General features: G+C 44.4%; 1 protein-coding gene across 2 annotated transcripts; it reads left to right on the forward strand.

The window, feature by feature from the left end:
- The first annotated feature begins 17,820 nt into the window (after window positions 1-17,820).
- MAP6 (microtubule associated protein 6) lies at window positions 17,821-83,254 on the forward strand. 2 transcript variants are annotated; one of them, XM_077298738.1, is made up of 3 exons: window positions 17,821-19,154; window positions 68,853-69,066; window positions 82,302-83,254. In XM_077298738.1, exons 1-3 carry the CDS (start codon window positions 18,391-18,393, stop codon window positions 82,506-82,508), a joined length of 1,185 nt encoding a protein of 394 aa, XP_077154853.1. In that variant the 5' UTR covers window positions 17,821-18,390; the 3' UTR covers window positions 82,509-83,254. The 2 variants fall into 2 exon arrangements, with proteins under 2 accessions (XP_077154853.1, XP_077154854.1); XM_077298739.1 differs by lacking the exon at window positions 17,821-19,154 and adding an exon at window positions 21,592-22,541.
- The last annotated feature ends 60,925 nt before the right edge of the window (window positions 83,255-144,179 follow it).

Genomic DNA, 144,179 nt, shown 5'->3' on the forward strand with positions numbered 1-144,179 from the left:
AGCTGCTGCTTGCTGGTTACAGGGGGGAAAATAGCTGATAACAGGAAGCAATAGCGGTATTTACCAATGCTTCTGCCCTGCACCTCTCTAATCTAAGATGGCTGATAACAGGGAGCAATAGATTGCATTCAACTGTACTACAATCAGCATCTCCCCAGCAATGGCTGACAACAGGGAGCAATAGATGGTGCTGAACTGTACTACAATCAGTGTTTATCCAATGATGGCTGATAACAGGGAGCAATAGATAGTATTTATCTATAGGGGTAAAGCAATGGCTGGAGCCCACCCAATTCCCAATGCTGTTACTGGAGGTGTGTGAGGTGGGGGTCTTAAGGTACCTTCACACTAAGCGACGCTGCAGCGATATTGACAACGATGTCCTTGTCAATTACATGGAAAAATAGGAGTCCCCCTCCCAAGAATGGCTGATAACAGGGGGAAATAGATGTATTTACCGGTGCTTTGCTCTGCGCCTCTCTAGACTGAAATGGCTGATAACAGGGAGTAATAGATATACTCTCTTGTATTTCAGGCAGCTGGTAACAGTGATCAATGCATCATATTCCCGCGTCCTACAGTCAGACCCCGTCCATCACGAAATGGCTGATAACAGAGAACAATGCATAGTCTGTATTTGAAATTTAATTGGCTTCTTTCCAGTCTCAGTGGCTGATAACAGGGAGCAATAGCACATTCAACAGAAGGAAGACAGACTGAAGGTTGTGGAACTTCCCAAATCTGGTGACTGACTGCGGAGTGTGGGAGTTGTAGTTCTGACAATGATGTAGGTATTATGTGCGGGCGACCAGCGGCTGTGATTCGCCATTTTCTAATGGACTTGTGTTTCGGTTCCTCGCCATTTTCAATACATCCGCTTGCTTTTGTTGCATCCAGAATCTGAACACGTGATCATAGTAATAATTATAGACAATGGAAATCTATTTAGCCCAGATCAATACATTTTATTTGCACTGATACATTGTAACAAACCACCAGAGTCGGAGAAAGTTATGCTGATATCCACCAAGGAAAAGTCCAGACTGGATACAAACAGGGATGTTATTATTAACTGACAGCAAGCGGAGATGCTGAAAATGGTTAGGACCTGACGCACCAAGGTACGAAGGAACAGAACTCGGTGATTGGAAGTGAAACGGGATCTGGTTGAATCGGATTTATTGTGTTACATGTATTTTTTAACACGTGTGGCATTTTTTGTAATATATTTATTATGATCTTTATTGAAAAAACAAAACAAAATGAGCAATCCTGAACTTTTTAGACTCTTACTGACTTTTCAGTAAGCGTTTACAGCAGTTTCCTTATCATCAGAGGCAGGATTAAAATGACAGATTACACATCTATATACAGCTGATCCACCAATCATAATATGTAATAATACAGCTCATCCCTGCCTCTTCCTGTACAATGACTGATAACACCTCTATATACAGTAGATAACACAGGATCCACCATTCACAATAGGTGATGTCACAGCTCACCTCCTCCTCCTGTACAATGACTGATAACACCTCTATATACAGTAGATAACACAGGATCCACCATTCACAATAGGTGATGTCACAGCTCACCTCCTCCTCCTGTACAATGACTGATAACACCTCTATATACAGTAGATAACACAGGATCCACCATTCACAATAGGTGATGTCACAGCTCACCTCCTCCTCCTGTACAATGACTGATAACACCTCTATATACAGTAGATAACACAGGATCCACCATTCACAATAGGTGATGTCACAGCTCACCTCCTCCTCCTGCTGTACAATGACTGATAAGACCTCTATATACAGTAGATAACACAGGATCCACCATTCACAATAGGTGATGTCACAGCTCACCTCCTCCTCCTGTACAATGACTGATAAGACCTCTATTTACAGTAGATAACACAGGATCCACCATTCACAATAGGTGATGTCACAGCTCACCTCCTCCTCCTGCTGTACAATGACTGATAAGACCTCTATATACAGTAGATAACACAGGATCCACCATTCACAATAGGTGATGTCACAGCTCACCTCCTCCTCCTGTACAATGACTGATAAGACCTCTATATACAGTAGATAACACAGGATCCACCATTCACAATAGGTGATGTCACAGCTCACCTCCTCCTCCTGTACAATGACTGATAACACCTCTATATACAGTAGATAACACAGGATCCACCATTCACAATAGGTGATGTCACAGCTCACCTCCTCCTCCTCCTGTACAATAACTGATAACATCTCTATATATATACAGTAGATGACACAGGATCCACCATTCACAATAGGTGATGTCACAGCTCACCTCCTCCTCCTCCTGTACAATAACTGATAACATCTCTATATATATACAGTAGATAACACAGGATCCACCATTCACAATAGGTGATGTCACAGCTCACCTCCTCCTCCTGTACAATGACTGATAACACCTCTATATACAGTAGATAACACAGGATCCACCATTCACAATAGGTGATGTCACAGCTCACCTCCTCCTCCTGTACAATGACTGATAACACCTCTATATACAGTAGATAACACAGGATCCACCATTCACAATAGGTGATGTCACAGCTCACCTCCTCCTCCTCCTGTACAATGACTGATAACACCTCTATATACAGTAGATAACACAGGATCCACCATTCACAATAGGTGATGTCACAGCTCACCTCCTCCTCCTGTACAATGACTGATAACACCTCTATATACAGTAGATAACACAGGATCCACCATTCACAATAGGTGAGGTCACAGCTCACCTCCTCCTCCTGTACAATGACTGATAACACCTCTATATACAGTAGATAACACAGGATCCACCATTCACAATAGGTGACGTCACAGCTCACCTCCTCCTCCTGTACAATGACTGATAACACCTCTATATACAGTAGATAACACAGGATCCACCATTCACAATAGGTGATGTCACAGCTCACCTCCTCCTCCACCTGTACAATGACTGATAACACCTCTATATACAGTAGATAACACAGGATCCACCATTCACAATAGATGATGTCACAGCTCACCTCCTCCTCCTGTACAATGACTGATAACTCCTCTATATACAGTAGATAACACAGGATCCACCATTAACAATAGGTGATGTCACAGCTCACCTCCTCCTCCTCCTGTACAATGACTGATAACACCTCTATATACAGTAGATAACAGAGGATCCACCATTCAAATAGGTGATGTCACAGCTCACCTCCTCCTGTACAATGACTGATAACACCTCTATATACAGTAGATAACACAGGATCCACCATTCACAATAGGTGATGTCACAGCTCACCTCCTCCTCCTGTACAATGACTGATAAGACCTCTATATACAGTAGATAACACAGGATCCACCATACACAATAGGTGATGTCACAGCTCACCTCCTCCTCCTGTACAATGACTGATAAGACCTCTATATACAGTAGATAACACAGGATCCACCATTCACAATAGGTGATGTCACAGCTCACCTCCTCCTCCTGTACAATGACTGATAACATCTTTATATACAGTAGATAACACAGGATCCACCATTCACAAAAGGTGATGTCACAGCTCACCTCCTCCTCCTGTACAATGACTGATAACACCTCTATATACAGTAGATAACACAGGATCCACCATTCACAATAGGTGACGTCACAGCTCACCTCCTCCTCCTGTACAATGACTGATAACACCTCTATATACAGTAGATAACACAGGATCCACCATTCACAATAGGTGATGTCACAGCTCACCTCCTCCTCCTGTACAATGACTGATAACACCTCTATATACAGTAGATAACACAGGATCCACCATCACAGTAGGTGATGTCACAGCTCACCTCCTCCTCCACCTGTACAATGACTGATAACACCTCTATATACAGTAGATAACACAGGATCCACCATTCACAATAGATGATGTCACAGCTCACCTCCTCCTCCTGTACAATGACTGATAACTCCTCTATATACAGTAGATAACACAGGATCCACCATTAACAATAGGTGATGTCACAGCTCACCTCCTCCTCCTCCTGTACAATGACTGATAACACCTCTATATACAGTAGATAACAGAGGATCCACCATTCAAATAGGTGATGTCACAGCTCACCTCCTCCTGTACAATGACTGATAACACCTCTATATACAGTAGATAACACAGGATCCACCATTCACAATAGGTGATGTCACAGCTCACCTCCTCCTCCTGTACAATGACTGATAAGACCTCTATATACAGTAGATAACACAGGATCCACCATACACAATAGGTGATGTCACAGCTCACCTCCTCCTCCTGTACAATGGCTGATAACATCTCTATATATATATACAGTAGATAACACAGGATCCACCATTCACAATAGGTGATGTCACAGCTCACCTCCTCCTCCTGTACAATGACTGATAACATCTTTATATACAGTAGATAACACAGGATCCACCATTCACAAAAGGTGATGTCACAGCTCACCTCCTCCTCCTGTACAATGACTGATAACACCTCTATATACAGTAGATAACACAGGATCCACCACTCACAATAGGTGATGTCACAGCTCACCTCCTCCTCCTGTACAATGACTGATAACATCTCTATATACAGTAGATAACACAAGATCCACCATTCACAATAGGTGATGTCACAGCTCACCTCCTCCTCCTGTACAATGACTGATAACTCCTCTATATACAGTAGATAACACAGGATCCACCATTCACAATAGGTGATGTCACAGCTCACCTCCTCCTCCTGTACAATGACTGATAACACCTCTATAGACAGTAGATAACACAGGATCCACCATTCACAATAGGTGATGTAACAGCTCACCTCCTCCTCCTGTACAATGACTGATAACACCTCTATATACATTAGATAACACAGGATCCACCATTCACAATAGGTGATGTCACAGCTCACCTCCTCCTCCTGTACAATGACTGATAACACCTCTATATACAGTAGATAACACAGGATCCACCATTCACAATAGGTGATGTCACGGCTCACCTCCTCCTCCTCCTGTACAATGACTGATAACACCTCTATATACAGTAGATAACACAGGATCCACCATTCACAATAGGTGATGTCACAGCTCACCTCCTCCTCCTGTACAATGACTGATAACACCTCTATATACAGTAGATAACACAGGATCCACCGTTCACAATAGGTGAGGTCACAGCTCACCTCCTCCTCCTGTACAATGACTGATAACACCTCTATATACAGTAGATAACACAGGATCCACCATTCACAATAGGTGACGTCACAGCTCTCCTCCTCCTCCTGTATAATGACTGATAACACCTCTATATACAGTAGATAACACAGGATCCACTATTCACAATAGGTGATGTCACAGCTCACCTCCTCCTCCTGTACAATGACTGATAACACCTCTATATACAGTAGATAACACAGGATCCACCACCACAGTAGGTGATGTCACAGCTCACCTCCTCCTCCACCTGTACAATGACTGATAACACCTCTATATACAGTAGATAACACAGGATCCACCATTCACAATAGATGATGTCACAGCTCACCTCCTCCTCCTGTACAATGACTGATAACTCCTCTATATACAGTAGATAACACAGGATCCACCATTCACAATAGGTGATGTCACAGCTCACCTCCTCCTCCACCTGTACAATGACTGATAACACCTCTATATACAGTAGATAACACAGGATCCACCATTCACAATAGATGATGTCACAGCTCACCTCCTCCTCCTGTACAATGACTGATAACTCCTCTATATACAGTAGATAACACAGGATCCACCATTCACAATAGGTGATGTCACAGCTCACCTCCTCCTCCTCCTGTACAATGACTGGTAACACCTCTATATACAGTAGATAACAGAGGATCCACCATTCAAATAGGTGATGTCACAGCTCACCTCCTCCTGTACAATGACTGATAACACCTCTATATACAGTAGATAACACAGGATCCACCTTTCACAATAGGTGATATCACAGCTCACCTCCTCCTCCTGTACAATGACTGATAAGACCTCTATATACAGTAGATAACACAGGATCCACCATTCACAATAGGTGATGTCACAGCTCACCTCCTCCTCCTGTACAATGACTGATAAGACCTCTATATACAGTAGATAACACAGGATCCACCATTCACAATAGGTGATGTCACAGCTCACCTCCTCCTCCTCCTGTACAATGACTGATAACATCTCTATATATATACAGTAGATGACACAGGATCCACCATTCACAATAGGTGATGTCACAGCTCATCTCCACCTCCTCCTGTACAATGACTGATAACACCGCTATATACAGTAGATAACACAGGATCCACCATTCACAATAGGTGATGTCACAGCTCACCTCCTCCTCCTGTACAATGACTGATAACATCTTTATATACAGTAGATAACACAGGATCCACCATTCACAATAGGTGATGTCACAGCTCACCTCCTCCTCCTGTACAATGACTGATAACATCTCTATATACAGTAGATAACACAGGATCCACCATTCACAATAGGTGATGTCACAGCTCACCTCCTCCTCCTGTACAATGACTGATAACTCCTCTATATACAGTAGATAACACAGGATCCACCATTCACAATAGATAATGTCACAGCTCACCTCCTCCTCCTGTACAATGACTGATAACACCTCTATAGACAGTAGATAACACAGGATCCACCATTCACAATAGGTGATGTAACAGCTCACCTCCTCCTCCTGTACAATGACTGATAACACCTCTATATACAGTAGATAACACAGGATCCACCATTCACAATAGGTGATGTCACAGCTCACCTCCTCCTCCTGTACAATGACTGATAACACCTCTATATACAGTAGATAACACAGGATCCACCATTCACAATAGGTGATGTCACAGCTCACCTGCTCCTCCTCCTGTACAATGACTGATAACACCTCTATATACAGTAGATAACACAGGATCCACCATTCACAATAGGTGATGTCACAGCTCACCTCCTCCTCCTGTACAATGACTAATAACACCTCTATATACAGTAGATAACACAGGATCCACCATCACAGTAGGTGATGTCACAGCTCACCTCCTCCTCCACCTGTACAATGACTGATAACACTTCTATATACAGTAGATAACACAGGATCCACCATTCACAATAGATGATGTCACAGCTCACCTCCTCCTCCTGTACAATGACTGATAACACCTCTATATACAGTAGATAACAGAGGATCCACCATTCAAATAGGTGATGTCACAGCTCACCTCCTCCTGTACAATGACTGATAACACCTCTATATACAGCAGATAACACAGGATCCACCATTCACAATAGGTGATGTCACAGCTCACCTCCTCCTCCTGTACAATGACTGATAACACCTCTATAGACAGTAGATAACACAGGATCCACCATTCACAATAGGTGATGTAACAGCTCACCTCCTCCTCCTGTACAATGACTGATAACACCTCTATATACAGTAGATAACACAGGATCCACCATCACAGTAGGTGATGTCACAGCTCACCTCCTCCTCCACCTGTACAATGACTGATAACACCTCTATATACAGTAGATAACACAGGATCCACCATTCACAATAGGTGATGTCACAGCTCACCTCCTCCTCCTCCTGTACAATGACTGATAACACCTTTATATACAGTAATTAACAGAGGATCCACCATTCAAATAGGTGATGTCACAGATCACCTCCTCCTGTACAATGACTGATAACACCTCTATATACAGTAGATAACACAGGATCCACCATTCACAATAGGTGATGTCACAGCTCACCTCCTCCTCCTGTACAATGACTGATAAGACCTCTATATACAGTAGATAACACAGGATCCACCATTCACAATAGGTGATGTCACAGCTCACCTCCTCCTCCTGTACAATGACTGATAACACCTCTATAGACAGTAGATAACACAGGATCCACCATTCACAATAGGTGATGTAACAGCTCACCTCCTCCTCCTGTACAATGACTGATAACACCTCTATATACAGTAGATAACACAGGATCCACCATTCACAATAGGTGATGTCACAGCTCACCTCCTCCTGTACAATGACTGATAACACCTCTATATACAGTAGATAACACAGGATCCACCATTCACAATAGGTGATGTCACAGCTCACCTCCTCCTCCTGTACAATGACTGATAACACCTCTATATACAGTAGATAACACAGGATCCACCATCACAGTAGGTGATGTCACAGCTCACCTCCTCCTCCACCTGTACAATTACTGACAACACCTCTATATACAGTAGATAACACAGGATCCACCATTCACAATAGATGATGTCACAGCTCACCTCCTCCTGCTGTACAATGACTGATAACTCCTCTATATACAGTAGATAACACAGGATCCTATTGTGATTTTGCTTTTTGCTCCCTCTAGTGGTCATTAGTGATTTGACTCTGGAGCGTCTGTCTTTTCCTATATCCTCACCTGGGCCGTTAGTTCAGGGGCGTTGCTATATAAGCTCCCTGGACCTTCAGTTCAATGCCTGGCATCGTTGAAATCAGAGCTAATCTGTTGTGCTCTTGTCCTCTGATCCTGGTTCCTGTTTTTCAAGCTAAGTCTGCTTCTTTGCTTTTTGCTTTTGTTTTGTTTGGTATTTTTGTCCAGCTTGTTCCTATCTGTATCCTGACCTTTGCTGGAAGCTCTAGGGGGCTGGTGTTCTCCCCCCGGACCGTTAGACGGTTCGGGGGTTCTTGAATCTCCAGCGTGGATTTTTATAGGGTTTTTGTTGACCAGATAAGTTATCTTGCTATATTCTGCTATTAGTAAGCTGGCCTCTCTTTGCTGAACCTGGTTCATTTCTGTGTTTGTCATTTCCTCTTACCTCACCGTTATTATTTGTGGGGGGCTTGTATCTTGCTTTGGGGTCCCTTTCTCTGGAGGCAAGAGAGGTCTTTGTTTTCTTCTCCTAGGGGTAGTTAGATTCTCCGGCTGGCGCGAGTCATCTAGCGATCACCGTAGGCATGATCCCCGGCTACTTCTAGTGTTGGCGTTAGGAGTAGCTATTTGGTCAACCCAGTTACCACAGCCCTATGAGCTGGATTTTTGTATCTTGCAGACTTACACGTTCCTCTGAGACCCTGTCCACTGGGGTCATAACAGTATGCCAGGCCAGTATTAAATGTTTAATGCATTGCAGAAGTGGGATTATAAGAAAGAAAATTTAGAGTTTTTTTTTTCCCTCTCTCATTTTTTTTTTTTTTTTTTTTTTCTTTTCCCCTTTACCTCAGAGTGGCTTAAGCTTGCTGCAGACATGAATGTCCAGACCTTGATTACAAGTGTGGACCAGCTTGCCGCTCGTGTGCAGGGTATACAAGATTATGTTACCAGAAATCCTAGGTCTGAACCCAAGATTCCGATTCCTGAACTGTTTTCAGGAGACCGATTTAAGTTTAGGAATTTCAGGAATAATTGTAAATTATTTTTGTCCCTGAAACCTTGTTCGTCTGGAGACTCTGCTCAACAAGTAAAAATTGTTATTTCATTCTTACGGGGTGACCCTCAGGATTGGGCTTTTTCGTTGGCGCCAGGAGATCCGGCATTGGCTGATATTGATGCGTTTTTTCTGGCGCTCGGTTTACTTTATGAGGAACCCAATCTTGAGATTCAGGCAGAGAAAGCCTTGCTGTCTATGTCTCAGGGCCAGGACGAGGCTGAGGTGTATTGCCAAAAATTTCGGAAATGGTCCGTGCTGACACATTGGAACGAGTGTGCACTGGCCGCTAATTTTAGAAATGGCCTTTCTGAGGCCATTAAGAATGTTATGGTGGGTTTTCCCATTCCCACAGGTCTGAATGATACCATGTCCCTGGCTATTCAAATTGACCGGCGGTTGCGGGAGCGCAAAACCGCAAATTCCCTCATGTTGTTGTCTGAACAGACACCTGATGTGATGCAATGTGATAGAAAAACCGCAAATTCCCTCATGGTGTTGTCTGAACGGACACCTGATTTGATGCAATGTGATAGAATCCTGACTAGAAATGAGAGGAAAATTCATAGACGCCGGAATGGCTTGTGCTACTACTGTGGTGATTCTACACATGTTATCTCAGCATGCTCTAAACGTATAGCTAAGGTTGTTAGTCCTGTCACCGTTGGTAATTTGCATCCTAAGTTTATTCTGTCTGTAACTTTGATTTGCTCACTGTCATCTTATCCTGTCATGGCGTTTGTAGATTCAGGTGCTGCCCTGAGTCTTATGGATCTCTCATTTGCTAAGCGCTGTGGTTTTATTCTTGAACCATTAGAAAATCCTATCCCTCTTAGGGGTATTGATGCTACGCCATTGGCAGAAAATAAGCCGCAGTATTGGACACAGGTTACCATGTGCATGACTCCTGAACACCGCGAGGTGATACGTTTTCTCGTTCTACATAAGATGCATGATTTGGTTGTTTTGGGGCTGCCATGGTTACAGACCCATAATCCAGTCCTTGACTGGAAGGCTATGTCAGTGTCTAGTTGGGGCTGTCGTGGTATTCATGAGGATTCCCTGCCTGTGTCTATTGCTTCTTCTACGCCTTCGGAAGTTCCGGAGTACTTGTCTGATTATCAGGATGTCTTTAGCGAGTCCAGGTCCAGTGCACTGCCTCCTCATAGGGAATGTGACTGTGCAATAGATTTGATTCCAGGCAGTAAATTTCCTAAGGGAAGACTGTTTAATCTGTCGATACCTGAACATACCGCGATGCGTTCATATATCAAGGAGTCTCTGGAGAAAGGACACATCCGTCCGTCTTCTTCCCCTCTTGGTGCGGGATTCTTTTTTGTGGCTAAAAAGGACGGATCTTTGAGGCCTTGTATTGACTATCGGCTTTTAAATAAGATCACTGTCAAATTTCAGTATCCTTTGCCGCTGTTGTCTGACTTGTTTGCCCGGATTAAAGGTGCCAAGTGGTTTACCAAGATAGACCTTCGTGGTGCGTACAACCTTGTGCGCATTAAGCAAGGGGATGAATGGAAAACCGCATTCAATACGCCCGAAGGTCATTTTGAGTACTTGGTGATGCCTTTTGGGCTCTCTAATGCCCCTTCAGTTTTTCAGTCCTTTATGCATGACATTTTCCGGAACTATCTGGATAAATTTCTGATCGTTTATCTGGATGATATTCTGGTTTTTTCTGATAATTGGGACTCGCATGTGGAGCAGGTCAGGATGGTCTTTAAAATTTTGCGTGAAAATTCTTTGTTTGTCAAGGGCTCAAAGTGTCTTTTTGGTGTACAGAAGGTTCCCTTTTTGGGGTTCATTTTTTCCCCTTCTGCTGTGGAGATGGACCCAGTCAAGGTCCGAGCTATTCTTGATTGGACTCAGCCCTCGTCAGTTAAGAGTCTTCAGAAGTTCTTGGGTTTCGCTAACTTCTACCGTCGTTTTATCGCTAACTTTTCTAGCATTGTGAAACCTTTGACGGATATGACCAAGAAGGGCTCCGATGTGGTTAATTGGGCTCCTGCTGCGGTGGAGGCTTTCCAGGAGTTGAAACGTCGGTTTACTTCGGCGCCTGTTTTGTGCCAGCCTGATGTCTCGCTTCCCTTTCAAGTTGAGGTGGATGCTTCAGAGATTGGAGCAGGGGCCGTTTTGTCGCAGAGAGGCCCTGGTTGCTCTGTTATGAGACCTTGCGCCTTTTTCTCTAGGAAGTTTTCGCCTGCGGAGCGAAATTATGATGTGGGCAATCGGGAGTTGTTGGCCATGAAATGGGCATTTGAGGAGTGGCGTCATTGGCTCGAGGGTGCTAAGCATCGTGTGGTGGTCTTGACTGATCACAAAAATCTGATGTATCTCGAGTCTGCTAAACGCCTGAATCCTAGACAGGCCCGCTGGTCATTGTTTTTCTCCCGTTTTGACTTTGTTGTCTCGTATTTACCAGGTTCAAAGAATGTGAAGGCCGATGCTCTTTCCAGGAGCTTTGTGCCTGATGCTCCTGGAGTCGCTGAACCTGTTGGTATTCTTAAGGATGGTATTATCTTGTCAGCTATTTCTCCTGATCTGCGACGTGTGTTGCAGAGATTTCAGGCTGATAGGCCTGATTCTTGTCCACCTGACAGACTGTTTGTGCCTGATAAGTGGACCAGCAGAGTCATTTCCGAGGTTCATTCCTCGGTGTTGGCAGGTCACCCAGGAATTTTTGGCACCAGAGATCTGTTGGCCAGATCCTTTTGGTGGCCTTCCTTGTCTAGAGATGTGCGGTCATTTGTACAGTCCTGTGGGACTTGTGCTCGAGCTAAGCCTTGCTGTTCTCGTGCCAGTGGGTTGCTCTTGCCCTTGCCTGTCCCTAAGAGACCTTGGACACATATCTCCATGGATTTCATTTCTGATCTTCCGGTGTCTCAGGGCATGTCTGTTATCTGGGTGATATGTGATCGCTTCTCCAAGATGGTCCATTTTGTTCCTTTGCCTAAACTGCCTTCCTCTTCCGATCTGGTTCCTGTGTTTTTCCAGAACGTGGTTCGTTTGCACGGCATCCCTGAGAATATTGTGTCAGACAGAGGATCCCAGTTCGTTTCCAGATTCTGGCGATCCTTTTGTAGTAGGATGGGCATTGACTTGTCGTTTTCGTCTGCTTTCCATCCTCAGACTAATGGACAGACGGAGCGAACTAATCAGACTTTGGAGGCTTATTTGAGGTGTTTTGTCTCTGCTGATCAGGACGATTGGGTGACCTTCTTGCCGTTAGCTGAGTTTGCCCTTAATAATCGGGCTAGTTCCGCCACCTTGGTTTCGCCGTTTTTCTGCAACTCTGGTTTCCACCCTCGTTTTTCTTCGGGTCATGTGGAACTTCTGACTGCCCTGGGGTGGATTCTGTGGTGGATAGGTTGCAGCGGATCTGGAATCTTGTGGTGGACAACTTGAAGTTGTCACAGGAGAGGGCTCAGCGCTTTGCCAACCGCCGCCGCGGTGTGGGTCCCCGACTACGTGTTGGGGATTTGGTGTGGCTTTCTTCCCGCTTTGTTCCTATGAAGGTTTCCTCTCCCAAATTTAAACCTCGTTTTATTGGTCCTTACAAGATATTGGAAATTCTTAATCCTGTATCCTTTCGCCTGGATCTACCTGTGTCGTTTGCTATCCACAACGTGTTTCATAGGTCCTTGTTGCGGCGGTACGTTGTGCCTGTGGTTCCTTCTGCTGAGCCTCCTGCTCCGGTGTTGGTTGAGGGCGAGTTGGAGTACGTGGTGGAGAAGATCTTGGATTCTCGTCTCTCCAGGCGGAGGCTTCAGTACCTGGTCAAGTGGAAGGGCTATGGTCAGGAAGATAATTCCTGGGTGGTCGCCTCTGATGTTCATGCGGCCGATTTAGTTCGTGCCTTTCACGCCGCTCATCCTGATCGCCCTGGTGGTCGTGGTGAGGGTTCGGTGACCCCTCACTAAGGGGGGGGTACTGTTGTGATTTTGCTTTTTGCTCCCTCTAGTGGTCATTAGTGATTTGACTCTGGAGCGTCTGTCTTTTCCTATATCCTCACCTGGGCCGTTAGTTCAGGGGCGTTGCTATATAAGCTCCCTGGACCTTCAGTTCAATGCCTGGCATCGTTGAAATCAGAGCTAATCTGTTGTGCTCTTGTCCTCTGATCCTGGTTCCTGTTTTTCAAGCTAAGTCTGCTTCTTTGCTTTTTGCTTTTGTTTTGTTTGGTATTTTTGTCCAGCTTGTTCCTATCTGTATCCTGACCTTTGCTGGAAGCTCTAGGGGGCTGGTGTTCTCCCCCCAGACCGTTAGACGGTTCGGGGGTTCTTGAATCTCCAGCGTGGATTTTTATAGGGTTTTTGTTGACCAGATAAGTTATCTTGCTATATTCTGCTATTAGTAAGCTGGCCTCTCTTTGCTGAACCTGGTTCATTTCTGTGTTTGTCATTTCCTCTTACCTCACCGTTATTATTTGTGGGGGGCTTGTATCTTGCTTTGGGGTCCCTTTCTCTGGAGGCAAGAGAGGTCTTTGTTTTCTTCTCCTAGGGGTAGTTAGATTCTCCGGCTGGCGCGAGTCATCTAGCGATCACCGTAGGCATGATCCCCGGCTACTTCTAGTGTTGGCGTTAGGAGTAGCTATTTGGTCAACCCAGTTACCACAGCCCTATGAGCTGGATTTTTGTATCTTGCAGACTTACACGTTCCTCTGAGACCCTGTCCACTGGGGTCATAACAGGATCCACCATTCACAATAGGTGATGTCACAGCTCACCTCCTCCTCCTCCTGTACAATGACTGCTAACACCTCTATATACAGTAGATAACAGAGGATCCACCATTCAAATAGGTGATGTCACAGCTCACCTCCTCCTGTACAATGACTGATAACACCTCTATATACAGTAGATAACACAGGATCCACCATTCACAATAGGTGATGTCACAGCTCACCTCCTCCTCCTCCTGTACAATGACTGCTAACACCTCTATATACAGTAGATAACAGAGGATCCACCATTCAAATAGGTGATGTCACAGCTCACCTCCTCCTTTACAATGACTGATAACACCTCTATATACAGTAGATAACACAGAATCCACCATTCACAATAGGTGATGTCACAGCTCACCTCCTCCTCCTGTACAATGACTGATAAGACCTCTATATACAGTAGATAACACAGGATCCACCATTCACAATAGGTGATGTCACAGCTCACCTCCTCCTCCTGTACAATGACTGATAAGACCTCTATATACAGTACATAACACAGGATCCACCATTCACAATAGGTGATGTCACAGCTCACCTCCTCCTCCTGTACAATGACTGATAACATCTCTATATATATATATAGTAGATGACACTGGATCCACCATTCACAATAGGTGATGTCACAGCTCACCTCCTCCTCCTCCTGTACAATGACTGATAACACCTCTATATACAGTAGATAACACAGGATCCACCATTCACAATAGGTGATGTCACAGCTCACCTCCTCCTCCTGTACAATGACTGATAATACCTCTATATACAGTAGATGACACAGGATCCACCATTCACAATAGGTGATGTCACAGCTCACCTCCTCCTCCTGTACAATGACTGATAACATCTATATATACAGTAGATAACACAGGATCCACCATTCACAATAGGTTATGTCACAGCTCACCTCCTCCTCCTGTACAATGACTGATAACATCTCTATATACAGTAGATAACACAGGATCCACCATTCACAATAGGTGATGTCACAGCTCACCTCCTCCTCCTGTACAATGACTGATAACTCCTCTATATACAGTAAATAACACAGGATTCACCATTCACAATAGGTGATGTCACAGCTCACCTCCTCCTCCTGTACAATGACTGATAACACCTCTCTCTATAGACAGTAGATAACACAGGATCCACCATTCACAATAGGTGATGTAACAGCTCACCTCCTCCTCCTGTACAATGACTGATAACACCTCTATAGACAGTAGATAACACAGGATCCACCATTCACAATAGGTGATGTCACAGCTCACCTCCTCCTCCTGTACAATGACTGATAACACCTCTATATACAGTAGATAACACAGGATCCACCATTCACAATAGGTGATGTCACAGCTCACCTCCTCCTCCTCCTGTACAATGACTGATAACACCTCTATATACAGTAGATAACACAGGATCCACCATTCACAATAGGTGATGTCACAGCTCACCTCCTCCTCCTGTACAATCACTGATAACACCTCTATATACAGTAGATAACACATGATCCACCATTCACAATAGGTGATGTCACAGCTCACCTCCTCCTCCTGTACAATCACTGATAACACCTCTATATACAGTAGATAACACAGGATCCACCATCACAATAGGTGATGTCACAGCTCACCTCCTCCTCCTCCTGTACAATGACTGATAACACCTCCATATACAGCAGATAACACAGGATCCACCATTCACAATAGATGAAGTCACAGCTCACCTCCTCCTCCTGTACAATGACTGATAACACCTCCATATACAGCAGATAACACAGGATCCACCATTCACAATAGGTGGTGTTACAGCTCACTTTCCCCACCTCCCTTCACAATGATTTTTGCACATGCTCATTAGATACTTTAATACGATTGATGAGTCAGAGTCTTTTCATTGCTGTTAATGTACATGTGAATTTCCTAAAACAATGGGAAGTTACACTCTAAAAAAGCCCTAGTGGCCGGTGTGCGTATTGCAAAATTTATATTCATTACTAAGATAGTGATATGAAAAAAAATATTATGTAACACAAAAACCTAATTGAATTAATAAGTAATTTTCTGATGACATGTTCCCTTTAATACCAAATGTAGCACAAGACTCCTCACATAAATGGAGCCTTCCTATAGGTTTATACATGTATAATATTTGCTCAGAATATCATTATCACAGATTATTGGCTGTGGTGTAAGTCGGATGTTCCCGGTCTATATTCTGTATGTCGTGCAGCATTATAGATTTCAGGACCACGGAGGCCGGACAGCGGCACAGACACCGGTGGGATTGTAGAAATCATTCACCTCCTTCGATGACAATCACTCGATCACATTGATTAACAATTCAGATGATTGGATAAAGAAGACATCATCTGCTGCGAAGATGAGCGGGAGGTGAATATTCGATATTTTATCCTCTCGCGGAGTCTGTATCTGTGCAGTGCAAACAGGTATAGAAGAAAAGTTTGCAATTTCCTTTAAGATCTTGGGGTATTGGGTAGATATCAGTGATACCTTCTCCCACATTAGGCATTTCATGGCTATAGGGGTCAGTGATAAAACAGAATTGGTCACAGGGAACTTATTCTGCAGCCTGTGCTATGTACTGTGATACATAGAGGATGTAGAAGCCAAACAGTTCAACATTTTTAATTAAACACTATTGTAAAAATGTTGCCATAAATGCATTGATTTAAAAGAAAAAGTGTCTAAAACCTTTATTTATGCCTCCCTCTAACTTTAGATGTGGGTCGAAGGATAACTATTTCCCTTTATCCCATGCCAATCAGCTGTGATCACGGCAAAAATATTTATTAAAACTAGGTCTAAGGAAAAATGGGGACGATAAGGTTACTGCTTTAAATTTTCAAAAGCCCATTGTATATAATCAGAAATAAAAATCTCATTGATTAAAACCTATAAATCTTCCCCAATATTTGTACTTTGCAAAAAAAAATTGTAAAACTGGTTGCAACAATTGCAATAAATTATTTTCCAAGAGTTGCCCTGTGTAGAAATATTGTATCTTTTTTTTTCAGATTAGTAACAAATTTAAATTAAATTATTACTTTTTTTTTAGAAAATTAAGAAAAAGTATCAAGCTTGCACATATAGACCCTCGTCCTTTGTGTGTCCACTGTGAAGAAACATTGTATCATTTATGGAATCATACTTTTTTCTTCTTCAAATTTGCACAATCCTTTGTGTGGAAAATCATCTATGTAAATTCCACTCTTTGTCGGTGATGACAATAAATATTTGATGTCATCGTTGGAATGACCGTCACTTAGATGTGTCGCTTCCATCGGAGACAGTTAATGTTCAGCCATAAATAATTCACGCGGTGGCTCCTTCACCCGAGTGGAACCTGCCACAAAGCTTTCGCTAAGTGGAAAGTGACAATGGGGGGTAATGAAATCCATCTGCTCCCCGCCTGACCCCCCTCCAGACAATGAACAGTTAACAAGCTGCAGTAACAAGCAGCCTCCTCTCCATTCATTTGAGACGTTGACTTGCGTGCTGACGAAGGAGCCATCTCTCTCCCAGCATCTCTCCTCCTCCGATCCCCCACCCCATCAGCAGCAGCAGCAGCATTTAGGATGCAGATACCAGGGTGGGTGGGACCACTTCCTGCAGAGATCTTGCTTTCTGATTGTGGCAGGGTCTCACTGCCAGGATTGCAAGGAAACACCACACGTTCTGGTTGTGGGTGTGGAAGGGTTGTCCACCAGGATTGACTTCAGTTCCTGCATCATCATGCCATAGAGACACTTGCAGAAAGTGTTCCATGATTGAGAAGAGGAAAGGAGACACCAGATCTTTACATTCCGGTTCTTGGTCTTTGCATTGACCATACAAAGCCGTATAAGGGCAACCATGAGAAGAGGTTTATCTGCGACATGACTTTGAAAAAAAAACACCCAAAAATATATCTCTGGAGTTGTCATATCCGGTGAGAAGAGCACTGTCGACATCTGGCTGGGCAGTCTCCTGGAAGGAGACCATCAGGACTAAACTGTTACTATTTCTACGTCTTGCAAGGTGGGTGGAAGGGAAAACCCAGAGTCTTCATTGTAGTTTGTAAGAGGCTCCCTACGACTGTCAGGGTGGAGACTATGGCATGGCCCTGTATTACCAGGGCATGCTGCATTGCCCGTTTCTGGAACCAGTTAGATAAGGGTGACATTGCTGTTCCTTTGGTCTTCACCAAGTATTCGGAGGTCACCGAAGGAGGTCAACAACACCATGCTCACCTTCAACAACCGCAAGCCCGTCATAGTACATATGCCGTTGAGTCACAGCCTGCCCAAGTAGAGGCAGATCATGGTGCTGGGTCTACCAGAGACTTGTCCCACCAACCAGGACCTGGTCATAGCAAGGAGACATCAGGTTCGGTCATGCGTCAGGATTACAAGCACTGGAATGTAAAACCAGAGGCGAGCTGCAAACCCAAGAGTGAGTATCAACCCTCCGGAGCTCCTTTCGAAAGAGAGACGCAGTATCAGAAAGATTTCAAAGCTTGGCCCATACCTCGTCGTGGGGACCATCCATGGATTCCAAAGCCTTCTCCAGGCCTCACTGCCCCAACAGCCTCAAGTGCTGCCAAAATGAAAAAAACACCAGTAGCCTTACCAGAGAAAAGGGCAGAGGAACCACCGAAGGTAGAGTCTACAGAAATGGTGGTTCCCAAAGTCAAGACCTCTGTTACCTTCAGCAGCGTGGCGGATATACAGTCCGCTCATAAAGAGGTCGAAGAAAAGCGAAACAGGGAGAAGTCGCCATCTACAAGATGGTCCATGGAAGGCCTGAGACCAAGGGATGCCGCCGATATACTCAACAGGCAGATCAAAGAGGAAGGAGGAGTGGGCACCTCGTACAGGTCAGCAAAACTATTTTTGTATCAACTTTTTGTATCTCTGGGCCACTTATGGTTATATCAAGTCTTAAGGCCCAACTCAAAATATCACCCATAAAAATCAATCCGAGAGTAATTCTAACAAGTCAGGCTAGTAAGACAAACGCATGAATGATGCTTCTGCAGTTGCTATTGAAGCTACTTGCAAAATACATTTTTTTTGAATGACGATAGTTACTTATTCAAAATAATATTTCATCAATATTTCTAAAAAAAATTAACTTATCTTAAAAAATATATATATTTTTTCTGCTTTCATATATAAGAATTTGATGCCCATTATCCCATGTGTCTCCTTGTCTAGTAAGGCACAAAGCCAATTAACTATTAATTATTAACTCGCCCTTTATTGTCCTTCTCTTCTGTGAGATGATATTTTGTTTCCTTATGCAGATATATAATATAGAGAAGAACAAAAATATCTCACAGGTCTGCGATATGTCAACATCTGATTTATTATTTATATTTTTGGCATTTTTTAATAATGGAATTTCCAATATTCTTTTTTTTAGACAATAATTTTCCAACAATAGTTAGATTTTTTAAAACCAAAAGATTAAAAAAAAATAATTTACTTGCAATCTAGCAGCCATTTTCCTATGGATCTGATTTCATTTCTTAAAAACTTAATTTAATGTAGCATTTTATTTACATTTATTTTTAATTCATACTTCATTTACATTTTTGTTTTTTACTATTTATTATTGATTTTATTACTTATTTTTTATTAGAATTTAGTGATTAAGGATAGGATTATTTATTTTAATGATTTATAATTTTTTTACTTATTTTTTTACTATTATTGATTTTATGACTTCTTTTTTATTAGTGTTTTATGACTAATGATAGGATTCTTTTTTTTCTATTAATATATTTGTTTATTTTTTTACCATTTTTAATATTCATTGTTGATTTCATTACTTATTTTTTATAAGTGTTTTATAATTAATATAGGATATTTTTTAATTCTATTTGTTTATTTTTTACCTTTTTTGTACTATTTATTACTAATTTTATTACTTACTTTTTATTAGTGTTTTATGACTAATGATAGGATTATATTTTTTTCTAATTATCTATTTATTTTTTACCTTTTTTTGTACTATTCCTTATTTTTTTTAATTATTTTTTATTAGCGTTTTATGACTAATGAGAGGATTGTTTTTTATTCTAATTATATATTTGTTTATTTTTTCCTATCTTTTTCCTATTTATTACTTATTTTTTACTAGTGTTTTATGATTATTGAGGATTATTTTTTCTGTAATTACATATTTATTACTCTTCTTCATAGAGTTGCTTTTTTTAATTACACAAAAAAAAGAGAAAAGCCTCCACCCCTATGGATAATCTCCCCTCCTCGCCCCCCCCCCCCCCCCAAAAAAAAAAAAAAAGTAACAGAATTAGTAGAAAGAAAGGGCATTATTCCATTATAGCCCCTGTACACATTAGGGAATATTTCCCAGTTCATTGTAAACATGTCACAATGGCTCCCTAACAACCAATCAGCTATCAGGATTAAGCAGCTACTCCATGCAAAAACAATACCTATTTTTTTATTAAATAAAAAGTCAACATAAAATTATATAAATTCTGAATTTTGCTTTAAATTGAGATGAGAAACTCATTTTAAAATGTAACAAAAAAATGTAAAAAATAAAAATATTGAAATTGAATTTGCATGCACGGAGCAAATGGAATAAGATGCTAAGTTTGAGATGATCGGAACCTGCGTGAATCAATTATCATCGTTATGAATGGGTGTAAGAAGATAATCAGGATTAATTAAATCCTGTAGATTAAAAAAAAAAAGGAGAAAAGCGATGTAGGGTTTGCAATGTCAGAGATGTGATGGGCACTGTCCGCAGACTCTGGTGCTGAAATCCCCCCTACTGGTGGTAAGGAGTATTGCAGAGGAGATAATAAGGTTTCCTACACCAGCCATGGAATATGCACAGGGTCTACTGTTCGTTGTTGGTGGATTGGTAATGGTGGATACTATGTAATCATGGACTAGACGAGTGCTGCACCCTCCGCGCCTCTTGCAGTGTTCAGCCGTCCAGTGATTGGTGCATGTGCCCGATGTGGTGTACCTGGCCATTAAGGGTTAAATGCACTGCACTCGCCCCCCTCCCTCCTTCCTTCCTTCCTCGCTCGCCCTCCTTTGATATTACATTTTAGGTGCTGCATAGTGGAGATCTTTTTTTTGCCAGCATTACATTCTCCTCCCCCTCTCGCTCTTCTCACTCTTCTTTTTCCTTGGCATCTGGGGATGCAGAGACCAAGGTGGGTGGGGTCCTCCCTTTTCGAGATGTTCGCCGGATTTCTTCGTCTTCTTCTTCTTCCGACTACGGCTAGAGGTCACTTGATGCAAAATTATTAACCTTTACTAATCAAGAGGCATGAGACCGACCGCCGGAATCCTTCACTCGCTACTCGCCTTGTAGATCCACCGAGAAAGGAACAACAAAAAAAATCTGTTTACACTTGGAAGGGATCTACAAGATTTTTTTTTTATATCTTAAGGAATTTTTGGCTTCCTCGTTCACCAGCGACAGAACTATCTGCAAGGAGCTATAATTAAGAAAAAAAAAATAAGATACTCATTAATTGGGAGAGAGGAATTCTCAAGGTTGTTAAAAAAATGGCATGGCCTTGTGTAACCCGGGCGTGTTGCATCGCCCGCTTTGGGAATAAACAAGACAAGGGGGACATTGCCGTCCCTTTAATGTTCTCCAAATATTCGGAAGTGACAGATGGACCTCATCTTAGCCAGCCACCACGCCCTGGGTCTGCTGCCATAGAAACTCAGCCACCGCTGGCAGATTCCTACTATGGAGGCCAGTCTAGGTCATCCAGGGACTACTCCAGGAGATTGGAGTCCACCAGGGGTTCGGTGATGAGACAAGATTTCAAACCCTGGAAAGCAAATCCCGAGCAAAGCTGCAAACCGAGGAGTGAATACCTGCCCTCCGAAGCTCCTCTAGAAAGGGAGACCCAATACAAGAAAGATTACAGGTCATGGCCAATCCCTCGTCAAGGTGACCATCCATGGATTCCGAAACCCATCCAAGGTCCGGTCTACATCCCTCCCATCGAGGATAGAAAGAAGAAAGATTTCATGGGTTCTATCTTACCACCTGTGGAGAAGAGGATAATTGACGCCGAAATAGCCGGGAGGGTAGCCATCGCCTATAACGTCACCCCGGAGATTTTGGTATCGGTCGTAGAAGAAAGTAAAGTCATCCAGCACCGAGAATTGTTAACCAGTGCCAATCCAACATCCAAGGAGGCAGTGAGCCCACTGCAAGGTCCAGGGATGGAGGACCACGGAGCAAGGTCCTCATACAGGTCAGGCTGGTGCTCCTTGGAACCTTCGGAGACGTCCGATTACAATGTTTCATTCATTAATGTCAATATTTGGTTGTATCGAACGGCGGCTGTTGATTTTAGGCTGTGTGCACACCTTCAGGATTTCTTGCGTTTTTACCGCGTTTTTGGTGCGTTTTTTTGCGGATTTTTCTGGAGGTTCCCAATGCAATAATATAGTGGGAAATCCGCAAAATTAATGAACATGCTGCGTTTTTTAACGCGATGCGTTTTTTTCGTGGAAAAAAAAAATGCACCATATGCACAAAAATTGCGGAATGCATTCTAAATGATGGGATGCATAATGTATGCTTTTTTTTCGCGTTTTTATAGCAAAAAAGCATAAAACCCGTGAAAAATCTGCAACGTGTGCACACAGCCTTAGATTATAATTCTCCGTGCATGCAGATATCAGGGTCTTATGCATGATATTTTCTGAAGAATTTTTTTTAACTTTATTTTTTTTCAAAATGTAGTATACTGTATATTTAAAAAAAAATTAACTAAATCTATAATTACATTTTAAAATATCTTTAATATAAATTTTCATTTTTTTTAATAATTGTAAATATACATATAGAATTATTTTTCTTTTTTTAACCAATGTGCTGTATATTGATATAAAATGCTACTGGAAATTAGCGATCCCTACACCCTGAGCCTTACGTATCTAACCCGCAGATTAAAGTGATTTTCCAAAAATCTAATTTTTTTTTTTTTTTAGATTGATGCATAATTATATATTTTCTTTATCAATAATAACATTAATACAAAATCTTCCTGTTTTCTCCCTGTGGAGAGTAAGGGGTTACATCACGTCATCCTTAGGGATGTCATGTAGTGCGGTCATGTGACCTTGTCACGTGACTACATCCCTATGGATGACAATAGCTCTGCACCCATGGGGGTTTATAGAGGGGATGGGGGGCACGGATCACATAGTGTTTAATTTTGTATTCATTTTTTATTCTTGGAAAACCCCTTTTTCCATGGTCAGCTATGTAGAAAAATGGCTGCCACAGTGAAGGGAGGACAGCCTGGCTATTACTTATATAAGGGACCTGTCTTGGGTGTCATGCCTTGTTAAATAGTCCTATATTAGATGTAATTTTATCATTATGACTTTTACTGGAATTTTGAATTTCTAGCCAAGGATGTGGAAAAGAATAAACCCATAATTTTCCCATAATGCACCATTTAACAAGACCCGCCCACACTAGAGGAAGTGTGCAGGCTCTGACTGCTGCAAAGTATCATGGCCCGGAATGTTCAGACAATGGACAGGACAAATAGATACGTTTCTGGTCCAATTTCACAGATGTCGCTTTTTGATGCAGATGATGTCATCGCGGCGTCCTATGATATTAGCGACGCTGTCCCTTTAACTGCAGCAGATAGCGTCACATATTATTATTACACATCTAATTAATGATCCCCGATTATGTGGCTACACCCGACCGCGGCGATTAATGGAGAAACGGCTCTGTTGTTATGTTACGGAGAAAACTACACCAAGACCGTTACCACGGCAACAGCCAATCAGAGCGCAGCTGGGTAATTTTCATTCTACACTCAATTACTGGAAGGGAAGAGGAAAAAAGGTCGTGGGAGAATCAGGAAAGATGTGAATACAGAGAACAAGATGGATGATGGATATCACTCGGGAAAGGTTCTGTGTCAGGCCGCCGTCACACTAGCAGGATTTGGTCAGTATTTTACATCAGTATTTGTAGCCAAAACCAGGAGTGGAACAAATTGAGGAAAAGTATAATAGAAAACCATGCACCACTTATCACCCACTCCTGGTTATGGCTGAGAAATACTGAGGTAAAATACTGACCAAATCCTGCTAGTGTGACGGCAGGCTGAGAGATGAAATTGTGCTTACCTTGTTCATGGAATGAATAGTATTATTATTATTATGAAGTTTTATTGCCGGACGTCATGCCTTCATTTTTTTTACTTGTATTTTGCGATCTGTTTGCTGGTGTATCCGGAGGTCGGCACCCACATTGGTACTGTTATGTTTTTCCTGGATAGATAGATAGTAGATAATAAATAATAGATAGATAGATAGATAGATAGATAGATAATAGATAGATAATAGATAGGTAGATAGATGATAGATAATAGATAGATAATAATACATACATGATAGATAATAGATAGATAATAGATACATGATAGATAATAGATACCGTAGATGATAGATAGATAATAGATAGATAGATAGATAGATAGATAATAGATTGATCGATAATAGATATATAGAAGGATAGATAGATAGATAATAGATAGATAATAGACAGATAGATAATAAATAGATGATAGATAGTTAGATAATAGATAGATAATAGACAGATAGATAATAGATAGATGAGAGATACATAATAGATAGATAGATAATAGATGATAGATAGATAATAGATAGATCATAGAGAATAATAGATAGATACAGTGATGTAAGAGTCCAATGGTCCCTTGAAGATTTAGATACTATAAAGAGATGTCTGTCCCCCCATGTATTAATGTCCTCCATCCTGGGCCCTTTCCTATAATAATGTCCCTCATCCTAGTCCCCTTCCAGTAATAGTGTCCCCTATCCTGGTCCCTTCCTAGTTTAATGTCACCCGGTCTTTGACTACTTCTCTTCCACAGACTGCGCTAATGCCAATAGCTGACTTCGGCGAATCCACCACTGGCCGTGCGTGACGTCACTGCCATGTACCAACCAAGCCAACATCAGCTTATGGCTTCTGATTGGTTCCACGCTCACCAACATCTGCATCAGTGAAAGTCCAGATATCAATGACTACAGGAAAGATATCATCACTTCATAGAAACTGACCATGTATCAGAGTGTACAGAAAGACTACAGACTGGCTCCATGTCTAGAGAAACTCCCGGACCTCGTAGACCACTAAATTATGAGCCAGTATAGACTCAGTGCCCCCAATCTGGGCATCGAATCCAGCTGGCACAGACAGAGCTACAAGCCCAGGTAGCAGTGCCTTTAGTAAAGTCCAGTGCTGATCAGATGTATGGAGCCTTGTAGCGTTCTAGAGCCTATAAAGTCATATGTGTACATCCCCATGTAATAATGTTCCCTGTCTTGGCTCCTTCTTGTAATAGTCTCCCCATCCTGGGCTCCTTCCTGGTATAATGTACCACATCAAGGTATAATGTCCCCATTCTGGTATAATGTTTCCCATCATAGTATAAGGTCCCTCTATCTGGTATGTGTCCCATTGTAGTATAATGCCCCCATTCTGGTATAATGCCCTCCTTTCCTGATTTAACGTCCCCATCCTGGTATAATGTCTCCCATGCTGGTATAATGCCCCCATCTTGGTATAATTCCCCCATTCTGGTATAATATCCCCCATTCTTTTACAATATCCCGATACTGGTATAATGTCCCCATCAGGGTCGGCTCCAGGTTTTGATGGACCCTGGGCGAAAGAGTCCCGGTGGGCCCCTTTAACACATACCACAATTCATAATGCACCTATACGGCAGAGAAATATAGGTATATTACAATGCCAAAGATTTCACTTACTTCTTACATTACATGAGTGATATCTATTGTGCATTCTACATTAGCTCAGAAACCGGACAGTATAGTCCTCTATACAGAATAATGAGCCCCATATATTGCCCCATATAGTATAATGGCCCCATATAGTGCTCCATACAGTACAATGGTCCCATATAGTGCTCCATACAGTATAACTGGCACCACATAGTCCTCTATACAGAATAATGAGCCCCATATATTGCTCCAAACAAAATAATGAGCCCCATATATTGCCCCATACAGTATAATGGCCCCATATATTGCTCCATACAGAATAATGAGTCTCATATAATGCTCCATACAGAATAATGAGTCTCATATAATGCTCCATACAGTATAATGGGCACCACAGAGTGCTCCATACAGAATGAGCCGCATATATTGCTCCATACGGAATTGACCCCATATAATGCTCCATACAGTATAGTGAGCCACATATAATTCTCCATACAGTATATGATGGGCTCCATCTATTGCTCCATATATAATGGGCCTTACATAATGCTCCATACAGTAGATGATCGGCCCCATACAGTATACTGAGTCCCATATATTGCTCCAATGGGCCCTATATAATACTCCTTACAGAATGGGTCCCATATAATGCTCCAAAAATAATTGGCCCCATAAGATGCTCCATGTATAATGGGCCCCATATAATGCTCCATATATAACTGGCCATATAAAATGCTCTATATATAATTAGTCCCATAAGATGCTTCATATATTATTGGCCCCTTATACTGCTCCACATTCAATTGGCCACATAAGAAGATGCTCCATATTAAATTGGCCCCATATAATGCTCCCTATAGAATTAGCTTCATAAGATGCTTCCTATATTATTGGCCCCATAAGATGCTCCATATAGAATTAGCCCCATATAATGCTCCATATATGGGCCCCTTCTGATGGTCCCCATATATTGCTCCAAATATATATAAAAAAAAATGAAATACTCACCTCTCGTTGCGTGTCGCTTCTCTGCTCTGGACTCCTCACCGTCGGCGTCTTCCTGCTCTCTGTGCTGCGACTGCTCAGGCAGAGGGCGCGCACTGGTGACGTCATCGCGCTCTCTGACCTGAACGTCACAGTCAGAGGATGGAAGACGCTGCAGCGCTGGAACCGGGAGAGGTAAGTATCGCAAGAGCCGGGGCCCAGAGCAGGCGGGGGCCGGCACCATAGCACGCCAGTGTCCCCGACCGCGAGTGGGCCCCCTGCCTGCTCAGGGCCCCGGCACTTGCCCAGGTGCGCCGGGTGCTGACGCCGACCCTGGTCCCCATTCTGGTAGAAAGCCCCAATCCTGATATAATGCCCCATCCTGATATAATGCCCCATCCTGATTTAATGCCCCTATTCTGGTATAATGTCCACCATTCTGGTATAATGCCTCCACCTTGGTATAATTCCCCCATTCTGGTATAATATCCCCATCCTTTTATAATATCCTCAATTCTGGTATAATGCCCCCTTTCTGATATATTGTCCTCATTCTATCATAATGCCCCCATACTGATATAATGTCCCCATCCTGGTATAATGTCTCTATTCTGGTATAATGTCCCCATCCTGGTATAATGTCTATATTCTGGTATAATGCCCCCATCCTGATATAATGTCCCCATCCTGGTATAATGCCCCCCCATCCTGGTATAATGCCCCCCATCCTGGTATAATGTCCCCATCCTGGTATAATGCCCCCCATCCTGGTATAATGCCCCTCATCCTGGTATAATGCCCCCCATCCTGGTATAATGCTCCCCATCCTGGTATAATGTCCCCCATCCTGGGCCCCTATCATTCTTCTCAAGCACATTGTAAAAATAAACAAATGATTCTACTCACTTTCCCCCACTCCTATGCCACGTGGTGACCTCTTCTGTAGCCGCCGCAGGAGCTGGCAGCTGACTTTGGTGCGTTGGCATGGACAATGCATGATGCCACTGCCATGTGCTGAGTGTCATTGGCAGGCTCATGTCTCCTACTGACCTCTGATTAGCAGACAGTGTGTACTGCAGAGCAGGAACCGGGGGGTCTCTGCACCGCAGTATATTTCAACTGAATGTGCATCCAAGGACACACATCCAGGTGTAATTGTTGTTGGTGGAACCCCTTCCCCACCCCTGCAATTGCCTGGTCACGGTTTCACTCTCTGCGACCTTGATTGTTACGCCCTTTGCCTACACTGTGACCTGGTGGTCCTGGATGATGAGACCACTTCCTGCTACCCTGCACCAAATACTCAGCAGTGAGGGACACTCACTTCAGGAGACTCTGCGATCTCTTCCCAGATTTCAGGTCCATGAAGGAGGAAGAGAAAACATATCATGCTGGGGGAAGAAGAGAGCGAGGGGGAGATAGTAGAACAGTATGTGAGTGTGGAGGAGAGAGCAGCACAGTATGTAAGCGCAAGAGAGAGCAGCACAGTATGTGAGTGTGGGAGAGGAGAGCAGCGCAGTATGTGAATGTGGGGGAGAGAGCAGCACAGTATGTGAGTGCGGGGGAGAGAGCAGCGCAGTATGTGAGTGTGGGAGAGGAGAGCAGCGCAGTATGTGAGTGTGGGGGAGAGAGCAGGGCAGTATGTGAGTGTGGGAGAGGAGAGCAGCGCAGTATGTGAATGTGGGGGAGAGAGCAGCACAGTATGTGAGTGCGGGGGAGAGAGCAGCGCAGTATGTGAGTGTGGGAGAGGAGAGCAGCGCAGTATGTGAGTGTGGGAGAGGAGAGCAGCGCAGTATGTGAGTGTGGGAGAGGAGAGCAGCGCAGTATGTGAATGTGGGGGAGAGAGCAGCACAGTATGTGAGTGCGGGGGAGAGAGCAGCGCAGTATGTGAGTGTGGGAGAGGAGAGCAGCGCAGTATGTGAGTGTCGGAGAGGAGAGCAGCGCAGTATGTGAGTGTGGGGGAGAGAGCAGCACAGTATGTGAGTGCGGGGGAGAGAGCAGGGCAGTATGTGAGTGTGGGGGAGAGAGCAGGGCAGTATGTGAGTGTGGGGGAGAGAGCAGCACAGTATGTGAGTGTGGGAGAGGAGAGCAGCGCAGTATGTGAGTGCGGGGGAGAGAGCAGCGCAGTATATGAGCACGGGAGAGAGCAGCACAGTATGTGAGCACGGGAGAGAGCAGCGCAGTATGTGAGCGTGGGAGAGAGCAGCACAGTATGTGAGTGTGGGGGAGAGAGCAGCACAGTATGTAAGCATGGGGGAGGAGAGCAGCACAGTATGTGAGTGTGGGAGAGGAGAGCAGCGCAGTATGTGAGCGTGGGAGAGAGCAGCACAGTATGTAAGCATGGGGGAGGAGAGCAGCGCAGTATGTGAGTGTGAGGGAGATAGCAGCGCAGTATGTGAGTGTGGGGGAGAGAGCAGCGCAGTATGTGAGCACGGGAGAGAGCAGCACAGTATGTGAGCGCGGGAGAGAGCAGCACAGTATGTAAGCATGGGGGAAGAGAGCAGCGCAGTATGTGAGTGTGGAGGAGAGAGCAGCGCAGTATGTGAGTGCGGGGGAGAGAGCAGCGCAGTATATGAGCAGGGGAGAGAGCAGCGCAGTATATGAGCACGGGAGAGAGCAGCGCAGTATGTGAGCGTGGGAGAGAGCAGCACAGTATGTAAGCATGGGGGAGGAGAGCAGCGCAGTATGTGAGTGTGGGGGAGAGAGCAGCGCAGTATGTGAGAGCGGGGGAGAGAGCAGCGCAGTATATGAGCAGGGGAGAGAGCAGCGCAGTATATGAGCACGGGAGAGAGCAGCGCAGTATGTGAGCGTGGGGGAGATAGCAGCGCAGTATGTGAGCGTGGGAGAGAGCAGCACAGTATGTAAGCATGGGGGAAGAGAGCAGCGCAGTATGTGAGTGTGGGGGAGATAGCAGCGCAGTATGTGAGTGTGGAGGAGAGCAGCACAGTATGTGAGTGCGGGGGAGAGAGCAGCGCAGTATATGAGCAGGGGAGAGAGCAGCGCAGTATATGAGCACGGGAGAGAGCAGCGCAGTATGTGAGCGCGGGAGAGAGCAGCACAGTATGTAAGCATGGGGGAGGAGAGCAGCGCAGTATATGAGTGTGGGGGAGATAGCGCAGTATGTGAGTGTGGGGGAGAGAGCAGCACAGTATGTGAGCGTGGGAGAGAGCAGCACAGTATGTAAGCATGGGGGAGGAGAGCAGTGCAGTATGTGAGTGTGGAGGAGAGAGCAGCGCAGTATGTGAGTGCGGGGGAGGAGAGCGGTGCAGTATGTGAGCACGGGAGAGAAAGCAGCACAGTGTGTGAGTGCAGGGGAGAGAGAACAACACAGTATGTGAGCGCAGGAGAGAGCAGCACAATATGTGAGCAGGGGGAGAGAGCAGCACAGTATGTGAGTGCGGGGGAGAGAACAACACAGTATGTGAGCGCAGTAGAGAGAACAACACAGAATGTGAGTGTAGGAGAGAGCAGCGCAGTATGTGAGCACAGAGGAGATAGCAGCGCAATATGTGAGGGCGGGGGAGAGAGCGCAGCGCAGTATGTGAGCATGGGGGATAGAGCAGTGCAGTATGTGAGCGTGGGGGAGAGAGCAGCGCAGTATGTGAGCGTGGGGGAGAGCAGCGCAGTATGTGAGCACGGGAGAGAGAGCAGCGCAGTATGTGAGCGCAGTGGAGATAGTAGCACAGTATGTGAGCTTGAAACATAGACTGTAGGGACTATCATATGGTGTAGGGTGGTGGACTGTGTGTGTATTGTGTCATGCGTCTTTTGGAAATACTGTGTCATGTAATGTATTGTGATAAGTATTCTTAGTATAAGGTAGGATGTGATCATGTAAGATATAGTGTTATCATACAGGTAGTGTAATGTAAAGGGATGTAGATAGTTGACCGTAGGGTAAGAGAGAGTTAATGTTTGGGACTAGCCCATAACGGGAGGGGTTGGTGTTAGGAAAAGGTTTGGAGTGCAAGGTGAGCAGAGCCATGAAAAGGCTGACTAACAGTGAGAGGAGACAAAGGTTCTAAAAATAGTACGATCCTGAAGAAAATGTGCCAGAAAGAAACAGTGAACGAAGTAGAGTACACCTAGGCATGAGACCCGGAGCTTGTAACGCAGAAGGTAAAGGGCCTTAGCAGGACTGAGAAACGGGGACTAGTGAAGGGTCCAGTGGGGGAGATCCAGGCTCTTTATAGACCGTCCCTTTTACTTGGGTCCCCAGGGCCATGGAGCAGGTCGCTGCCACCGTGACCACCCCTTTAACGACGACCGGACCTGGTACTGAGTACCCCTAGGCCCTGGCGGGCATTCCATACCTACGATAAAAATTACAGACGTCTTTATTTTTTGTAGGTGGGAAAACTTGCAAAATCGTCAGTGTATCAAATACTTACTTTCCCCACTGTATATGAGTAGTTTTCAAGAAACAATGCTAAACATTGTCCAAAAAGGACTCTAGGATTAGAGTTAGGGAGTGTTTAGGATTCGGGTTACATTCAGAGCTTTGATTAGGGCTAAGGAGAGATTGGGTTAGGATTAGTGCTAGGGCAATTTTATTTATTTAATGGCCTGCGGCTTGATGGATGAACGCTCTGTAGGAAAATCGATCTTGTGCAAACCTAGGTAGGTCCACCAGGGTCTTCTTCGATAGGGCTAGAGTAAGAAAATTGTTACATTTAAAAAAAAAACACCCCAAAAAAGTAAAAAAGGCATAGAAAAACAAAACCTTTCTATTTTTTAAAGCCACTTTAACAGGCAACTAAGTGAGTTAGGAACCCTAGTTCAAAATGTGTAGATACAACATAGTTAACAAAAATAAATAATACACATGACATAAATAATCAGAAAAATATGGTAACCATAAGATGACAAACATATACAGTACATCCATAAGGCAAACAAATAGGAAAAATTTCTGGGGTAGGTTAGAGGTGCCTTTTCTGACAAGTTCCAATGCGTTTCGCTGCTTACAGCTGCTTCATCAGGGGTGCACTGTCTATGCTACATGCCTAGTATATATGGCAGCAGTTGGTCTCATCAGAATAAGGGGCAGCAGCTGCGTAAAGAAAAAAGTTGTTCCCAGTTTGCGCATTGAAATGACAGAGGATATGACATGTGCCTTACACCAGCACACATCGGTGGAACACACAGAGGTTCCGACCTGATGAGAACAGGAAGTGACGTGTGCGCTCCACCTGAAAAAGCCAGCGGAACGTACAAGAGATGTAATGCAAATTAATAATAGTCAGTCGGACAAACAAGAAAACATTAAGACATGACAATGGGTAAGTATAGGAACATAGACAAAGGTAATAAAGATGTTATTACAGTAGTGATACTTAACATGCTCTGTTAAGGTGTTATCCGAGCACCCTCGGGTGCTAACCGAGTTACTTCTGCATGCTTGAGTAATATATTCGAGTCCCGGCGGCTGCATGTCTCAGGCTGCTCAGATAGCTGCAACACATGTATGGATTGTCTGTTTGTTAGATGGCTAACCACAGCAACCAGGCCTACCTAATACTATACTAATTCAGTCCTGCAGAATTGATGTAGCGCCCCTTTAAGTGTACTATGCTGGGTCCACTTTCTCTGATGATGTGAAGTGGACACGTGACCGGCGTCGGGCTGGAGCACCCTGGGCCCACCAGAGAAAATCATTCTTGGGGCCCACTATGTAACTACATAGAAATAAATACAAGACCACCAATTGTGTGGTAAAATGCCCTAATATCAGGGTATAATATAAGGTAGTTCATGTCTTAATTATGTAGCGGGGGTTGGGGTAGCCCCTCTCATAGAATATAATGTAGCCTCCCTCATAGGGTATAATACAGCACCCCACAATATAATGCAACCTCCTCATAAGGTATAATGCAGCCCCCTCTCATAGAATATACTGTAGCCCTCTCATAGGGCATAATGCAGCTCCCCTCATATAGTATGATGTAGCCCCGAGAGAATAATGCAGCCCCCCACATATAATATAATGTAGCCCCCTCAGAGTATAATGCCAACCCCTCATAAGGCAGCCCCCCCATAGAATATACTGTAGCCCCTCATAGGGCATAATGCAGCTCCCTCTCAGAGTATGATGTAGCCCCCTGAGAGAATTATGCAGCCCCCCACAGAATTATAATGTAGCCCCCTCATAGGGTATAATGCAGTCCCCCTCCACCATCATCATTGTTCTTCCCCTCCACCATTGTACTCATTACCACCTCCATCATTGCCTCCTCCCCCACCACCATTGTCCTTTCCTCAACAACCATCTTACACCTTTACACCACAACCATAATTGCTTTCTTCCCCACTACCCCATCATTGCCCATTCCACCACCTCCATCATTGCCTCCCCCACCACTGTCATCATCATTGTGAGTTGCCCACCTGGGCAGTGGGTTACTCTGTACTGGGTCTGGTCGCACTTAAAGCGGATGTCACGGTGGCTGCGACTCGGTCCGTGGCCCTGGGCACTCAATTAAAGGGGAAAGGTCTTTAAAGGGCATTTTGGAATAAAGTCTATTCGTGACGCCACCTGTGGTTCTCGGTCAGAGGGACCGGCGCTGCTTAAAGGGGTCCTCTGGGGTGATGTTGTTGCAGCAAGATGGTGACGCTTCCCACAGGTGAAGCAGGGTCCCCAGGGCTCCCAAGGTGTATAGGCAAGGATGGTGTATGCCGGCAAATAAGTGGAGGACACAGAGTTGTAAAATCTTTACTTGGTTTACTGGTGGTAGCAGCCCAGGGTACCAGGAACAGGTGGTGACGTGGTCCGGCCGGCCTTGAGGCAATAGTGGATCCCTCTCCCAGGTGAGGTCAGTAAGCCTTCCTACTCGCGCTAGTATGCGAGGTACCTGCTGCCTGTAACTTGCTGGCAAAGTCCTCTCCCTCCTGTCCTGGGACAGTTACCTGTATGGTGCTGTATGAGCAATTTTATAAGGTCTCTATCATTACCCGGGCTCTTCAGGTGCTGCTTCACCTTCAGGTGTAGTGTGAGCAAATCACATACAGTTCTATGGCCTCTGGTTCTGCCGTGTGTCCTAGAGTATGCCACAGCCTCGGGCTCCCGGTGCCCGGTTCCTGTGCTTCGGCTCTGAGGGTGCCCGGTCACAGTTCCCCTCTGAGTCCCTTTCCTTCTCCACTCTGCTCCTTTCCTCAGTAGCTCCACCATTTTCAACCCCTCGGGTTCACTTCCTTTCCCTGGAGCTGCAGCTCAGTCCTGGCTGCACGGCTCTACTGTCTGCACTCAGTTCCAGACTTCCTTCTCCTATGGTCTCCCTGGACCAACTGTCTCCTACGGTCTCCCTGGACCAACTGTCTCACTCCTCCTCCAGACCAGAACACTTAAAGCTGGGGAAGCTCCCCTGAATCCGGGTCCTGAGCTCCCCCTTCTGGCCTGGATTCAGAATGTGTTGAGTGTGGGTGCGTTACCTAGTATCCTAGTATCCTAGAATCCTTCTTGCCTCCAAGCATGATATCGCCCTCCCCGAAAGGAAGGCAACATCACTGTACAACCGGTTATCTGGGGTGTTACAATTGCCTCCCCCACCACCATCATCATCGCCTCCTCCATCACCACCATCATCATTGCCTCCTCCATCACCACCACCATCATTGCCTCCACCACCATCATCATCATTGCTTCCCCCACCACCATCATTGCCTCCCCCACCACCATCATCATCATTGCCTCCCAACCACCATTGGAGCGCCCCCTACCACAGGGCCACCGAGTCCTAAGTACCGGGTCTCCCTTCTGGCTCTGTCGATGTCACGGTGGCTAGACCCCGGCCTGTGACCCTGTTAAGGGGGATCCAATAAAGGAATAACAGTTCGATGTGTGGGTGGTGATGATGTTATGGTGCGGTGCAGGTCGCAGTAAATAACGAGGACACCAGGTTGCAGTCTCTTTACCTCTTTACTGAAGGCTTCAGGATCCTCAGTCCGGAATACGGTTAACCGGGCTGCGCAAGTCCGGCCGGTCCGATGGCCCCTCCAGAGTTCCCTTTGCAGGTGGAAATCTGTGCCTACCTTCTAGCGCTTGTGTGTTGTGGTCCTCCCCTGCTGTGCTTACGGGATAGTCCCAACTGTTGTGTCTGTTTCTGAAGTTCCCTCACAACTCGATTATGATGTTCTGCTTCGTCCCCCAGATCATATGGCTAGGACGCACCCGTATGACGGGTAGGCTCGGAGTTCTTCCGGGACCCTAGAGTCGCCCCTCTCCAAATGTTGCCCCCTATGTCTTCTTAGGTTATTTGGGTGAGACAGCCCGCCTATAACTGACTGTCCTGCCGTAGGTTTGAAGTTAGGCCTGGAGCTCTATACTTCCTCGGCGTTTCCGGCCAACGGCTGCGCGCCTCAGTAGGATGTTGCCTCGACTTACAGCACGACTCCTACTGGTGTTTCTCCTTGTTGCGTTGATCTCGTTTCTCACCCTCCTCAATACACCTCGCTTCTTATCCTTTCTTCGGGCACCGCCGCAAGGAAGTGCAGGCGCGATCCCTTTACGTTCTCTCTAGTTTGCTAGGTCTCTGCCAGGATCCCACTCCTGACAAGGACCCCCCTGAGTCTCTCCCCGCAACACCCTCTGCCACAGGATGTTGCCTGTTCGATTCCCAGTCAGCTTCTTTTTAACTTCCTGTCTAACCCCCAGTTTTACCAGACTGTGAGGAGTGGCCTAATACATAGCACCCTTAGCTCCCCCTGGAGGCCAGACTGTGAAGTGCATTGGTGTCTGTGATACCTGGTCAGGTGAACTCCTTCAGTGCCATCAGACGTACCATCACTCCCCTTAGCGGCGGAGCATCAGTACTGCAACGACCAGGACTCTGGGGCGCTGCACTTCCCCCCGGTTAAATCCAGTACTCCTGGACTGGGAAGAAACAACAATACATGTCAGCAAAAAGACATACAATTTTTGAAATACAATAAACAAGTAAACTTTTAACAGCGCTTCCCTTTATGGGAGGTGAGGACACTTGAACGTTACAAACATGGTTAAATACTTTTAAATAACATACTATAACTAACTTTTTCTTACCCAACCGGGTATTCTACTAAGTGCAAATTTTTGAACAATAATTTAACGTTGCCTTTAAGGACGTACACACTGAATCCACTAAAGACCTTCTTATAAAACACTATAAGGCTAATCAACTTTTCCTTCATTTTCCACCTTTACATCTGCAGGACCGCCTGTCTATCTGCCCCAGGCCTACTGCCTCTCGTTCTGTTGCAGGACCGCCCCTTTCCACCCAGGCCTTCTGCCTTTCTGCTACTATACACAGTATAGACCGTACCATCCATCTCTCAGTTCAGGATCACCGAGCCATCTCTGTATGGCTCCTAGGAGGACTCACCAACTAACCCCGTACGGGTTCACTTCCTGTCCTCATTCTCTAACACATTATTAAACATTCCTTACAATTAACTAGCTAACTACATATAACTGCTACATGTCAGCATTACTACTTCTTCTGTTAAAGTATCATCATTCTCTAAGTGCTATCGATGGACGTCCCCTTTAAGAAGGGACCAAGTCTCTATGAGGTAGTGCAACTTCTCAAGCTGCAAGTCCGTATGCAGTAAGGACTCCGGTGCTGTTTCCAGGAACAGTTTCTTCGCAAAGAGTCCTTTTCTTTGTAAAACCAGTAGAGGGCACCTTTAAGAAGGTGCAAACTATTTACAATATTTGTAATCATGCAGTGTTCAGGCTCCTGCAGTTCTTTTAACAATGATAAAACAGGAAACAAAAAAACAAAAGCAGAAGAAGGGATCCCGGGTAAACAAAGGGATCCCTTTAAGAGTAACCCTGATAGGGTTTAAAGCAGCAAAAAGCAGGGAAACAAGCAGTTAACTATTTACATATCCATGGCATCGAGGTTTACTCTCGCTCTGGCGGCCGTAGCTCCGCATAGACCTCGCTCGGCAAGGTGATCGGCGAGATCGGGGCCTTTAAGAAGTGCTCCATACCCGTGGCCCGATCCCAGGGTGTAAGGCGCCGGAGTCTATAGGTCCCAGGGAGAGGGGGTAACGCGTCGGGGCCTATCAGCAGGTCCTTTGCTGGCGAGGCAGGGTCATTCTTCATACCTGCTTCAGATGCGGTCCCTCCGGTGCCGATCTGCTCCGTCTCCGCTGGGATCTGGAACGCTGGTTGCAGGGCCTTGCGCTGCGGCGTTGTCATCTCCGTTTGCAGCATCTCGCTTTCCAGCAGAGCCTTGCTTTCTGGCTTCGGAGCGCTGGAACTTCTTTCTTGCTCCGGACCAGTCGAGGCTGCCGACAGACGTCTGATGAGGCTCCCGATGAAGGTCTTCTTCCACCCGGCCTCAGTGCTCAGCTGCGTCCGCAGGAGTTGTTCGCTGAGCTCATCCACTCCGGCCGGCAGGAAGTCAGTATCAGCAGTGGAGGCCTGGTCACGGTGTCCCTCCGGGTAGCTGGGGGAGTCCTCTGCTCCGACCCCACGCTCCGGTTCCAGGCAGCTTGCCATGGCGTCCTCCACGTGGTTCGCTTCTTCTTCCTCGTCCTTTTCCCGCTCTCTCCTTCGTGGGCGGTTTCGCTTTCTTTGCCTCCGCCCTCCATTAAGGATCAGGAGGCGGATCTCGGCTGCTGACGGACACGTCCGCAAGGGACAGAAATACTTAGACTGGGCGGCCATTGTCTTTCGCGCTCTTCTGTTTGTTTACGCCCACTTCACGCCCCTCTTCTTCTCCTGCGCTCTCCTTAGCGCTGCAATGGCGGCGGTTTTAGCGGGAACTTTTGGCGGCAAGTAGCGATGCACAGTCTTTGCAATAAGTCACAGTCCAAGTATAATAAATCACAGTTCCAAGGCACACATGACCCGATCCTCGGGCTTAAGTAGATCCTGTTCGTGACGCCAAGTTAGAGCGCCCCCTACCACAGGGCCACCGAGTCCTAAGTACCGGGTCTCCCTTCTGGCTCTGTTGATGTCACGGTGGCTAGACCCCGGCCTGTGACCCTGTTAAGGGGGATCCAATAAAGGAATAACAGTTCGATGTGTGGGTGGTGATGATGTTATGGTGCGGTGCAGGTCGCAGTAAATAACGAGGACACCAGGTTGCAGTCTCTTTACCTCTTTACTGAAGGCTTCAGGATCCTCAGTCCGGAATACGGTTAACCGGGCTGCGCAAGTCCGGCCGGTCCGATGGCCCCTCCAGAGTTCCCTTTGCAGGTGGAAATCTGTGCCTACCTTCTAGCGCTTGTGTGTTGTGGTCCTCCCCTGCTGTGCTTACGGGATAGTTCCCACAACTGTTGTGTCTGTTTCTGAAGTTCCCTCACAACTCGATTATGATGTTCTGCTTCGTCCCCCAGATCATATGGCTAGGACGCACCCGTATGACGGGTAGGCTCGGAGTTCTTCCGGGACCCTAGAGTCGCCCCTCTCCAAATGTTGCCCCCTATATCTTCTTAGGTGATTTGGGTGAGACAGCCCGCCTATAACTGACTGTCCTGCCGTAGGTTTGAAGTTAGGCCTGGAGCTCTATACTTCCTCGGCGTTCCGGCCACCGGCTACGCGCCTCAGTAGGATGTTGCCTCGACTTACAGCACGACTCCTACTGGTTTTTCTCCTTGTTGCGTTGATCTCGTTTCTCACCCTCCTCAATACACCTCGCTTCTTATCCTTTCTTCGGGCACCACCGCAAGGAAGTGCAGGCGCGGTCCCTTTACGTTCTCTCTAGTTTGCTAGGTCTCTGCCAGGATCCCACTCCTGACAAGGACCCCCTGAGTCTCTCCCCGCAACACCCTCTGCCACAGGATGTTGCCTGTTCGATTCCCAGTCAGCTTCTTTTTAACTTCCTATCTAACCCCCAGTTTTACCAGACTGTGAGGAGTGGCCTAATACATAGCGCCCTTAGCTCCCCCTGGAGGCCAGACTGTGAAGTGCATTGGTGTCTGTGATACCTGGTCAGGTGAACTCCTTCAGTGCCATCAGACGTACCATCACTCCCCTTAGCGGCGGAGCATCAGTACTGCAACGACCAGGACTCTGGGGCGCTGCACCATCATCATTGCCTCCATCACCATCATCATCATCATCGCCTCCCCACCACCATCATCATCATCGCCTCCCCCACCACCATCCTCATTGCCTCCCCCACCATCATCGTTGCTCCCACCACCATCATCATTGCCTCCCCCACCACCATCATCATCATCTTTGCCTCCCCCACCACCACCATCATCATTGCCTCCACCACCATCATCATCATTGCCTCCCCCACCACCACCATCATCATTGCCTCCCCCACCACCATCATCATCATCATTGCCTCCACCACCATCATCATCATCGCTTCCCCCACCACCATAATTGCCTCCCCCCACTCACAGCCACACACATGCAGGTAGGGACATACAGCACACACACAGCTGCACACACGAGGCAGAGACACACAGCACACACACACACGCAGGCAGGCAGAGATGCACACAGCACACACAGACACATACACAGCCGCACACGCACAGGCAGGCACCCACTCACCTCTCCGCACGTTCCCAGCAGCCGCAGCACATCCCGGCAGCTTCCTCTCTGAAACAGCCGTGCTGAGTCAGACAGGAAGTGCCGGGCAGGAAGGAGGACGGCATCGGATCCCTGAAGATCCGCTCTGGTCCCAAGCTGCAGGGATCGCAATCAGGTGATTGCGGCCCTTTAGGGGCCCACCTCTGTGGCCCCCATTCAGCAGCGCCAGCGGGCAGTGTTAGCCTCAGCCTGCAGCTAATGCTGCCCGCCATTAAAGTGAAATGGTATTCACTCCTCTCCACGCCCATGGGGGTGTGGGGAAGCGTGAATATTCATTTTTCTTTAGCAGCGGGGACAGGCTTCTGTCCAGCTGCTGCTCTCTGGCACCAGGAGGGCCACCCTGACTCAGGGGCCCCATAGCACCTGGGTGTGCTGCTATTAGTGACATGCCACTGACTGGGAGGCCCCTGGAGCAGTGGGGGCCCTAGGCAGCTGCTGGCCAATATGCTATCATGTGTCAGTGCCTGGGCCCACCGGAGAATCCTCCGGTTCTCCAGTGGGCCAGTACGACCCTGCACATGACAATATTGACCCCTTTCTGTCATCCAATGTACTATCCCGCCCATGTGACCTGGGACTTAATAACCAGTGATGGGATAGTACGTCATATGCGATCAGCAGCACTCACAGGGACAGCGCGGCCGATCGCGGCCGGGTGTCAGCTGATTATCATAGCTGACATCCAGCACTATGGTATGTGCCAGGAGCGGTCACGGACCGCTCCCGACACTTTAACCCCCGGAACACTGCGATCAAACAAGAGGGAGCATAGGCAGCATCAATAGTAAAAAGTTGTTCACACTATTCAAACACTCTGTTTGACAAGTGTGACCAACCTGTCAATCAGTTTTCCAAGCGATGCTACAGATCGCTTGGAAAACGCTAGTGTTTAGCGGGAATACGCATGTCAATTCTGCATGCATTTTACCCGCTGCACAGTTGCGGAATTTCCGCGGCAATTCCGGACGTGTGCACATAGCCTTAAGGGCATGAAAATTCAAAGTTGGAAAATTGCCAAGTTTTCAAAATCTTCGCAAAAATTTCCGTTTTTTTTTTCACAAATAAAGGCAAGTAAAATCGAGGACATTTTTACCACTAACATGAAGTACAATATGTCACGAGAAAACAGTGTCAGAATCACCGGGATCCATGGAAGCGTTCCAGAGTTATAGCCTCATAAAGGGACAGTGGTCAGAATTGTAAAAATTGGCCCGGTCATTAACATGCAAACCACTCTTGGGGGTTACGGGGTTAAACTTTGCAATATATTATCAGAGAAATCTGTTTCTTTCTCCTCCGGGATTGATTTTCACTCAATTCACAGGTAAAATGTGTAAAATCTGTATTCAGTAAAGACAGATTATTTACATTAATGAGCTGGAGATTACAGTTAGTGCTTTTAAAATTCTATAGGGAGGGAGGAGCTAGTGGAATACTCGGACATTCCACTGCAAGTTCCATAGAACTTTAGAAGCACCTTCTAGCTCAGAATTGGGTCTTTTATTACAGATAGATAATATCTATAATATTATACTACATGGATGATTATGGGTTCTGCATTATACTACAAGGACGACTATGGGCAGTGCATTATAGTACATGGATGACTATGGGCAGTGCATTATAGTACATGGATGACTATGGGCAGTGCATTATAGTACATGGATGACTATGGGCTGTGAATTATACTACATGGATGACTATGGGCTGTGCATTATACTACATGTATGACTATGGGCTGTGAATTATACTACATGGATGACTATGGGCTGTTCATTATACTATATGAAGATAATGGGCTGTGAATTATACTAATATGGAGGTGCCTTATACTGTATGGAGGACTATGGGAAGTGCAATATACTATGTGGAGGACTATGAGGTGAGCATTATACTTCTGCTGTGGGGCACTTTGACTTCTATGTTCACCCCTTGTGAATAAAATGGTTTGTTTTTTTTGTAATCTATATTAAAGAACAGCGGCAGAATGTTGTACATATATACCAGGATGGGGGACATGTATACCAGGCTGGGGGACATGTATACCAGGATGGGGACATATATACCAGGCTGGGGGACATATATACCAGGATGAGGGACATATATACCAGGATGGGGGACATGTATACCAGGATGGGGACATATATACCAGGCTGGGGGACATATATACCAGGATGAGGGACATATATACCAGGATGGGGACATATATACCAGGCTGGGGGACATATATACCAGGATGGGGGGCATATCTACCAGGATGGGGACATATATACCAGGATGAGGGACATATATACCAGGATGGGGGACACGTATACCAGGATGGGGGACATATATACCAGGATGGGGGACATATATACCAGGATGAGGACATATATACCAGGCTGGGGGACATGTATACCAGGATGGGGAACATATATACCAGGATGGGGAACATATATACCAGGATGGGGGACATATATACCAGGATCGGGACATATATACCAGGCTGGGGGACATATATACCAGGATGAGGGACATATATACCAGGATGTGGGACATATATACCAGGATGGGAGACATATATACCAGGATGGGAGACATATATACCAGGATCGGGACATATATACCAGGATGAGGGACATATATACCAGGATGGGGGATATATATACCAGGATAGAGGACATATATACCAGGCTGGGGGACATATATACCAGGATGGGGACATATATACCAGGTAGGGGGACATATATACCAGGATCGGGACATATATACCAGGATGAGGGACATATATACCAGGATGGGGGACATATATACCTGGATGGGGGACATATATACCAGGATGGGAGACATATATACCAGGATGGGGGACATATATACCAGGATGAGGGACATATATACCAGGATGGGAGACATATATACCAGGATGGGGGACATATATACCAGGATAGAGGACATATATACCAGGCTGGGGGACATATATACCAGGATGGGGGATATATATACCAGGATAGAGGACATATATACCAGGCTGGGGGACATATATACCAGGATGGGGGATATATATACCAGGATAGAGGACATATATACCAGGCTGGGGGACATATATACCAGGATGGGGGACATATATACCAGGATAGAGGACATATATACCAGGCTGGGGGACATATATACCAGGATAGAGGACATATATACCAGGATGGGGGACATATATACCAGGATGGGGGACATATATACCAGGATGGAGGACATATATACCAGGATGGGCGACATATATACCAGGATGGGGGACATATAATATTGCATTTTTTATTATTTCTGACAGCCTTTTGTCTGCTGATCTGGTTCTGGTGACACCCAGAAGTTCATCAGATATCCAGAACTAGACGTTCTGCAGGATTATTTGGACTGGGGCTATAAGCTTGCGAGCAGGGACCTCACTCCTAATGTCACTGTTTAAATTGTCTTAACTTGTACTGAATTTATTGTCTGTACATGTCCCCGCTTAATTGTAAAGTGCTGCGGAATATGTTGGCGCTATATAAATAAAAATTATTATTATAAAATTATTATAGGCACCATCATTATGTCCAGGACTGTGTACACTAAACTCCACCAGCACTGTGTATACAGTGATTAGGAAGGCAGAGATGCTAATAAACCATCTCTGCCTTCTCTGTAAAGAGTCGGGATGTCTCTACCGATACCTTTCGCGATCTCCGTGCAGCAGCAGACTCAGCAGAGAAGTTTCAAAATGTCTCCCATGTAGACCCCTATAGGTGGCGAGAGAGAGAGAAAAATGTTCTTCCTATTGGAGGGAGCGTTGCCCTAAACAGTCACCACGATCCGGATCTCCACTATAGGATCAGCTCCTTCCTTGATATGGGGTCGGACAATTTGCTCCCAGTCATATTCATTCAATCTGAGACAAATCACCAATTTATTCCCATAAACCTGACACTTTATTTTCTGCCATCTGTTCAGAGCAGTTGTGTTGCCAAAAGCAATTAAATCCGTCACAAAGAGAAGAAAAGTCACAATTTGTAGCAGGAAATTCGCCCGCAGACTCCAGTTGGTTGCATCTCCCAAACCTAAAGTGCATTTCTGTGTTTATGGTTCCGTAAGTTTTTTGTTTTTATGAAGTTTTTGTTAACTTTCATCACTTTCCAAAATACTTTATTTCTGCATCATTTTCAATATGTTGTCTATGAATGAAAACCTTTTTTTGTGCTGCTTAAGCAACGGCAGAGTATTGAATAACATCTATGACAGCCACCATGCCCCCCCCTCAGCCTCGATGCCCCCACTACAGCCACGATACCCCCACATCAGCCACTATGGCCCCACATCAGCCATAATGCCCCCACATCAGCCACAATGCCTCCATGACAGCCACTATGGCCCCATGTCAGTCACTATGGCCCCACGTCAGCCACTATGGCCCCACATCAGCCATAATGCCCCCACGCCAGCCACAATGCCTCCATGACAGCCACTATGGCCCCACATCAGTCACTATGGCCCCGCGTCTGCCACTATGGCCCCACATCAGCCATAATGCCCCCACGCCAGCCACAATGCCTCCATGACAGCCACTATGGCCCCACATCAGTCACTATGGCCCCACGTCAGTCACTATGGCCCCACATCAGTCACTATGCCCCCACGTCAGCCATAATGCCCCCACGCCAGCCACAATGCCTCCATGACAGCCACTATGGCCCCACATCAGTCACTATGGCCCCGCGTCTGCCACTATGGCCCCACATCAGCCATAATGCCCCCACGCCAGCCACAATGCCTCCATGACAGCCACTATGGCCCCACATCAGTCACTATGGCCCCACGTCAGTCACTATGGCCCCACATCAGTCACTATGCCCCCACGTCAGCCATAATGCCCCCACGCCAGCCACAATGCCTCCATGACAGCCACTATGGCCCCACATCAGTCACTATGGCCCCGCGTCAGCCACTATGTCCCCACATCAGCCACTATGCCCCCACATCAGCCACCATGCCCCCATGGCAGCCACAATGCCCCCACGACAGCCCCCATGACAGCCACTATGCCCCACCACAGCCACTATGCCCCCACGACAGCCACAATGCCCCTACGACAGCCACATTGACCCCATTACAGTCACCATGCCCCAACAGCCACAATGACCCCACAACAGCTACAATGCCCCCAGGACAGCCACAATGCCACCACAACAGCCACAAAACCCCCATGACAGCCACAATGCGCCATGATAGCCCCTGCATGTCTTGGCTTCTGATGCATCCTACCCGTGTTTGTCAATACCACGGTGCTGCTGATGCTACCGACGGCGGTTGTGGATCCAGTGGTAGAAATATTTGTAACACGAAGTGGAAAACCTCTCTATGCCTGTGCCAAAACCGGGAGACTAAGCGCAAATTACAGTGGAGTGCCCCATAGGGCCGTGGGTTACTCGGTACCGGGTCCGACATGGCAGTTTTTAAAGGTGAAGGTCACGGCAGTAGTGACCCGGTCCGTGGCCCTGGGCATCCATGTAAAATGATGGAATAAAAGGGGAAAATAAAGTTTATAATGGATTTTGGGAAAATGTTCGTGACGCCACCCGTGGTGCTCGGCTATAATAGCCAATGGTGCAGTCATATCCTCTGGGGCGATGGTGGTGCAGCAAAGATGGTGCAGCTCTCCATGGATAGAGCTAGCCCCAGGGCAGATGTAGAGTTAAGTGTTAAGATGGTGGTTGTGATTATGCCGGGCAGGTGATGCAGCAATGACTCAAAGGATACAGCAAGGTGCAGTTTCCACTTTTACTTACAGTTCTCCAGTCCACAAACACCAGCGGGATGCTGTGTTCTCCGGGTCATTAGTCCAGCAAACTCCCAGGTAAATTTGGGATGCACCTTTCCAGGACTCCTTTCTTATGCCTTTCTCTGGCCGTCTCACTAAACTTGCTTCCACTTCTCCTGCCCAGCGTCGCATCTCACCCACAGTGTCCCAAGTCTGCAGCCACGAACCTGGTCGGGCGACCTCCTCTGAGTCCTCTGGATTCTATCTGGCTGCCTTTTTGGCGAGTTATGAGTGGATATGGCTGTGACTCTTACAGACACCACAGCCTCTGGTTTCTTAGCTGAACTTGAAGCTTTCCACTGTCGGGGCATATCCCTGATTGCGACCTGGTCCGTCCACCTGGCGATGGTCAGTGTGGATTCAGGTCCCACGGTTGGTTTCTGCACTTCCCGTGCCCCTAGGACCCCTTCTGTTCTCCCGGGAGCTTCTTTCTGTCTCTCCCTCACACTTCTCTCTTCATGCTGTCAGGAGCTGCAGATCCGCACGTCTGCTCAGCTCCACTTCTCCTCACACTCCTCTCTGCACTGTTCTTCCCACCTTCTAAGCTGCTCCCCTTTTTCCTTCCTACCCCACCCGCTCCCACCACCCATTCCTATCCAGTCTGAGTTGAGGCCATCCTCCCTAAGGGTTCGCCCAGATGCCCTGACTGAACTGGTGTGTGTTGGATGTGAGTGTTAGGGTATGTGCACACGTCCGGAATGCAAGCAGAATTTTCCTGAGATAAACCTGAGGTTTTCCGCAGGAATTCTGCATGCGTTTTTCAGAGTTTTTGCGCGTTTTTAGCGTGGATTTTGCGCGTTTTTTTGTGGATTTTATGCAGATTTTTTTGCGTTTTTTTTCCAGACACTTCAAAATAATGGGAAATCCGCAAAAAAAGCGCAAAAATAATGAACATGATGCTTCTTTTCCCGCAATGCGTTTTTTTTTGCCCCCCCTTGTTAAACACAGCATGTCCGCGGGCTGGAACATAGTAAAAACAGGTGTTACAAGGAAGCTTGCAATTAATTTTTGGACATGCATGTCAACAGGTAGAACAAGTAAAAACATTTCTTCCCTTTATGGGAGGCACTGTTAACTTAAACATTGTATTAACATAATATGACTATTAAACAGGGAATAGAACATTGACACTTCTTCAATTAAGCATTAGCATACTTTCAATAAAACAGCAACATACTGGATCTACAGACAGTAAGACATCAGTAAAACATTTTTCCCATTAAGTGCAATTCTTGACAAAGTTCGACAAGCTTTAGTGGGACCCCCATCTGGGGCATCCCTCCAGTCAGTGTGCTATGGGGGAACCGTCCCAACCCCCCACGAAGGCTCTGGACGTGACTGCAGAGCATAGCTGGTCTCCACATAGGACCACATCTTCGGTCACGCCAGACGGTTTTAGTTCTGTGGTACAAGATTAAACAAGAAAGGTTCTACCCACACTGAATATGTGAGGTCAAACCAATAAGAGGCACTTTAAGAAGTGCTAACTATATACAGGCAGTTTTGATCATTCACCGTTCATGATCCTATTGTCTTTCAATCTGGTTATCAATAAAGGCAACGTTCAAACGTTTTACAGTTTGCTTTCTTATTTCTGGAACAGTTTACTTTCTTTTCCAAGGCTGCATCTGAAGACAGCCGCTCCCCGGCCAGGAAAACTCTAGGTCATACCTTACCACAGGGACATCATACAATGCCAGGATAGTTGATTCCACCACAGGGGTCTGAGTGGCTTGCGTGCGCTGGGTGACTGGCTTGGCTGCGCTTTCAGTGGTTGGGGCTGCTGCCTGGTCCGCAGCTGTTGGTTTCTCTGACATGGAGGTACATTTTTGAACGTTCAAAACATACCACTCCTTTTTCTGATGAAGGGCAACCACCACCTCTTGCCGGAATGGGCCTTGGTCAATGCGTTTGCTCTTACGGGCTTGGGCTTTAGCCTGCAGGTTCCTCTTCTCCCTCTCCTCCTGCCGTGCCCTCCTTTCTGCATCATATTTTGCTGCCCGCTGCCTGCGATATTCTTCCCACGTGATGGCCAGGGTTTCCCCCTGGAGCTCAATCATATCAGCCCTCTGGGGTCCCCCTTTAAATACCACCGGCTCAGCATGCACCTCCTGAGGTCCACTCGGTGTCAGTGGGGCTGGCATCTCGTCTAAGATGTCTGGCCTCTGGTTCCAGGACGCATTTCTGGACACCCAGCCAGGCCTAGGGGCTGTCGGGGTAGGAAGTGGGCCTGCTAAAGTGCCAGGGCAGGGTCGGTCGCCGGAGCGGGGTCGGTCACCAGGGCAGGGTCGGTCACAGTACCTGCTACTGGTGTCTCACCGATGCCGGTCTCCTTCTCTACTGCGGTTGGAGACGTTTACCGCAGAACAGGACGCTGCTCCTCCAGATTAATCTTCCGCAGGACTGATTTCCACCTGCTCACTGCCACCAGCTGAGTCTGCATGAGCTGGCAGGCCAGCTCCTCCACCTCCACGAGGTCTGGGTCCATCGCAGGCAGCTGGTACAGGTCTTCCGAGTCTCAGCTGGGGGGATTCTCCGGTTCCACCCTTACGCACCGACGCTCGCTCGCCTCTCTCTGCCATGGCGGTGCCCGAGTCTGCTCCTCCGTCCGTGAAGTTCCCCGCGTTTTCTCTGCACCATGCCCGTCTTCGTGAGTGGGTCATCTTTCTTGGTAGGCGGTTTCTCTTCCTCTTCCCGCTATTCCGGGCCAGGAGGCGGATCTCCCTGACCGACGGGCCTGATCCTTCTGCATCGTACTCCTTACATTGTGCAGGCACAGCTTTTGCACTTTTCAGGAACACAGTCCAAAACAGGCGCACGGGACCTGATGTTGTGGGTCGGTCCTGTTCGTGACGCCAAGTTGGAGCGCCCCATAGGGCCGTGGGTTACTCGGTACTGGGTCCGACATGGCAGTTCTTAAAGGGGAAGATCACTGCAGCAGTGACCCGGTACAAGGCCCTTGGCGTCCATGTAAAATGATGGAATAAAAGGGGAAAATAAAGTTTAGAATGGATTTGGGGAAAATGTTTGTGACGCCACCCATGGTGCTCGGCTATAATAGCCGATGCTGCAGTCAGATCCTCTGGGGCGATGGTGGTGCAGCAAAGATGGTGCAGCTCTCCATGGATAGAGCTAGCCCCAGGGCAGATGTAGAGTTAAGTGTTAAGATGGTGGTTGTGGTTATGCCGGGCAGGTGATGCAGCAATGACTCAAAGGACACAGCAAGGTGCAGTTTCCACTTTTACTTACAGTTCTCCAGTCCACAAACACCAGCGGGATGCTGTGTTCTCCGGGTCATTGGTCCAGCAAACTCCCAGGTAAATTGGGATGCACTTTTCCAGGACTCCTTTCTTATGCCTTTCTCTGGCCGTCTCACTACACTGGCTTCCACTTCTCCTGCCCAGCGTCTCACCCACAGTGTACCAAGTCAGCAGCCATGAACCTGGTCAGGCGATGTCCTCTGAGTCCCCTGGAATCTATCCGGCTGTCTTTTTGGCGAGTTATGGGTGGATGTGGCTGTGATTCTTACAGACACCACAGCCTCTGGTTTCTTAGCTGAACTTGAAGCTTTCCACTAAGTTGGGGCCGGTCCCCTGACTGTGACCTGGTCCATCCACCTGGCAATGGTCAGCGTGGATGTGGCTCCCACGGGTGGCTTCTGCGCTTCCCGTGCCCCTAGGACCCCTTCTGTTCTCCCGGGAGCTTCTTTCTGTCTCTCCCTCACACTTCTCTCTTCAGGCTGTCAGGAGCTGCAGATCCACAGGTCTGCTCAGCTCCACTTCTCCTCACAGACTCCTCTCTGCACTGTTCTTCCTGCCTTCTAAGCTCCTCCCCTTTTTCCTTCCTACCCCACCCAATCCCACCACCCATTCCTTTCCAGTCTGAAATGAGGCCATCCTCCCTAAGGGTACACCCAGATGCCCTGACTGAACTGGTATGTGTTGGATGTGAGTGTTAGAGTCCTGGGTAGTGCCCCCTCCTTACCCGAGAGTGGGATACCACACCTCTGGATGAGGTGCAGTATCTCTGTGGCGACTGGACCCCAGGGACGCCACAACAAAATCATACCAAAGAATACCATTATACAATGCATAAAATAATGGCACTACAGTTTCCAAATATCTGAGCCATAGTAAATAGCTGTTAAATAATACCGCAATACACTAATAAGACCACTGCAATATGTCCAAATATCTGAACTACAGTATATACTACCTAAATAATACCGCCATACAGTGCACTTAGAAGACCACGGCAATGTCCAAATATCTAAGCTACATTAGTGCACCGAGGCACTGCAGTAAATTACCCTGAAGTGGGAGTAAAAGGCCCCAAAATGTCAGAAGCCCCAGGGCGGATGTCCGCAGACAAGCATGCCTGCATGGCGACAGGTATCACAATAGCCGGAGTGCTGCAGGTTGTTGACCCCTGGTCCATCGCATTTGTCCCTGTCTAAGCCGCCTTCATACCTTCCCATAGATTACAGGGGAGTATGAGACACACATGGCACAATGTCTGCACCCTGATCAGCTTTTTTTTTTTCATACATTTTTTCTTTTCGTCTTTTTCCTTTTTCCTTCTTTTCCCCCATATGCCGGTGATGACGGAGGGTGGGAGCCGGCAGCCTGTGCGGCAGACGATGGCACAATACAGAGAGGTGGAGCCTCGAGAACAAAGAAGCCGGAGAGATGGGGGATAAGGTGCAAGAAGAGGACGGAAAACCCAGCGATGGCTCCGGCTGCTGCTCACACCCAGCAGCTCAGAGCGGCGCTGCAGGCGATCACAGCTGCACTTTGGTCTTAACACCGGAGATGTCATGTGCAGATCTGATCATCTATTAGAGGGGATTTTGTAGGATTTATGGGGAAGGTGCGGCGGGGGCTGCAGAATATTCCATTAATATCACCGGCGCATGGATTACAAATAGATTCCGAGTGCTCACCACTCACAGACATGACAGTACCCTCCCAGCATGGCAATCAGAGGGTTAATCCTCCCCTCCCAATAGGTTACTGCCTGTTAGTCTTCTCTGTAATTCTGGTGATGTAACAGGAGGTTCAGGATGAACAGAGTCCAACATACAGTAGATAGATCAATGCTGCAATTCTAAAGGGGTCTTCCTAAATCTGACCAATTGTTTTCCAGTCCGGGCATCAAAAATTAAATATAATGATCACACCGGCATAAAGTATAATGTATCAGCAGAGGCGCCTTCCTGCCCATAAACTCGTCCCACGTTACTCAGCAGAGGAGCAAAAACTGCACAAGGTGCAAATTGTGGGAGAGATTCTGCAGAGGAAAAATAGAGATTCTTTTTTCTTCCCCCAAATTTTTTAAAATCTTGTTAGAAATCTTTTTAATGTCATTATAGTAATAAACCAAGAAATCAGATCACGGCCCGAAAGGGGGAGCAAAAATGGTGGATCCGGGCCCTCGTGTTTCATTGCAAACTCTGGACATTCCATTCCGCACCACAGGGGCTCAGAGGGGATCAGAAGGGCTCCGCTTCCTAAAGGTACCGTCACATTAAGCGACGCTGCAGCGATAGCGACAGCAATGCCGATCGCTGCAGCGTCGCTGTTTGGTCGCTGGAGAGCTGTCACACAGACCGCTCTCCAGCGACCAACGATGCCGAGGTCCCCGGGTAACCAGGGTAAACATCGGGTTACTAAGCGCAGGGCCGCGCTTAGTAACCCGATGTTTACCCTGGTTACCAGCGTAAAAGTTAAAAAAACAAACAGCACATACTCACCAGCGCGTCCCGCAGCCTCTGCTTCCTGACGCTGACTGAGCTCCGGCCCTAACAGCACAGCGGTGACGTCACCGCTGTGCTTTCACTTTCAGTTTAGGGCCGGCGCTCAGTCAGTGTCAGGAAGCAGAGGCTGGGGGACGTGCTGGTGAGTATGTACTGTTTGTTTTTTTAACTTTTACGCTGGTAACCAGGGTAAACATCGGGTTACTAAGCGCGGCCCTGCGCTTAGTAACCCGATGTTTACCCTGGTTACCAGTGTAAAATATCGCTGGTATCCTTGCTTTTGCTGTCAAACACGGCGATACACGGCGACCTAGCGACCAAATAATGTGCAGACCTTCTAGCAGCGACCAGCAATTTCACAGCGGGATCCAGATCGCTGCTGCGTGTCAAATACAGCGATATCGCTCCCTAGGACGCTGCAACGTCACAGATCGCTGGCGACGTTGCTTAGTGTGACGGTACCTTAAGGGCTCAAAGGGGATCACAGGGGCTCCGGGTCCTAGGGGCTCAGAGGGGATCAGAAGGGCTCCGCTTCCTAAGGGCTCAAAGGGGATCACAGGGGCTCCGGTGTAACAGGCCAGATTATACCCCCAGGCCAGACTATACCCGGGGTTAAAGTGGCCTAGGCTAGATTATACCCCGGGTATACTTTGGCCTAGGCCAAACTATACCCCGGGGTATAAAATAGCCTAGGCCAAAGTATACCCCTCCAGGCCAGATTATACCCCCCAGGGTAAGCTGAGGGAAAGCTGCTCATTCTTCTAGGTCACAGCTCCCCCTCCCATCGGGCACTGCTCCTTTTCAAGCTCCTCCACCTCTGGTGACGCCAGGGATCTCCCTTTCTAAGCCCCACCCTCTCCCTATAGTCACATGTGACATGAAATCTTCAGCCCTGCTCGTGCCAGCTCGTTGTCTTGGCGCCTTGGATATGCTTGGAAAAGGGCTTTGTATACCTAGGGGGCACTGACGAGCACTGAGGGGTGGGTGGGGAACCCCTTTACTGGTTGCTATGGGATATAGCATGATCACTCTATCCTAGCAACGCCTTGAATACGCTTGAAAAAGGGGTTTATCTACCTTGGGGGCACTCTCGCAGCACTTAAGGATAGGTGGTTAACCCCTTAGGTGGTTGCTATGGGATTTTACATGACCACTTTATCCTAGCAACGGCTTGTATACGCTTGGAAAAGGGGTTTATCTACCTTGGGGGCACCCTTGCAGCACTGTGGGGAAGCCGGGGAACCCTTTTACTGGTTGCTATGGGATTTTACATGACCAATTTATCCTAGCAACGCCTTGTATACGCTTGGAAAAGGGGTTAATCTACCTTGGGGGCACCCTCACAGCACTGCGGGGTGGGTGGGGAACCCTTTTACTGGTTGCTATGGGATTTTACATGGCCATTCTATCCTAGCAACGCCTTGGATACGCTTAAAAAATGGGTTTATCTACCATGGGGGCACCCTCGCAGCACTGCGGGGAAGCCGGGGAACCCTTTTACTGAGGAAGGAAACAGCACAAAAATTCAAAAGCTGACTTAGGCCATAGTATACCCCCGGGGGATAAACTTTATACCAGGGGGTATAAAATAGTTTTTATAGTATTTCTCTAGGCCATAATGTTATCACTTCACTGTTTTTCTCACCCTATTGCTTATTTGTTGAAAAGTGTCAGTTTGGTTTCTCAATAAAATGTTGAAGCATTAAGTAATTCTTGTGTATATCACTCAATGCAAATGATTTCATTGGGGTATAATATGAGCTGAGAGGTATAAATTGGGCTAGGCAACTTTAACCCCAGATTAGTTACATAATCTGGCCTGGAGGGGTATAGTTTGGCCTAGGCTATTTTACACCCCGGGGTATAGTTTGGCCTAGGCCATTTTATGCCTGGGTATAGTTTGGCCTAGGCCAGTTTATACCCCGGGGTATACTCTGGCCTAGGCCAAATTATACCCGGGGTTAATCTGGGACGGGGTTACTTTGGCCTGTTACACCGGGTCCTAGGGGCTCAAAGGGGATCACAGGGGCTCCGCTTCCTAGGGGCTCAAAGGGGATCACAGGGGCTCCGGGTCCTAGGGGCTCAGAGGGGATCAAAAGGGCTCCGGGTCCTAGGGGCTCAGAGGGGATCAGAAGGGCTCCGGATCCCAGGGGCTCAGAGGGGATCAGAAGGGCTCCGGATCCCAGGGGCTCATAGGGGATCAGAAGGGCTCCGGGTCCGAGGGGCTCAGAGGGGCTCAGAAGGGCTCCACATCCCAGGGGCTCAGAGGGGCTCAGAAGGGCTCCGGGTCCGAGGGGCTCAGAGAGGATCAGAAGGGCTCCGCATCCTAGGGGCTCAGAGAGGATCAGAAGGGCTCCGCATCCTAGGGGCTCAGAGAGGATCAGAAGGGCTCCGCATCCTAGGGGCTCAGAGGGAATCAGAAGGGCTCTGGGTCCTAGGGGATCAGAGGGAATCAGAAGGGCTCCGGATCCCAGGGGCTTAGAGGGGCTCAGAAGGGCTCCACATCCTAGGGGCTCAGAGGGGATCAGAAGGGCTCTGGGTCCTAGGGGCTCAGAGGGGATTAGAAGGTCTCCGGGTCCTAGGGGATCAGAAGGGCTTCGTGTACTAGGGGCTCAGAGGGGATCAGAAGGCCTCCGGGTCTAAGGGTCTCAGAGGGGACCAGAATGGCTCCGGGTCCTAGGGGCTCAGAGGGGATCCGAATGGCTCCGGGTCCTAGGGGCTCAGAGAGGATCAGAAGGGCCCCGGTTCCTAGGGGCTCAGAGGGGATCAGAAGGGCTCCGGGTCCTAGGGGCTCAGAGGGGATCAGAAGGGCTCCGCGTCCTAGGGGCTCAGAGAGGATCAGAAGGTCTCCGGGTCCTAGGGGCTCAGAAGGGATCAGAAGGGCTCCGCGTCCTAGGGGCCCAGAAGGTACCGCATCAAAGGGGCTCAGAGGGGCTTCGCCTAACGGGCTCAGATTACTCGGTATCACAGGGGCTGAGAGGGGCTCCGCATCACAAGAGCTCAGAGGGGACCAGAAGGGCTCTGCATCACAGGGGATCAGAGGGGGCTCTAGGTCCAAGGAGCTCAGAGAGGTTCTGCGTCACAAGGGCTCATAGGGGCACAGCATCAGAGGGGCTCTGCGTCACGGGCTGAGGAAATCCACCTCAGAGGGCCTTCACCTACAAGGGGCTAAGAGGGGCTCCGCGTCACAGGATCTCAGAGGGGCTCCATGTCACAGGGGCTTAGATGGCTCTCCCTCACAGGGGTGACACAAGGATCCCTATCCCCTCTGTCCAATATCGGTCACTATTGACTGCTGCATTTGAGGCTGTAGACGGCCGGGATTAGAGATAACTACGATCACGTGCTGCACTTTGTAGTAAAGCCCACCAGTGAGCACCAGTAAATGGCAGGGGGCGTTAAGGTTCTGGAAGACACTTGGGCAACAGATGTGTTGGGGGTCCTATCTATACACTCCTCTTTCCTAAAGTTTTTTTCCAGACACACAGGATCAATTACGTAGCGTCTTAGGAAGGAGGAGAGCAGAGGTAGGACACAAGGGGGTGCAACATTTCAGACCCGTCCCTGTTAAACCCTATTCTTATACTAACTAGGGCTCAGGCTATGGTGCATTTTTTATCAGTTTTTTACTTGCGTTTTTGGTGCAGATTTTTCCTCATTCATTATTATGGGTGAAACTTGCAGCATAAATGCTGTGTGAACGGACCTGCTGCAGATTTAAAGACTTCAGGATTCTCATCCACTTTCCTGGCATCAAGTTTTATGACACATCTGCACAGAAAAAAAATGAGACAAAAAAACAGCAAATGCGCCCTTACATCAATAAAAAATGCAAAACAGTCACAGATGTGTGAATAAGGTCAATAAGCGGCAGCCATTACAAGCCCCTGGAACGGTAAATCTGCAGATGAGTTCTGACTGCGGAATTTTTTCCTTTTTTTAGGTGTCGCTTGTAAAAAACAAACAAAAGAAAATTCCCCAAAATCTAATCATTTAACTGCGACCGTCCACCTCGCAAAGTGTATGTGTCACAAGAAAAAAAGCTTAAAAAATGGCTGAACGGAATAAAAAAAAATATACAGTTTTACATTTTTGGGGCACAAATTGTCACTTAATTCTTCTGATCAGTGGGGGTCCTCGGAGCCAAAACTTCATAGATCGCAGTTCCTATAAGCAGGAAGACCCCTTTCCGTCCCTGAAGAGTATTAGCACATCACGGTTTGGGAGTCATTCTCGCTAACCACCACCAGGGTGCAGTACTGATATACTTAGGAGTTTGCCCTTTAACCCTTTATATGATATTGTCAAATTGACCATAGCGCCTTAGGCCGGTTTCACACGTCAGTGGCTCCGGTACGTGAGGTGACAGTTTCCTCCCGTACCGGAGACACTGACACACGTAGACCCATAAAAATCAATGCATCTGTTCAGATGTCATTGATTTTGTGCGGACCGTGTGCGGACCGTGTCTCCGTGTGCCAAACACGGAGACATGTCAGTGTTCGTGGGAGCGCACGGATTACACGGACCCAATAGAGTCAATGGGTCCGTGTAAAACACGCACCTCACACGGACATTCTCCGTCTGGGGTCCGTGTGGCGTGCCGGAGACAGCGCTACAGTAAGCGCTGTCCCCCCCCACATGGTGCTGAAGCCGCCATTCATATGTTCCCTGTAGCAGCGTTTGCTACAGAGAAAATATGAATGATAGTGTTTAAACTAAAGATCCATGTGTCCGCCGCCCCCCCACCCCCTGTGCGCCCCCCCCGCTGGTCAGAAAATACTTATCCGGGTCCCCCGTCGGCAGTCGCTCCTTCCTGGTCTGGCCGCGCCTCCTACTGTATGCGGCCGATTACACTCATGAATATGTGGCTCCACCTCCAATAGGGGCGGAGCCGCCTATTCATGAGTGTAAATGATCGGCCCCACGTGACCGCATACAGTAAGCCGCGGCCAGACCAGGAAGGAGCGACTGCCGACGGGGGATCCGGGTGAGTATTTTCTGACCAGCGGGGGGGGCGCACAGGGGGTGGGGGGGCGGCGGACACATGGATCTTTATTTTAAACACTATTCTTCATATTTTCCCTGCAGCAAACGTTGCTGCAGGGATGATATGAATCGCAGCTTCAGCACCATGCAGAGTGGGTACCACACGCTCCGTGTGGTACCCACTCGCCATACGGGCGGCACACGTGTGCCGCAGGTATGGCCTCCGTGAGTTCCCAGGCACACGGACACGGATAACTCCGGTACCGATTTATTCCGGTACCGGAATTATCTGGACGTGTGGGTCAGCCCTTAGGAGTTTGGCATCAACAGATATATTGAGCATCACAGAGACCCTGATTATGGTCACTGGGTTGATCGTCCCAAGAATTAGCCAATTTTCTTAAGATACATAAAGTAATTGGAAAAGAGGTTCTGGATAAAGGGGGTCACTTTTTAAAGCGGTTCTTTTGCAGACATTTTGGATATAGAGAAACAGTTTGTCCTGTATTATATCCATACAATGGTTCATCCTGGAGTTGACATCTTGTCTTCGAGCATTGTCTTGTAAGGTTTACATAACCATGACTCAAGTAACTTCCCTCCAGAGATGAACGAACCTTCTCATAATGACCCAAACAATCGTAAACGGGTCACCACCAACAACCGGAGACAAGAAATTAATTTCTACAACGTTCAGTCATTGTCAAAGTTTATCACGCAACCCCAATAATCAGAGGTGATTCCTAAAAAGTCAAGGTCATTGCCATCATCCAGGAATCTTAACAATCTATAAGTCAAGATCAATGAGTAAAGCAACTTTTAGGCAAGAAAAGGAACCTGCCTGTGTAGTTAGAAAGGACCCCATATGCCAGGTTTGTCAAATAATCTGATTTGCAGGGAATCAATTTCCTACAAATTGCAATACTTTGAAGCCTCAATTGCCCTGAAAAGACGTGCGTAACACCCTGAGGTCTCCTAGAACTGTATCCAACCCCTTTCAAGCTCTTTAATACAAACACAACCTTAGTAATGTCAAAATGACCTCACCATAGAAAAGGATGGTAACTCGGTAGTAAGAAATAGCCCATTTAATAACACACAGTGTACACAGTGTACAGAAAAAAAAAAAAAAAAGGTCCAAAAATTATCCCACTTAGTCATTTGTGATCCAACAGATCATTCCGCGCAGTACACTGACTCAAACCGACAGTGTCGCTGTCAGAGGTAACATCATCCTGCTGTGAGTGAGATGATTGGTGTATCGTTTATTCCATTACGCCCTCTGCTTCTTCCCCACTAATATATTTTCTGGCAGCAAAAAAGGCCAAGCGTGAACTCTATTTGGTAATACTACTGCCCAGAATAAATTTGATTTTGACACGTACACTGTCAGTTGCAGTTAAATGTTTGGATTTTGGAGAATTTTCTTTAGAATTTTTAGAAAACAATTATTTCCCCTTCCTAAAAAAAAAAATATTGCTTAAGAATTGCAAAAATTCAGCACTGTCTTTTGTGACAAGCAAGCAAATCATCTCTGACTGATACAGATTTCAGATTTTTTTTCTATTGCGCTGTCTTGCTTCTGTATTCTTGTGCACTAAGAATGAAGAATAAAATGTACAATTATGTTTCAAATTCAGAGGGACAGATTCAGCTCCAGCATATCACTGATCAATCACACAGTCTGGCACTGCTGCAGTATCTCTATTAGGCCGGAGACACACTGGTGCGAGATACGGCCGAGTCTCGCTGGTTAAAAGCAAGCTGTGGCACCTGCACTCCGGAGCGGAGCGTGCAGCTGCATAGCAATACATGGAGCCGCACGCTCCGCTCCGGAGTGCCGGTGCCACAGCTTGCTTTTAACCAGCGAGACTCGGCCGTATCTTGCACCAGTGTGTCTCCGGCCTTATTTGCAGACTACTACTCTCACCTTCTTGATAAAAGAACTAGGCAACATATTTAACTGGGAAATTAGAGCACTAGATAGTGCCGCAAGAACCCAAAGTCCCAAGGACAAGTTAGCTCCATAAGAACCATAGAAAAGAAGGAGTAAACCGGAGCAGAAAAATGGTATAAATATATTTTATTAATTATACAAATAGACAGTGCATAGATGAACAAAACTAATACAGTATAAGGGATGGTAAAAACAGAGTGAGTCACCCCCAGTACCAGCACCGCCCACTCAGAGTGTGCTGCATACAGAAAAATAGGGAAGCTGCCAGAGTGTGTGTACTAAATTATCCCTGGGAGAGAGACATACACCTCCCATATGGTAAATACCAATGACAGTGCGGCGCTTACCGGAAAAGTATGCAGACGGCGGTGTGTGCCTGGCGGGATTCAGTCCATGCGGGCCCCCGACGAGCGTTTCGCTGACGCGGGTGTTTAGGCTTTCTCAAGGGGAGGTGCCCCAGACACAGAAAAAGACGTCTAAAATAGTGCGAGCTCAAGAACATGTGATCAGTCACATGTGAGAGTTCGGCCAATAGCGGCCATAGTTGCGGCGCATGCGCGCCTCAGGCAACCCGTCCCGCGTCAGAGATGACGTCAAAGCGTCGCCCAGACGCAGCGGGGAGGGGGAGCTCCACCGCGCCTGCGCGAGGCAAACAAGACGCCACTCGGACCGGGAACCAGGTAACCGAAAGCGGCGCATGCGCACCTTGGCCCGCCGAACATGATAAATGAATGAAAGATAACATATATATGTGAGCCACACCGGATACAGAAAAGACCCATATGTAAAATATAGAACCATGTATAAAAGAGTACCCAATGGATAGAGATTAATATAACAAAATACACAACCTCAAGGCAAAAGTTGCCATACATGGGATACATGTAACATTACATTAAGATGAGGGTATTTAAGCAGCGAGATGATTCTGCGGTGTAGAATGGTCCATCCATATGAGGAGTCTTTGTAGGTCGGAGCAGGGTAAATACAGAGAATAAAAACTGAAAAATAATTGAAAAAAGAATTAATGAATAAAAACACAATAAAAAAGAACAGAAAGAATCCAACCAAAGGGACCCACCCATAAAAGGGCCCGGATAGGGGCACAGGCACAGGGATAATGCTGAAATAGACAGGAGCAATAAGAAAGAAAAAAAAGAAAACAAGGGCAGATAGCCACCAAAATATGTGGACTACCCCAGAAATGAGGAGAAGCTGAGGGACTCATTGAGACCATTTGGGGAGAGAGTATTGCTCCTGTCTATTTCAGCATTATCCCTGTGCCTGTGCCCCTATCCGGGCCCTTTTATGGGTGGGTCCCTTTGGTTGGATTCTTTCTGTTCTTTTTTATTGTGTTTTTATTCATTAATTCTTTTTTCAATTATTTTTCAGTTTTTATTCTCTGTATTTACCCTGCTCCGACCTACAAAGACTCCTCATATGGATGGACCATTCTACACCGCAGAATCATCTCGCTGCTTAAATACCCTCATCTTAATGTAATGTTACATGTATCCCATGTATGGCAACTTTTGCCTTGAGGTTGTGTATTTTGTTATATTAATCTCTATCCATTGGGTACTCTTTTATACATGGTTCTATATTTTACATATGGGTCTTTTCTGTATCCGGTGTGGCTCACATATATATGTTATCTTTCATTCATTTATCATGTTCGGCGGGCCAAGGTGCGCATGCGCCGCTTTCGGTTACCTGGTTCCCGGTCCGAGTGGCGTCTTGTTTGCCTCGCGCAGGCGCGGTGGAGCTCCCCCTCCCCGCTGCGTCTGGGCGACGCTTTGACGTCATCTCTGACGCGGGACGGGTTGCCTGAGGCGCGCATGCGCCGCAACTATGGCCGCTATTGGCCGAACTCTCACATGTGACTGATCACATGTTCTTGAGCTCGCACTATTTTAGACGTCTTTTTCTGTGTCTGGGGCACCTCCCCTTGAGAAAGCCTAAACACCCGCGTCAGCGAAACGCGCGTCGGGGGCCCGCATGGACTGAATCCCGCCAGGCACACACCGCCGTCTGCATACTTTTCCGGTAAGCGCCGCACTGTCATTGGTATTTACCATATGGGAGGTGTATGTCTCTCTCCCAGGGATAATTTAGTACACACACTCTGGCAGCTTCCCTATTTTTCTGTATGCAGCACACTCTGAGTGGGCGGTGCTGGTACTGGGGGTGACTCACTCTGTTTTTACCATCCCTTATACTGTATTAGTTTTGTTCATCTATGCACTGTCTATTTGTATAATTAATAAAATATATTTATACCATTTTTCTGCTCCGGTTTACTCCTTCTTTTCTACTCTCACCTTCTTTACTGCTGAAGTTATACAACATATTACCGTCTGGAGTATTTTTCAATGCTTTACGGCTTTCTCTTCCTATCTGTATTGCTGAGCTGTGAACTCTGATGAACTCTCAGTATGATTAATCACCCAAAAATGGCTGCTGCATTCCCTGCCTTGGCTTTTATACAGGCTCTGATAGTCTCTTCTGATTGGTTATGCTATACCATGTGATATGCTACCTGCAAGACAGCATTATGGAGGGCTCATTAAAAGGAATCTTTTAGAAGTGACACTTGGTGCTCAACAAGCCGTTGTCAGCCAATGATCTGTCAATAGATGTTGACTTTTATCTGTTCTCGTCCAATTTAGAAATTTGGGAGACGTAGTGGCGTAATGCTGCCAATGTGTGCTGAAAATCTGTGTCCGCTCATTGCAAGGGTATAATAGTTTAAAAAACTGTGCATCTTTTTTTTTTTTTTTAAATTGTACATTACAGGTCAGCGAATCTCTAGAAACTCAGATTCGTCAATCCGCTTGCACAGTATGTTGCTGACCAGCGCTTTAGATATAAAGAAAGATATATGTAAATATGTGAGTGAGATATATATTCAGTGCTTTGTGTGTGTGTAGCTTACTGTACACGTTTTTTTTTTTGTAAATATATTAGAAAAAAAGGTGTGGGATCCCCCGAAATTTTATTAACCAGCAGAGGGAAAGCAGACGGCTGGTGCAGATGTTTATAGCCTGGGAAGGGGGTAATACCCATGGAGCTTCCCAGGCTATTAATATCAGCTCACAGCTGTATACTTAGCCTTTACTGGTTATTAAAATAGGGGACACCTCCAAAAAACATACGGTCCCACTAATTATATATGTGACTGACATCTTTATATCCATCTATTTATGTGTCTATACTGTATGTATTCTATCTATTCTATTTTGTCGGGTCATGCTGTGATTTCACTGTACACGGCAGATGAATTGCCGGCTTTTCACCCTAAAATGGCTGTCAATTATTTCTATATTATTTGATTTTCTTCATACACTAATCTTCCTCACTGCTGTGCTTTCACACCCTGTATCTGTCCTGTTTATTCAGTGTTTTATGACTATTTATCTATATATTTATGACTAAGGTGTTCGCTCAGATGTCCTCTCAGTATCTAGATTCACCCAAAAACAGCTGCTGCATTCCCTGCCTCGGGTTTTATACAGGCTCTGATAGTCCCTCCTGTTTGGCTGTGCTATACTTGCTGCAAAGCAGCATTTTGGAGAAGCCCAGGAGTAGTGGTGGCCATTTTTATCAATTTTACGCTAACGACTCATAAATTGTTTGAATTGGCTGAGTTCAGCTAATTCCTCAAAATTCGATTAAATCATCTCCAGTGCATATTTCACCAACCCACCCTTCCCATTTTCACTCTATTTAAATAGTTTATGATTATTAAGGTGAAACTCAATTCTAACATTTTTTTTCATGTCTATATTTGTTTTTATTGGTGTCAAAGGTCCACATCCATTGTACTGACACCAGTGTACAGTGAGCTCCCTCTAGTGGTGGCTGCAGGCAAACAAACTTCTGTGTCAGTGTATGTGTGCACTTTAAGAATTTGCAACAGAAATCTCTGCACCCAAAAAAAAAAACAGATTCCTGAAAGCAGTTTCCAGTCTGCAGCATCTCAATTCTTTTCGCATTTTTGCTGCATTTTTCAGCTAATGGGGAAAAAAGGCATCAAAAACACATTAAAAAAATGTATACATGATGCATCAAAAATGTATGTATTTTAGGCAGTATTTTTCTTGCTAAAAGATGCATTTTTGGTGCAAAAATGTCTCCTGCAAATGCTCTATGTGTGCACATACCCTTATTGAGTGCAATGGAAAGATTGTATGCAGTGAGCTCTTGAGCTCCCCCCAGTGGTGACTTGAGGAAGAGAAACTAGAGTAAATAGAATGGAGTAATCGCAGCTATAACACGGGGGATAATAGAATAAAAGTTCCTTAAATAAAAATACTAACGAGTTAAATGAACCATAATGGGGCAATTTCATCTGACTTCATAAAGCTGAGAACAGAAGTTTGGAATTGTTACAAATACATGTAATCTGCAGAAAGCCGCCCCCGGCGCTAATCTTCAGGAGGATGAATGTCAGGATTAGCACTTTATGAATTATTAATCCCGTGAAGGAGTGAAGTGCGAGAAAAGCTCTTAATACCAGTAAATGTGGTGTGTGAAGGCACAAAACGTAATGATCCCACAGCGATGATCCAATGGAGAAAAGGCAAATGGGGGAATGAGAAGAAAAATAGCTTCCAGGAATCCCCTGTAGATAGTGTGGGGGGTCGGGGGTCGCCTGTATCAGGATCCTCGTCTATTAGCCTGAGCAGAGAACGACCTCCCTCTGGAGGACTCAGCCATGCATGAGATCTGTGTAATGCCCAATCTCTCCTGTGGGGGCGCTGCTGCGAAACTGAATGCTTGCTCCACCCGATCGATGTGATCCCAGTGATCGTTTAACCATTAGAGGCCCCATCAAATAAAAAGGGATTATCCAACATCAATGAAAGCCCCAGGGCGAATGTACGGTGAGATTACAGAAAATAATACAACAGACCTGACTTTACATAATAGACCCAAGAGGGCTCTGGAGATATGAAACTTGCTCCTGGGAGGGTCCTTGGTGGCCGGTCAGGCGTCTATATGAGGGAATGTGCGGCAGACCAGGATTAGTGGGGGGCCGGCCATACAGGTCTCCTCTCTACAAGACGCTCAGGCAGTGACAGATCTGAGATCCATAAACAGCTCGTTTGTGCACTCGCTACATATCACACAATGCACAGGAGGCTTCCAGAAATAGGACAAATCTCAAGTGTCCGCGGTGCCGTCTATGTACCCCCCTCCTCCTTACTGCCGTCCTCCGCAGGCCCAGGTTTAGAGGGTCCGGTCTGGGTCTAGATCACTATAAGGAGCCTGGCTTTGGGTCTCTCCGAGTTCACTGAGAATCTGGTCTGACCTCAGTATTAGTTTAGGGATCCTGGTCCCGGACCTAGTCCTGGCTCTCTATTAGTTTAGGGGGTCCGGTCCCGGCTCTCTATTAGTTTAGGGGGTCTGATCCTGGCTCTCTATTAGTTTAGGGGGTCCGGTCCTGGCTCTCTATTAGTTTAGGGGGTCCGGTCCTGGCTCTCTATTAGTTTAGGGGGTCCAGTCCTGGCTCTCTATTAGTTTAGGGGGTCCGGTCCTGGCTCTCTATTAGTTTAGGGGGTCCGGTCCTGGCTCTCTATTAGTTTAGGGGGTCCGGTCCTGGCTCTCTATTAGTTTAGGGGGTCCGGTCCTGGCTCTCTATTAGTTTAGGGGGTCCGGTCCTGGCTCAGTATTAGTTTAGTGGGTCCGGTCCTGGCTCTCTATTAGTTTAGGGGGTCCGGTCCTGGCTCTCTATTAGTTTAGGGGGTCCGGTCCTGGCTCTGTATTAGTTTAGGGGGTCCGGTCCTGGCTCTCTATTAGTTTAGGGGGTCCGGTCCTGGCTCTCTATTAGTTTAGGGGGTCCAGTCCTGGCTCTCTATTAGTTTAGGGGGTCCGGTCCTGGCTCTCTATTAGTTTAGGGGGTCCGGTCCTGGCTCTCTATTAGTTTAGGGGGTCCGGTCCTGGCTCTCTATTAGTTTAGGGGGTCCGGTCCTGGCTCTCTATTAGTTTAGGGGGTCTGGTCCTGGCTCTCTATTAGTTTAGGGGGTCTGGTCCTGGCTCTCTATTAGTTTAGGGGGTCTGGTCCCGGGTCTGTATTAGTTTAGGGGGTCTGGTCCCGGCTCTGTATTAGTTTAGGGGGTCCGGTCCTGGCTCTCTATTAGTTTAGGGGGTCTGGTCCTGGCTCTCTATTAGTTTAGGGGGTCTAGTACTGGCTCAGTATTAGTTTAGGGGGTCTGGTCCTGGCTCTGTATTAGTTTAGGGGGTCCGGTCCTGGCTCAGCATTAGTTTAGGGGGTCTGGTCTTGGCTCTGTATTAGTTTAGGGGGTTGGTCCTGGCTCTCTATTAGTTTAGGGGGTCCGGTCCTGGCTCTCTATTAGTTTAGGGGGCTGGTCCTGGCTCTCTATTAGTTTAGGGGTCCGGTCCTGGCTCTCTATTAGTTTAGGGGGTCCGGTCCCGGCTCAGCATTAGTTTAGGGGGTCTGGTCCCGGCTCAGTATTAGTTTAGGGGGTACAGTCCTGGCTCTCTATTAGTTTAGGGGGTCCAGTCCCGGCTCAGCATTAGTTTAGGGGGTCTGGTCCCGGCTCAGTATTAGTTTAGGGGGTCTGGTCCTGGCTCTCTATTAGTTTAGGGGGTCCAGTCCCGGCTCAGTATTAGTTTAGGGGGTCTGGTCCCGGCTCAGTATTAGTTTAGGGGGTCCGGTCCGGGCTCAGTATTTAGGGGGTCCGGTCCTGGCTCTGTATTAGTTTAGGGGGTCCGGTCCTGGCTCTCTATTAGCTTAGGGGGTCTGGTCCCGGCTCAGCATTAGTTTAGGGGGTCTGATCCTGGCTCTCTATTAGTTTAGGGGGTCCGGTCCCGGCTCTATTAGTTTAGAGGGTCCGGTCCTGGCTCAGCATTAGTTTAAGGGGTCTGATCCTGGCTCTCTATTAGTTTAGGGGGTCCGGTCCCGGCCTAGCATTAGTTTAGGGGGTCTGGTCCCGGCTCAGTATTAGTTTAGGGGGTCTGATCCTGGCTCTCTATTAGTTTAGGGGGTCCGGTCCTGGCTCTCTATTAGTTTAGGGGGTCTGGTCCTGGCTCTCTATTAGTTTAGGGGGTCCGGTCCTGGCTCTCTATTAGTTTAGGGGGTCTGGTCCCGGCTCTGTATTAGTTTAGGGGGTCTGGTCCTGGCTCTCTATTAGTTTAGGGGGTCCAGTACTGGCTCTCTATTAGTTTAGGGGGTCCGGTCCTGGCTCTCTATTAGTTTAGGGGGTCCGGTCCCGGCTCAGCATTAGTTTAGGGGGTCTGGTCCTGGCTCTCTATTAGTTTAGGGGGTCCGGTCCTGGCTCTCTATTAGTTTAGGGGGTCCGGTCCTGGCTCTCTATTAGTTTAGGGGGTCCGATCCCGGCTCAGCATTAGTTTAGGGGGTCTGGTCCCGGCTCAGTATTAGTTTAGGGGGTCTGGTCATGCCTCTCTATTAGTTTAGGGGGTCCGGTCCCGGCTCAGCATTAGTTTAGGGGGTCTGATCCTGGCTCTCTATTAGTTTAGGGGGTGTGGTCCCAGCTCAGCATTAGTTTAGGGGGTCTGGTCCTGGCTCTCTATTAGTTTAGGGGGTCCGGTCCTGGCTCTCTATTAGTTTAGGGGGTCCGGTCCTGGCTCTCTATTAGTTTAGGGGGTCCGATCCCGGCTCAGCATTAGTTTAGGGGGTCTGGTCCTGGCTCTCTATTAGTTTAGGGGGTCTGGTCCCGGCTCAGTATTAGTTTAGGGGGTCTGATCCTGGCTCTCTATTAGTTTAGGGGGTCTGGTCCCAGCTCAGCATTAGTTTAGGGGGTCTGATCCTGGCTCTCTATTAGTTTAGGGGGTCTGGTCCCGGCTCTGTATTAGTTTAGGGGGTCCGGTCCTGGCTTAGTATTAGTTTAGGGCGTCTGCTCCTGGATCTGTGTCAGTTTAGGGGGTCCGGTCTTGGCTCTCTATTAGTTTAGGGGGTCCGATCTTGGCTCAGTATTAGTTTTGGGGGTCCGGACTTTGCTCAGTATTAGTTTAGGGGGTCTGGTCTTGGCTCAGCATTAGTTTAGGGGGTCCGGACTTGGCTCAGTATTAGTTTAGGGGGTGGGGTCCGGTCCTGGCTCAGCATTAGTTTAGGGGGTCTGTTCCTTGCTCTGTATTAGTTTAGGGGGTCTGGTCTTGGCTCTGTATTAGTTTAGGGGGTCTGGTCCTGGCTCTGTATTAGTTTAGGGGGTCTGGTCCTGGCTCAGTATTAGTTTAGGGGGTCTGATCCTGGCTCTCTATTAGTTTAGGGGGTGTGGTCCCAGCTCAGCATTAGTTTAGGGGGTCTGGTCCCGGCTCAGTATTAGCTTAGGGGGTCTGGTCCTGGCTCTGTATTAGTTTAGTGGGTCTGGTCCTGGCTCTGTGTCAGTTTAGGGGGTCTAGTCATGGCTCTCTATTAGTTTAGGGGGTCTGGTCCCAGCTCAGCATTAGTTTAGGGGGTCTGATCCTGGCTCTCTATTAGTTTAGGGGGTCTGGTCCCGGCTCTGTATTAGTTTAGGGGGTCCGGTCCTGGCTTAGTATTAGTTTAGGGCGTCTGCTCCTGGATCTGTGTCAGTTTAGGGGGTCCGGTCTTGGCTCTCTATTAGTTTAGGGGGTCCGGTCCTGGCTCAGCATTAGTTTAGGGGGTCTGGTCCTGGCTCTGTATTAGTTTAGGGGGTCTGGTCCTGGCTCTGTATTAGTTTAGGGGGTCCGGTCCTGGCGCAGCATTAGTTTAGGGGGTCCGGTCCTGGCTCAGCATTAGTTTAGGGGGTCTGGTCCTGGGCTCTGTATTAGTTTAGGGGGTCTGGTCCTGGCTCTGTATTAGTTTAGGGGGTCCGGTCCTGGCTCAGCATTAGTTTAGGGGGTCTGGTCTTGGCTCTGTATTAGTTTAGGGGGTCTGGTCTTGGCTCTGTATTAGTTTAGGGGGTCTGGTCCTGGCTCTGTATTAGTTTAGGGGGTCTGGTCTTGGCTCTGTATTAGTTTAGGGGGTCTGGTCCTGGCTCTGTGTCAGTTTAGGGGGTCTGGTCTTGGCTCTGTATTAGTTTAGGGGGTCCGGTCCTGGCTTAGTATTAGTTTAGGGCGTCTGCTCCTGGATCTGTGTCAGTTTAGGGGATCCGGTCTTGGCTCTCTATTAGTTTAGGGGGTCCGATCTTGGCTCAGTATTAGTTTTGGGGGTCCGGACTTTGCTCAGTATTAGTTTAGGGCGTCTGGTCTTGGCTCTGTATTAGTTTAGGGGGTCTGGTCTTGGCTCAGCATTAGTTTAGGGGGTCCGGACTTGGCTCAGTATTAGTTTAGGGGGTCTGTTCCTTGCTCTGTATTAGTTTAGGGGGTCTGGTCTTGGCTCTGTATTAGTTTAGGGGGTCTGGTCCTGGCTCTGTATTAGTTTAGGGGGTCCGGTCCTGGCTCAGCATTAGTTTAGGGGGTCTGGTCTTGGCTCTGTATTAGTTTAGGGGGTCTGGTCTTGGCTCTGTATTAGTTTAGGGGGTCTGGTCCTGGCTCTGTATTAGTTTAGGGGGTCTGGTCTTGGCTCTGTATTAGTTTAGGGGGTCTGGTCCTGGCTCTGTGTCAGTTTAGGGGGTCTGGTCTTGGCTCTGTATTAGTTTAGGGGGTCCGGTCCTGGCTTAGTATTAGTTTAGGGCGTCTGCTCCTGGATCTGTGTCAGTTTAGGGGATCCGGTCTTGGCTCTCTATTAGTTTAGGGGGTCCGATCTTGGCTCAGTATTAGTTTTGGGGGTCCGGACTTTGCTCAGTATTAGTTTAGGGCGTCTGGTCTTGGCTCTGTATTAGTTTAGGGGGTCTGGTCTTGGCTCAGCATTAGTTTAGGGGGTCCGGACTTGGCTCAGTATTAGTTTAGGGGGTCTGTTCCTTGCTCTGTATTAGTTTAGGGGGTCTGGTCTTGGCTCTGTATTAGTTTAGGGGGTCTGGTCCTGGCTCTGTATTAGTTTAGGGGGTCCGGTCCTGGCTCAGCATTAGTTTAGGGGGTCCGGTCCTGGCTCTGTATTAGTTTAGGGGGTCTGGTCCTGGCTCTGTATTAGTTTAGGGGGTCTGGTCCTGGCTCTGTATTAGTTCAGGGGGCTGGTCCTGGCTCTGTATTAGTTTAGGGGGTCCGATCTTGGCTCTGTATTAGTTTAGGGGGTCTGGTCCTGGCTCTGTATTAGTTTAGGGGGTCCGATCTTGGCTCTGTATTAGTTTAGTGGGTCCGATCTTGGCTCAGTATTAGTTTAGGGGGTCCGGTCCTGGCTCTCTATTAGTTTAGGGGGTCCGATCTTGGCTCAGTATTAGTTTAGGGGGTCCGGTCCTGACTATCAGTTTAGGAAATCAGGTTTTGTTTTTATTTCAGAGGTCTATTCTGAAATTTGTAATTATTTGGGAGTTGGGGTCTGGGATCTTTATTATCTGATTTATCGTGACTGGTTTGGGGTCTGTATTAAATTTGGGGTTGAGGTGTGAGTCTGCTTTAGTTTAGGGATCTAATCGGACTTTATTATTTCGGGGGTCTGGTCTGGGGCTGCAGTTAGGAGGTCCAGTTTGAGGTCTGTATTTGTTCAGGAGGGGGCTGGTCTGGGGTCTGTACTTCTTCCAAGGTGTCATGTAGGAGGGTCCTGCAGCTCATTAGTGATTTCAGTGCCGTGGGTTGGGGACGTCTCTATAAATGGCTGGAGCATATTCTGTAGATCGCTCTCCTGATGGCGGCTTGTAGGAATACTAATGGTGGTTTTGTCCTTTGCTTCCAGGAATGAGTTCAGACCCTGGACTGATGTGAAACCTGTGAAACCAATAAAGGCCCGGCCTCAGTATCGCCCTCCGGAGGAGAAAGTGGTGCATGAAACCAGCTACAAGGCCACGTTCAAGGGCGAATGCAACCAACCGACAACCGCCGACAACAAACTGACCGAGCGTCGGAGGATACGCAGCCTCTACAGCGAGCCCCATAAAGACTCCCCCAAGGTGAGACACTTTTACTGGTACACCCCCATAAGCTCTACTACCATACAGCGCCATATAGTGCCTAAATGCCACCGCCATATACTGTCGAAATAATACTTCTATATAGTAACTGAAATAACAACGATTTACAGTGCAGCCATCACAAACGCTGCATAAATAACGTGCTGCACAGTGTCCAGTGTAAATACTCCATACCGTCATTAATGATACAATAAATAACACCGCCATATGCTGACCAAATACTACTTTCATGTCGTCGCCTAAATAATGATTTATTGCTATACCGCCACCTCCGTAAATTGCAAAAATAATGCACTATTCAGTCCCTAAGTAGCAGTGCCACACGATGTAACTACCGCCATATTGTGCTTTAATAATACTGTAATACCTAAAGATGAGTACAAAGTACTCATAGAACACTATAGCACTCAAAATGTAAAATCAATAAAGTTTATTGAACATCAATATTAAAAACACATCGTTACATATGAGGATCTCAAAAGACTAAGTCAAAATCCATATACAGCAGTGGTGATACATTAACATATATCACAAGGCATTGTATCGTATATACCTATATTCTAATCCCATATGAGCTTCACAAAACATCCTATAAGGTCACAGTCTCATATACATATTCATACCCGGATGAGGGAAACTTAACATTTAGGGATATCCATGTAGAGATTTGTAAATCAATGCTTACCCATTATGAGTCACAGACACCATTGCACAGAACGCCCCGACGCGCGTTTCGCCCACGTGCTTTCTCAAGGGGAGTGTGCCTAAATAACATCATTTTACAGTGCCGTCACCTCTACACATTGCAGAAATCATGTACTGTGCAGTGCCGAATGAAAATAGCAGCACCGCAAAACATAACTACCGCCATACAGTGCTCTAATGCTACAGACTAATGCATAAATTACACTGCCATATGCTGACCCAATAATGCCGTGATATTGTGGCCTAAATGAATTATTGCCCTGCCGCCACCTCCACATATTACAGAAATAATGCACTATTCAGTCTCTAAGTACCAGTGCCACACAATGTAACTACCGCCATACAGTGCTGTAATAATACCGTAGTGTCAAAATAACCCCTCCGTGTAGTTATCTAAATAACAACATTTTTCAGTGCTGTCTCATCCATATATTGCCAAAATAACGTACCGAATATAACTACCGCCATACAGTGCACTACAGAAATAATGTACTGTGCAGTGCCACATACTATAAGTACCGCCATACAGTGCTATAACAACACAGTAGAGTGTTTAACTAACACCGCCATATACTGGCCGAATAATACCTCCATATAGTAGTCTCTGTCACCACCATGTAATGCATAAATAATACATTCTGATGGCCCTAAGTAATAGTGCCGCATAACGGGGACGATTTATTGCACCTCTTTTTTATAGTTTTTGGTATATTTCGCCTGCTTTCCATTTGCGCCTTCTTTTTCTTTTAACCCGAGAGCGATCTCATATGGGAAACGTCTGGCACGTGGTCGGGACGGATGTCCAGTCAGACACCGAAAACAAATACTAGGAGGCCAAATTCTGTCAAACCCAAATTAAACCCCAATAAAACAACAACAAATCTGCATAAAAAAAAGAGCAAGAAAAAGAGAGAATAAAATCTGGACGGATCATTAAGGAATTGTCTGCTGCCATATAGTGCTCTACCGATACAACGTGGTGCCTATATAACCTGGGAAATAACACCGCCATGTAGTTACATGAATGATTTTCAGTCCCGTCACCACCTTACATTGCAGAGTGGTGTACCGTCCCTAAATAGTGGCTTCATATAGGACTGGTCAGAGGAAGTGCAGTATATAGAGGGGGCCGTATACGGTATATACAGAGAAGAACGTATATATAAAGTATGTAGGGCGAAGATAGCAAACAGCGCTATATAAAACAAAATACCGGCCATGCCAAATGGCAAACACAGCTCTGCTCCATCCATGTGTCTCCTAATATAAAAGCAGCCACGTATGGCAGCGCCAGGGGCCGTGGCCTCGTCTGGTGCTAGGACTGGCAGGACTGGCAGCTTTCATGCACACTTGCTCGAACCAGATGAAACCCTTTTCAGATGTAGCAGAGCTGAGTTTGTAAAATAGCTGAGTTTAATAAATGTTACAAAACGGACTACTGTATATAAAATGTTACAGATCGGTCTTCAGATGTAGAAAAGCTGAGCCCGATGTAGCAGAGCTGAGTTTATCAAATGTAACAGAACGATCACATGTAGCAGAGCTGAGTTTATCAAGTATAACAGAACGGTCACATGTAGCAGAGCTGAGTTTATCACTTGTAACAGAACGATCAGATGTAGCAGAGCTGAGTTTATCACTTGTAACAGAACGATCAGATGTAGCAGAGCTGAGTTTATCAAATGTAACTGAACGATCAGATGCAGCAGAGCTGAGTTTATCAAATGTAACAGAACGATCACATGTAGCAGAGCTGAGTTTATCAAATGTAACTGAACGATCAGATGTAGCAGAGCTGAGTTTATTAAATGTAACAGAACGATCACATGTAGCAGAGCTGAGTTTATCAAGTATAACAGAACGGTCACATGTAGCAGAGCTGAGTTTATCACTTGTAACAGAACGATCAGATGTAGCAGAGCTGAGTTTATCAAATGTAACAGAGCGATCAGATGTAGCAGAGCTGAGTTTATCAAATGTAACAGAGCGATCAGATGTAGCAGAGCTGAGTTTATCAAATGTAACAGAGCGATCAGATGTAGCAGAGCTGAGTTTATCAAATGTAGCAGAGCGATCAGATGTAGCAGAGCTGAGTTTATCAACTGTAACAGAACGATCAGATGTAGCAGAGCTGAGTATATCAAATGTAGCAGAGCGATCAGATGGAGCAGAGCTGAGTTTATCAAATGTAACAGAACGATCAGATGTAGCAGAGCTGAGTATATCAAATGTAACAGAATGATCAGATGGAGCAGAGCTGAGTTTATTAAATGTAACAGAACGATCAGATGCAGCAGAGCTGAGTTTATCAAATGTAACAGAACGATCAGATGTAGCAGAGCTGAGTTTATTAAATGTAACAGAACGATCAGATGCAGCAGAGCTGAGTTTATCAAATGTAACAGAACGATCAGATGGAGCAGAGCTGAGTTTATCAAATGTAACAGAACGATCAGATGTAGCAGAGCTGAGTTTATCAAATGTAACAGAACGATCAGATGGAGCAGAGCTGAGTTTATTAAATGTAACAGAACGATCAGATGTAGCAGAGCTGAGTTTATTAAATGTAACAGAACGATCAGATGTAGCAGAGCTGAGTATATCAAATGTAACAGAACGATCAGATGCAGCAGAGCTGAGTTTATCAAATGTAACAGAACGATCAGATGGAGCAGAGCTGAGTATATCAAATGTAACAGAACGATCAGATGGAGCAGAGCTGAATTTATCAAATGTAACAGAACGATCAGATGTAGCAGAGCTGAGTATATCAAATGTAACAGAACGATCAGATGTAGCAGAGCTGAGTATATCAAATGTAGCAGAGTGATCAGATGTAGCAGAGCTGAGTATATCAAATGTAACAGAACGATCAGATGGAGCAGAGCTGAGTTTATTAAATGTAACAGAACGATCAGATGGAGCAGAGCTGAGTTTATTAAATGTAACAGAACGATCAGATGTAGCAGAGCTGAGTTTATTAAATGTAACAGAACGATCAGATGTAGCAGAGCTGAGTATATCAAATGTAACAGAACGATCAGATGGAGCAGAGCTGAGTTTATTAAATGTAACAGAACGATCAGATGTAGCAGAGCTGAGTATATCAAATGTAACAGAACGATCAGATGTAGCAGAGCTGAGTATATCAAATGTAACAGAACGATCAGATGGAGCAGAGCTGAGTATATCAAATGTAACAGAACGATCAGATGCAGCAGAGCTGAGTTTATCAAATGTAACAGAACGATCAGATGGAGCAGAGCTGAGTATATCAAATGTAACAGAACGATCAGATAGGGCAGAGCTGAGTTTATCAAATGTAACAGAACGATCAGATGGAGCAGAGCTGAATTTATCAAATGTAACAGAACGATCAGATGGAGCAGAGCTGAATTTATCAAATGTAACAGAACGATCAGATGTAGCAGAGCTGAGTATATCAAATGTAGCAGAGCGATCAGATGTAGCAGAGCTGAGTATATCAAATGTAACAGAACGATCAGATGGAGCAGAGCTGAGTTTATTAAATGTAACAGAACGATCAGATGGAGCAGAGCTGAGTTTATTAAATGTAACAGAACGATCAGATGTAGCAGAGCTGAGTTTATTAAATGTAACAGAACGATCAGATGTAGCAGAGCTGAGTATATCAAATGTAACAGAACGATCAGATGGAGCAGAGCTGAGTTTATTAAATGTAACAGAACGATCAGATGTAGCAGAGCTGAGTATATCAAATGTAACAGAACGATCAGATGTAGCAGAGCTGAGTATATCAAATGTAACAGAACGATCAGATGGAGCAGAGCTGAGTTTATTAAATGTAACAGAACGATCAGATGTAGCAGAGCTGAGTTTATTAAATGTAACAGAACGATCAGATAGGGCAGAGCTGAGTATATCAAATGTAACAGAACGATCAGATGCAGCAGAGCTGAGTTTATCAAATGTAACAGAACGATCAGATGTAGCAGAGCTGAGTTTATTAAATGTAACAGAACGATCAGATAGGGCAGAGCTGAGTTTATCAAATGTAACAGAACGATCAGATGGAGCAGAGCTGAATTTATCAAATGTAACAGAACGATCAGATGGAGCAGAGCTGAATTTATCAAATGTAACAGAACGATCAGATGGAGCAGAGCTGAGTATATCAAATGTAACAGAACGATCAGATGTAGCAGAGCTGAGTTTATCAAATGTAACAGAACGATCAGATGGAGCAGAGCTGAGTTTATCAACTGTAACAGAATGATCAGATGGAGCAGAGCTGAATTTATCAAATGTAACAGAACGATCAGATGTAGCAGAGCTGAGTATATCAAATGTAACAGAATGATCAGATGCAGCAGAGCTGAGTTTATCAAATGTAACAGAACGATCAGATGCAGCAGTTTATCAGGAGTAGTAAAGGTGAAATGCTCACAGGTGAGACTGCAGCACGGTGACACGATTCTCCAGGGCTTTATGATTACGCCGGTAACAAACTTTATCGCTTTTATTCATTTTGATTCATTAAAAAAAAATCAGAACTTTAAAATCCGTGTGCCGTGCGCTGCCATTTTCTAAAACCCGTAACTGTATTAGTTTCCGTCCGATGCGGCCGGAGGGGATTTTGAGCTGTAGTTTTTATTTGCACTCCTTTATTTTTCTGTTTTGTGTTCTGACCAGAAAGCGGCAATTCTCCTGTTCCTGTTTTATTTAATTTCTCATGTGGTTTAATCAAATTCTAGGATTTCATAGATCGGTCATTTACGGACCGAATTCACAATGTTTTTTTTATTATTATTTCAGTGGAATTGGGAGAAGGACGGGATTCACACTTTCATATGTTTTTATTTTAAAAAAACATTTTTCTTGTTCTTAAGTTTCACTTTTTTGTTAAGTCCTTCAAGGTGATTTGAACTTTTACTGTTTACTGTGATACTTTGGTGATGTGACATGTCTGGAAAGGGTTAAGTATTGAGCTCAGCTTTGCTATATCGCTCTGATATATCGTTCTGCTAATTCACTATGCTATATCGCTGTGCTACATTGCTCTGCTACATTGCTATGCTGAATCACCTGCTACATCGCTCAGCTACATTGCTCTGCTGCATCGTTATGTTATATCACTCTGCTACATCGCTATGCTACCTGGCTCTGCTACTTCACTCTGCTGCATCGCTCTGCTACATCTATGTTACATCATAATAAATAAAGAAAAAAATGCTGAGTGGATTGTGCAGAGCGGTGTAATTAGATGTAAATTGGGTAAGTGCCGCCTGTCAGCCGCAGCGGGCGCACCACTGTCATTGCATGTGTAATTAGCGCCATAGTCACATGACGTAGAGTAGGCGCACAGCGTCGCCCCACTTTCTCCCCATATACAATGACCTTGTCTGCGCAGGCAGCGGGGACATCACTCATCTGCTGGAGCATTGCTCTTTAAACTCCTTCATAACCAGATCTAAAGGGACATCTATTAATTAGCCTATTGGCATTTCCATTTGGCTAGGCAGATACATGTAATCTATTACTCCCTGTTATCAGCCATATCAAGATATAGAGATGCTATGTATAGCATTGTTATTTCCCCCCATGTCTTCCATGTGGGGATCCCCCATAAGCATTTACACCCATGTGCTGATATCGGCTGCAGTGTAAAGCATGAGGGCGAGACATGGCAGCCTCAGCGGCTGGAGCCATCCTGCAGTTCACTATGGGATCGCCTCCATTACACAAAACATCATTTCCCCCGACACAAGAACGTTCTGCTTCTCCATCGGGTGATCGGCAGCGACTCTGCACATTGTACACAAGGATCCAACGTGACCCGGGACCGGACAACCTGCAAAATGGAGGATAGGACGCAGAAGTAAGAAGCCGCTGACAGTGAGATAATAACCAGCAGCGAATCGTTACCAGATGTAATAACGGAAATATAGCGCGAAGATGGGGAGAAAAGCAGCAAAATGTCACGTAAGAGAGTCAGTGCCCCGATACACCAGGTCCAAACGGGCGCAGATGATCTACACACAGTAACGGAAGAATTACTGCACTACCCACCCCAAGGTGATAGATAATACCTGCTACTCCAGAGCCGCACTCACTATTCTGCTGGTGCAGTCACTGTGTACATACATTACATTACTGATCCTGAGTTACCTCCTGTATTATATACCAGAGCTGCACTCACTATTCTGCTGGTGCAGTCACTGTGTACATACATTACATTACTGATCCTGAGTTACATCCTGTATTATATACCAGAGCTGCACTCACTATTCTGCTGGTGCAATCACTGCGTACATACATTACATTACTGATCCTGAGTTACATATCCTGTATTATACCACAGAGCTGCACTCACTATTCTGCTGGTGCAGTCACTGTATACATACATTACATTACTGATCCTGAGTTACATCCTGTATTATACCCCAGAGCTGCACTCACTATTCTGCTGGTACAGTCACTGTGTACATACATTACTGATCCGGAGTTACATCCTGTATTATACCCCAGAGCTGCACTCACTATTCTGCTGGTGCAGTCACTGTGCACATACATTACATTACTAATCCTGAGTTACATCCTGTATTATACCCCAGAGCTGCACTCACTATTCTGCTGGTGCAGTCACTGTGTACATACATTACATTACTGATCCTGAGTTACCTCCTGTATTATACCCCAGAGCTGCACTCACTATTCTGCTGGTGCAGTCACTGTGTACATACATTACATTACTGATCCTGAGTTACATCCTGTATTATACCCCAGAGCTGCACTCACTATTCTGCTGGTGCAGTCACTGTGTACATACATTACATTACTGATCCTGAGTTACCTCCTGTATTATACCCCAGAGCTGCACTCACTATTCTGCTGGTGCAGTCACTGTGTACATACATTACATTACTGATCCTGAGTTCATCCTGTTTTATCCTCCAGAGCTGCACTCACTATCCTATAGACCTGAGAGCTAAGCTCTCCCACTATTTCTGGCATGATCAGGCTTGGTGCAGTACTTGCTCTGGTGATCTGCGGGATCAGTTTTTCCTTTACAGCAGATATTGTACAATTATGGATTAGTATTTTCATTATAGACCTCATCTGAGATGGTGATTTTGACAGCAGCATCACTGACTGATTCTAATACCGATGAGCAGATTTCTGATTCCAGCTCTAGAGGTTCAGCAGAGCACAGCTGGAGTATTTTGCTGGGGATTCATTTGACATTGCTGCCTTGTGTTACACAGCGCAGTATATGTACGTGTGGCCCCACACCTGTATCCTGTTGTGGCTTGTGCCTCTGTTCGTGGCTGGGGGTGGAGCGTGGCTGGGGGTGGAGCGTGTGGGGGTGGAGCGTGGCTGGGGTGGAGCGTGGCTGGGGTGGAGCGTGGCTGGGCGTGGAGCGTGGCTGGGCGTGGAGCGTGGCAGGGCGTGAAACGTGGCAGGGTGTGGAGCGTGGCAGGGTGTGGAGTGTGTCTGGGCGTGGAGCGGGGCAGGGTTTGGAGCGGGGCAGGGTGTGGAGCGTGGCAGAGTGTGGAGAATGGCTGGGCGTGGCTGGGTGTGAGGCATGGAGCGTGACAGGGCTTGGAGCATGGCAGGGTGTGGGGTGTGGCAGGGGATGAAGTGTGGCTGAGTGTGGAGCCTGGCAGGGCGTCGAGCGTGACAGGGCGTGGATCGTGGCTGGTTGTGGAGCGTGGCTGGATGTGGAGCGTGGCTGGGCGTGGATCGTGACAGGGCGTGGATCGTGGCTGGGTGTGGAGCGTGGCTGGGTGTGGAACGTGGCTGGGCATGGAGCATGGCAGGATGTGGAGCATGGCAGGGTGTGGAGCGTGGCAGGGTGTGGAGTGTGGCAGGTTGTGGAGTGTGGCTGGGTGTGGGGCATGGCAGGGCGTTGAGCGGGGTTGGGTGTGGAGTGTGACAGGGTGGGGAGCGTGGCAGGGTGTGGATCAGGGCTGGGTGTGGAGCATGGCAGGGTGTTGAGCGGGGTTGGGTGTGGAGCGTGGCAGGGTGTAGATCGGGGCTGGGTGTGGAGCGTGGCATGGTGTGGAGCGTGGCAGGGCGGGGAGCATGGCAGGGTGTGGATCGGGGCAGGTTGTGGAGCGCGGCAGGGTGTGGAGCGTGGCTGGGTGTGGAGCATGGCAGGGTGTGGAGCGGGGCTGGGTGTGGAGCGTGGCATGGTGTGGAGCGTGGCAGGGTGTGGATCGGGTCTGGGTGTTGAGCGTGGCATGGTGTGGAGCGTGGCATGGTGTGGAGAGTAGCAGGGCTGGGAGCATGGCAGGGTGTGGATCGGGGCTGGGTGTGGAGCGTGGCAGGGTGTGGAGCGTGGCAGAGTGTCGAGCGTGGCAGAGTGTGGAGCGCGCAGGGTGTGGAGCGCGGCAGGGTGTGAAGCGTGGCAGGGTGTGGAACGTGGCAGGGCGTGGAGTGTGGCAGGGTGTTGTTATGATCCGGTGACTTTGGAGCCGCATGAAACTTTCTCTGGAGAAGGTGGAAACTGTACTGACCGCAAAACCTGAACTAACACCGCAACTAGAAGTAGCCGTGGGGTGTACCTTGCCTCAGAGTAGAACCCCAAAGGATAGGCAGCCCCTCACGAATATTGACTGTGTGTAGGAGAGGAAAGACACACGCAGGCAGAAAACAGGATTCAGCAAAAGAGGCCACTGTAGCTAAATAGGGAAATATAGGACAGAATACTAAGCGGTCAGTATTAAAACCCTTCCAAAAATATCCACAGCAGATAATACAAAAAGTTCCACAATCTAACTAAAGACATGGAATGTATATCTGCCCCTCCAGAGAATCCAACAAGACTGAGAAAATACTGACACAATCTAAGCTGGACAAAAAAACACTGAATAGCACAGAATTAAGCACACAGCATGTGTGCCACACAAACAAAACCAGACACTTATCTTTGCTGATTTGGCAGAAGGTAGATGGAACTAAACCAGGACCAAAACCTCCCAACAACCATGGACAACTGGCAAGGACTAATGAATCCTGCAAGCCTAAATACCCCAGTCGGAACTGCAATCAGCAGATACACCTGACCAGGACTGCAACTCAGGGACAACTGCATTACCACCTACAACCACCGGAGGGAGCCCAAAAGCAGAATTCACAACAGGGTGTGGAGCGTAGCAGGGCGTGGAGGGTGGCAGGGTGTGGAGCATAGCAGGGCGTGGAGCGTGGCTGGGTGTGGAGCGTGGCAGGGTGTGGAGTGTGTCTGGGCGTGGAGCGGGGCAGGGTTTGGAGCGGGGCAGGGTGTGGAGCGGGGCAGAGTGTGGAGCATGGCTGGGCGTGGAGCGTGGCTGGGTGTGAGGTATGGAGCGTTACAGGGCGTGGAGCGTGGCTGGGTGTGGAGCGTGGCAGGGCGTGGAGCGTGTCAGGGCGTGAAGTGTGGCTGAGTGTGGAGCATGACAGGGCGTGGATCGTGGCTGGTTGTGGAGCGTGGCTGGATGTGGAGCATGGCTGGATGTGGAGCGTGGCTGGGCGTGGAGCGTGGCTGGGTGTGGAGCGTGGCTGGGTGTGGAACGTGGCTGGGCATGGAGCATGGCAGGGTGTGGAGCATGGTAGGGTGTGGAGCGTGGCAGGGTGTGGAGTGTGGCAGGTTGTGGAGCGTGGCTGGGTGTGGGGCATGGCAGGTTGTGGAGTGTGGCTGGGTGTGGGGCATGGCAGGGCGTTGAGCGGGGTTGGGTGTGGAGTGTGACAGGGTGGGGAGCGTGGCAGGGTGTGGATCAGGGCTGGGTGTGGAGCATGGCAGGGTGTTGAGCGGGGTTGGGTGTGGAGCGTGGCAGGGTGTAGATCGGGGCTGGGTGTGGAGCGTGGCATGGTGTGGAGCGTGGCAGGGCGGGGAGCATGGCAGGGTGTGGATCGGGGCAGGTTGTGGAGCGCGGCAGGGTGTGGAGCGTGGCTGGGTGTGGAGCATGGCAGGGTGTGGAGCGGGGCTGGGTGTGGAGCGTGGCATGGTGTGGAGCGTGGCAGGGTGTGGATCGGGTCTGGGTGTTGAGCGTGGCATGGTGTGGAGCGTGGCATGGTGTGGAGAGTAGCAGGGCGGGGAGCATGGCAGGGTGTGGATCGGGGCTGGGTGTGGAGCGTGGCAGGGTGTGGAGCGTGGCAGAGTGTCGAGCGTGGCAGAGTGTGGAGCGCGCAGGGTGTGGAGCGCGGCAGGGTGTGAAGCGTGGCAGGGTGTGGAACGTGGCAGGGCGTGGAGTGTGGCAGGGTGTTGTTATGATCCGGTGACTTTGGAGCCGCATGAAACTTTCTCTGGAGAAGGTGGAAACTGTACTGACCGCAAAACCTGAACTAACACCGCAACTAGAAGTAGCCGTGGGGTGTACCTTGCCTCAGAGTAGAACCCCAAAGGATAGGCAGCCCCTCACGAATATTGACTGTGTGTAGGAGAGGAAAGACACACGCAGGCAGAAAACAGGATTCAGCAAAAGAGGCCACTGTAGCTAAATAGGGAAATATAGGACAGAATACTAAGCGGTCAGTATTAAAACCCTTCCAAAAATATCCACAGCAGATAATACAAAAAGTTCCACAATCTAACTAAAGACATGGAATGTATATCTGCCCCTCCAGAGAATCCAACAAGACTGAGAAAATACTGACAATCTAAGCTGGACAAGAAAACACTGAATAGCACAGAATTAAGCACACAGCATGTGTGCCACACAAACAAAACCAGACACTTATCTTTGCTGATTTGGCAGAAGGCAGATGGAACTAAACCAGGACCAAAACCTCCCAACAACCATGGACAACTGGCAAGGACTAATGAATCCTGCAAGCCTAAATACCCCAGTCGGAACTGCAATCAGCAGATACACCTGACCAGGACTGCAACTCAGGGACAACTGCATTACCACCTACAACCACCGGAGGGAGCCCAAAAGCAGAATTCACAACAGGGTGTGGAGCGTAGCAGGGCGTGGAGGGTGGCAGGGTGTGGAGCATAGCAGGGCGTGGAGCGTGGCTGGGTGTGGAGCGTGGCAGGGTGTGGAGTGTGTCTGGGCGTGGAGCGGGGCAGGGTTTGGAGCGGGGCAGGGTGTGGAGCGGGGCAGAGTGTGGAGCATGGCTGGGCGTGGAGCGTGGCTGGGTGTGAGGTATGGAGCGTTACAGGGCGTGGAGCGTGGCTGGGTGTGGAGCGTGGCAGGGCGTGGAGCGTGTCAGGGCGTGAAGTGTGGCTGAGTGTGGAGCATGACAGGGCGTGGATCGTGGCTGGTTGTGGAGCGTGGCTGGATGTGGAGCATGGCTGGATGTGGAGCGTGGCTGGGCGTGGAGCGTGGCTGGGTGTGGAGCGTGGCTGGGTGTGGAACGTGGCTGGGCATGGAGCATGGCAGGGTGTGGAGCATGGTAGGGTGTGGAGCGTGGCAGGGTGTGGAGTGTGGCAGGTTGTGGAGCGTGGCTGGGTGTGGGGCATGGCAGGGTGTTGAGCGGGGCTGGGTGTGGAGCATGACAGGGTGGGGACCGTGGCAGGGTGTGGATCAGGGCTGGGTGTGGAGCATGGCAGGGTGTTGAGCGGGGCTGGGTGTGGAGCATGGCAGGGTGTGGATCGGGGCAGGGTGTGGAGCGCGGCAGCGTGTGGAGCGTGGCTGGGTGTGGAGCGTCGCAGGGTGTGGAGCGGGGCTGGGTGTGGAGCGTGGCATGGTGTGGAGAGTGGCAGGGCGGGGAGCATGGCAGGGTGTGGATCGGGGCAGGATGTGGAGCACTGCAGGGTGTGGAGCGCGGCAGGGTGTGGAACGTGGCTGGGTGTGGAGCGTGGCAGGGTGTGGAGCGTGGCAGAGTGTCGAGCGTGGCAGGGTGTCGAGCGTGGCAGGGTGTGGAGCGCGGCAGGGTGTGGAGCGCGGCAGGGTGTGAAGCGTGGCAGGGTGTGGAACGTAGCAGGGCGTGGAGTGTGGCAGGGTGTTGAGCGTAGCAGGGCGTGGGCTCCAGTTTCACATTCATACCGAATAGAGATATAATAACTGGAAGAGCACCGCATCAGCCGGTGACGGACACCTGGTACTAGAGTCTAAAGTAGCCTGAAATCCACAAATTCTTTAATTAGGAGGCCAGGTTGCTCCTCTGTATGCCCCCATGCTGTACACTGCAGCTCTGCTCCATCAGGACACCGCTGCCATCGATGACTCCACCTTAGCTGTCTCATCTAGCGGAGTCTACGGTAGTCAGAAATCCCCTTTTATCATTAGAGGGTCAGGCTGCTCCTCTGTACGCCCGCATGCTGTACACTGCAGCTCTGCTCCATCAAGACACCACTGTCCATCGATGACTACACCTTAGCTGCCTCGTCTAGCGGAGTCTATGGTAGTCAGAAATCCGCCACCGTTCTCCCCAGAGGACCGCGCTCCATTCCTTCAGTTGGGTTGCTGCGTATAAATCACACTGATACATTGTAACAAAACCATTGTCCGACCTTCTCCTAATTTCACCTTCTTCTCCTCCTCTTCGTGTTTGTGTCTGTGTTGTCCCCGTGTTTTTCCTGTGCGTCTGTCTCCGTCCAGGTGGAAAAACCCAACGTCCAGCCTTCCAAACCAAAAAAGACATCCACCCCGAGCCATAAACCGGTGAAAAAGGCCAAAGACAAGCAGATCATTCCTGGCCGAGCCTCCAAAAAGAAGACCCCCGAGACCACCAGCAGCACCGCCAAACCCGAAGACAAGGAGAAGAGCAAAGAGATGAACAATAAACTGGCCGAAGCGAAAGAGTAATGCAAAAACCAATAGTGAAAAAAGCACTTATCATTCTATAATTCTATGATTATTATTGTCTTATTTTTACTACCGAGGCCACCGGATAACGCTGGTGCCGACCACATGGCTTCTGATTGCGTCCTCTCACTCCCGCCACACTGTAACAACACTTAGGTTTTTTTTTATTATTATTATTATTTTTATTATTATTATTATTATTTGTGTACGGTCCAAAAATTTCTATGTGAGAATGATCCAAATCTATACGTGTTCACGGTGCTATCAAGAGAATGTACTGCTCCACGTGATCGCCTGTAATGCCCCTATACTCCTGTGTGTGGTGTGACGTGACCAGTGGTGGAACGTTCATAGTTAGCGTCAATGTGGTAGGACCAAGGGTGAACAAGTAAGCGCATTTATAGGGTGGGGTGGGGGTGGGCCGGGGGAGGGGAAATTCACATTAATTACATCCCATAGGGGCTTAGTAGACTTAATTATCAGCCGCGGGAAGCAAGATGCTACTGACTAGTGAATCCGAGTGCCAGCTCTTGGACCCATTGGTCTTGTCCTCCTATAACCCAGTCTGATCCAGACTCCTATATACATTCTATTACAGATTATTAATTATCATAGCGCAGGCATTACCATCCAGATCTCACCTATATTTTGATACTACCATTTAAAAAAATATCGATACATTGTTGCATTTTAAAATTCCGGAATTTTCACAACATTTCACTTCTTCCGTACACCTCGGATATATATATGTATATATATATATATATATATATATATATATATATATATATATATATATATATATATATATATATATATATAATTAAGTAGTTAGGGTTATATCTTCCAGTCTTGTTGAGGGCACAGGAAGTTCTATTTACTATACAGTAGACTTCCTCTCTGCTGCACAGACTTGTTTTAAGTCCCTCCCACTTTAAAAGCAGGAAGTAAAGGAAGAGAACAGAAGTAACCAATAAACTTCAGGGTATGGAAAATAGAACACCGTGAAGGAGAAACAGCAGGACAGTGGACAGGGACATGTTATCTACATGTGATACGTCATCTTTATTCTCTGCTTTTCAGCCAGGACTTTTTTTTAAATCAATTTACAATATATGGATCCAATTTCCTGCTGGCTTTCAGTGGTGAGATCAGTTGTTGAAAATGCACCAAGGGAAAAGAAATATGCAAATTAGCAACCTCACTAGTGCCACCTATTGGCGGTAGTAATGTCTGACCTCATAATGAACCTTTCGACATGGACAGGGTTAGTGCTATGTTGCTGAATGAGGTACCCTTGATGCTGTTTTGTAGGGTACTGACTCTCATTAGTGAAATCTGTTGTATATGGAGTCCTATTGGCAATGCTCCATGGGAAAAAAATATGCAAATTAATTTTCTTCTTCTAGTTTGCATAGAAGACAAGTAACAAGGGCTACGTTTGTAAACTTGCATAATTATAGTGATACTTTCTCCATTCCATCTGATACAGAGCACCAAATCTGCATCATCACAAAAAATGTTAGGCTCCTGCAGTCACCACTAGGGGGAGCTGAGGAGTTTATTGTATACAGTGTTTATTGATTTCCGTGCAGTCAGCTCCTCTGCTCCCCCTGCTGGTGGCTGCAGGGAGAACTTTATAGTGTAAATCTAAGTCAGTGCAGGGGATTTGGAGCTTTGTATCAGAAAATCCTTATAAAGAAATAAGATAAAGCTATGAAATCAATCAGCAAAGATTTGTTGACTTTTTTTAGAAGGCTACAAATGTGGTTATTGTCCTTGGCTGCATTATGTCCACTCTATGGAGTTGTTCTTTGTCGTGTCCAAGGTCCAAAAGACGCTGCTGTCAGTAAGCGAAGCATAAAGCCTGTGCAGATGATACGAAGTCTTGGCTGAAAAGGAAGAATCCATAATTTGATATCTTCTGATGAGTGAATGACATTAAGGGGCGATTTGGGGGGTTTACAGTGTATGGACGTTACCCTGAGGTTTCCCAATATTCTGCCCAGTTTGGGGATGTATCCAGGTCATAGGGATTGGTCGTGTCCCCTCTGTCCGCCATGTTCACCCCAGACCTTTCTATAAGAGATTTTTCGTTGTCAAGTCATTGGGGGTATGAAGCTCGTCCTCGCTCCTCGCCATCCGTCACGTTCTAATAGTTTCCTACCTGTACAATGTAATGCTTGCTGAGAAGTGACTGCAAATCAATAAAAAAATACAGAAATTCAGCCTTACTGATTGTTTCCAGGTCGAAATCCAAATCCATCACTCCAAGTCCCAGCATATCCTGTGCAGAATGCTGAGACTTGTAGTTCAACACCAACGAGGCGTCCAAAGGTTATAACACTTGCTACAGAACCACAAGAAGTCCACGTGGCACTCACTATTAGGAAAAGGGGTCAGTGTGTCCCTAAGAGATAAGGACTCTGAATGGAGCGGTGGTCGGTCATGTGCACAGCCGCTAAATTAATTCTCTATGGGACCACGGGAGAAAATCGAATGCAGGGTTCATCTGGTCCTTCCATAAGAATGAATGGAGCAGCACTGCACATGACCGACCACTGATACATTCATACAGAACTCTTCAAAGCCCAGGGATCTATGGGGGTCCCAGCTGTCAGACCCCTAGCAAGTGAGAAATGATCTCCTATCCCATGGGTAGGGGGTAACTTCCAAACTTGGAATAAACCCTATAAAGCTATCTCATATCTAGATGACAAAAATGGAACAGCATCGTATAGATGAATTCAGGGTGCAGGGCCCTCCAAACAAATATCCATCTGTATAAATAATAAAAAAGAAAAAAAGGAGGCAGCACTCCAACAAATGAAGAAAACAACACGGACTTTATTAGCCCATATTATGTGGCAACATTTCGCCTGTGACCAGACTTTCTCATATCTATCTATCTATCTATCTATCTATCTATCTATCTATCTATCTATCTATCTATCTATCTACCTATCTATCTATCTATCGATCTCCAATCTATTATCTATCATCTAATATTTATCATCTATCTATCATCTATCTATTATCTATCTATTACCTATCTATCTATTATCTATTATTTATTATCTATCTATTATCTATTACCTATCTATTATCTATCATCTATTATCTATCTATCTATCTATCTATCTATCTATTATCTATTATTTATCATCTATCTATTATCTATCAATCATCTATCTATTATCTATCTATTAACTATCTATCTATCATCTATCAATCATCTATCTATTATCTATCTATTAACTATCTATCTATATATCTATCTATTACCTATCATCTATCTATTATCTATTTTATATCTATTTATTATCTATTTCCTATCTATATATTATCTATCTATCCCATATCTGTCTATCTATCATCTATCTATCTATCTATCTATCTATCTATCTATCTATCTATCTATTATCTATCTATCTATCTATTATTGGTCTGTATGTCCGTCTGTCTTTGTCCTTCTTTCTTGTGCACAGTCTGGATAGTGTAGCAGAGCACTGGATACATTCGGAGTTCTATTTATCATTGTGGTTGCCATGGTAACGATTGTGCGCAGGGAGCAGAGATCAGCAGGGATTTCTCTGTCTGCACGGTTTTGTGCTGGATGTGATGATTATTGCTGAGTACAATGATGGGTGATGGGCACCGAGATGCTGACGGAGAATTTACCAGCCTGTTATATAAGGGAACGACTACACATAAAACCAACTTATTTTACCATTGCAATTTATTACAGAATTGAAAGAAGGGTCAATATCTGCACAGGGGGTCTCCACCGCATTAGGGTCCTATATTCCCCAATCATTGCATTGGAAGCTCTATTCGGCTGCTGGGAGCGATGTGCTACTATACACTTCTCCCTACACCACTTCTGCTGGTGCAGTCACTGTGTACATACATTACATTACTGATCCTGAGTTACCTCCTGTATTATACTCCAGAGCTGCACTCACTATTCTGCTGGTGCAGTCACTGTGTACATACATTACATTACTGATCCTGAGTTACCTCCTGTATTATGCTCCAGAGCTGCACTCACTATTCTGCTGGTGCAGTCACTGTGTACATACATTACATTACTGATCCTGAGTTACCTCCTGTATTATACTCCAGAGCTGCACTCACTATTCTGCTGGTGCAGTCACTGTGTACATACATTACATTACTGATCCTGAGTTACATCCTGTATTATACCCCAGAGCTGCACTCACTATTCTGCTGGTGCAGTCACTGTGTACATACACTACATTACTGATCCTGAGTTACATCCTGTATTATACCCCAGAGCTGCACTCACTATTCTGCTGGTGCAGTCACTGTGTACATACATTACATTACTGATCCTGAGTTACGTCCTGTATTATACCCCAGAGCTGCACTCACTATTCTGCTGGTGCAGTCACTGTGTACATCATACCTCCCAACCGTCCCGATTTCAGCGGGACAGTCCCGCTTTGGCACCGGGGTCCCGCTGTCCCGCTTCGGGCATTTAAAATCCCGAATTTGCGGCCGCCGGTGAAGCCCCGCCCACTTCCGGGACGTAGAGAGAGCCCGATTAGGTTTGTGGCTGTTTTTTTTTTCTTATACATGCTGGGTCTCCTCCCGACCGATCCCTCCCCCGCCCCCGCCCCCGCCCCCTGTGTGTGCCACGCTGAGGAAGAGAGCCAGCAGCGATCAAGATGAGAGGTCAGCGACTCACTACCTGAGGTGTGTGCACAGAGCTCCGGCGTCTCCTGCTCTTAGCTGCTATCCCGGCAGAGAAGGAGAGACGGGGGAGGAGCCGGGACAGTGCAGAGCTGTGAGCAGCCGGAGAAACTGAAGAGCTGCACATGGACAGATCAGCCGCCCCTGCACCACAGAGGAGATTGTGTGTGTGTGTGATGTGTGTGTGTGTGTGAGATGTGTGATGCTGCATTTGTGTGTGTGTCATGTGTGTATGAGGTATCTGGTGTGTGTGATGGCTGGGTGTGTGTGATGGCTGGGTGTGTGTGTGTGATGGCTGAGTGTGTGTGTGTGATGGCTGGGTGTGTGTGTGTGATGGCTGGGTGTGTGTGATGGCTGCATGTGTGTGATGGCTGCGTGTGTGTGTGTGTGATGGCTGCGTGTGTGTGTGTGTGTGATGGCTGCGTGTGTGATGGCTGCGTGTGTGTGTGTGATGGCTGCGTGTGTGTGATGACTGCGTGTGTGTGTGATGACTGCGTGTTTGTGTGATGGCTGCGTGTGTGTGTGTGATGGCTGCGTGTGTGTGTGATGACTGCGTGTGTGTGTGATGGCTGTGTGTGTGTGTGATGGCTGCATGTGTGATGCATTTGTGTCAAAGCTGCATGTGTTTGTGAGCTGCGTTTGTGATGCTGCGTGTGTATGTGTGATACTGTGTGTGTGTGATGCTGCATGTGTGTGAGCTGCGTGCCTGTATGTCATTATACAGTATGGAGAACTGTGGCCATAATACAGTATGGAGCATCATGTGGGGTCATTATACAGTATGGAGCATCATGTGCAGTCATTATACAGTATGGAGCATCATGTGCGGTCATTATACAATATGGAGCATCATGTGCAGCCAGTATACAGTATGGAGCATCATGTGTGGTCATTATACAATATGGAGCATCATGTGCAGTCATTATACAGTAAGGAGCATCATGTGCAGCCAGTATACAGTATGGAGCATCATGTGCGGTCATTATACAATATGGAGCATCATGTGCGGTCATTATACAGTATGGAGCATCATGTGTGGTCATTATACAGTATGGAGCATCATGTGCGGTCATTATACAGTATGGAGCATCATGTGCAGTCATTATACAGTATGGAGCATCATGTGCGGTCATTATACAGTATGGAGCATCATGTGCAGCCAGTATACAGTATGGAGCATCATGTGCGGTCATTATACAATATGGAGCATCATGTGCAGCCAGTATACAGTATGGAGCATCATGTGTGGTCATTATACAATATGGAGCATCATGTGCAGTCATTATACAGTAAGGAGCATCATGTGCAGCCAGTATACAGTATGGAGCATCATGTGCGGTCATTATACAATATGGAGCATCATGTGCAGTCATTATACAGTAAGGAGCATCATGTGCAGCCAGTATACAGTATGGAGCATCATGTGCGGTCATTATACAATATGGAGCATCATGTGTGGTCATTATACAGTATGGAGCATCATGTGCGGTCATTATACAGTATGGAGCATCATGTGCAGTCATTATACAGTATGGAGCATCATGTGCGGTCATTATACAGTATGGAGCATCATGTGCAGCCAGTATACAGTATGGAGCATCATGTGCGGTCATTATACAATATGGAGCATCATGTGTGGCCATTATACAGTATGGAGCATCATGTGCGTTCATTATACAGTATGGAGCATCATGTGCGGCCATTATACAGTATGCATGCGGTCATTATACAGTATGGAGCATCATGTGCGGCCATTATACAGTATGGAGCATCATGTGCGGTCATTATACAGTATGGAGCATCATGTGCGGTCATTATACAGTATGGAGCATCATGTGCGGCCATTATACAGTATGCATGCGGTCATTATACAGTATGGAGCGTCATGTGTGTTCATTATACAGTATGGAGCGTCATGTGTGGCCATTATACAGTATGGGGCATCATGTGTGGTCATTATACAGTATGGAGCACTGTGTGGCCATATTTTTTTGTTTATAACTATTGTATATGAAACAGTGTGATCAGCAGTGCTAAATGGGTGTGCTTGGGACGTGGATATGGGTGTGACTAATTATGAATGGGTGTGGTCAGAGGCGTGGCCTAAAATTTGCCGCGGCGCGCGAAGCGCGCCGCAAACTTTGTCCCTCTTTCCCATCTTCAAAGGTTGGGAGGTATGTGTACATACATTACTGATCCTGAGTTACATCCTGTATTATACCCCAGAGCTGCACTCACTATTCTGCTGGTGCAGTCACTGTGTACATACATTACATTACTGATCCTGAGTTACATCCTGTATTATACTCCAGAGCTGCATTCACTATTCTGCTGGTGCAGTCACTGTGTACATACATTACATTACTGATCCTGAGTTACATCCTGTATTATACCCCAGAGCTGCACTCACTATTCTGCTGGTGCAGTCACTGTGTACATACATTACATTACTGATCCTGAGTTACATCCTGTATTATACTCCAGAGCTGCACTCATTATTCTGCTGGTGCAGTCACTGTGTACATACATTACATTACTGATCCTGAGTTACATCCTGTATTATACTCCAGAGCTGCACTCACTATTCTGCTGGTGCAGTCACTGTGTACATACATTACATTACTGATCCTGAGTTACCCCCTGTATTATACTCCAGAGCTGTACTCACTTCTGCTGGTGCAGTCACTGTGTACATACATTACATTACTGATCCTGAGTTACATCCTGTATTATACCCCAGAGCTGCACTCACTATTCTGCTGGTGCAGTCACTGTGTACATACATTACATTACTGATCCTGAGTTACATCCTGTATTATACTCCAGAGCTGCACTCATTATTCTGCTGGTGCAGTCACTGTGTACATACATTACATTACTGATCCTGAGTTACATCCTGCATTATACCCCAGAGCTGCCCTCACTATTCTTCTGGTGCAGTCACTGTGTACATACATTACTGATCCTAAGTTACATCCTGTATTATACTCCAGAGCTGCACTGACTATTCTGCTGGTGCAGTCACTGTGTACATACATTACATTACTGATCCTGAGTTACATCCTGTATTATACCCCAGAGCTGCACTCACTATTCTGCTGGTGCAGTCACTGTGTACATACATTACTGATCCTAAGTTACATCCTGTATTATACTCCAGAGCTGCACTGACTATTCTGCTGGTGCAGTCACTGTGTACATACATTACATTACTGATCCTGAGTTACATCCTGTATTATACCCCAGAGCTGCACTCACTATTCTGCTGGTGCAGTCACTGTGTACATACATTACATTACTGATCCTGAGTTACATCCTGTATTATACCCCAGAGCTGCACTCACTATTCTGCTGGTGCAGTCACTGTGTACATACATTACATTACTGATCCTGAGTTACATCCTGTATTATACTCCAGAGCTGCACTCATTATTCTGCTGGTGCAGTCACTGTGTACATACATTACATTACTGATCCTGAGTTACATCCTGTATTATACTCCAGAGCTGCACTCACTATTCTGCTGGTGCAGTCACTGTGTACATACATTACATTACTGATCCTGAGTTACATCCTGCATTATGCTCCAGAGCTGCACTCACTATTCTGCTGGTGCAGTCACTGTGTACATACATTACATTACTGATCCTGAGTTACATCCTGCATTATACTCCAGAGCTGCACTCACTATTCTGCTGGTGCAGTCACTGTGTACATACATGACATTACTGATCCTGAGTTACATCCTGTATTATACCCCAGAGCTGCACTCACTATTCTGCTGGTGCAGTCACTGTGTACATACATTACATTACTGATCCTGAGTTACATCCTGTATTATACTCCAGAGCTGCACTCACTATTCTGCTGGTGCAGTCACTGTGTACATACATTACATTACTGATCCTGAGTTACCTCCTGTATTATACCCCAGAGCTGCACTCACTATTCTGCTGGTGCAGTCACCATGTACATACATTACATTACTGATCCTGAGTTACATCCTGTATTATACCCCAGAGCTGCACTCACTATTCTGCTGGTGCAGTCACCATGTACATACATTACATTACTGATCCTGAGTTACATCCTGTATTATACTCCAGAGCTGCACTCACTATTCTGCTGGTGCAGTCACTGTGTACATACATTACATTACTGATCCTGAGTTACATCCTGCATTATGCTCCAGAGCTGCACTCACTATTCTGCTGGTGCAGTCACTGTGTACATACATTACATTACTGATCCTGAGTTACATCCTGTATTATACCCCAGAGCTGCACTCACTATTCTGCTTGTGCAGTCACTGTGTACATACATTACATTACTGATCCTGAGTTACATCCTGTATTATACCCAGAGCTGCACTCACTATTCTGCTGGTGCAGTCACTGTGTACATACATTACTGATCCTGAGTTACATCCTGTATTATACTCCAGAGCTGCACTCACTATTCTGCTGGTGCAGTCACTGTGTACATACATTACATTACTGATCCTGAGTTACCTCCTGTATTATACCCCAGAGCTGCACTCACTATTCTGCTGGCAGAGTTTCAATGCACGGCACATAATGTTTATACACAGTGTTTCTTCTGTATGTTTGTAATTCTTTCACATTCAGTATCTTAGTCTTGTATTTATCTCTAGTAACGTTGTATCTTCCTACTCCAGTCACATCCAGAGCTGCACAGTAATAGAATGCATGGTACAGGGCATTAGAATATGGCGCTCGGCTTTGTTCCGTTCATGTCATTACTCAGTAGGTTTCTGTGACAGTAACAGATCAGTGGTTTTTGGAGCAGTTCTCTATGTGACTGGGACACAAGTGACGATCGGTTCTTGCAGTCCTGCGCCCGCCGACTGTCTGCAGACGAGGGGGATTCATCTATGAGAAGTGTGTGGGCAGATGAAATTGAATTAACTCACAAGGGAAACGAGGAAATATTCTCACTGGCAGATTGGAGCTAATTTCCCATCGTGAGAGTTGGAGAATAACAGAGGAGACAGGATTACTGCACAACAACACGATGTGACTAATTGTGATCATCACACACGGCTTTATCCCAGTAATAGAACACGGCGCCGATACATTCACCCGCCGAGTCCTACTGCAGTGCCCAGAACAGGAGAGACCAGGTCTGCATGGTCAAAGGGACATTTACAGCATTAAAAGGATCTGCCATATATGTCTGATAGGTAAAATCCCACATCTAGGATCAGATCTTCCTCCAGGACCTCAGAGGATGAATAAAATGTATCCACATGTAAAGCAATGACACAGATAAGAGTGAGCGGAACAAGTGAGCTCTACTGTCTCCATTACAGAAAATATGTAGAAAGGCTGTTATTCACCTTTCATCTAAATGCAGCAGCCATCTCAAAGCACAAGAAGAGGGTGAGGAGACCTTCAATGTGACTATGGGACCCATGTCTGTCATTTATAGCACACCTTACACATATACCATAAATGTCAAAAATCAGATTGATATCACTATAATACTGCTCCTATGTACAAGAATATAACTGCTATAATACTGCTCCTATGTACAAGAATATAACTACTATAATACTGCTCCTATGTACAAGAATATAACTACTATAATACTGCCCCCTATGTACAGGAATATAACTACTATAATACTGCCCCTATGTACAAGAATATAACTACTATAATACTGCCCCTATGTACAAGAATATAACTACTATAATACTGCCCCCTATAACTACTATAATACTGCTCCTATGTACAAGAATATAACTACTATAATACTGCCCCTATGTACAGGAATATAACTACTATAATACTGCTCCTATGTACAAGAATATAACTACTATAATACTGCCCCTATATACAAGAATATAACTACTATAATACTGCCCCTATGTACAGGAATATAACTACTATAATACTGCTCCTATATACAAGAATATAACTACTATAATACTGCTCCTATGTACAAGAATATAACTGCTATAATACTGCTCCTATGTACAAGAATATAACTACTATAATACTGCTCCTATGTACAAGAATATAACTGCTATAATACTGCTCCTATGTACAAGAATATAACTACTATAATACTGCTCCTATGTACAAGAATATAACTACTATAATACTGCTCCTATGTACAAGAATATAACTACTATAATACTGCCCCTATGTTCAAAAATATAACTACTATAATACTGCTCCTATATACAAGAATATAACTACTATAATACTGCTCCTATGTACAAGAATATAACTACTATAATACTGCTCCTATGTACAAGAATATAACTACTATAATACTGCCCCTATGTTCAAGAATATAACTACTATAATACTGCTCCTATGTACAAGAATATAACTACTATAATACTGCCCCTATGTTCAAGAATATAACTACTATAATACTGCTCCTATGTACAAGAATATAACTACTATAATACTGCTCCTAAGTACAAGAATATAACTACTATAATGCTGCTCCTATGTACAAGAATATAACTACTATAATACTGCCCCTATGTACAAGAATATAACTACTATAATACTGCCCACTATGTACAAGAATATAACTGCTGTAATACTGCCCACTATGTACAAGAATATAACTACTATAATACTGCCTCTATGTACAAGAATATAACTGCTGTAATACTGCCCACTATGTACAAGAATATAACTACTATAATACTGCTCCTATGTACAAGAATATAACTAATATAATACTGCTCCTATGTACAAGAATATAACTACTATAATACTGCCCCCTATGTACAAGAATATAACTACTATAATACTGCCCCTATGTACAAGAATATAACTAGTATAATACTGCCCCTATGTACAAGAATATAACTACTATAATACTGCCCCTATGTACAAGAATATAACTACTATAATACTGCTCCTATGTACAAGAATATAACTACTATTATACTGCCCCTCTGTACAAGAATATAACTACTATAATACTGCTCCCTATGTACAAGAATATAACTACTATAATACTGCCCACTATGTACAAGAATATAACTGCTGTAATGCTGCTCCTATGTACAAGAATATAACTACTATAATACTGCTCCTATGTACAAGAATATAACTACTATAATATTGCCCCTATGTACAAGAATATAACTACTATAATACTGCTCCTATGTACAAGAATATAACTACTATAATACTGCTCCTATGTACAAGAATATAACTACTATAATTCTGCTCCTATGGACAAGAATATAACTACAATAATACTGCTCCCTATGTACAAGGATATAACTACTATAATACTGCCCTTATGTATAAGAATATAACTACTATAATACTGCTCCCTATGTGCAAGAATATAACTACTATAATACTGCCCCTATGTACAAGAATATAACTACTATAATACTGCCCCTATGTACAAGAATATAACTACTATAATACTGCTCCTATGTACAAGAATATAACTACTATAATACTGCTCCTATGTTCAAGAATATAACTACTATAATACTGCTCCTATGTACAAGAATATAACTACTATAATACTGCCCCTATGTACAAGAATATAACTACTATAATACTGCCCCTATGTACAAGAATATAACTACTATAATACTGCTCCTATGTACAAGAATATAACTAATATAATACTGCTCCTATGTACAAGAATATAACTACTATAATACTGCCCACTATGTACAAGAATATAACTGCTGTAATGCTGCTCCTATGTACAAAAAAATAACTACTATAATACTGCTCCTATGTACAAGAATATAACTACTATAATATTGCCCCTATGTACAAGAATATAACTACTATAATACTGCTCCTATGTACAAGAATATAACTACTATAATACTGCTCCTATGTACAAGAATATAACTACTATAATTCTGCTCCTATGTACAAGAATATAACTACAATAATACTGCTCCCTATGTACAAGGATATAACTACTATAATACTGCCCTTATGTATAAGAATATAACTACTATAATACTGCTCCCTATGTGCAAGAATATAACTACTATAATACTGCTCCTATGTACAAGAATATAACTACTATAATACTGCTCCTATGTTCAAGAATATAACTACTATAATACTGCTCCTATGTACAAGAATATAACTACTATAATACTGCTCCTATGTACAAGAATATAACTACTATAATTCTGCTCCTATGTACAAGAATATAACTACAATAATACTGCTCCCTATGTACAAGGATATAACTACTATAATACTGCCCCTATGTATAAGAATATAACTACTATAATACTGCTCCTATGTACAAGAATATAACTACTATAATACTGCTCCTATGTACAAGAATATAACTACTATAATACTGCCCCTATGTTCAAGAATATAACTACTATAATACTGCTCCTATGTACAAGAATATAACTACTATAATACTGCCCCTATGTTCAAGAATATAACTACTATAATACTGCTCATATGTACAATAATATAACTACTATAATACTGCCTCTATGTACAAGAATATAACTACTATAATATTGCCCCTATGTACAAGAATATAACTACTATAATACTGCCCCTATGTACAAGAATATAACTACTATAATACTGCTCCTATATACAAGAATATAACTACTATAATACTGCTCCTATGTACAAGAATATAACTACTATAATACTGCCCCTATGTACAAGAATATAACTACTATAATACTGCTCCTATGTACAAGAATATAACTACTATAATTCTGCTCCTATGTACAAGAATATAACTACAATAATACTGCTCCCTATGTACAAGGATATAACTACTATAATACTGCCCCTATGTATAAGAATATAACTACTATAATACTGCTCCCTATGTGCAAGAATATAACTACTATAATACTGCTCCTATGTACAAGAATATAACTACTATAATACTGCTCCTATGTTCAAGAATATAACTACTATAATTCTGCTCCTATGTACAAGAATATAACTACAATAATACTGCTCCCTATGTACAAGGATATAACTACTATAATACTGCCCCTATGTATAAGAATATAACTACTATAATACTGCTCCTATGTACAAGAATATAACTACTATAATACTGCTCCTATATACAAGAATATAACTACTATAATACTGCCCCTATGTTCAAGAATATAACTACTATAATACTGCTCCTATGTACAAGAATATAACTACTATAATACTGCCCCTATGTTCAAGAATATAACTACTATAATACTGCTCATATGTACAATAATATAACTACTATAATACTGCCTCTATGTACAAGAATATAACTGCTGTAATACTGCCCACTATGTACAAGAATATAACTACTATAATACTGCTCCTATGTACAAGAATATAACTAATATAATACTGCTCCTATGTACAAGAATATAACTACTATAATACTGCCCACTATGTACAAGAATATAACTGCTGTAATGCTGCTCCTATGTACAAGAATATAACTACTATAATACTGCTCCTATGTACAAGAATATAACTACTATAATATTGCTCCTATGTACAAGAATATAACTACTATAATACTGCCCCTATGTACAAGAATATAACTACTATAATACTGCTCCTATGTACAAGAATATAACTACTATAATTCTGCTCCTATGTACAAGAATATAACTACAATAATACTGCTCCCTATGTACAAGGATATAACTACTATAATACTGCTCCTATGTACAAGAATATAACTACTATAATACTGCTCCCTATGTGCAAGAATATAACCACTATAATACTGCCCCTATGTACAGGAATATAACTATTATAATACTGCCCCTATGTACAAGAATATAACTACTATAATACTGCTCCTATATACAAGAATATAACTACTATAATACTGCTCCTATGTACAAGAATATAACTACTATAATACTGCCCCATGTACAGGAATATAACTACTATAATATTGCCCCTATGTACAAGAATATAACTACTATAATACTGCTCCTATGTACAAGAATATAACTATTATAATACTGCTCCTATGTACAAGAATATAACTACCATAATACTGCCCCTATGTACAAGAATATAACTTCTATGATACTGCTCCTATGTACAAGAATATAACAACTATAATAATGCCCCCTATGTACAAGAATATAACTACTATAATACTGCTCCTATGTACAAGAATATAACTACTATAATACTGCCCCCTATGTACAAGAATATAACTACTATAATACTGCCCCATGTACAGGAATATAACTACTATAATACTGCCCCCTATGTACAAGAATATAACTACTATAATACTGCCCCTATGTACAAGAATATAACTACTATAATACTGCCCGTATGTACAAGAATATAACTACTATAATACTGCTCCTATATACAAGAATATAACTACTATAATACTGCTCCTATGTACAAGAATATAACTACTATAATACTGCCCCTATGTACAGGAATATGTTGTGAATTTGGATTCTGGGCTCCCCCGGTGGCTACTGGTGGAATTGAACTGGTGTCTTCATCTTCTCTGTTCACCTGTTCCCATCAAGATGTGGGAGTCGCTATATAACCTTGCTGCTCTGTTAGTTGCTTGCCGGTCAACAATGTTATCAGAAGCCTCTCTGTGCATGTTCCTGCTCCTAGACAACTACTAGATAAGTTGGACTCTTGTCCATGTTTGTTTTTGCATTTTTGTTCCAGTTCACAGCTGTAGTTTCGTTACTGTGTCTGGAAAGCTCTTGTGAACAGGAATTGCCACTCTGGTGTTATGAGTTAATGCCAGAGTTTTAAAGTAATTTCTGGATGGTGTTTTTGATAGGGATTTCAGCTGACCATGAAAGTGTCCTTTCTGTCTTCTGCTATGTAGTAAGTGGACCTCAAATTTGCTAAACCTATTTTCATACTACGTTTGTTATTTCATCTCAACTCACCGCCAATACATGTGGGGGGCCTCTGTCTCCTTTCGGGGTATTTCTCTAGAGGTGAGCTAGGACTAATATTTTCCTCTGCTAGCTTTATTTAGTCCTCCGGCTGGTGCTGGGCATCTAGAATCAACGTAGGCATGCTACCCGGCCACTGCTAGTTGTGCGTTAGGTTTAGTTCATGGTCAGCTCAGTTCCCATCTTCCAAGAGCTAGTTCCTATATATGCTTATGCTATGTTCTCTTGCCATTGAGATCATGACAGGAATATAACTACTATAATACTGCTCCTATGTACAAGAATATAACTACTATAATACTGCTCCTATATACAACAACATAACTACTATAATACTGCTCCTATGTACAAGAATATAACTACCATAATACTGCCCCTATGTACAAGAATATAACTACTATAATACTGCCCACTATGTACAAGAATATAACTACTATAATACTACCACTATGTACAAGAATATAATTACTATAATACTGCTCCTATGTACAAGTCTATAACTACTATAATACTGCCCCATGCACAAGAATATAACTACTATAATACTGCTCCTATGTACAACAATATAACTACTATAATACTGCTCCTATGTACAATAATATAACTACTATAATTCTGCTCCTATGTACAAGAATATAACTACTATAATACTGCCCACTATGTACAAGAATATAACTACTATAATACTGCTCCCTATGTACAAGAATATTACTACTATAATACTGCCCCTATGTACAAGAATATAACTACTATAATTCTGCCCCTATGTACAAGAATATAACTACTATAATACTGCTCCTATGTACAAGAATATAACTAATATAATACTGATCCTATGTACAAGAATTTAACTACTATAATACTGCCCCCTATGTACAAGAATATAACTACTATAATACTGCCCCATGTACAGGAATATAACTACTATAATACTGCCCCTATGTACAAGAATATAACTACTATAATACTGCTCCTATGTACAAGAATATAACTACTATAATACTGCGCCTATGTACAAGAATATAACTACCATAATACTGCCCCTATGTACAAGAATATAACTACTATAATACTGCTACTATGTACAAGAATATAACTACTATAATACTGCCCCTATGTACAAGAATATAACTACTATAATACTGCCCCTATGTACAAGAATATAACTACTATAATACTGCTCCTATGTACAAGAGTATAACTACTATAATACTTCCCCCTATGTACAAGAATATAACTACTATAATACTGCCCCATGTACAGGAATATAACTACTATAATACTGCCCCCTATGTACAAGAATATAACTACTATAATACTGCCCCTATGTACAAGAATATAACTACTATAATACTGCCCCTATGTACAAGAATATAACTACTATAATACTGCTCCTATGTACATGAATATAACTACTATAATACTGCCCCTATGTACAAGAATATAACTACTATAATACTGCCCCTATGTACAAGAATATAACTACTATAATACTGCCCCTATGTACAAGAATATAACTACTATAATATTGCCCCATGTACAAGAATATAACTACTATAATACTGCCCCTATGTACAAGAATATAACTAGTATAATACCGCCCCTATGTACAAGAATATAACTACTATAATACTGCTCCTATGTACAAGAATATAACTACTATAATACTGCCCCCTATGTACAAGAATATAACTACTATAATACTGCTCCTATGTACAAGAATATAACTACTATAATACTGCTCCCTATGTACAAGAATATAACTACTATAATACTGCCCCTATGTACAAGAATATAACTACTATAATACTGCCCCTATGTACAAGAATATAACTACTATAATACTGCCCCCTATGTACAAGAATATAACTACTATAATACTGCCCCCTATGTACAAGAATATAACTACTATAATACTGCTCCTATGTACAAGAATATAACTACTATAATACTGCGCCTATGTACAAGAATATAACTACCATAATACTGTCCCTATGTACAAGAATATAACTACTATAATACTGCTACTATGTACAAGAATATAACTACTATAATACTGCCCCTATGTACAAGAATATAACTACTATAATACTGCCCACTATGTACAAGAATATAACTGCTGTAATACTGCCCACTATGTACAAGAATATAACTACTATAATACTGCCTCTATGTACAAGAATATAACTGCTGTAATACTGCCCACTATGTACAAGAATATAACTACTATAATACTGCTCCTATGTACAAGAATATAACTAATATAATACTGCTCCTATGTACAAGAATATAACTACTATAATACTGCCCACTATGTACAAGAATATAACTGCTGTAATGCTGCTCCTATGTACAAGAATATAACTACTATAATACTGCTCCTATGTACAAGAATATAACTACTATAATATTGCCCCTATGTACAAGAATATAACTACTATAATACTGCTCCTATGTACAAGAATATAACTACTATAATACTGCTCCTATGTACAAGAATATAACTACTATAATTCTGCTCCTATGGACAAGAATATAACTACAATAATACTGCTCCCTATGTACAAGGATATAACTACTATAATACTGCCCTTATGTATAAGAATATAACTACTATAATACTGCTCCCTATGTGCAAGAATATAACTACTATAATACTGCCCCTATGTACAAGAATATAACTACTATAATACTGCCCCTATGTACAAGAATATAACTACTATAATACTGCTCCTATGTACAAGAATATAACTACTATAATACTGCTCCTATGTTCAAGAATATAACTACTATAATACTGCTCCTATGTACAAGAATATAACTACTATAATACTGCCCCTATGTACAAGAATATAACTACTATAATACTGCCCCTATGTACAAGAATATAACTACTATAATACTGCTCCTATGTACAAGAATATAACTAATATAATACTGCTCCTATGTACAAGAATATAACTACTATAATACTGCCCACTATGTACAAGAATATAACTGCTGTAATGCTGCTCCTATGTACAAGAAAATAACTACTATAATACTGCTCCTATGTACAAGAATATAACTACTATAATATTGCCCCTATGTACAAGAATATAACTACTATAATACTGCTCCTATGTACAAGAATATAACTACTATAATACTGCTCCTATGTACAAGAATATAACTACTATAATACTGCTCCTATGTACAAGAATATAACTACTATAATACTGCTCCTATGTACAAGAATATAACTACTATAATACTGCTCCTATGTACAAGAATATAACTACTATAATACTGCCCCTATGTACAAGAATATAACTACTATAATACTGCTCCTATGTACAAGAATATAACTACTATAATACTGCCCCTATGTACAAGAATATAACTACTATAATACTGCCCCTATATACAAGAATATAACTACTATAATACTGTCTTGTATTTATAAGAATACAACTTTTATGACAGTTGAACTCTTATAATTTCTATATAACTTATTATATGTTTCCGTTGGATTTATTGTCTTGAGAATCTCCCTTTTTCCTCTTCACTATATACCTGAGCCTATACTCTGTTAACAGTACCTTGTGCCGTCCATGGAGAACCTCAGCCCATAGTGAGAGGACACCAGGTAAGACGCATCTTTATAGCCTGATGGGTAAGTGATTTATATAACTAGTTTATGTTGAGATTAAGAAGCCAAACTCGTTGGCCCTGGAGCCTTATAGAAGAGCTAGTAGTAAGTGATGCCTGATATATTGAGGGTCCAAATACAGACTTTATACTGTGACTAGCTGTACTACCCGGCTTCGCCCGGGTTAATGACTGCTGTTAGCAAAATAGAATGTGTTAACAAAAATTTATTCTGCACACAAAAACCACAAAACAAATAGATAGAAATGTAATTATTAAAAGGCAAAAACTAAGCAAATAGAAGCATTTCACAACATATATTAGCTTTGTTATACTGAGAATGTCTTTGTTGCCTATATTAACCAATCAGAGCTCAGGTTAATTAACTGTAGCAAAATAGAAGCTGAGCTGTGATTGGTTGCTATTGGCAGCCTGATAAATCCCCAGCCAACAGGAAGCCCTCCCCCCTGGCAGTATATATTACCTCACACATACACATAATAGACAGGTCATGTGACTGACAGCTGCCGTATTTCCTATATGGTACATTTGTTGCTCTTGTAGTTTGCTTATTAATCAGATTTTTATTTTTGAAGGACAATACCAGACTTGTGTGTGTTTTAGGGCGAGTTTTATGTGTCAAGTTGTGTGTGTTGAGTTGCGTGTGGCGACATGCATGTAGCGACTTTTGTGAGATGAGTTTTGTGTGGCGACATGCGTGTAGCAACATTTTGTGTGTTGAGTTGCATGTGACAGGTTAGTGTAGCAAGTTGTGTGCAGCAAGATTTGTGCATGGCGAGTTTTGCGCGTGGCGAGTTTTATGTGTGGTGCATTTTGAGTATGTGCAAGTTTTGTGTGAGGCAACTTTTGCATGTGGTGCAACTTTTGTACATGTGGCAATTTTTCTGTGTGTGCAAGTTTTGCATGAGGTGAGTTTTCCATGAGGTGAGTTTTGCACGTGTGGCGAGTTTTGCGTGAGCCTAGTTTTGCATATGGCGAGTTTTGCATGTAGCGAGTTTTGAGTGGTGACTTTTGTGTTTCGACTTTTATGTGGCGAGGTTGGTGTGTGTGTGTGGTGAAATGTGTGCTGAGGGTGGTATATGTGTTCAAGCACGTGGTAGTGTGTGGCGCATTTTGTGTTTGTGTTCATATCCCCGTGTGTGGTGAGTATCCCATGTCGGGGCCCCACCTTAGCAACTGTACGGTATATACTCTTTGTCGCCATCGCTCTCATTCTTTAAGTCCTCATTGTTCACATCTGGCAGCTGTCAATTTTCCTCCAACACTTTTCCCTTCACTTTTTCCCCATTATGTAGATAGGAGCAAAATTGTTTGGTGAATTGGAACGCGCGGGGTTAAAATTTCACCTCACAACATAGCCTATGACGCTCTCGGGGTCCAGACGTGTGACTGTGCAAAATTTTGTGGCTGTAGCTGCGACGGTACAGATGCCAATCCCGGACATACACACATACATACATACACACATTCAGCTTTATATATTAGATATACCTGTATGTAATCTCCTGTATATAGTATATACCTGTGTGTCATCTCACCTATATATAGTATATATCTGTGTGTCATCTCCTGTATATAGTATATACCTGTATGTCATCTCCTCCTATACATAGCATATACCTGTGTCATCTCCTCCTGTATATACTATATACCTGTAGGTAATCTGCTCCTGTATATAGTATATACCTGTGTGTCATCTCCTCCTGTATATAGTATATACCTGTATGTCATCTCCTCCTGTATGTAGTATGTACCTGTATGTCATCTCCTCCTCTATATAGTATATACCTGTGTGTCATCTCTCCTGTATATAGTATATATCTGTGTGTCATCTCCTCCTGTATATAGTATATACCTGTGTGTCATCTCCCCTGTAAATAGTATATACCTGTGTGTCATCTCCTGTATATAGTATATAGCTGTATGCCATCTCCTCCTGTATTAGCCCTCGTTCACACGTTATTTGGTCAGTATTTTTACCTCAGTATTTGTAAGCTAAAATGGCAGCCTGATAAATCCCCAGCCAACAGTAAGCCCACCCCCTGGCAGTATATATTAGCTCACACATACACATAATAGACTGGTCATGTGACTGACAGCTGCCGGATTCCTATATGGTACATTTGTTGCTCTTGTAGTTTGTCTGCTTATTAATCAGATTTTTATTTTTGAAGGATACCAGACTTGTGTGTGTTTTAGGGCGAGTTTCGTGTGCCAAGTTGTGTGTGTTGAGTTGCGTGTGGCGACATGCATGTAGGGACTTTTGTGAGATGAGTTTTGTGTGGCGACATGCGTGTAGCAACTTTTTGTGTGTCGAGTTGCATGTGACAGGTTAGTGTAGCAAGTTGTGTGCAGCAAGTTTTGCGCATGGCGAGTTTTGCGCGTGGCGAGTTTTATGTGTGGTGCCTTTTGAGTATGTGCAAGTTTTGTGTGAGGCAACTTTTGCATGTGTTGCAACTTTTGTGCATGTGGCAATTTTTCTGCGTGTGGCAATTTTTCTGCGTGTGCAAGTTTTGCGTGTGGCGAGTTTTGCACGTGTGGCGAGTTTTGCATGTGGAGAGTTTTGCGCGTGGCGAGTTTTGAGCGGCGACTTTTGTGTTTCTACTTTTATGTGGCGAGGTTGGTGTATGTGTGGTGAAATGTGCACTGAGGGTGGTATATGTGTTCGAGCACGTGGTAGTGTGTGGCGCATTTTGTGTGTGTGTTCATATCCCCGTGGTGGTGTGATTATCCCATGTTGGGGCCCCACCTTAGCAACTGTACAGTATATACTCTTTGGTGCCATCACTGTCATTCTTTAAGTCCCCCTTGTTCACATCTGGCAGCTGTTAATTTGCCTCCAACACTTTTCCTTTCATTTTTTCCCCATTATGTAGATAGGGGCAAAATTGTTTGGTGACTTGGAAAGCGCGGGGTTAAAATTTCACCTCACAATATAGCTTTGACGCTCTCAGGGTCCAGACGTGTGACTGTGCAAAATTTTGTGCCTGTAGCTGCGACGCCTCCAACACTTTTCCTTTCACTTTTTCCCCATTATGTAGATAGGGGCAAAATTGTTTGGTGAATTGGAAAGCGCGGGGTTAAAATTTCACCTCACAACATAGCCTATGACGCTCTCGGGGTCCAGACGTGTGACTGTGCAAAATTTTGTGGCTGTAGCTGCTACGGTTCAGATGCCAATCCCGGACATACATACATACATACATACACACACACACACATTCAGCTTTATATATTAGATAAAGGAGATTTTAGTTGTGTCTTAGAGCTGAGGGTTGGTTACAATGTATCAGTAGACATTGCTACTTTGTATCTGCCGCTGTGAATACTCATTTATTCAGCTCCTAATTTACTACAAGTCACCGACTCGGGGTCAACGCAGGCGAACAACGAAACTCAACGAGAATCTAGGTCACGGCAGAAATCGTCTCCATGCATATAAACTAGGGAGAAATCAGCGCCGGCCTCCATTATCTGCAGAGAGAGGACGCCCCGGACGGAGAAGGCGCCAACCCTGAAGGACACACAGATTTTTGAACCCTTTTATTCTTTAAACCATGACTATTTTATTCTTCCTTTGAGTTAGACCTGAGAAACCTTGTTTTTGGGGGGCGAAGAGCTGCCATTTTTCAAGTCACCGTTTTGGGTTAAATACACTATCACTCTATATAGAATGATTAGTTTTACGACATTCAAAGTGCCGAATAAAAGAGCTCATGTCATTATGGACTCAGCAAAAACGACAATCTGTACTGCCTTATTGGTGCTTTATTTCAAACAATTGTTAAGGGGGAAAATATTTTTTAAAGGGAACCTGTCACCACGTTTTTGGAAGATGGGATAAAAATAGCGTTAAATAGTGGCAGAGGTGGCCGTTACATTAGTGTGTGTGTTATGCGTTTATTACCCACCTAAGTTGCCGAAATAACTTTGCAAAGTCTCCGTTTTCGCCTGTCAATCAGGCTGGTCAGGTCACATGGGCGTGGTGTCTTCCCCCAGATTTGGCGTAGTTTTCCGTTGGTGGCGTAGTGGTGTGCGCATGCCCAAAGTCCGGAATCCTCTTCCAGGGGATTTAAAATAGCGCGGTGTTCGTTATTGCATTGGTGATCGGTGGGCGCGGCCATCTTCCTTTGGCCGCGCGTGCGCAGAAGCGGCGCTCTGCTGGCCGCGGCTTCAGGAAAATGGCCGCGGGATGCTGCGCGTGCGCAGATGGATATCGCGGCGGCCATTTTCCTGAAGCCGCGGCCAGCAGAGCGCCGCTTCTGCGCACGCGCGGCCAAAGGAAGATGGCCGCGCCCACCGATCACCAATGCAATAACGAACACCGCGCTATTTTAAATCCCCTGGAAGAGGATTCCGGACTTTGGGCATGCGCACACCACTACGCCACCAACGGAAAACTACGCCAAATCTGGGGGAAGACAACGCCCATGCGACCTGACCAGCCTGATTGACAGGCGAAAACGGAGACTTTGCAAAGTTATTTCGGCAACTTAGGTGGGTAATAAACGCATAACACACACACTAATGTAACGCCCACCTCTGCCACTATTTAACGCTATTTTTATCCCATCTTCCAAAAACGTGGTGACAGGTTCCCTTTAAATATATTTTTTATAAAATTTAATTTTAACAGAGTTATCCACTTCTCAGACGAGACCTTCTAAATTGAAATATTCCCACCTATAAAAGAAGCCTATACTCACCTCCGCTGCCGACACTGCTCCAGCCGTGACCGCACTGGATCGTTTAGGGGCTCGTGTGACATTATGGGCCCTGCAGGTAATCAGTGGTTTCTTCACGCTCACTTTCTTTGGACCTAACGGATGTCCGGAGGAGATCACAGAGCAGCAGCGGCAGCAAAAGTGTTTTATTCCGCTGCACAGTGACCATTACATCGTGTGTCCAGTACAACATGACAAATTTGGCGAAAACATTATTTAATAGCTTGTCCATAAAGGACAGCATAGCAAAAATATTATTCTAGTACAAAGGGGCAGTATTATAGTAGTTATATTCTTGTACATAGGGGCAGTATTATAGTAGTTATATTCTTGTACATAGGGGGCAGTATTATAGTAGTTATATTCTTGTACATAGGAGCAGTATTATAGTAGTTATATTCTTGTACATAGGGGCAGTATTATAGTAGTTATATTCTTGTACATAGGGGCAGTATTATAGTAGTTATATTCTTGTACATAGGGGGCAGTATTATAGTAGTTATATTCTTGTACATAGGAGCAGTATTATAGTAGTTATATTCTTGTACATAGGGGCAGTATTATAGTAGTTATATTCTTGTACATAGGGGCAGTATTATAGTAGTTATATTCTTGTACATAGGGGCAGTATTATAGTAGTTATATTCTTGTACATAGGAGCAGTATTATAGTAGTTATATTCTTGTACATAGGGGCAGTATTATAGTAGTTATATTCTTGTACATAGGAGCAGTATTATAGTAGTTATATTCTTGTACATAGGGGCAGTATTATAGTAGTTATATTCTTGTACATAGGGAGCAGTATTATAGTAGTTATATTCTTGTACATAGGGGCAGTATTATAGTAGTTATATTCTTGTACATAGGGGGCAGTATTATAGTAGTTATATTCTTGTACATAGGAGCAGTATTATAGTAGTTATATTCTTGTACATAGGGGCAGTATTATAGTAGTTATATTCTTGTACATAGGGGGCAGTATTATAGTAGTTATATTCTTGTACATAGGGGCAGTATTATAGTAGTTATATTCTTGTACATAGGAGCAGTATTATAGTAGTTATATTCTTGTACATAGAGAGCAGTATTATAGTAGTTATATACTTGTACATAGGGGCAGTATTATAGTAGTTATATTCTTGTACATAGGGGCAGTATTATAGTAGGTATATTCTTGTACATAGGAGCAGTATTATAGTAGATATATTCTTGTACATAGGGGCAGTATTATAATAGTTATATTCTTGTACATAGAGAGCAGTATTATAGTAGTTATATTCTTGTACATAGGGGCAGTATTATAGTAGTTATATTCTTGTACATAGGGGCAGTATTATAGTAGTTATATTCTTGTACATAGAGAGCAGTATTATAGTAGTTATATTCTTGTACATAGGGGCAGTATTATAGTAGTTATATTCTTGTACATAGGGGCAGTATTATAGTAGTTATATTCTTGTACATAGGGGCAGTATTATAGTAGTTATATTCTTGTACATAGGGGCAGTATTATAGTAGTTATATTCTTGTACATAGGAGCAGTATTATAGTAGTTATATTCTTGTACATAGGGGCAGTATTATAGTAGTTATATTCTTGTACATAGGGGCAGTATTATAGAAGTTATATTCTTGTACATAGGAGCAGTATTATAGTAGTTATATTCTTGTACATAGGAGCAGTATTATAGTAGTTATATTCTTGTACATAGGGGCAGTATTATAGTAGTTATATTCTTGTACATAGGGGCAGTATTATAGAAGTTATATTCTTGTACATAGGAGCAGTATTATAGTAGTTATATTCTTGTACATAGGAGCAGTATTATAGTAGTTATATTCTTGTACATAGGAGCAGTATTATAGTAGTTATATTCTTGTACATAGGGGCAGTATTATAGTAGTTATATTCTTGTACCTAGGAGAAGTATTCTAGTAGTTATATTCTTGTAACTAGGGGCAGTATTATAGTAGTTATATTCTTGTACATAGAGAGCAGTATTATAGTAGTTATATTCTTGTACATAGGGGCAGTATTATAGTAGTTATATTCTTGTACATAGGGGCAGTATTATAGTAGTTATATTCTTGTACATAGAGAGCAGTATTATAGTAGTTATATTCTTGTACATAGGGGCAGTATTATAGTAGTTATATTCTTGTACATAGGGGCAGTATTATAGTAGTTATATTCTTGTACATAGGGGCAGTATTATAGTAGTTATATTCTTGTACATAGGGGCAGTATTATAGTAGTTATATTCTTGTACATAGGAGCAGTATTATAGTAGTTATATTCTTGTACATAGGGGCAGTATTATAGTAGTTATATTCTTGTACATAGGGGCAGTATTATAGAAGTTATATTCTTGTACATAGGAGCAGTATTATAGTAGTTATATTCTTGTACATAGGAGCAGTATTATAGTAGTTATATTCTTGTACATAGGGGCAGTATTATAGTAGTTATATTCTTGTACATAGGGGCAGTATTATAGAAGTTATATTCTTGTACATAGGAGCAGTATTATAGTAGTTATATTCTTGTACATAGGAGCAGTATTATAGTAGTTATATTCTTGTACATAGGAGCAGTATTATAGTAGTTTATTCTTGTACATAGGGGCAGTATTATAGTAGTTATATTCTTGTACCTAGGAGAAGTATTCTAGTAGTTATATTCTTGTAACTAGGGGCAGTATTATAGTAGTTATATTCTTGGACATAGGAGCAGTATTATAGTAGTTATATTCTTGTACATAGGAGCAGTATTATAGTAGTTATATTCTTGTACATAGGAGCAGTATTATAGTAGTTATATTCTTGTTCATAGGGGCAGTATTATAGTAGTTATATTCTTGTATATAGGAGCAGTATTATAGTATTATTATTATTATTATTATTATTATTAATTCTTATAGCGCCATTTATTCCATGGCGCTTTACATGTGAATACGGGGCAAATATAGACAAATACATTAAACATGAGCAAAAACAAGGCACACAGGTACATAAGGAGGGAGGACCTTGACCGCGAGGGCTCGCAGTCTGCAGGGGATGGGTGATGATACACTAGGAGAGGGCAGAGCTGGTTGTGCAGCGGTTCAGTAGGTTCAGGATCACTGCAGGCTGTAGGCTTGTCGGAAGAGGTGAGTCTTCAGGTTCTTTTTGAAAGTTTCTATGGTAGGCGAGAGTCTGATGTGCTGGGGTAGAGAGTTCCAGAGTAGGGGGGAAGCACGGGAGAAGTCTTGGATGCGGTTGTGTGAAGAAGAGATGAGAGGGGAGTAGAGAAGAAGGTCTTGAGAGGATCGGAGGTTGCGTGTTGGTAGGTACCGGGAGATCATGTCACAGATGTATGGAGGAGACAGGTTGTGGATGGCTTTGTAGGTCGTTGTGAGGGTTTTGAACTGGAGTCTCTGGGCGATAGGAAGCCAGTGAAGGGCTTGGCATAGGGGAGAGGCTGGGGAATAGCGGGGAGACAGATAGAGTAGTCGAGCAGCAGAGTGTAGGATGGATTGGAGTGGTGCCAGAGTGCTAGAGGGGAGTCGAGAGAGTAGGAGGTTGCAGTAGTCGAGGCGGGAGATGATAAGGGCATGCACTAGTGTTTTTGCGGTGTCACGGTCAAGGAATGCGCGGATCCGGGAAATGTTTTTGAGTTTGAGGCAGTAGTAGTTATATTCTTGTACATAGGAGCAGTATTATAGTAGTTATATTCTTGTACATAGGGGCAGTATTATAGTAGTTATATTCTTGTACATAGGGAGCAGTATTATAGTAGTTATATTCTTGTACATAGGAGCAGTATTATAGTAGTTATATTCTTGTACATAGGGGCAGTAATATAGTAGTTATATTCTTGTACATAGGAGCAGTATTATAGTAGTTATATTCTTGTACATAGGAGCAGTATTATAGTAGTTATATTCTTGTACAGAGGAGCAGTATTATAATAGTTATATTCTTGTACATAGGGGCAGTATTATAGTAGTTATATTCTTGTACATAGGAGCAGTATTATAGTAGTTATATTCTTGTACATAGGAGCAGTATTATAGTAGTTATATTCTTGTACATAGGAGCAGTATTATAGTAGTTATATTCTTGTACATAGGGGCAGTAATATAGTAGTTATATTCTTGTACATAGGAGCAGTATTATAGTAGTTATAGTCTTGTACATAGGAGCAGTATTATAGTAGTTATATTCTTGTACATAGGAGCAGTATTATAGTAGTTATATTCTTGTACATAGGAGCAGTATTATAGTAGTTATATTCTTGTACAGAGGAGCAGTATTATAATAGTTATATTCTTGTACATAGGGGCAGTATTATAGTAGTTATATTCTTGTACATAGGAGCAGTATTATAGTAGTTATATTCTTGTACATAGGAGCAGTATTATAGTAGTTATATTCTTGTACATAGGGGCAGTATTATAGTAGTTATATTCTTGTACATAGGAGCAGTATTATAGTAGTTATATTCTTGTACATAGGAGCAGTATTATAGTAGTTATATTCTTGTACATAGGAGCAGTATTATAGTAGTTATATTCTTGTACATAGGAGCAGTATTATAGTAGTTATATTCCTGTACATAGGGGCAGTATTATAGTAGTTATATTCTTGTACATAGGGAGCAGTATTATAGTAGTTATATTCCTGTACATAGGGGCAGTATTATAGTAGTTATATTCTTGTACATAGGAGCAGTATTATAGTAGTTATATTCTTGTACATAGGGAGCAGTATTATAGTAGTAATATTCCTGTACATAGGGGCAGTATTATAGTAGTTATATTCTTGTACACAGGAGCAGTATTATAGTAGTTATATTCTTGTACATAGGGGCAGTATTATAGTAGTTATATTCTTGTACATAGGGAGCAGTATTATAATAGTTATATTCTTGTACATAGGGGCAGTATTATAGTAGTTATATTCTTGTACACAGGAGCAGTATTATAGTAGTTATACTCTTGTACATAGGAGCAGTATTATAGTAGTTATATTCTTGTACATAGGGAGCAGTATTATAGTAGTTATATTCTTGTACATAGGGACAGTATTATAGTAGTTATATTCTTGTACATAGGAGCAGTATTATAGTAGTTATATTCTTGTACATAAGGGCAGTATTATAGTAGTTATATTCTTGTACATAGGGGGCAGTATTATAGTATTTATATTCTTGTACATAGGGGCAGTATTATAGTAGTTATATTCTTGTACATAGGAGCAGTATTATAGTAGTTATATTCTTGTACATAGGAGCAGTATTATAGTAGTTATATTCTTGTACATAGGAGCAGTATTATAGTAGTTATATTCTTGTACATGGGAGCAGTATTATAGTAGTTATATTCTTGTACATAGGAGTAGTATTATAGTAGTTATATTCTTGTACATAGGGGCAGTATTGTAGTAGCTATATTCTTGTACATAGGGGGCAGTATTATAGTAGTTATATTCTTGTACATAGGAGCAGTATTATAGTAGTTATATTCTTGTACATAGGAGCAGTATTATAGTAGTTATATTCTTGTACATAGGGGCAGTATTATAGTAGTTATATTCTTGTACATAGGAGCAGTATTATAGTAGTTATATTCTTGTATATAGGGGCAGTATTATAGTAGTTATATTCTTGTACATAGGGGCAGTATTATAGTAGTTATATTCTTGTACATAGGAGCAGTATTATAGTAGTTATATTCTTGTACATAGGAGCAGTATTATAGTAGTTATATTCTTGTACATAGGGGCAGTATTATAGTAGTTATATTCTTGTACATAGGAGCAGTATTATAGTAGTTATATTCTTGTAAATAGGAGCAGTATTATAGTAGTTATATTCTTGTACATAGGGGCAGTATTATAGTAGCTATATTCTTGTACATAGGGGCAGTATTATAGTAGTTATATTCTTGTACATAGGGGCAGTATTATAGTAGTTATATTCTTGTACATAGGAGCAGTATTATAGTAGTTATATTCTTGTAAATAGGAGCAGTATTATAGTAGTTATATTCTTGTACATAGGGGCAGTATTATAATAGCTATATTCTTGTACATAGGAGCAGTATTATAGTAGTTATATTCTTGTAAATAGGAGCAGTATTATAGTAGTTATATTCTTGTACATAGGGGCAGTATTATAGTAGCTATATTCTTGTACATAGGGGCAGTATTATAGTAGTTATATTCTTGTACATAGGAGCAGTATTATAGTAGTTATATTCTTGTACATAGGGGGCAGTATTATAGTAGTTATATTCTTGTACATAGGAGCAGTATTATAGTAGTTATATTCTTGTACATAGGAGCAGTATTATAGTAGTTATATTCTTGTACATAGAGGACAGTATTATAGTAGTTATATTCTTGTACATAGGAGCAGTATTATAGTAGTTATATTCTTGTACATAGGGGGCAGTATTATAGTAGCTATATTCTTGTACATAGGGGGCAGTATTATAGTAGTTATATTCTTGTACATAGGGGCAATTTGTCTTGTAAAAACAAACCATAAATGCATTAAAAAAATTAAACACAATTCTCCCATTAGTACAAAACTAAACTTGGATTGTACATGGAATAATTGCATCACTAGATTACAGATATAAAATTAATTTAAAGAGTCCATAACTGTGAGGGGAAAGATAGATGAAAAATTATCACTTTGCAAAATTAAATCATCATCATATTTCAAACCAATATCACATGCTTCCATAATTTTACATTATTCTGGTTCTTCCTAATCTCTAATGATTTTATCCATCTGAGTTCGGACACTATCTGGGTGACTGCAGTGACGTGTTGGAAGGCCTCGCTGTGTAGACACTCGGGTTCTTGTGTGCCAGTGGTAACTTTTGATGATGGTGTTTATCAGGCACATTGTTTCCCTATTGATGTTACCATCAGAAGATGGGACACCATAGATAATATCGGGGTATTTCAGGGACAGCAGTCTGGGGATTTTTAGCTTAGCTGACACTTCTGCACATATTTTCTTACCTCCCCACCAATCACATATGAAATGCTCCATAGTCACTTCCTGCTGACAACAAATGGGACAATTCCTGTCTGAAACAGTCAAATACTTCAAGTTTCCCCTTGAGGTTTTCGTGCAGGGTCGTCGTGACACAATCTCTTAGGGCCAGTGGAGAGTAGAAGACAGTCCCACACCTATGAGCACACAGGTCTTTCCTGATATTACTCTCAATGTAAGACCTCTCCAGCCTCCAATTCCTGACACACTTCAGGCCGTACTCCAGATACTGGAGGAGGTGGTCACCTGTCCATCTCCTCCTCTAGAGACTACCACCTCGTACCCAAGATTCTGCAAAAGGCAATATCCAGTACCTGATACTATTCACCCACGGGGAGCTGCTATTTGAGTCCATGCTCCCAAAATGTACCTTTAGAAACAAGGAGTCAAAGAAAACTCTAGGATTTAGCATATCTAGCCCACCCTCTCTACGCTGTAGGTACGTTATTCCCCTCTTTATCAGGTTCATCCTATTCCCCCACATGAGCTGGAAGAACAGGCTGAAGAGCCTCGCTGAGAAAGATTCTTGAAAAGGAAAAATGACAGACATGCAAAGAAAGGAAGCAGGTAATTCTTCAACATAGTGACCCTTTCTCTGTAGGTGTTACGGAACTGTAACACAGAACTAGGGTAGAAGAGGAAAAATGACCCTGCACTGAGACTATGCTGAAAAAATTGACCACATTCGACAGGAAATCATCTCCCAATCTCTTCATACCATGCACTGTCCTCCCTCCCCCACTGCATCTAGTTCACTCTCTGACTTTGAACCAGTTACAGAAGAAGAAGTAAGCAGGCTCCTTGCATCTTCTCGCCCAACCACTTGCACCAGTGACCCCATTCCGTCACATCTCCTCCAGTCCCATTCCCCGGCTGTCACCTCTCACCTAACAAAAATATTCAACCTTTCTCTCACTTCCTGTATTTTTCCCTCCTCATTTAAGCATGCCATCATACATCAATTACTTAAAAAACCATCCCTCGATCAAAACTGTGCCGCTAATTATAGACCTGTCTCTAATCTTCCCTTCATCTCCAAACTCCTCGAACGCCTGGTCCACTCCCGTCTTACCCGCTATCTCTCAGATAACTCTCTTCTCGACCCTCTTCAATCTGGCTTCCGCTCTTTACACTCTACTGAAACTGCCCTCACTAAAGTCTCTAATGACCTACTAACAGCTAAATCTAATGGTCACTAGTCCATGCTAATTCTCTTGGATCATCAGCTCCTCCTCACTATGCTCCTCTCCATCGGCTTCAAGGACACCGTTCTCTCCTGGTTCTCCTCCTATCTCTCTGACCGATCCTTCACTGTATGTTTTGCTGGTTCCTCCTCCTCTCACCTTCCCCTTACTGTTGGGGTTCCTCAACGATCAGTCCTAGGCTCCTCTTCTCTTTGTATACTGCCCCTATTGGACACACAATCAGTAGATTTGGGTTCCAGTACCATCTCTATGCTGACGACACCCAATTATACACTTCTTCTTCTCCAGTTATCACGCCGACCTTTTTAGAAAACACCAGTGATTGTCTGTCCGCTGTCTCTAACATCATGTCCTCCCTCTATCCTATCTGAAACTGAACCTGTCAAAAACTGAACTCCTCATGTTCTCTCCCCCTACTAACCTACCTTTGCCTGACATTGCCATCTCCGTGTGTGGTTCCACCATTACTCCAAAGCAACATGCCCGCTGCCTTGGGGTCATACTTGATTCGGAGCTTTCATTTACCCCCCACATCTGATCACTGGCTCGCTCTTCTTATCTGCATCTCAAAAACATTTCTAGAATTCGCCCTTTTCTTACTTTCGACTCTGCAAAAACTCTTACTGTTTCACTTATTCATTCTCGTCTGGACTATTGTAACTCTCTACTAATCGGCCTCCCTCTTACCAAACTCTCCCCGCTCCAATCTGTCCTGAATGCTGCAGCCAGGATCATATTCCTCACCAACCATTACACCGATACCCCTACCTTGTGCCAGTCATTACACTGGCTACCCATCCACTCCAGAATCCAGTACAAAACTATTACCCTCATCCACAAAGCACTCCATGGCTCAGCACCACCCTACATTTCCTCTCTGGTCTCAGTCTACCAACCTACCCGTGCCCTCCGCTCCGCTAATGACCTCAGGTTAGCATCCTCAATAATCAGAACCTCCCACTCCCATCTCCAAGACTTTACACGTGCTGCGCCGATTCTTTGGAATGCACTACCTAGGTTAATACGATTAATCCCCAATCCCCACAGTTTTAAGCGTGCCCTAAAAACTCATTTGTTCAGATTGGCCTACCGCCTCAACGCATTAACCTAACTATCCCTGTGTGGCCCATTCAAAAAAAAAAAAAAAACATAATCAGGTTCCTCGCATCATGTTCTCATACACTTAATGCAGTTAATAGCCTCTGTGTCTGTACTGCTACATACTTAGGCAGTTAACTGGTTCATGCAGCTTTACATGAACACCCGAGCCTTACACTATGGCTGGTCCAAATAACTAAAGCAATTGTTACCATCCACCTCTCGTGTCTCCCCTTTTCCTCATAGTTTGTAAGCTTGCGAGCAGGGCCCTCATTCCTCCTGGTATCTATTTTGAACTGTGATTTCTGTTATGCTGTAATGTCTATTGTCTTTACAAGTCCCCTCTATAATTTGTAAAGCGCTGCGGAATATGTTGGCACTATATAAATAAAATTATTATTATTATTATTATACCCTACGATGGAGTGGGTGACCCATCCTTGCGAATAGACCCACCGGCGATCCTAAGTTAATCTCAAGTGAAGGCCTATAGATAGGGGGGAGGGAGTCCCTAAAAGATCTAAGGGTTGGGTACAAAAATGGGTCACCTCCTAATAGAAAACACAGAGAAGGCTGCAGAAACCAACTGAAAACAGAAACTAAGACTAGCAGAACCAGAGGTCCAAGTACTGCACAAATTACACACACATAAGACAAAGCAAAGCACCTAGCCAGAACTCAAGCAGATTAACACGGTTGTCCAGCAAGGACTGGGAGGCAGGTGCTGGTTAATAAAGAGTGATACAATCACCTGACCCAAGACAAACCCAGCACCAGAGGTAAAAGACCAGCAGCCAGAACACCACAAGAAAATGGCGGATAGTAACAAACTAAACAGATTCTAACAGTAGGTCAGCCTCCAGTTCTTCCATTGCTGAACCTTTGCATTTCCGGTTTCCAACTTTTTTCCCAATTTACCTAGGCATTATCTTCCCTCCTGAATTTAACCCCTAGAATCTTAATATGGGTGAAGGCCTTAGCAAACTGCAGCAGATCAAAGCCTGGATCAGAATCCAGTGTCCACAGAGCTTGATTCTTCTCAAGGTTGACCAGAGACACAGAGGCCTCCGAGTAACTTCTTATGGCCACGGATAACATCTGCACCTCATGAGGATTAGAGATCACCAACGTCACATCATCCGCATAGGCAACAACATTCAGAGGCATGCAGTGGGGGACCGGCACCCCCTGAAAGTCACACTCCTGCAGTGACCTCAAAATGGGTCTATGGCAAAAACGTACAGGAGCGGACTCAGCGGGCAGCCCTGTCTCACCTCCGCCTCAACTCCAAAAGTATCACCCTGCCAATCATTAATCAGAGGAAACCTCTCTGTACAACGTCTTCAGCCAATCCACAAATTGTCCCGGAATACCGTACTTTGACAAAGTGGCCCACAGATAATCATGATCAACTCTGTCAAAGACTTTAGTCTGGTCCAGACTGACAACATATCACCCACACCTCAGAGCTTTACATCTCTCAAACATCTCCCGTATCCAAGTGACTGCCCAGAGATGTTCCGCCCTTTTACTGTGCCAAACTGAGAGCCTGCCAACAGTGTCGGTGACAGACACACTAACCTAGAAATCAGGATATTTGCCAGAATCATCCTGTCAACATTCAAGAGTGCAATGGGCCTCCAGTCTTTGATGTCGCTCGGCTCTTTACCTTTGGACAGCAGAATTAACGAGGACACTCTCATGGATGGAGGCATCAGGTGATTTTAAAGGCAATCTCTACACATCCACCAGGATTGGAGCCAGGAGGTCTCTGAATTTCTTATAGAATTCTGCTGTTATGCCATCTGGACCTGGTGCCTTCTTCAGATGTAACTTATCAACGGCCTCCTTAACTTCCCCCATCGTCAATTCTATTCTCAAAGAAGAAAAGTCCACATCATTAGCATCAGGCATTGGAGTGACTCCAATTCTTTACGAAGCATTAGCTACTGGCCATACTTATTCCTCCCTTTACTAACTGACAGTCTTCTCAAGAGGGATCTGATATCATCCTTAACGTCCTCCCACCAGTCGGCCATATTGTCATAGAAGTCCAAATGTATCTCTTCACCTCTCTTTCGGTGGTAATGGAGGATGACCCTAATGTCCTAATGACATCAGGTGACAGCTCCTCAGGCAGGACAATGACCAGAGATGTAAGGTGTTAAATAAAATCATTCTACAGGCTGGATTAAGTGATGTTTTTACACAGGGAGGCAGAAAGGCAAACCACACCTATTTCTGTTCTAATAGAAGCAGTAGGATTGATTTTGCTTTTGTGAGTCCCATGGAACTTATCAGTTCCATGAGTGTGAGAGTGGTCCCGTATTCAGACCATCTTGCCCTATATTTCTGCCTAAGGGCCACTGAACTTCCTGTTATTGGTAGAGGGCTATGGACACTTAATTCCAGCCTTCAGCATGATGTATCTTTTCAGGGAAATGTCCACTTCCTTTTGTCATCTGCACAGGCTTGACATAATTAAATAGCTAAACCGTCTCAGTCACTGTCTGTGGCCATTAGATGTTAATAAGCTAGAGCAGCCTACCATGGACAGTAACTTCCAGGACACTTTCCCATAGCCACCTCCGTCATCCTATGTACAGTCACATTGGTGGAGTTAAAAAGGATAGAGACCCCAGTGTAAGGCTCCACAGCCAGTGACCAGAAGGATGGGGTGGACCTCCATTCCCTCTCAGTCTCTCTCATAAGCCCCTGAGTTGACAGTCGCGTCTCCTGCAGGAAGATGATATCTGCGTCCAGATACCTGAGATGGTCATACACAGCGTGTCTTGTCCTCCTTACTTTAATGCTGTTCGCATTAATAAACGTAAATGTATCATTTAAAAGAAAAAACTGGCATCATAATACAATAACAACAGAGGAACAGATAAGTAAAGACCGTCATCATAAATCTGAGTCAGAGGTATTCTGTCCAAGACTGGCGCCATGTCAGACTCTACCCGAGTGCCCACGGGTAAGGGCTTCCGCTTTGGCGGGGGACAGTCCTCTGCATCCCTGTTACACTCCTCCTCTATTCTTTTTAGTTCTTCCTCAAAATCCCCATCAGAGAGCACACCATATCTATTAGACACAACCATTACACCTGTAGAACTCTGGACTTTTTTCCTGGATCCTTGGCCAGTATCATACTCCTCAGGTGTACTGGAGGGCTTGTCCTTTTTCTTCCTTTTAGTCTGATTATTGCTATTTTCTTCAGACACAGATGGTAGTATTGAAGCAATGCCTTCCTGTGGCTGCTTCTCCTGAGGGGCAAGCCCTATATACCCCTGTGCACCCTCTGAACTCTGCTGCTCTGCTGTTACCTGAGCAGACCCCTGGTGGACCTCTGGTCTGGTCAGTATTTCCCCTGACAGTAAAGCTGCCTCCTCCAGTATCTCTGCCCCTGCCAACAAATCCTCATTAGGAAAGTCCTTACAGATATTGTGCCAAGCATCTGGACAGTCTCTGTGAGGGTGGCTGATCTTCCCACAGAGGTTGCACCTGATGTTCTGGCAATCAGCTACATGGCCGACCTCCCCACACAGGCTGCACTTCACCACAGTACAGGCATATGCCAGATGACCTGCCTTGTCACACTTGAAGCACTTTCTGGGCTGGCCAGGATAGAAACATACATCCTTCTCCCTCCCAATAAAGAAGGAGTTGGGCAAGTGGGCAGTGATGTTATTGCACTGGTGCAGCTTCACCAAGACCCTCCACCCTCCCGTCCAGATACCATCATTGTCTCTGCTTTGGTGAGGTCAGAGACTAGGTCACAATGCTTCCGGAGCCACACCACAATGTCCTGCGGGGGAACAGATTCATTCCAGAAGATCACATTTAAGGTAACTGTGTCTGGCTTAGAGATAGGAATAAAGCTGAACTTACTCCAGCCCTCAGTGTCTCTAAACTTGGGGAACTTAGACCAGAATCTGTCCAGGTCAGACATGAGCTTAAAGCTGACATCATTGCCCTGCCTATCTGGTAAATTAATTACTGCAAAAATGCTAATTGGCGCAAACCCCATCTGGTGGTGCAGGAGCTCCCTGACCACAAACCTCCTGTCTGGCATATCCTCCTTGGCACCTCTGTGCCGGAAAAGCACATTTCTCCGTTCAAATGCATGGCCGGTATAGTTAGAGCCAGAGGTAAAGGACGAAGCACCACGACTCCAGGCATTACTGGGAGGTATCTGCCAGGTCACACTGGGTTGACTGATAGGATGAAGGACTGCAGGACTGGGGACTCCCACACCTTGTGTGATCGGAATTAAAGGGGGAAATCACAGACATTATTATACACCTTGTCATCAACATCAATGTCATTATCAGGCTGTGCAACGTCCACCAACGATACTGTGCTCCCCCAAGCCCCTGACCCCTCAGATACAGTGCGGTTATCCCCAGCATCAGAGCCCTGCAAGGCACCATCAGTAACTAATGGCACATTCCACTGTCCAACTGTTGTGCTTGGCACTCTGAGACTTGTAGTCCCTCTGCTGGAATGTGCACTCCATGCTGCTGCTTGGGATCTGCTGCAGGCTGCTGCAGCTGCTGGTGCAGTATTTGACCCTTTTGGAAGCAGAAGCTTGCGGGCTGCAGCACTGGCCAAACCTGCTTCTGGGGTTCACCTGGCACAATGCCTGACCTGGAACCTGCAGAGTTTTGTTTGTGTGACATAAACAGTTCCTGGTTCCTATAAGTCTCTGCCAGGGGCCTCATCCTCTCTGGGATGCAGTCCATGTTCCCCACCACTTTTGCCAGCAATACATCCTGGGAGTTCAAACCCTGGTCATACACGTGTGATCCCCGGGATAAGGAGCCTTTACCTTAGAGGTATAGTCTATCTGCACCTCCAGGAAGCTTTTCTGCTCCTGTAACTCACCGAACTTCCTGACGAGTCCTGGAATCTCCTCTGCGAGATGCAGCTCAGGTGCACGAGGTGTCTCCTGCTTTCAGCGATGTCCCCAGCTGCTTGGAACCAGATGTCTCCTTGATTTTAACCACCACATGGCTCCAGGCTCCACAGCACTTTTACTGCCACCTTACTGCCACCTTGTGCATCCAGAGCACGTCATGCTGGTCACGTTTCTGCTCCAGGTTCTCCAGTGAAGTCCTCATCTGCCTGTTGGGAGTAAGCTGCACACCTGAGGCCGGTGATGGCATCTCCTGAGCTGCAAGCTGCTTTCCTCCATTCAGCTTCTCACCAGTAGATTCCTTTTGGATTTCTCCTAATCAAACTTCACTCTGCTTGCCTTGGCTGGACAACTGCTTAACTGGAACTTTCTTAAATACAACATATGTAATACATAGGAGCAGTATTATAGTAGTTATATTCTTGTACATAGGAGCAGTATTATAGTAGTTATATTCTTGTACATAGGAGCAGTATCATAGTAGTTATATTCTTGTACATAGGAGCAGTATTATAGTAGTGATATTCTTGTACATAGGGGCAGTTGTTGTGAACTATACTTCTTTGCTCCCTCTTGTGGTCACTAGTGGTATGGCACTGGGATTGTCTTTCCCCAGCTTGGTACCCACCTGGTTCGTTAGGCCAGGGGTGTTGCTATTTAAACTTCCTGGATTCTCAGTCTGGTGCATGGCATCGTTGTAATCAGTTCATTTCTGTTTGCTCCTGTCTGCTGGTCCTGGTTCTTTGCAAGATAAGCTAAGTCCTGCTTCCTTATTTTTGGTTATTTGCATTGTCCTAATTTTTGTCCAGCTTGTACAAAATGTGATTCCTGATATTGCTGGAAGCTCTAGGGGGGCTGGTATTCTCCCCCCACACCGTTAGTCGGTTTGGGGGTTCTTGAATATTCAGCGTGGATATTTTGATAGGGTTTTTTGCTGACCGTATAAGTCATCTTCCTATATTCTGCTATTAGTCAGTGGGCCTCTCTTTGCTAAAACCTAGTTCATTCTTAGGTTTGTCTTTTCTTCTTACCTCACCGTTATTATTTGTTGGGGGCTTGTATTTAACTTTGGGGTCTTTTCTCTGGAGGCAAGAAAGGTCTTACTTTCCCTTATAGGGTTAGTAAGTTCTCCGGCTGGCGCGAGACGTCTAGAATCAACGTAGGTACGTTCCCCGGCTACTGCTAGTTGTTGTGCTAGGATCAGGTATACGGTCAGCCTAGTTACCACTTCCCTATGAGCTGGTATTTTTGTGTTTGCAGACTTTGTTGTAACCTCTGAGATCCTCTGCCATTGGGGTCATAACAGGCAGTATTATGGTAGTTATATTTTTGTACATAGGAGTATTATAGTAGTTATATTCTTGTACATAGGAGCAGTATTATAGTAGTTATATTCTTGTACATAGGGGCAGTATTATAGTAGTTATATTCTTGTACATAGGGGCAGTATTATAGTAGTTATATTCTTGTACATAGAGGAAGTATTATAGTAGTTATATTCTTATACATAGGGGACAGTATTATAGTAGTTATATTCTTGTACATAGGGGCAGTATTATAGTAGTTATATTCTTGTACATAGGAGCAGTGTTATAGTAGTTATATTCTTGTACATAGGGGACAGTATTATAGTAGTTATATTCTTGTACATAGGAGCAGTATTATAGTAGTTATATTCTTATACATAGGGGACAGTATTATAGTAGTTATATTCTTGTACATAGGAGCAGTATTATAGTAGTTCTATTCTTGTACATAGGGGCAGTATTATAGTAGTTATATTCTTGTACATAGGAGCAGTATTATAGTAGTTATATTCCTGTACATAGGGGCAGTATTATAGTAGTTATATTCCTGTACATAGGAGCAGTATTATAGTAGTTATATTCTTGTACATAGGAGCAGTATTATAGTAGTTATATTCTTGTACATAGGAGCAGTATTATAGTAGTTATATTCTTGTACATAGGAGCAGTATTATAGTAGTTATATTCTTGTACATAGGGACAGTATTATAGTAGTTATATTCTTGTACATAGTGGCAGTATTATAGTAGTTATATTCTTGTATATAGGGGCAGTATTATAGTAGTTATATTCTTATACATAGGAGCAGTATTATAGTAGTTATATTCTTGTACATAGGAGCAGTATTATAGTAGTTATATTCTTGTATATAGGAACAGTATTATAGTAGTTATATTCTTGTACATAGGGGCAGTATTATAGTAGTTATATTCTTGTACATAGGGGCAGTATTATAGTAGTTATATCCTTGTACATAGGAGCAGTATTATAGTAGTTATATTCTTGTATATAAGAGCAGTATTATAGTAGTTATATTCTTGTACATAGGGGCAGTATTATAGTAGTTATATCCTTGTACATAGGAGCAGTATTATAGTAGTTATATTCTTGTACATAGGAGCAGTATTATAGCAGTTATATTCTTGTACATAGGAGCAGTATTATAGTAGTTATATTCTTGTACATATGGGCAGTATTATAGTAGTACATAGGGGGCAGTATTCCAACCACAAACAAAGAAAGGAGTAGCAACAAGTCACAATATGGATAAAAAATTAAAAAAAGTTTTATTATTGTACAATTGTATAAAAACAAATCACACAACATCTATATGAACATAATAATTTAGACAAAGGAGGATAGAGAGGTAAATACGGGGTGAATAAATGATGAAAATAAGTAAATGGACTAGGGAAAAGAAAGGCTGTGAAAAAATGCTGCAGCTATATAAATATGTATATGCAGCGCCCCAGGGTCCTGGTTGTTGCAGTAATGTCACTTTCCTATAGAGGGGAGTGATGTTACGTCTGAAGGCAATAAAGGAGATCTCTTTACTAGGTATCACAAACCATGCAACACACTTCACACTCCAGTCCACCAGGGGGAGCTATGCTCCTATTTATTAGGGCACTCTTCACAATTAGGTAAAACTGGTGGTTTGGATAGGAAATTAGTCAGAAGCTGACTGGGCTTCACCCAGTCAGGATCTGTCAGGCAGACAGAGAGGAAGGAGGAACACTGAGGGGTTGCCGACAGGGTGGTCCCTGACAGGGGTGGGATCCTGTCAGAGGCCTAGACAGAAGACCACAGAGCTGCGCCTGCCCACGTGCGGCAGCATCCTAAGAAAGAGACAAGAACAGTGAATTGTATTGTAGAGGGTGAGAAACGAAGTCATAGCAAAAGAAGAGGAAACCAGAAGGAGTTCTGCCCTGCAAAGGCTGCCTCCTTTCTGAGGCACAGGATCCGGTAGCTGGAACACCGAGGGAGCAACAGTCTCTATGCCTTGCTCCAGAGACCAGCAGGACAGCTAATTCCACGTTACCTGCCCGACCTATACCCAGGAGGCACGGTGGCAAATTGTGGGGGCTGGGGCGTCGTAGGGTCCCTGTAAGAAGCCCCAGGCCATCAGTCATATGGGTTTGTCCTATCCACACCATCTGGGGGACAGAGAAAGAGAAATAACATCTAGAACATCTACAACAGTTGTGAGGACCTTATGAGAGGCTCAGCAATAAGGTACTACAACACCCAGGCGCTAGAGGAAGGCTACTGATTTCCACCTGGATAAGGGGACTCTGGATTTGCCTTCAGACCGGCCGGACTCTGCCTACCCTGTGATCTGGTGCCCTGGACTGTGGATCCTGAAGCCTTCAGTAAAGGTAAAGAGACTGCAACCTTGTGTCCTCGTTCTTCACTGTGCCTTACACCATCCACCATCTACACTCTGGGGAAACACTTAACCTGTGGGAAGGTATACCATCTAGCTGCCATAACATCACCCCAGCGGACCCCTTAAAGCAGCGTCGGTCACCCTGACCGAATACCACAGGTGGCGTCACGAACATATGCCTTTAAAGACCTTTCCCCATTTACAACGGACCTCCCGAGGACCACAGACCGGGTCAGCCACCGTGACATCTCCCTTTGAGATCTGAAGGGCCTGGTACCGAGTACCCCACGGCCCACAGGGGCGCTCCATATACATCAACAATAAATGAGCAAATACCCATATGAAACAGCCACAGAAAAGTTCCATCACCCATTAGCCAGCTTACCCATAGTAAGTCCCGGACCAGAGCAGCACCCCAGGTAGCCTCTACATAGGAGCAGTATTATAGTAGTTATATTCTTGTACATAGGAGCAGTATTATAGTAGTTATATTCTTGTACATAGGAGCAGTATTATAGTAGTTATATTCTTGTATATAGGGGGCAGTATTATAGTAGTTATATTCTTGTACATAGGAGCAGTATTATAGTAGTTATATTCTTGTACATAGGAGCTGTATTATAGTAGTTATATTCTTGTATATAAGGGGCAGTATAACAGTAGTTATATTCTTGTACATAGGAGCAGTATTATAGTAGTTATATTTTTGTACATAGGAGCAGTATTATAGTAGTTATATTCTTGTACATAGGGGCAGTATTATAGTAGTTATATTCTTGTACATAGGGGCAGTATTATAGTAGTTATATTCTTGTACATAGGGGCAGTATTATAGTAGTTATATTCTTGTACATAGGGGCAGTATTATAGTAGTTATATTCTTGTACATAGGGGCAGTATTATAGTAGTTATATTCTTGTACATAGGGGCAGTATTATAGTAGTTATATTCTTATACATAGGAGCAGTATTATAGTAGTTATATTCTTGTACATAGGGGCAGTATTATAGTAGTTATATTCTTGTACATAGGGGGCAGTATTATAGTAGTTATATTCTGTACATAGAGGCAGTATTATAGTAGTTATATTCTTGTACATAGGAGCAGTATTATAGTAGTTATATTCTGTACATAGGGGCAGTATTATAGTAGTTATATTCTTGTACATAGGAGCAGTATTATAGTAGTTATATTCTGTACATAGAGGCAGTATTATAGTAGTTATATTCTTGTACATAGGAGCAGTATTATAGTAGTTATATTCTGTACATAGGGGCAGTATTATAGTAGTTATATTCTTGTACAGTGCCTTGCGAAAGTATTCGGCTCCCTGGAACTTTTCAACCTTTTCACACATATCATGCTTCAAACATAAAGATACCAAATGTAAATTTTTGGTGAAGATTCAACAACAAGTGGAACACAATTGTGAAGTTGAATGAAATTTATTGGTTTTAATTTTTGTGGAAATTCAAAAGCTGAAAAGTGGGGCGTGCAATATTATTCGGCCCCTCTAACTTAATACTTTGTTGCACCACCTTTGGCTGCAATTACAAGTCGCTTGGGGTCTGTCTCTATCAGTTTTGTACAGGGAGAGACTGAAATTCTTGCCCATTCTTCCTTGGCAAACAGCTCGAGCTCAGTGAGGTTTGATGGAGGTCGTTTGTGAACAGCAGTTTTCAGCTCTTTCCACAGATTCTCGGTTGGATTGAGGTCTGGACTCTGACTTGGCCATTCTAACACCAGGATACATTTCTTTGTGAACCATTCCATTGTAGATTTTGCTTTATGTTTGGGATCATTGTCTTGTTGGAAGACAAATCTCCGTCCCAGTCTCAGGTCATTTGCAGTCTCCAACAGGTTTTCTTCTAGAATGGTCCTGTATTTGGCTCCATCCATCTTCCTATCAATTTTAAACATCTTCCCTGTTCCTGCTGAAGAAAAGCAGGCCCAAACCATGATGCTGCCACCACCATGTTTGACAGTGGGGATGATGTGTTCAGAGTGATGAGCTGTGTTGCCTTTACTACAAACATATCGTTTGGCATTGTTGTCAAAAAGTTTGATTTTGGTTTCATCTGACCAGAGCACCTTCTTCCACATGTTTGGTGTCTCCCAGGTGGCTTGTTGCAAACTTTAAATGACACTTTTTATGGATATCTTTGAGAAATGACTTTTTTCTTGCCACTCTTCCATAAAGGCCAGATTTGTGCAGTGTTCGACTGATTGTTGTCCTATGGACAGACTGTCCCACCTCAGCTGTAGATCTCTGCAGTTCATCCAAAGTGATCATGGGCCTCTTGGCTGCATCTCTGATCAGTCTTCTCCTTGTCTGAGATGAAAGTTTAGAGGGACGGCCGGGTCTTGGTAGATTTGCAGTGGTATTATACTCCTTCCATTTCAATATGATCACTTGCACAGTGCTCCTTGGGATGTTTAAAGATTTGGAAATCATTTTGTATCCAAATCCGGCTTTAATCTTCCAGGGAGCCGAATACTTTGGCAAGGCACAGTACATGTAAGAATTGTTGTATTTTTCATATATGTAATATTTCAGAAGAACATGGTTGTTTCTGTATGTTTGGTGCAGGCATTAGGTGTTGAGGTATAATTTACTATTTTGTGTTACAATAAGCTTTTACTATTGTAAACTTTGCTTTTCATCTGTTTTTGCCGCTTTGGTCTCTGTTGTAGCAATATGATATATGTTCATGTGGCCTCTAGGGGTCTCACTACTTTTATGTGTGTTCTATATTCTTTGTTTTGCAACTTGTTGGATGTTGTTGTGCACTTGATTCATGTAATGGAGGTTGAGGCATGATGTGAATAAAGAGCCTGGAGATACTCAAAGAGTGTTATTCATGACAGAATTCATCAAACAGAACATGGTGGCAGCCGGGCACAGAACCTACAAATTCTCAGAGCTTATATGAGGCTGGAACTGCACAGATCACTGCAACTGTAAGTACAGATTCCCTGACAGTACAGCAAAATGGAGACTGGTCTGAAGCCCCCTCAGAGACTGGATGTCACTTCATGTAATCTGTCCCAGACCTGGAGACATTGGAAGGAAGAGTTTACACTGTATGTGGATCTGACTGTGGGCCCCACTGACGACAAACGGAAAGTAAAGCTGTTTTATTACCTAATTGGGGAAAATGGCAGAGAATTAGCCCACACCTTGCTCCCAGACACAGACAACCTCCTCCTAGCAGACATTGTGCAGGCATTTGATAAACACTGTGACCCAAAGAAGAATGAGACAGTGGAAAGATATAAGTTTTTCACAAGACATCAGGAGGATGGTGAAAATGTGGACAGATATCTGACAGACCTGAGGAGACTTGCAGAAACATGTGGCTTTGGAGAGATCAGGGACAGTCTAATCAAGGACAGAATGGTGTGTGGCATAATGGACAGTCATCTCAAAGAAAGATTACTGAGAGAGGAAGGCATGACTTTAGAGAAATGTATGCAAATCTGCAGGGCTGCGGAGCTCACACAGCACAGCCTGAAGATGATGGCAGGCACCAGTGAGAATGATGATGACAAGGTACATGCAGTATCTATGAAAGGAAAGACAGGACCAGACTACCCTATAAACACTGTCCACTGCAAGCATTGTGGGAAAAGACATGAGAGAGACAAAACCAAGTGTCCAGCATATGGGGAAACCTGCAGGTCATGTGGCAAGAAGAATCATTCCTCTGCTGTCTGCAGGCAGGGAAGAGGCAAACAGTACAGACAGCTCCACACTGTGACACCAGACACTGACAGTGCAGAGGACATTACATGGCTACAAATGCAGTCTACAACAGAGAAAGTCAATGTAGTCGGGCAGTCAGTAGTGAAGGATGCCAAGCAGCTTTATGCAACATTCTTGTTGGATGAGAAGCCCATTAGATTTCAGCTGGATTGTGGAGCAAGCTGCAATGTAATTTCATTTGATCTGCTAAACAAACATGTTTCTATTGTGCCAACTGACAAGGTACTGGTGATGTACAACAAAAGTGTTCTGAAACCAATGGGGACATGTAAGCTAAAAATACGAAACCCATGTAACAGAAAGAGTTATAGAGTTGAATTTACTGTGTTACGGGGTGGTAACCATGTACCATTACTGGGAGTAAAAGCAGTTCAGGCAATGGACTTAATAAAAGTACAGTCTCAGAACATTATGTCTGTTGAAGTTGCCCAGGATATACAAAATCCAAAACTAAATGCAGAGCACAACTTGGACATGCAGAAAATAAAAGCAGAGTATGCTGATGTATTTGAAGGTGATGGGTGCTTTGAAGGTAAATATAGGCTAGAAATTGACAACACAGTGCAGCCCACCAGATTACCCACAAGAAGAGTGCCTGTAGCTTTAATGCAACCGCTGAAAGTAGAACTGCAAGATCTACAGAGAAGAGGCATGATAGCACCAGTCCACAAGAGCACAGATTGGATCAGCAGTTTGGTCATAGTGCAGAAACCATCGGGCAAGTTAAGAATATGTATTGATCCTAAGCCACTCAACAAGGCGCTGAAACGAAACCATTACCCAATGCCAACATTAGATGATGTCCTACCAGATTTATCAAAGGCTAAAATATTTTCTGTATGTGATGTAAAAAATGGATTCTGGCATGTGGCCCTGACTGAAGATTCAAGTTTATTGACAACATTTTCTTCACCATTTGGACGCTTTAAATGGCTGAAAATGCCCATGGGACTAAAACCTGCTCCAGAGATATTCCAGCAGAAATTGATGCAGGCTTTGGAAGGACTTACTGGAGTGAAGACAATAGCAGATGATATCCTGATAGTGGGAGAAGGTGAAAATATGGAATCTGCAGTCAAGGATCACAATCAGAAGATGATACAATTTTTGGTCAGATGCAGAGAAAAAAACATAAAGCTGAATTTGGACAAATTCAAATTGAAAATGACAGAAGTGGCCTATATTGGTCATCGACTGACTTCAACTGGGGTCAGAGTGGATCCTGAAAAGGTGAGAGCAATACAAGATTTGCCTACCCCTACTGATGTTTCTGGAGTACAACGATTTTTGGGCATGGTGAATTATCTCTCAAAATTTTGCAGACATCTGTCAGACATGTGTGAGCCACTGAGACAGCTAACCCACAAAGATGTGCGCTGGGAATGGACAGAAAGCCAGGAGACTGCTTTCCGAGCAGTAAAGAATGCCATTGCAGATACAGCAACCCTAAAGTATTTCGATCCAGATCGAGAAGTGGTGGTACAATGTGATGCTTCGGAAAAAGGCCTTGGAGCCACATTAATGCAGAACAAACAGCCAATTACATTTGCAAGCAGAGCCCTTACAACAACAGAGCAGGGATATGCGCAGATTGAGAAGGAACTACTGGCTGTGGTATTTGGGATGGAGAAGTTTCACCAGTACACCTATGGTCGACGGGTAACAGTGCAGTCGGATCACAAACCATTGGAGAGCATTACAAAGAAACCATTACTAAATGCCCCAAAGAGACTACAGCGCATGCTGTTGCGACTTCAGAAATATGATGTTGACATCGGGTACTGTCCAGGAAGAGACTTACTGATTGCAGATACGCTAAGCAGAGCTTACCTTCCTAGCACAAAGGATGAGGAGGAAGACATTGAAACCATCAACATGTGTAACTACCTTGCAGTGTCAAAAGAAAAGGTCAAGCAAATCCAGATTTTTACAGAGAAGGATAAAAGTCTCCAGAGTTTAAAAACTGTCATCTTGCAGGGCTGGCCAAAATACAAGCAGCATGCTCCGAGGGAAGTCTCACCATTCTTCCACATAAGAGATGAATTGTCAGTGCAGCAAGGAATCATCTTTAAAGGAGACAGGGCTGTTATACCTGAAGTTCTCAGAAGAGACATATTGAAAACATTGCACTCTTCTCACTTTGGCATGGAAGGATGCCTACGTCGTGCACGAGAATCAGTTTATTGGCCAGGAATGAATGACCACATAAAAAATTACATAGCACAATGTGAAATATGTGCATCCTGCAATGATAAGCAACCAAAGGAGACATTGCAACCTCATGAAATTCCACATAGGCCTTGGTCAAAAATAGGAACAGACTTGTTCACATGGAATGACAAAGAATACCTGATTACAGTGGACTATTTCTCTAACTTCTGGGAGGCTGATTTGGTGCAGGACACAAGGGCGAGAACAGTGATTAAAAAACTCAAGGCCCATTTTGCCAGGTATGGCATTCCAGATATCGTTTTCTCTGACAATGCGGCACAGTTTACGTCGGAAGAATTCAAAACTTTCAGTAAGAAGTGGGAATTTGAACACCAGACGTCTTCTCCGAGATATCCTCAGAGTAATGGGAAAGCAGAGTCAGCAGTAAAAACGGCCAAAAGACTCATGCAGAAAGCTAAGCAGGCGGGTGCTGATGTATATCTGTCTATACTGGATCATAGAAACACACCCACCCAAGGCCTAGACAGCAGTCCGGCACAGAGGCTCATGAGTAGGCGTACAAAGACACTCGTACCAACTGCGTGTCATCTGTTAGAGCCAAAGCTGCTGGGAAACATCGAAGCTAAATTACAGAAGAATCAAGCGAGGCAAGCTTTCTATTACAATAAAGCGGCAAAGGATCTGCCTGAGCTCCAGAGAAATGACAACATTCGGCTGCAGCCAAGCAGCACATTTGACAAACACTGGCAAAAGGCGAAGGTTGTCCAGAAACTGGGACCTCGGTCCTACGAAATTCTAACAGACGACGGAAGAAGACTAAGGAGGAATCGGAGATATTTGAGGAAAACGCGAGAAAGAGATGATTCATGGCCTTTTGAACAGTATCCAGACACCCAAGACAACGAGGCAGAAAGTACAAGTCAGGCACCAACAGTGACAGCTGACCATCAGGGTGAGGACTCTGGCCAGAGACAGATAATATCAGAAGAACTACCAGATATACCAGATGTAGAAAGGGACACATCTTATATTACCAGAGCTGGCAGAATTAGCAAAAAGCCGGCGCACCTCAAAGATTATATCTAACTGGACGTACTAGGTTAATTTCTAACTTTGTCATAGTATACTTTAGTTTAGTATCTTTTATTGTTCCTCCAGTTAAAAGAGAAAGGATGTAGCAATATGATATATGTTCATGTGGCCTCTAGGGGTCTCACTACTTTTATGTGTGTTCTATATTCTTTGTTTTGCAACTTGTTGGATGTTGTTGTGCACTTGATTCATGTAATGGAGGTTGAGGCATGATGTGAATAAAGAGCCTGGAGATACTCAAAGAGTGTTATTCATGACAGAATTCATCAAACAGAACATCTGTTATCTCACCTGTTCAGTATTGTGTTCACTCTTTCTGCTGTATTCTCGTTCTGACTCTTCCTGTGATTGCTTCGTTATCCGGTTTTCATTTCATAAGATAGATGAAAACTGAAACTAACTGTCCGCTTCAGCAGATCTGCTAGATCTCTTTATCTTGCAGCTGCACAGGGGTCTTTTGGATATGGGGATCTATAGTGTCCATAGGGGTCCAGAGTGCATCATGTTATATGTTGGGGCTCGTTATTATTGCTGGTACTGATACATTAAGGATTTGCTAGTGATACATGGAGAGGAGCTCTTTAACCCATTGGTGCTCTTTGGGTCCATATATTGGCACTTCTCCGTGCTTCTGCATTGCCCGGCTGTTCAGGTAGTCTGGTGGTCTCTCCCTTATTCTTGTAAGGGATGGGGGTCCGTTATAGATTTTGCTTTGAGGTCCAGGTACATGAGCCAGTTAGGATGTGTCATGTCCATATTATATGAGACCGATGCCAACGTTCAGGTCAGCTGTATGGCATCATGGACAGCAGGAAGGGAAGGTCGTGGTCTTTTCTTTTCAGCTTTGAGACCATTTGTTAACTACAAAGGTCCCTTTCAGCTTTTTGTCAGTGTGACGGGAAACTTCTAGAGTCGTATTCTGCTGAGTGTTCCCCTTTAATTCGGGACATTTCCCCTTTAAACAAAAGTGGCAGAACATTTTATATACATAGGTAACACATATCGTTATTTTTACATGATTTTTTTTTACTACATTTATATATTTTTTGTTCCTGTAGGATTCCAGAGAAACACAACAATGATCCAGAGGCGGCGCGGCCAGCAGCTGAATTGGAGTGATACTGCTGTCCGATGGGAGTCGATCTGCAATCAGGGACCACTGAATCAATGACTGTTTCTAGGAATATATGACACTAATTGCAATATTTAATACCTACTACTGGCCAAAGAGCATGCAGCAATAAAAAGCGAGACATGTATGCAATCGTCAGCGAGTCTCTGTGATTATTAGGAGAATGTGTATGATAGCAATAAGTGATATAGTGATATATCCATCCCTGACCCCGGGAGCTGACAATCTGTTCTCACACACACCAGGGCCTTTATATTAGTGAATGATCAGTTTGTAACCAGAGGAGCACAGAGAGAATATAAAAAGGTTAATTAATAAGCCGCCTCTGATTGGGCTTGATCACAAAGGTGCATTCAACGGAGTGGCCAAGAGCTGCAGCGTTACAGCAAACTGATCTGCCGAAAACACAACGTAACACTGTCATTGTCTGAGGAAGGAAAGAAAGAAAGAGAGGAAGAAAGAAAGAAAGAGAGAGAAAGAGTGAGAAAGAAAGAAAGAGAAAGAAAGAAAAAGAGAAAGAAAGAGAGAAAGAGAAATAAAGATAAAGAAAGGAAGAAAGAAAGAGAGAGAAAGAAGAAAGAGAAAGAAAGAAATAAAAAGAAAGACAGCAATGGAAATCCTGGTAATGGCTTAGGGAGAAATTATCTTCATAAGACTCATACTCCTTTTTATTATAAAAAGTTGGGAATAGCAAGAAAAGGGAAATGGTAAAAAGAAAAAGGGGAAATGTGAAAATAAAATAAATTGAAACAACAAGTGAAAGAAAAAAAAGAAAAAAAGGAAGGGGGCAGGAATGCAAAAAAATGTGAAGTGACGTACTAAAAAAAGAATTTGGATTCAAAAACAGGGAAGGAAAACAATGAAAAGTGAAAAATTTAAAGGAAAGAGAAGAGAGATCAAAAAGGGAGAGGAGGATAGAAAGATGAAAGAAAGAAAGAAAGAAAGAAAGAAAGAAAGAAAGAAAGAAAGAAAGAAAGAGAAAAAGAAATAAGGGAAGAAAGAAAGAAAAAATAAAAAGAGAGAACAAGGAAAGAAAGAAGGAAAGGAGAAAATAGTGAATGAGAGACAAAAGAAAGAAAGAAAGAAAGAAAGAAAGAAAGAAAGAAAGAAGGAGAAAAGAGAGAAAAGAGGAAAATAAAGAGTGGAAAAAAGATAATGAAAGAGACGAGGAAAGAAGGAAAACTGGAGAAGAAAGAGAAAGAAGTAAGGAAAGAAAGAACGAGAAAGAAGGAAGGGAGAAAATAATAAATGATAGAGAAAGAGAAGGAAAGAGAAAAAGAAAGAAATGAAAATAGAGAATATGACAGACAAAGGAAGAGAAAAAGAGAGAGAAAGAAAGACAGAAAGAAAGAAGAGAATGAAAAAGAAAAGGAAAGAAGGTAAAACTGAGTAGAGAGAGAAAGAAGGAAGGAAGGAAAGGAGAAAAGAGTAAATTAGAAAGTATGAAAAAAAGAAAGGAAAAGAGAATGAAAGAAGGAAAAAATGAGGAGAAATGAGAGAAAAAGAAAGTAAGAAAGAAAGAGGGAATGAAAGAAAGTAGAAAGAAAGGAAGGAAAATATTAGGAAGGATAAAAAACACAGGCAAGAGTAGAGGAAAAAGAGCAGAATGTATGAGGAATCACAGTGAAGGAAAATAAAAATGAATACAATGTCTGTTTCCGTCTATGAGGTGACTGCACAGAGGCGTAGCTAGAGGTCAGCTCGGGGGACAAAGCTCCTGAGTGGCTCCTACCCAGGTAACCCTGATTACAACACCCTAATAGCGGATGTAGGAGAACCTCAGCAGATGACCGCGCTGCTACTAATGAAGATCTCTATACAAAGACCAACACTGATATTACCGCCATATAGTGACCATATAGTAGTAGATATCAGTGCTACAGAACAGCTGACGTTCTCGCTCATGGACTCGTTCACTTTTCCCATCGTTTCCATCTGGCCCAGACCGACATGACAACGTCTCCAGCCAGGACTCGTCTGCAGAGATTATGATGTCCCCACAGCTCCCCTATACACAGCAAACTTCACCAAAACTCTAGGATGCCTCCACAGCAGCTCCCACACTGTATAACGGCCCCTTGATAGCTCCATCACTGTACAAAAGTCCTTTAGCAAACCCCACACTATGTGATGGCCCCCACATTATGTTATTGCCCAAAAGTAGCCCCCGCACTATACAGGTGCTTCTCACAAAATTAGATCATCAAAAAGTTAATTTATTTCAGTTCTTCAACACAAAAAGTGAAATTCATTTATTAGGAAGATGAGAGACACCAGACCCAACAATGCAGACGAGCTGAAGGCTGCTATCAAAGCGACCTGGGCTTCCATAACCCCTCAGCAGTGCCACAGGCTGATCGCCTCCATGCCACGCCGCATTGATGCAGTAATTGATGCAAAAAGGACCAAGTATTGAGTGCATTTACTGATCATACATTTCAGTAGGACAACATTTCAGATTTTATAGTCATTCTTCAAGCTGGTGTTATAAAGTATTCAAGAGAGCGTAACAATATTGTATCTCACGGTTATTAGGTTCTTTAGAAGGACGTAGATCTGGGGATTTATTCTGACGGAATATAGGCTGAACTGGATGGACAAATGGCTTTTTTCAGCCTTGTGCTGTTCGTATGTTACTGAGATAATGACTTTTGGGTTTTCATTGGCTGTAAGCCATAATCATCAACATTAACATAAATAAACACATGAAATAGATCACTCTGTGTGTAATGGCTCTATAGAATATAGGAGATTCACTTTTTTATATAGAAGAACTGAAATAAATTCACTTTTTGATGATATTCTAATTTTGTGAAAAGCGCCTGTAGATGGCCCCACTAGTTGCCTCAACTGTGATGGCCCCCTTAGTAGCCCAAACTATGTATGACGTCCCCTTAGTAGCCCCCATACTTTACCATGGCCTTCTTAGTAGCTCCCACTCTGTACGATGGACCCCTTAGTAGCCCCCAATATGCAGGAGGGCACCAGGGCCCGCTTTGTAGCCCCTACTATGTATGAGGGCCCGTTAGTAGCCCACGCATGTATCCTGGACCTCACACAATATTAAAATAAAACAAATAAGCATCATGTAGCCCCCTCATCCTGGCGAGTCCAGCGGCAGACCGGTGACATTATGACGCTAGGACTCTGATGTCCTCTGCATGTCACGGCGCGATGACTTCAACAAGGCGATCCTCCCGGGACCTAACTGTATGGCTGAGGCGGTCACTCTGGGTGGGCCCCTACAAGTCAGGAACCTGGGTCAGCCGACCTCTCTCCCCCCCAGGTAGTTATGCTACTGATGCAGAACACAACCACAGATATTTTTCTCTTTTTTGGTGTTTTGGTTGCGACTTGTCTCATTACCACTTCCTGAAATTGCACCTTAACAAAACATAAAATAACAAGAGATGAAACCACAGGACGCGCCCTCCACAGATAACATCAGACAGGTCCTGGATTCACCCGAGTTATCAGCTATGAACTCAGAAATGCAAAATTCAGCAGATTTTTCTAGAAACAACTACACAAATTGATTAGGATGGCAGCAGAAAAGTGCGTTCATGTACGGCCAACCCTTAGCTGATCGTGCGACTGCCAACAATTTCACTAAAAACGTTGCATCACTTGGCTCTGATAGCCTCTGTGTTGCCCTTGCAAGTGCTGGATGAAAAAAAAGGAGTTAACTGAGAATCAGTCAGTGAGCCCATTATGATAGTCCTTGCTTGTACCTCCTTTATCTGTCTTTTTCTGAGCTCCTCTCAGCTGACTTTTGCCCAAAAGACAACATCAAAGTTGAAAGCGCAGGAAAACAAAGAGACTGTAAAAGCAAAATTGCTCAAACATTGCAAAAAGGGGCAAACATTGCAAGACGGTGAAAAAGATTTATTCTTATTAAGTAAAATTGCAAACAAATTATTGTATCCTTCAAATAGATGCATTTAATTACAAAATAAACATCTCCAAAGATGGACAATCCCTTTAATATTCACAAGCAGCATTTTTTTCTATTTTTTTTTATTGGAAAACTGTCAGGAAACTGATTTTTTTCCTTTGCTACGCCAAAAATTTTGAAAAAATGTAAAAAAAGAAATAAGGGAAAAAAAAGTATACTATGAAATATTGCAGAATACGGAACAATAAGGTAATGGATTATTTACAATAGTTAGAAATATAACATTAACTCCATGGCATTCATGTTCCCATCCAAGCGGTGGATAATAGATGTGTCAATCTGGCGCCATTTCAGACATTTAACACCTTTTTTGTGGTTTCACAATCCGATCCGGTTTCATGTTTTTGATTCTTTTATACTTAAAGGAAGAGAACAATATAAAGTTTGATTTAAGTTTCCATCGTTGCCCAAACTGTATATAAGCATCTCACGTCATCTGTGCAGAACTATAATATGTAGAACTCTGTGGGGTCTTAGTGTATCAGGCATACGGAATTTATTCTTGTGGATCCATAAGAAATCAGGCAGAAAAAAAAAACATTTTATGCTGCTTTACATACATTGTTTGGATGTAAGGAAACATGGTCTAAAGGGGAAAGAATCTCCATAACATGGCTTCATACACAGCAATAAAGTGGCGCTATTGAACCCCAATGCAAAATCTGTAAAAGGGCCCCCGCCTATATAATACTGGTGCCTAGAGATGCCGAGGAGCCTTTTGTTCCCCAAGACAAACTGAAGGCAACTTCTACGCCCCTGTATGACGCCCCATTTTAAGGAACCATGGGTCTGCATGTTGCAGCATAGGCTCTGGACACATATTAATTATTAGCTAGAAAACCATACAGATACAGTAGATAGAAAAATGATATACAGTATATACAGTATACATACAGTACAGACCAAAAGTTTGGACACACCTTCTCATTTAAATATTTTTCTGTATTTACATGACTATGAAAATTGTACATTCACACTGAAGGCATCAAAACTATGAATTATCACATGTGGAATTATATACTTAACAAAAACGTGTGAAACAACTGAAATTATGTTGGCCTGTGCCAGATGGAAAAGATGGGAAAAGTGAACGATTCCATCAGAAAGGACGTCCTCTGTAAGTCACCATCTGTAACTGTACTGTGTTATATTCTATGTTCGGCAGAACTGGAATCTACCACTGACCATATGGCGGTAATATCAGTGTTGGTCTTTGTATAGAGAATATTTTCAGCAACAGCGCGGTCATCTGCTGAGGTTCTCCTCCAGTATTAGGGAGCGCCACCATAGTTGTAATCAAGGTTACCTGGTTAGGGGCCACTCAGACGTTTCACTCCCCTTGGACCAAAACCCTAGCTACGGTTCTGAGATTTGTTGCTGCCACCAATTTCTAAATGAGTTCCTTTTTTCAGATGAAATAGAAAAATGTCCAACCTTCAACTTCTGATCTGTTCTATTTTCTGCTGTAGAAGGAACGAGGAGCTAGCACTCGACTATTTACAGAGATTGATGGTGCAAGTGAACGGAGCCAATGGCCCCATAAATACTTGAAACTCATCCAGTTCAGATAAATTTTGCTGAAGTGAACATTTTATTTGAGATACGATGATGAAGACGAAACGGTAGGTGATAAGGCAATTTTTAACGTTTCGGCCACACAGTGGCCTTGATCACAATAAAGTGCCTTTGTGGTTGTTCGTTTCTATCATTTGACGTTACTAATATACTCAAAGGTGGAGATAGCCAAGTTTTAACCCAAATTAGGGATGCAAGGCCTGTGCTCCAACCATAGATTATCCGGGATGGTGTATATATGTCACTATACCATCTACCATACACAGGGTTAGCCGTGTAACGTTTGGCCAGCAGGGACTGGAGAAAATTTGAGAAACCTGCGTAGAGCGCACACAATTGCACAGGGTGGATGTGGCCGCTTAAACATCCATTGGCAGCGCAGTGGGGAAAGCGGTCAGAGTCCTGGGAGCCAGCGTTGATGGTAAAGTGGGAGGTGCCGACACAGTCTGTGTCCTGGCAATGAAGGCGGCAGTCATAGCATAAACTGTACATCTAGATCCAAATCTTGAAAATGTAACAAATGTCAGATTTTGTTTTTTTTTTCTCGCAATACTCAAGAAAAGCCGTCACTATCGATGAAAAAATGTCAGCCTTGTGGTCGGATCTGATTTTCTTTCTGATTACTATGTAGGAGTAAAGAACGTCGCAAAGTCAAGGAAACTATTATGTAATGTTGAGTGTGACTTTCTCTATTTTTTCATGACTTTACCAAACTATCCCATTTAAATAATCATATAGAGTGGAAAAGTGAGACTGAAGTTGGGCAAACGTAAAAAAAATATGAATATGAAATCCTAAAAGAATCTCAATAAAGAAAGAAACACAAAACATATGCATATACATATATATATATACTGTATATACACACATTTACTTCAATTTTGGCTGTATGAGGGGAGCGTCTAAAATCACAAATTTAAGCTAGCGGCCTGAAAATCTGATAACTGATAAACTATTATTATTCTACCTAATTTTCGTTTTTACATTAAATTTTAAATAAATATGTTTCCCATTATTTGTACTTTTTTTTTACTCTAATAGTGTTAACATTTTTTTGCATTATGATTACTTCATCAGAATGAGGATGCAATATCATACTCTCAGGGAATGCAATAAATATGACTAAGATAATAGACTTACTGACTTAACAAAAACTCTAGATATTTTATATATTCATCTAATTTTACTATTGAGTCACAACTGTATACCGTAAAATCTAGTGCAGACTGTTTTGCTATAAACTGGTGGAGCGCCCCCACACCGCCGCAGGGCCGAGGGGATACCCGGAGCCGGGCCTCTGGGTCTCAGTCTCGGGGTTGTCACGGTGGCTAGACCCGGTCCGTGGCCCTGTCCGTCAGTGGGGGACGTCCGGTGAAATAGGTGGTAGTAATGGTAGCGGTGGGGTAGTGTAGCGGTTGTGGGGTGTAAGTCGCAGCAAATAACGAGGACACCAGGTTGCAGTCTCTTTACCTCTTTACTGGAGATCTCTGAGTCCTCAGTCCGGAACACGGTTCACCAGGCTACGCAAGTCCGGCCGGTCCAATGGCACCTCCAGAGTTCTCCTCTCAGGTGGAAATCTGTGCCTTCCTTCTTAGCGCTATGTGTTGTAGTCCTTCCCTGCTGTGCTTACGGAAAGTAACCCCACAACGGTTGTGTCTGTTTCTTAAGTTCCCTCACAACTCGATTTGATGTTCCTCTGTAATCCACCCCTTCCCTGTATTCAGGTTGGAATGGCACCCGTTTGTCAGGTAGGCCTGGAGTTCTTCCGGGACCCTAGAGTCGCCCCTCTCCCGCAATTGCCCCCCAAGACTTCATAGGTGATATGTGGTAGACAGCCCGCCTAAGACCGACTGTCCTGCCGCTGTTTGGAGTATGGCTTGAAGCTGTATTCTAATCCACTCCCTCGGCGTTCCGGCCACCGGTATTGCGCCTCAGCAGGGTGCTGCCTCTTTCAACAAAACCCCTGCTGGTATTCTCCTTCTGCTTGATCTCGTTTCTCACTCAGCACAATCTATCTCGCTTCTAGTCCTTTCTTGAGTCCCGCCGCTTCCAGGAGCCTGCGCGGACCCGTTACGTTCTTTCAATGCCAAGCCTCTGCCAGGATCCCACCCCTGGCAGAGACCCTACAGTCTCTCCCTTCACAACACCCCCTGCCACAGGGTGTTGCTCCGTTCAATCCCGTCAGCGTTCTCGCCTAACTTCCTGCCTGACCCCCAGTTTACCCACTATGGTGGGGAGTGGCCTAATGAATAGCACCCTTAGCTCCCCCCGGAGGCCCAGCTGTGAAACATATTGGTGTCTGTGATACCTGATTGGAGGAACTCCTTCGGTGCCATCGAACGTACCATGGCTCCCCTTAGCGGCGAAGCCACAGTACTGCAACGACCAGAACTCTGGGGCGCTGCACTCCCCCCTGGTTAAACACAGTACTCCGGGACTGGGAAGAAAAACAACAATACAGATTAGTAAACAGACATACAATTTTGTTGATTGCAAAACAATAAGTATACTTGAACAGGCTTCCCTTTATGGGAGGTGAGGACACTTTTAACGTTACAAACATGGTCAACATTATAAATTACAGGCTATGCATAACTCCTGTTACCCAACCGGGTATTCTACTTAGTGCAAATTCTGGAACAATAAATTAACATTGCCTTTAAGAAACATACACTCTTAGTTTACCAAAGGCCTTCCTATAATCACATTACAGGGCAAGGTAACTTCACATTCTCCTACTTTGAACCTGCAGGACCGCCTGTCCCTATGGCACCAGACCTACTGCCTCTCCTTTCTTTTACAGGACCGCCCCGTTCAGCCAGGGCCTACTGCCTTTCGCTACTATACATAGTATAGACATAACATTCCTTTCGTTTAAAGAACTCTGAGCCCGCTCTACTCGGCTCCTTTAAGGACTCACTCTCTAACCCCTACGGGTTCGCCTTCTGTCCTTAGTAACAAAGTAACTTTCTATGGGGACGCAGGGTTGACCTTCTATCCTCACCTTCATCATTACTTCCTTACTTTCAACTATGCAGACCTCTACATCTACCCCTACGGGCTCTCTGCATCTTTTCTTTCTGCAAAACATTATTTAGATTTCACATTTCAACAAGTTCAACACATATAACTTAGCATGTAAAACAGTTACATTTCTTTTCAAGGCATCATTATGGCATTACTGTTCTGCAACAGTATCTCTCAAGTTCAGTTTCTCACATCCCCTTTAAGAGGGGACCAAGTCTTTCCGAGGTAGCTCGTCTTCTCAGCCTACCAGCCCATGCAAAGGTTCCGGTATGGTATCTTCGCAAAGTGTCTTTAACTAGAACCGGTAAGAAAGGTATCTTCACAAAGTGTCTTTGGCTCAAACCAATAGGGCAAATATCTTCGCAAAGTGTCTTTGGCTAAAACCAGTAGGGAGCACCTTTAAGAAGGTGCAAACTATTTACAGGAAAGTTTGAATCATGCAATGTTCATGATTTCGCAGTTTGTATAACATTGTGGAACAAAAAGCAAAAATGAAAGTGAAAGCAAAAATAAAAAAGCAATAGGGATCCCGGGTAAACAAAGGGATCCCTTTAAGAGTTAACCCAGAACGGGTTTTTAGCAGCAAAACAGCAAGGAAATAAACAGTTAACTATTTACAGTTTCAGGTTTCCGAGGTTTAGTTGGACGGCTTCCAGGGCTGCACCTGGCACTTAACCCTTCTTGGCCTGGGCAAAGTGAGGTCCAAGGTTACACCCAGTGCTGGACAAACGCCGTTAATCCGTCTTTCATGTACGATTAAATCATGCGCAGCGATGGAGGTCTGCGCAGCTTGAGTATGGGCATTTGCTGCAGCAGAGGTAGCGGCTGCTGCAAGATCAGTCACTGGAACGGAGTCAGCAGCTGTGGCACTAGCAGTCACTGGAGTGGTGTCGGTCGTCAGGGCAGGGTGGCTCTTCCTACCTGCTTCAGATGCGGTTCCTCCGGTGCTGGTCTGCTCTGCCTCCGCTGGGGTCTGGAACGCTGGCTGCAGGGCCTCGCGCTGCGGCGTTGTCATCTCTGCTTGCAGTGTCCCGCTTTCTGGCTTCAAAGCGCTGGAACTTCTTCCCTGCTCCGGACCAGATGAGGCTGCCGACGGACGTCTGATGAGGCTCCTGATGATGGCCTTCTTCCACCCGGCCTCAGTGCTCAGCTGCGTCCGCCGGGGTCGGTCGCTGAGCTCGTCCACTCCGGCCTGCAGGAATTCAGCATCAGCGGTGGAGGCCTGGTTGCGGTGCCCCTCCGGGTGGCTGGGGGAGTCCTCTGCTCCGACCCCACGCTCCGGCTCCGGGCGGCTCGCCATGGCGTCCTCCATGTCGCTCACTTCTTCTTCCTGGTCCTTTTCCCGCTCTCTCCTTCGTGGGCGGTTTCGTTTTCTCTGTCTCTGCCCACCGTTGAGGATCAGGAGGCGGATCTCGGCTGCTGACGGACACGTCCTCAAGGGGCCGAGATATTTAGACTGGGCGGCCATTGTCTTTCGCGCTCTTCAGCTTGTTCACGCCCACTTCCACGCCCCTCTTCTTCTCCTGCGCTCTCCTTAGCGCTGTAATGGCGGCGGTTTTGGCGGGAACTTCTGGCGGCAAGTGGCAACACACAGTCCTTGTAATAAAGCACAGTCCAAGCACGATAAATCACAGTTCCAAGGCACACATGACCTGATTCTTCAGGCTTAAGTAGATCCTGTTCGTGACGCCAAGTTTTGGAGCGCCCCCACACCGCCGCAGGGCCGAGGGGATACCCGGAGCCGGGCCTCTGGGTCTCAGTCTCGGGGTTGTCACGGTGGCTAGACCCGGTCCGTGGCCCTGTCCGTCAGTGGGGGACGTCCGGTGAAATAGGTGGTAGTAATGGTAGCGGTGGGGTAGTGTAGCGGTTGTGGGGTGTAAGTCGCAGCAAATAACGAGGACACCAGGTTGCAGTCTCTTTACCTCTTTACTGGAGATCTCTGAGTCCTCAGTCCGGAACACGGTTCACCAGGCTACGCAAGTCCGGCCGGTCCAATGGCACCTCCAGAGTTCTCCTCTCAGGTGGAAATCTGTGCCTTCCTTCTAGCGCTATGTGTTGTAGTCCTTCCCTGCTGTGCTTACGGAAAGTAACCCCACAACGGTTGTGTCTGTTTCTTAAGTTCCCTCACAACTCGATTTGATGTTCCTCTGTAATCCACCCCTTCCCTGTATTCAGGTTGGAATGGCACCCGTTTGTCAGGTAGGCCTGGAGTTCTTCCGGGACCCTAGAGTCGCCCCTCTCCCGCAATTGCCCCCCAAGACTTCATAGGTGATATGTGGTAGACAGCCCGCCTAAGACCGACTGTCCTGCCGCTGTTTGGAGTATGGCTTGAAGCTGTATTCTAATCCACTCCCTCGGCGTTCCGGCCACCGGTATTGCGCCTCAGCAGGGTGCTGCCTCTTTCAACAAAACCCCTGCTGGTATTCTCCTTCTGCTTGATCTCGTTTCTCATTCAGCACAATCTATCTCGCTTCTAGTCCTTTCTTGAGTCCCGCCGCTTCCAGGAGCCTGCGCGGACCCGTTACGTTCTTTCAATGCCAAGCCTCTGCCAGGATCCCACCCCTGGCAGAGACCCTACAGTCTCTCCCTTCACAACACCCCCTGCCACAGGGTGTTGCTCCGTTCAATCCCGTCAGCGTTCTCTCCTAACTTCCTGCCTGACCCCCAGTTTACCCACTATGGTGGGGAGTGGCCTAATGAATAGCACCCTTAGCTCCCCCCGGAGGCCCAGCTGTGAAACATATTGGTGTCTGTGATACCTGATTGGAGGAACTCCTTCGGTGCCATCGAACGTACCATGGCTCCCCTTAGCGGCGAAGCCACAGTACTGCAACGACCAGAACTCTGGGGCGCTGCACTGGCATATATATATATGTGTGCATATATATATATATATATATATATATATATATATATATATATATATATATATATATATATATATATACAGTATATATATGAGAAAGGACGATAC

Source organism: Ranitomeya variabilis, chromosome 3 (assembly GCF_051348905.1).
Source record: "Ranitomeya variabilis isolate aRanVar5 chromosome 3, aRanVar5.hap1, whole genome shotgun sequence".
Classification (NCBI taxonomy): domain Eukaryota; kingdom Metazoa; phylum Chordata; class Amphibia; order Anura; family Dendrobatidae; genus Ranitomeya; species Ranitomeya variabilis.

Excerpts from the sequence above, each read along its gene's own strand:
- MAP6 (XM_077298738.1), top strand. The coding sequence starts at position 18,391 with ATGGCATGGCCCTGTATTACCAGGGCATGCTGCATTGCCCGTTTCTGG. Across the intron at positions 19,155-68,852 it reads GGAGTGGGCACCTCGTACAG|GAATGAGTTCAGACCCTGGA; the intron begins GTCAGCAAAACT and ends CTTTGCTTCCAG. Across the intron at positions 69,067-82,301 it reads CCCATAAAGACTCCCCCAAG|GTGGAAAAACCCAACGTCCA; the intron begins GTGAGACACTTT and ends GTCTCCGTCCAG.